Raw genomic sequence first — 106,223 nt, forward strand, 5'->3', positions numbered from 1 at the left:
TCCACGTTTGTTTACTGAGTTCAGCCAACAGTCTTTGAAACTTCAGTTGGATGGTCCTCAGATAAAACCCTTGGACATTCAAACACGCATTGACAAAATTAACCTGGCCAGGTGGGAGCCCGGGAGGCGTTGAGGCCCAGCTCTAGAGATAAACAGCAAGGGCCAGCATGGCAAGGCCTCTGCCTGAGGCAGCAGCCGGGCCGCGAGTGCAGCAGGGGACACGGACAAGGCCCCCACCTGAGAAGGAAGGGAGACGTCAAGTAAAACGCAGGAAGTAGGAAGTGTGAATCCATCACTCGTCCTCTATAACAGTTTAAGGCTGAGATGTGGGCTCTAAGAAAAGGCACTGGGAAGTCATGCTTCAGAAGCACAGAGCGCTGATTAAAAAGTCATCCCAAAGGCCCCACCCAGAACCCGTGGGCCTGAGTGAAGTCCACATCCACGTGGGCCCACCATGCACCCATGGCCCACCCTCCACCACTCCTGAAGCTTTCCCATCACCATGCCTTTGCCTGGGCTGTGCCCTCTGCTCAAAATACCCTTCCCATACGTCATCTCCTAAAGAAATGCATTGTCACCTCTCCCACGATGCCTACCCCCTCACCCAGGCAGCTAGTCTCCCTCCCTGTCCCACGAGCACCTCAGCCACAACCTCCAGAGAGACTGTGGCACCCTCTCCCCTCTGAGGTCCGAAAGGCAGGTTGGGGGTTCTCATCTGTGTCCTCCCAGCTCCCTGTGCAGAGCAGGTGCTCTGCAGTGCCAGCGCCACCTCCCTGCAACTGTAAGGAGGGCTGTATTCCCCAACAAAGCCCCTCAATCAAAGTAGCGTGGCCGAGGCCGCCGCCGTCTCTGCCTACAGTACTGAGACACCAGCCCAGCCACAGCCCTGCTTCTACGCAGCGGGCACAAGGAGAGCCCCTCCCAGTCATCCGCTCAAAGCCACAACACCTCACGGGCATCAGGACTTGCATCTCTGCTTCTCTCTTGCAACTCGTCCAGGGACACAGAGGAAAGGGCACAGCCCAGAGACTACCTCCTCAATCTCTTAGAAAAACAAAATTGGGTTCTCAGCCCCACCAGCCCTTCTTGCAGGATTTCCAGGCAAAACAAACAAACAAAAAATGTCTTCTGACCCTCAAGATGGGTCCTCCTGCAAACAGAACTCAAAACTCAAATACAGAACATGAATGGAAGCTTTAACTCATCATTTTATGTTCAGAATTATTTTTCTTCCAGAAAACTAGTCCAAGTGCCCATGAATTTCCCTTGATCTTAAAGTCACCCTTGGAGGATTTCTCTGCTTGCCTTCGCCTCCCGGCCCATAAAATGTGGGACAGCGCCACCTGCTGGCCAGCACATGCAGGACATCAGGCGTCCAGCTCAGAAGTGTCCAGTGAGCTGGCCATCCTTGTGATCTCCAGAGCACTTCAGCCTCTTCAGTCCCAGTCAGGAGAGGAAATAAACATGGGCACGAGGTGTGGGGAAAAGGCTGGATCGACCTCCATGTGCTCGCTTATCTGCTGCAGGAGCTGCAGTAACAGGAGCTTCCAGGGCTGCCCAGCAACATACTGCAAAGGTCAGGTAACAAACAGGCATGTGAGCCAGAGGGCACAGGGCTTCCTGGGGCCGGGAGAGTAGCCCAAGGCAAGCTTTAGGGGTAGGCCACTGGGTCGGCTGAGGGAACCCTGATCATGAGGCAGGTTGTGGGCCCCAGAGAAGAAATCAAGGGCAGGAAAGCAGGTGCTTAGTGTCCAGTACAGGACCTGGAATGGGGGTAACCCTAGTAAATACGTCAAGAAGCAAAACATGCTGAGTCAATCGTCAAGCAGCAAGCAGGCCTGGCTTCCCTGAGGTACAGCTGTGGGCATGCTGAGGGTACAACCCGAACAAGGCAGACAGGGTCCCTGCCAGCTCAGCACACACACGGAGGAAACACACAACTAAATACATAGACAACAGTTCCACGTGGTTTGTTACAGAAATTAAGGTCTCCAGGTAAGGCCCTCCATATTGCTCCCAATAAACACTGTTACATGAGGAAGTGGGGTCTCCATGAGATAGTGGCCACTTGAAACTTCGGTTCATTCCTTCATTCAGTAAGTGGGGTCTGAGTGTCCACACGATGCCAGGGACTACAATAAGCACTTTGGTCCATTAGCTCTTCATCACAAGCCCTAGGAGGTAGGGGCAGAATTTGTATTTCATAGATTCAGAAACTGGGTTCCAGCAAAGTTAATTAACTTATCCAAGATCACACAGCTTCTCAGTAGCAGAATCAGGATCTGAGCTGAGGTTCAAGCCCAACACCTATGTATGAAATGTGCTAAGCCCCATGATGGTCCTCCACTCAGGAGATATTTATTGAGTTTCTGTCCCAGGCAGGCATTGAGCTGGTTCCTTGGGATACATCAGTGAGCAGAACAGGACAAGGGCCCTGCCCTCAAGGAGCTGAGGCTGGGAAGACAGATGATTAACAAGTGAACAAGAAAATGAGACGCAGGGATGGAGGCAAACTGCTCAAGAGCAGAGCTGGACAGACACGTTTCCAAATTCAGTTCTGCTTTCCTCTTTCTGAACCTCACTTTCCTCATCTGTAAAATGGAAATAACAGTAGGGCCCATGTGAAGATTGAAGGATACCTGGCAGCCAGGACACCCAAGAGGAGTGGCTGTTGGTATGAGCAGCTCAGAATGAAAGGCTGTGTGAGGTCCACAGGCAGGGCACCATGGTGGACAAAATGCCTGGTGCTGTTCAATATTGCTCTGATGGCCATCCTGGGAACACCAGGGTGGCCAACTAGCCCATCAAACACCCTATCAGTGACAGTGCAGAGGTTCCTGGGTATGTCGTGTTTTTTTAAGGGGGAAGATTCCCTTTTTTTCCAAACACTTTTTATTCGTATAATTTCAGACTTGCAAAAAAAGTTCAGTTCAGTTCAGTTCAGTTCAGTCCTCAGTCATGTCCGACTCTTTGCGACCCCATGGACTACAGCACGCCAGGCTTCCCTGTCCATCACCAACTCCCAGAGCTTGCTCCAACTCAAGTCCATCGAGTCAGTGATGCCATCCAACCATCTCATCCTCTGTCATCCCCTTCTCCTCCTGTCTTCAATTTTTCCCAGCATCAAGGTCTTTTCCAATGAGTCAGTTCTTCACATCAGGTGGCTAAAGTTTTGGAGCTTCAGCTTCAACATCAATCCTTCCAATGAATATTCAGGACTGATTTCCTTTAGGATGGACTGGTTGGATCTCCTTGCAGTCCAAGAGACTCTCAAGAGTCTTCTCCAGCACCACAGTTCAAAAGCATCAATTCTTTGATGCTCAGCTTTCTTTATGGTCTAACTCTCACATCTATACATGACTACTGGAAAAACCATAGCTATAGCTTTGACTATACAGACTTTTGTCAGCAAAGTAATGTCTCTACTTTTTAACATGCTATCTAGGTTGGTCATAGCTTTTCTTCCTAAGAGCAAGCGTGTTTTTTCTTTTTTTTAATTTCATGGGTGCAGTGATTTTGGAGCCCAAGAAAATAAAGTCTGTCAGTGTTTGCACTGTTTCCCCATCTATTTGTCATGAAGTGATGGGACCAGATGCCATGATCTTAGTTTTTTGAATGTTGTATTTTAAGCCAACTTTTTCACTCTCCTCTTTCACTTTCATCAGACTCTTTAGTTCCTCTTCACTTTCTGCCATAAGGGTGGTGTCATCTCCATATCTGAGGTTATTGATATTTCTACTAGCAATCTTGATTCCAACTTGTGCTTCATCCAGTCTAGCATTTCCCATGATGTACTCTGCATATAAGCTAAATAAGCAGGGTGGCAAAAAAGTTCAGAAGAGTATTAAAAAAAATTCCCCTGTACTCTTAAGCTGGACACATCCAGGTGGCAATGTCTTCCCACATCTGCCTTCTCATTTCCTTTTGCACATTTGTTCTCAGGGCCATGCAGGGTAAGCTGTCATGCAGACATGATCACATTCAGTCCCTATGCACTTCATGTGCTTCCTTAAACAGAGAAATTGCCTTCTCAACTACAGTACCTGGTGCAGCACCTCAAAATTGGGAAATTCGCTCTGATTGATGTCACCAATCTACAGACCTTACTTGCACTATACTCACTATGCTGAGAAGGTCCTTTACACCAAGGAAAAGTCCCAGACCACCCACTGTGTTCCACTGTTCCATCTCTTTAGTCTCCTCTCACCTGGAACATTCCTCAGTCTTTCTGGTCTTTCTGGAGCCAATCATTGAGTAGAATGTCCTTCAAATTAAGTTTGTCTGGTATTTGGTCATGATCAGGGTCAGGGTGCGCTTTCTGGGCAGGGAACCCAGAAAGTGATGCTGTGTCCTTCTCAGGGCACTGTATCAGGAAGCCCACGAATTCTGTTTGTACGTGATGCTATCACTATTGATTAAGGCAGCGCCTGTCAGGCTTCTTCACTGTGGAGTTTGTTCTTTACCCTTTGTAACAAGCTTCTCATGGGGAGATTCTTTGAGACCACATACTCTGTTCCTCAAGAAACTTTCATGCTAGCATCCAGCAATGATTCTTGCCTGAATCAATTATGGCTATGATGGCTGTCCAGCAATGGGTTTCTAACTATTTCCTCTAACTTTATTAGTCTCAGAGACAGATTACCATGGAACAGTAGGAAATTGGTCCCCCTGCTTCCTTCTTGCCCCGGCTATTCTCCACACAATAGTTAGAGAGATCCTTTGAATAAGGAAATCAAAGCCTGTTTACCTGCAAAAGAATGAAGCTGGACCCCTACCTCACACCCTATACAATAAGCAACTCAAATGGATCAAGAAGCTCAATGTAAGAGCTAAACTTTAAACTGTTAACCATAAGACTAAATCTTCATGACACTGGAACTTCCGATGGGTTCTTAGATGTGACACCAAAAGCACAAGCAATAAAAGAAAAATGGATAAACTGGACTTGATCAAAATTTTAAAGCTTCAAAATACACTAGCCAAAAGTGAAGTGACAACCCTACACCCACGGGAGCAATAGGAGGCAGCCTCTTCCGGATGGAAGCCCCATTGGTCATGGAGCCATCCTCAGTTCAAGCCACCTCTCCACAGAGCCCCCTGAAACTTGTCCTTGCCATCTGCCAGCTCCATCGTCTGCACCAAATGCTGCTGACTGCACACACCTGACACTTCTGCCACCCCGACTTTTCCTCACTGACTGAGGAGACAGTGCCTCTCACACTTTGATGTGCATATGAATTGCCTGGGTCTGTCAAGCTGCAGATTCTGGTTCACTGGGTCCTGGGTGAGGTTGTTTCTGTGTTGCTAAGAAGCACCAGGGACGCCTCTGCTCTGGTCCATGGACCACGCTTTAAGTCACAAAGTGACAAAAGACCTACTCACTGTATCAAGTAATGGGAAAGAAACCCTCCTTTCCTGTGCCACTCCCTTCCCCACAAAGCCCAGGGCCTTAGGAAGGGTTGCCTCCCTCTGAAGGCAGTGCCAGGCAGATGGGACTTGTCCACTTAATGCAAATTAGACTTTTAGAACTTGGGGAAGAGGAGGGGCCTAGGGACCACTAGCAGAGTCACTTCCCCAGAGCTTGTTTCTAAAGAGAGACTGTCATCTGGAGAGGCAAAAGTTTGCAATTCTTCTGATTCCAAAGCTGATATTCTACTGTTTTCAGGATCCAGGGCAAACAGGGGAACCGACTTTAAGGTTTAGCTAGGTATGAAGGAGGAGACCGAAAGCAACATCTAGTGCCAAATGAGAGAGAAAGCAATGGCAACCCACTCCAGTGTTCTTGCCTAGAGAATCCCAGGGACAGGGGAGCCTGATGGGCTGCTGTCTATGGGGTCGCACAGAGTCGGACATGACTGAAGTGACTTGGCAGCAGCAGCAGCAGCAGTGCCAAATAAGAAGCAGAAGAGTCCTCCACATCCCTACCTGTCCTCACTGTGTACCCTTTAAGGTTGGCTGGAGCCCCTGCCTACATCTAGTGGAGTCACAGGAGGGAGAGGTGATGAGGGAGTAAAAGGTGAGAGAGAAAACGGAGGATACTTAGTATCTGAGGCCAATTCTATGGTTCTCACACTTATCTTTGGTCACTTATTCTCTTTTACAGATAAGGAAACTGAGGCTCAGAAAAGGTTAAAGGCTTTGTCCAAAGTCACATGGCAACCAAGCTGGCAAGAAATGTTTGTGTTCCTGACTCCTGAATCAGGCTCCTTTCTAACAGATCTCCTAAATTGAATGTTTATATTAAGAAAAAAAGCAAAGTACAGATGGCATTTTGTGGGGTGGTAACCACATAAATTAATGTATTCCAATTAATTTGGAAAATCTCATTAGAGAAAGCAAACATTGTATTGAACAAGGGGAGACAGTAAAATTGGTGGTCAGGGCAAAAATCATTTTCCATATATAGGATCTTAAAGAATGGAATGATTGGTTGGGGACTATTTATTTATTTATTTTAATGAGCCAGTAGAACTCTTGAAAGCACTCATTCATTCAAAAGCATTTAATAAGCATCTACTGTGTACCAGGCCTTGTGGTAAAGCGGACAGAGGGGGGCAGTCACTGCACTTAGTCCTTAGTACCCCATCTGTTATTCCTCTTTATACATGAGTTAAACCAGGGCTCAGAGAGGCTAAGGAATCTGGCCAAGAGAGATGTGAAGCCAGGTGTGTTTGAACCCAAAGTCTGTAGTCAGGGCACTACCCACATATCACTCCCTAGAGATGAGGATATCAACTGCTCAGTGCATCAAGTCCTCATCTCTGTGATTCCATGGACACAGACTATAATTGTTCTCAATGTTGACCTAGATTTAGAAAAATCACACTCTACCTGCTAATCCAAGTAAGAAACTAGCAACATGCTGTCTGCAAGAAATAAGCTTGAAATATAAAGACATGGACATATTTGAAGTAAAAGGATGGCTCTGGCAATGATAATAAGCACTAGATTTATCCTCCCATTTTATATACAAAAAAGAAGAAATATGTGAGCAAGCTCAGCTCAAGAGAGTCGTGCCTAAGAGAGTGGAAACAGAGGGGAGTCTCATGAGGGCATATATGGTAACAGAGATGGAGAATGCCCTAACTGAGACCACCAGTAGACACAATATGGTTGAGGAAAGCATCCATGAAGCTCGGTCAATAGAAATCACCCAAACTGTAAAACACAGAGGAAGGAGAAAGAGGAGCCAGAAGAGATGAGGGAGAAAGAGAAAGAGGAGGAGAGTGAGGACAATGAGGGGCTTTAAATACACTTGGGACAAGGCAAATAATCTAGTACACATGTAACTGAAATCTCAGAGGGAAAAAGAAAGACTTGATGGTGTAGAAGACATATCTAAAGTAATGGCTGATAATTTTACTAAAGTAATAAAATATGTCATCACAAATCAAAAAAAGATCACAGAATCCCAAAGCAGGATTATTAAAAATAAATAAAAATAGACATATCGTATTCAAAATACTGAAAGACAAAGAGAAAATCTTAAAGGCAAGTCAGATGAATTAAGGAAGTATAAGAATGACAACAAACTTCTCATCCGATACTATGCAACACAAGAGGCATCATGAAAGTACCAGACAGACAGTGACTGTCAACACAGACTTCTACCTCCAGAAAAAGTACCTTTCATAAATGAGAGCAAAATTTAAATTTTTTTCAGAAAAATAAAACCTGAGAGAATGAATTACCAGTTGACTGGTGCTACAAGATATTAAAGTTCAGCTCCTCAGGTGAAAGGAATATGAAACAAGACAGAAACACAGATCTGCAGAGAGAATTGAAGAACTCTGGGAACTGTATAAATGAAAGGAAATATAAAAGATCGTCTAAGTAACTTTTTAAGGCTGAGTGTTTAAAGCAAAAATAGAAGTAAAAGATTATGGAACTATAGCCTATGTAAAAGTAATACATGATAAGAATAGCACAAAAGATGGGAGAAATCGGAAGTAGACTATTACAAAGTGTTTATGCTATTCATGAAGTGATACATTATTTGAGGGCAAACTGAAAAATTAAAGATGTATATTCTAAACCCTAGGAAGGCAATTAAATATCATTAACTGTTTAATGATATAATAATAATGTATTGTGGAGTTCATAACATCTATAGAAGTAAAAAAATATGAAAAAAATAGCACAAAGGTTGAGGTTGGAGGGAATTTTTACTGACATCTTTTTGATCAAACCAACCACATCTGTAAAATGAGGACACTACCCACCTCAGAGGCTTATGAAGAGAACTAAATGAGATCACATGTGTGTAGTATGGACCCCAGCCCTGCCTGACACACAGTAAGTGCTTGGGAAATGTTTGATGAATCAATGAGTGTTCAGTAGCATGCATCCCATTCATTCTATGACAGAGTTAGGATTTCTTCCAGAGCAGAGATCCCCCAAAAGCTGAAAGTAGACTTCCTATTTGAGGATCACAGGGAAGTGGGTTAACTGCCAACCAGCTCTGTTTCTTCAAATCCTGGTCTTTAATATAATCTATAATCAATTCCACCTCCCAGGAGCTTTCAAGTGAGGCAGACAGAGTTTAGTCAGTAATGGCAGTCAGGAAAAATAAACTTACCTAGAGAAAGGAACAGAGAGAACCACAAAAAGCTTATGTTGAGAAAAGGAACTTTGTAATCCCCCCAACATCTGTAATGCGCGTTTATCTTGTGATGGGCATTGGCACTTCTGTGTCTGACCTTGGGAAGACCCTAAGAAGTCTGGCTGGTTTGAAGATGAATGTGTAAACCACACACAAACTCTACAGCAAATGAGCCAAAATATTCTCCAACCTGCCCTTGACATGTAAATGTTACTATGAACACAATACATCTAATATTAGATAATATTGCTATGAACCTAATAAATCCCTAATGACATAACAATTTCCATTAGGCTCTGTGCCCAAATCCTAGGCTAAGAGCAGCAAATACAGCCTATAGGAAGATCTTTAAATGGGATGCTGGTAAAACAAATTACCTATTTTCCATTTTGCATGGCAGAAACGTGACAACTTAGGAGGAGGAACTGCTTGAGGAAAGGAGGTGAAGGAAAGCCCAGGGCATGTCTGGGAGGCACCAGCGTGTCTTTGAGGCTGGCATGCTGGCTGTTTCATGCCTTGTGTGCTATTCTCTCAGCCCATCATTTTGCTCCCGCAATTTCTACAGCAGACCATTGTGCACAGATGCAGTCTGTGCACAGTAGCATGCCTCCCTGCACTCTGCATGCCTTGCTTTCTGCCCAGCTTCTCTGCCTACAACCTCCAGAAGCTCATTCTGTCATGGAAGAGCCAGACATGCCACCTGTGGGACTTCCCTCCACCTATAGGAGATCAGAGCCAGTGGGTTAACACTCGCCCCTTGGGCCTCGGGAAGCAATTTCTAGTCTCATTCTACATACTTCATCAAAATTCCCGACAGAACCAAGCCCAACTGCCCACTGCATGGGCTAGCACCAGCCCTGACAGGGCCCAGATGGCTTCACATCTCTTCCCCCAAAGAATCGGTTTGCTCAATGACCAACTTAACTTTCGAAATTTACCAAATTTAACAATTTACAAAAATTCTATTTATGTTATTTCTTTATAACATTTATAGTCATTTATATTATATAATATTTATATTTATATTAAGTGATGAACTATGGATGGAGGTTTGTGACATTGTATAGGAGACAGGGAGCAAGACCATTCCCAAGAAAAAGAAATGCAAAAAAGCAAACTGGCTGTCTGAGGAGGCCTTACAAATAGCTGTGAAAAGAAGAGAAGTGAAAAGCAAAGGAGAAAAGGAAAGATATAAGCATCTGAATGCAGAGTTCCAAAGAATAGCAAGGAGAGACAAGAAAGCCTTCCTCAGCGATCAATGCAAAGAAATAGAGGAAAACAATAAAATGGGAAAGACTAGAGATCCCTTCAAGAAAATTAGAGATACCAAAGGAACATTTCATGCAAAGATGGGCTCAATAAAGGACAGAAATGATATGGACCTAACAGAAGCAGAAGATATTAAGAAGAGGTGGCAAGAATACACAGAAGAACGGTACAAAAAAAGATCTTCACGACCAAGATAATCATGAAGGTGTGATCATTCCCACTCATCTAGAGCCGGACATCCTGGAATATGAAGTCAGGTGGGCCTTAGGAAGCATCACTATGAACAAAGCTAGTGGAGGTGATGGAATTCCAGTTGAGCTATTTCAAATTCTAAAAGATGATGCTGTGAAAGTGCTGCACTCAATATGCCAGCAAATTTGGAAAACTCAGCAGTGGCCACAGGACTGGAAAAGGTCAGTTTTCATTCCAATCTCAAAGAAAAGTAATGCCAAAGAATGCTCAAACTACCATACAATTGCACTCATCTCACCCGCTAGTAAAGTAATGCTCAAAATTCTCCAAGCCAGGCTTCAGCAGTACGTGAACCGTGAACTTCCTGATGCTCAAGCTGGTTTTAGAAAAGGCAGAGGAACCAGAGATCAAATTGCCAACATCTGCTGGATCATGGAAAAAGCAAGCGAGTTCCAGAAAAACATCTATTTCTGCTTTATTGACTATGCCAAAGCCTTTGACTGTGTGGATCACAATCAACTGTGGAAAATTCTGAAAGAGATGGGAACACCAGACCACCTGATCTGCCTCTTGAGAAACCTGTATACAGGTCAGGAAGCAACAGTTAGAACTGGATATGGAACAACAGACTGGTTCCAAATAGGAAAAGGAGTACATCAGGCTGTATATTGTCACCCTGCTTATTCAATTTATATGCAGAGTACATCATGAGAAATGCTGGGCTGTAAGAAGCACAAGCTGGAATCAAGATTGCCAGGAGAAATATTAATAACCTCAGATATGCAGATGACACCACCCTTATGACAGAAAGTGAAGAAGAATTAAAGAGCCTCTTGATGAAAGTGAAAGAGGAGAGTGAAAAAGTTGGCTTAAAGCTCAACATTCAGAAAATGAAGATCATGGCATCTGGTCCCATCACTTCATGGGAAATAGATGAGGAAACAGTGGAAACAGCCCACTGTTTCGTCATCTTTATTTTTCTGGGCTCCAGCTTTCTGTTTCCCCAACTTTATTTTTATTTATTTCTGTTTCCCCAACTTTATTTTTCTGGGCTCCAAAATCACTGCAGACGGTGATTGCAGCCATGAAATTAAAAGAGGCTTGCTCCTTTGAAGGAAAGTTATGAGCAACCTAGACAGCATATTAAAAAGCAGAGACATTACTTTGCCAACAAAGGTCTGTCTAGTCAAGGCTATGGTTTTTCCAGTTGTCATGTATGGATGTGAGAGTTGGATTATAAAGAAAGCTGAGGGCAGAAGAATTGATGCTTTTGAACTGTGGTATTGGAGAAGACTCTTGAGAGTCCCTTGGACTGCAAGGAGATCCAACTAGTCCATCCTAAAGGAGATCAGTCCTGGGTGTTCATTGGAGGGACTTATGTTGAAGCTGAAACTCCAGCACTTTGGCCACCTGATGCGAAGAGTTGACTCATTTGAAAAGACCCTGATGCTGGAAAAGATTGAGGGCAGGAGAAGAAGGGGACAACAGCTGATGGGATGGTTGGATGGCTTCACCAACTCAATGGACATGGGTTTGGGTGGACTCTAGGAGTTGGTGATGGACAGGGAGACCTGGCATGGTGCGGTTCATGGGGTCGCAAAGAGTCGGACACAACTGAGCGACTGAACTGAACTGATATTAAGTGAAACAGTTTTAATACATTTTGAAGATTCTGCAAAGCTTTAGGTAACTACTTTTTATATTTTGTCTTTATAATTACATTTTAAGGAACATGCGGCTACAACTCCCCAGCAAGAGGGGAGAAGGATTTGGGAGACGATACACAGAGCGGCCTGGGCTTCTGATCACGGGTGGGCAGTGGCAGACACCGTGAGGTGGTGGGGAGGAAGTTGCCCCAAACCCTGCATCCTGGCCCCACCATCTTCCTCAACTCTAATGATCCTTCTGGGTTGGGAGCCTGCACTCTGGGCAGCTGCTGGGTTCAAGGATCAGCAAGAATTCCTGACAGCTGTGGGTCCCTGGCCAAGTAACTTTAGTCTCCATAACCTCCTTGATAAAAGGGGGAAAACCACCTGCCCAGAGGACTTCAGTGAGAGTGAGATAAGAGGACACGTGTTCAGCGCACAGTGCAGTAAGAGTGTGACAAAAGTAGGATACTTTAATCTTTGCTCTGGCCACAGATATTCCTGTCTAAGGAGCTCCTGCAGTTCTGAAGATGTAGCTGAAAGAAGCTTCCTCTTGGCTACACATGTGCTCACTTTTTAAGAGACACTGATCGGCGTATGAAACTTCCTGAATCACTTCATCCCCAAGCCCTGGGCCAAGCACTGAGAACATCACATACAACACTGCCTTTCAGAGGCTTCCAGCCAGGACACAGCAGGGAGACAGGCCTGGGGAAAAGAAGCCATCCACAAGAAAGGGACTCTGAAAGGGAAAAGAGTAGGGAGGGAGGGTGCTCTCAGCAGAGAGAGTGAGCAAAGGAAAGGAGGCTGGAAATAAAAACTGGGGTAACAGTCAGGCTAAGGTGTGGGGCCAGGAGAGCCCTGAGGCAGATGGGGTTTCACAACCTTGTAAGGGCTCCGATTACTGGGAACTTTACCTACCAAAAGAAAAAAAAAACCTGTTTTTTCCTGCAATCAATGAAGAACTTCCTTTAGGGGGACGGCAATTTTTCCTTTAAAACTCCAGATTTTAATCTGCATCCCTGGCACAGATATACATTACCCATTTAAGGAAATCATTTCTCAACTCCTGAACCCTGCAGACATTCTCTTGGGCATACAGTTCTTGGCCCTCCCTATTTGTCGCCTCTGTGAAATTGCACTCAGTCCTGCTCTTGCCCCAAATGCCTCTGAATAAATCCCACAGAATGCTGCAGTCGCCAAAGCCCAAAACAGTTTACTTGGTCAGGTGATGAACAGCACCTAAGGAGGAGGGTGTGATGTGCGGCCTGAGACACAGAAGCTCTGAATGGACAGCACTTGGCGACCCTTGCCTCGCTGGAGAACAATGATTCCTCTAAAAGGAAACTTAGAGCTGCAGGAGTTGGAAAAAATTCCTTACCTATGTCCTAATTTTGTCATTTATAAAGTGGGAATGACAATCGTGCCCTACCTCACAGGGCTGTTCTAAGGAATAAGCACAATATCTGTGTGGCACACTTAATGCAGTGCCGGAGATTTATGAAGCACTCAATAAATGGTACCCAGCCATGTTTACATCATCATCACCACCACCACAACCACTACCCTCGTCTAAGTGTGCCTGGGATGGTAGAGATACCTCATTCCATAATCCTGCACTCAAATAGGACTTCCCCTCCTAGACATGGGAACAGAATGCTGGAACGTGAAACATCCTGAGGCTGAAGGCATACACTCAGCACACATCACCCCTCTCGACTCCCATGACTGGAAGACTGTGCTAGTTGATCATGGTATTCAGATGCGGTCTCCTCACTCCTGAGACACTACGCAGACCCACCAACAGATTACAACTGGCCCGGGAGATGAAATATATCTACCCACTGCGACCACCATGCCCCTGGAGGAAATGGGCTTAAAGCACAAAAAGTTACCAGGCTGCTATCCCTTAAAGGTACAGCTGAACAGATTCCTGATTAGCTAGTAGGACTTCAGCTCAGGGTCCAAGGTTTTGAGAGCAAATTCAAGTTCACTCAAAAGGTGTAAGAAATACAGTAAAGTATCCTGAATTGAGCCCCAGGACATTAATGGAAAAACTGGCATAATCTGAATACCATCTACAGTTTACTTAAGAGTGATGTTCCTTGGTTTTGACAAATCTGAAGTTATCAAAAAATTAAAATTTTACTTAAAAATTAGTCTGATTGACCCAGGAATAGCCAGGACCTGAAACCCAGCCAGCTGCTTCACCAGGAGGATGAAGTGACCAAAGCTTCAATCCTCAGAGCTAACCTGGAATAATCAGATCATGTAACCATGATGACCAAAAGTGCCCCATTTTCCAGGGTCTTCCCAATTTCCAACATTCTGATAATATATGGACTAACACTGATAGGTAAAAACCTGTCTGCATAATTTTGTTTCCTCTTCATGTAACTTTCTTCTTTTCAAAACAAGCCATTTATTTGACTGTTTTTTTAAGATTCTTTTTCTTATAAATTCATACACTTGAGAAAAAAATACTTTTTCAGCCAGTATGTCTCAATTTTTCTTTTCTTGGTAACATCATCACCGTCTATACAGCCTCAGTGCCTTCAAGCTCTGATGTGCTGTCCCTTCCACATCTGTTCCATTCACTATTCACCCCTTTGCACGGAGACATCACTGGGCTGAACCCACACTCACACACTGCCTGGCTGTGTGACCTTGGGCAAATCACTATACCTCTCTGGGCCTCCATTACCTCACCTGTTAAAGGAAGGATGAATTAATACCATGCATGTAAAAAGAATGTGAAGCAGGTAGAGGTGGGAAACAGTGAAGAGTAGGTATCATTACTGTTGACACTTTAAAAACATCAGTTCACTTCCCTTCCCCTTTCCCATCACAGAACAGCAAAACATTGATGTAACACTTAGTAACTGCCACAAAGAAGGCTCTCTAGCTCATTTACTAGAAGCATCTTCTCACATTCCTACATTCCTGAGTTTATTCGTGATCAGCTGTCCACTCGATAGGTGGGTAAATGAGTAAATGTCTCCAGCTCTTACTAGACCCAAGATACTTTCCTGCAGGAAGAGTCAACCGTGCAGATGGCACGGTGCAGTCAGGAAGGCTCCGCACAAGCAGGAGGACCTGCAGCCACGCTCACTCAAGTGACTAAGGCTGAGGTTCCTTGGCATGCGGCCTCTCCACAGGGCTCCTCAGGACATGGTCTCTGGCTTCCACAAAGAAAAGGATTCAAGAGAGAAGTGGGAAGAGTGGGGAGAGAGTCAGAGAGACAGACAGAAAGACAGAGAGACAGAGGGTTGGAGGAGGAAGAGCAGAGGGCGTTGGAGAGCGAGAGGCAGAGGCACGAAGATGGAAGGCGCAGCACTGTTCCGGATCCAACCTTAAAAGTGACAGCATCACTTCTGCAGAGTCTACTGGCCACACAGACCAACCGTGGCACAGTGAGTGGGGCAGGGGTTCACAAGGATGTGAATTCCAGGAGGGGGAACCCCTGGGCATCGTGGAAGCTGGCTGCCACCAGCTGTCTAGGTCTGTCCCCAAGGACACCGTCCGGAAGCACAGGTGGGAGGCACCTACGTCATCCTCTGGACCAGAGTCAAGTGGCTGCCATCAACTGGGATCGACAGCAAGCCTGGAAAAGATGGTAAGGCTGTGACTTGACAGTAAGTGGGAGAGGCTGACACTGCTTCTCACTAGCTGCAAGACAACTGGCAAGCGAATACCTCAGGCATTAACACCTCCCTGGAGCTGAGGGTAATTATTTCAGCGCATTAGCAGGCTCAGCTTCATATGCCTTTCAGAAACTCAACCAAGAATCAAAGCTGAGAGGTCACCCCTGCAGCTCGTTTTCAGATGGTCTTAAATTTTACTTAAGAAGGAAGAATTTGGGATTGCACAAACAGGGGTTGCTTGTGCCCACCTGGGTCGTAATCAGCTTCTCACTCACCTGGGAGGACAGAAACAAGGAAGAAGCTTGAAAACCCCAAGCGAACTTTGTTTGGAATGATTGGAGGAGAATAGGAAGGAAGGTAGCTATTTAAATAGGAAAAGAAATGAAATGATAATCTTTCTGTTTCTAATCTTTTCACTGTGTCCAGAGGTAGGAAATTACAACTTCTGGCCTCCTCTCAGGCAGGCCCTTGGATCCCAGGCTCTTGGGGGTACCCAGGGATCGAGAAGTCACAGCCATTCAAGCAGCAAGGAGCAGCTCCAAGGGTCCACCCTGGCCAGACTCCTGCACATTTCACACCTGTACTCTAAGAGGAAACAGAACCAGAGGGCTCTACCTCAGTTTCATATGTAACATGGGGTGAAAACAGTGCCTATCTCAGAATATATTACGATTATTATTGGTCATGGCTACAACTTGACTACATGCATTGAAGGCTTGCTTGCTCTAGGCCAGGCTTTGGGCTAGTCACCAAGCCTGTCACCAACAAAGCCTCGCTTGGCAAGTCTCAGAAAGATGAAATCACTGGCCTCATCCAGCTGGCTGCACACACACACTGACCCCAGAACTGGTGGAACAGAGCAGGCCTCAGCCTGTGACAGGTGAGTAGACGGGGAGATGGGTGGATGGGATGCGACAAGTCCAACTCCTTCCTTTAGAAGTATTGGAAATTTCCATGTTTCCTTTCTGCAGTCTTTGACAAATGTTCCACAGGAGAACAAGGTTTGGCTGTGAAATACCTCATCTTTTCCCAAAGAAAAACAGCACCTCTTTTTTCTTTCTTGTAAGTGATGCAAAACATTTCACATGGCCCCAAACAGATCTAGCACCTTAAGGGTCGGGAGCTGGGGACTTCACCAAACACATACATCATTAAAGTTCCCCCTGAAGTTAATGTTACCACTGTTTTGTGCCCATGAATAAAGCATTAAACAAATATTGAACCTGAGACACCTCATTACCCAAGGTCGTTAAGCGGCTCAGAACACCGCAGCTACATTCGAAGCCAATTAAGAGGCCTCACACTGGGTGCTGGAACCACATGAGTGGCTGGCACGACCCCTAGCACATAGTAGGCACCTCGTAAAACATGCAGAGCAATTCAACAGGATCCCCCTGCCCTGGAGATTACCTGACTCCACCAACATGCTCTTAGCTCCCAGCCCTCAGGTCCCCTAGGCTGCACGAGACACAGACTACAACACTCAGAGTTGAAAACAGCTGTAAGCACAACAAGCAAATGATCGACACCAATGGTAAATACCAATGATTTCAGTTTTGTTTCCATTTAATTTTTTATTATGGTAAAATGCACAAACAAAATTGACCACCTTTACCATTAAGTGTGTAGCTCAGTCGTGTTCAACTCTTTGCAACCCCATGGACTGACTATAGCCCGCCAGGCACCACTGTCCATGGCAACCCCTCGGTGGTGGTAATGGAGGGGAGGGGGTTCTCCACAGTTCTGCACCAGGAGGACACAGACTGTGAGATCCTGAAGCTGGCCCTCCTAGGCTGTAGAGAGCCTCTTGTACATGATCACTAATGGCAAAAAGATTACCCAGAAATAAGACTGGGAGGAGTGGGAGGAGAAAAAAATGGGTAAAAGGGGGAGAGAAGGAGGCAGAGGAAATGGGAGAGGAGGAGGGGGAGGAAGCTAGGGAGAGGGGAGGGGTAACGACATCAGATCCCATTTTTATTGCTATGCAACATGTCAATCACAACCAATCCATTCTGAAGGAGATCAGCCCTGGGATTTCTTTGGAAGGAATGATGCTAAAGCTGAAACTCCAGTACTTTGGCCACCTCATGAGAAGAGTTGACTCACTGGAAAAGACTCTGATGCTGGGAGGGACTCGGGGCAGGAGGAGAAGGGGACGACCGAGGATGAGATGGCTGGATGGCATCACTGACTCGATGGACGTGAGTCTGAGTGAACTCCGGGAGGTGATGATGGACAGGGAGGCCTGGCGTGCTGCGATTCATGGGGTCGCAGAGTCGGACACAACTGAGTGACAGAATTGAACTCAACAGTATCATTTTAGTGACCAGATGACAGTCTTTCAGCCTGGCATGTAGTCTCAACTCTGCCATCCAGAAATCCCAGTGGTAGAGAAGGTGTGTCTGCTGGTGCCCTGGATGACCCGGAGCAGGCAGGTGGCAGGACCCACAGGAGCTGGCCCCCCTTTTGCCGCACTCTCCATCCTCCCCACCCACATCAACTCCCAGGTGACTGCATCCAGCCCCAGGGCTCCCAAACAAGCCAGATGGTGACTCAAACTTACCCCTCCAGCCACAGCTCCCCCTTCCATGCAGACGCAGTTCTGACAGCGATGTCAGCAACCTCTACGTGGCTCCTCCACAGTGCCCACCACACCCACTCCTTCCGCTGCTGCTCTCCCACCCCAGCCAATCTACCAGCAAATCCTGTTGTCTCCATGCTCAGTACACACTAGGAGCTCAGGCTCATTCCCACCCTCCCAGGTAGCGAAACTGCCCCTCCTCAGTCAGTCCTCAGCATGGCCACCAGAGGGAGCAGGTTAGAAGCCAGCCTGGGGCCACAGTCCAGGCACTTCCGAAGGGCTTCTCCAAGTCAGAATAAACCCTGAGACCCTCAAATGATGCCAAGACCTCAGGACCAGGCCTGAGCTAACCTCCAGACCGCCATCCCTGACCACAGTCCACTTCACTCTCTGCTGTAGTCACATTGGGCTTCTAAGCTTCCTCATACTCCACGCATATCCATCCTCAGGGCCTTTGCACCTGTCGCCCCACAGTCTGGGGCTCTGTCCCCACTGTCACCCCACTCAATCCTCCGCCCAGCGTCTCCTATTCAGAGAGGGGCCCCACCCAATCACCACCCATCTTTTTTCTGCTTTGCCTTTCTTCCTAGCACAGTCACCACTTGACCAGCTCTTTGCTTTCAGTTTCTGTAGAGTCAGACCTCCTGAGGAAGAAAGCTATGTCTATGAAACAGCATGTCTCACGTCCCAATTGTGTCAACTGATGACAATTGGAGGCCCATGAGGGTTCGTACTTTGCCATCCCAGCTCATAATCTTTAGTGACTCAGGGACCCACACACATTAGCCTGTGCTTTGCTTTATGCCTGGCTGACTTTCCATGCTTCACACACACCTTTGACCATGACCTCAGCCCCCAGGACTGCACTCTGAAGTCCAAGGACATTCCAGTTAAAGATGCCTCGCTCTTCTGTCTTGCTTTAAGTACAGTAACTGGCATCATCAGCTGTCCTCAGCTGGAACCACATGAGATGGCAGAAGGGATGGCGAAGGCTGTGGACAGACCACTTGCAGCAGAGGCAGCACGAACGCTGGCAAACATATGAGGAGCTGCTCACACCTCAGTTAAGCAATGCCAGTTAAAAGGCCACAGTAACAGCACGCTTTACCTCTCACATTGGCAGAGATTCAGGGGAGGAGGCATGCCCGGTGCAGGTGTGGGCAAGGGAGGCCCTGTCACTGCTGCATGGTGGGGTCGCATCACAGAAGCACTCAGAAACATCACTACACCTGTGTCTGCAGAGCGGGTCCCACACTGACCTGAGCAGAAACCACAGGCAAGAGTCACCCCACAACTAGCACTCATGGCAACACCCTGAGTACACGTGTCTCTTCAGACACAGAGAAATCAGAGAGCTCACACACTGATGGTGGGAATATGAGATGGAAAATGGTGCACAGGGACCTCCCTGCCTGCCAGTGCAGGGGACATGGGTTCAACCCCTGGTCCAGGAAGATTCTACATGCTGCAGAGCAACTAAGCTTGTGATCCTCAACTACTGAAACCCGCAGGCTCTGGGGCCTGAGAGCCACAATTAGTGAGCCTGTGTGCCTTACTGAAGCCCGCGCGCTCTAGAGCCTGTGTTCCATGACAAGAGAAGCCACTGCAATGAGAAGTCTGCACACTGCACTGAAGAATAACCCCCGCTCACCAGAACTAGAGAAAAGCCCACACACAGCACTGAAGACTCAGAGCAACCAAAATAAGTTCTTTTTTTAACTTTGCTATAAAAAATAATCATAATAAATAAACTTAAATTTAAAAAAATAATAATAAATAAACTTAAATTTAAAAAAATAATAATAATAAATAAACAAATAAAATGAGGCAGTGTTTTCCACCATGGAAACTTGAAGCAGCTCCTCAAAACATTAAGGAGAGTTACCATATGATGCAGCACTCCCAGGTACATACCCAAGAGACATGAAACATGCTGACACCAAAAGTCATAAATAAATGTTCACAGCAGCATTATTAATAATACCCCAAAAGTATCAGTAACCCAATGTCTACCAACTGATGAACAGGTAAACAGATGTGGTCTGTCCTTGCAATGCTTATTATCCAGCCATAAAAAAAGGAATGAAGCTACAGTGTGAGTGAACCTTGAAAAAATTATGCCAAATGAAAACAAGCCAGATACAAAGGATACATACTCCATCTATATAAAATCAGAAAAGTGAGAAAGTAGGTTAGTGGTTTCCAGGAGTGAGGAGAGAAGGGAACAAGGAGTAAGTGCTTAATAGGTATAGAGTTTCTTTTAGGGGTGAAAATGTCTGGAATTAGGTAGCAGTGGCAATTGTACAACCTTGTAAATATAGCAAAAAAAAAAAAAAAACTAAATCACTCCAAAAAGGGTAAATTTTATGGTATGTGAACAATATCTCAGTTTTTAAAAATACAAACTGCATACAATTTTATGTTACTTAAAGTGAAACCCACATGAAACAGATGCTAAAGCCGTTTCAGGATCCACATCCAGAGGATCTCCTGTCCTTGCAAAGGGAAGAGAAGTTCAGAGATGGCTCCCCACCCACAGGGACACAGAGGTGGAGAACGAGTCCAACCCTCACAAAGGAAAATCGGAGGAAATCATTTTTTAAAAAGTGATCACTTTAAGAATTTCACAAATAACATTTATTGATCATATTCATAATGGAATCTCACCCACATTCACAGCAACTCCACTACAACTAAAAATCACCTGATGATAAATAACTTGCATTGACTGAGAGAACAGCGACTATCACAGACTCTCCCTGATTTGATGGCTTTTGTTAAAGACCTTGAGGAGGATGGACATTTTTGTTGATGTTCTTGACAGTAGCCGTTGATTCCAACTTCATACCCAAAAAAGCTGGCTAGAAAGCAAAGAGAAAAGCAATTACTAGGAACTGACCCCCAAAATGAAACCACACTGGCCTTGTAGGGCCCGTGTGATGAATCTCCCTGCGGTGGAGGGTGGAGGAAGCCCCGCAGCACAGCAGGATGCACACTCGGCCACTAAGGAGCCTGCGCAGGAGACAGGGAGCCCCCCTGACTGGCTCACTGTCCAGGCTGCAACCTGAGGTGAGGCACTCAGCCCCCTCAGCCCCCTCTCCCCTTCTGGGCTCCAAGAAGAACACCAGCTCTGCAGAACTGTAGAAGGAACTGAATAAAACGAAGGCACAGCAAGTCCAGACCAGAAGGCAAGGGTTGACTCATCACTACTCCTCTGGGCTCCCTGTTGGGCAGGGTCGGAGCTCATCCATTCTCCTATGGCCTCTGAGTTCTAGCAAGCCTCTGCCAGGCCAGCAGATGGGCCAGCAGCTTCTCCTGAGATAAACTGGGTGTGTGCTTTGCGGGATCTCACAGGGCACCCAACATACACCCCAGGCAGGTAAGGAATTTCTCCTAACAGCTGGTTAGTGCCTGACCTCTGCCCCAAGATCCTGGCTCAGAAGCAAACACCTCCCATAAAAGAATTAGCAATTTTCCTTTGGCCCACCTGGACCACCTATTAATACTTCATATGGATCATCTATAGACAAGTTTCTATCTTTGCTCTTCCCAGAGTGGGAACCAGGGAGTCCAACTAAATCTGACATCAAGTTGGCAAACACAAAAACAAAGATGAAACTTAAAGAAAAACAAAGAAGGAAGTCTCACAGTGCTGATCCATTCAGATCATGCAAAGCTGACAGAACCCTGGCCAGCTCTTTCCTCGGGGCACTCGCCCTGGAGAAGCTGCAACCCAGGTCCACTATACACACCTGTATGCAAATGTGATCATGGTGTCATATGTGACCACAGGGAGCGCCCAATACTAGGAGAGGGCCAGGAAGGATGCAGGGAGAGGAATTTCCACTTCCAGACAAGATGGAGTGACAATGACAGAGCTGGTTTCTTATTTGAACAACTGAAAAACTGGGCAAAAGACATCTGAAACTGTATTCAGATACTGGACATTTTCTAGAACATTCCTCTTACAACTGGGTGGAGGAGACAGACAAAAAGTAAATAAGTCGATATATGTAAATTCTAATTGTGCACATTTGCATATTGATATGTATTTGCATGCCTTCTATTTACATATTGGTGTGTGTTTGTATATATTTATATATAGGTGTGATAAAAGAAACAGGAAGAAGAAGATGGATGGGGTAATGGTTGGGGACATGGGTAAACTGGGGTGTTAAGAGGAGGAGAAGGAGGAGGAGAGCTGTTACTGAGGGGACTAAAGCAAGTAAGCAGGTAAGGAGAGGCCCTGCAGTGAACCTGAGGTTGCCCTGGAGGCTTCCTGGGTAGTGGCAGAGGCAGAGTGGGGCCCCAGGTGAGAAATGCAGGCCTGGGCAAGGCCAGGTGTGTTCAAGGCTGGAGAAAGAGCTTTTCAATATGGAGCCTTGATAGTCGGGGCTGGGCTATGTGAGAGGCAGCAAGTTTCCCAAGGCTGTAGTATGCTTAAACTCCAGAGGGATGGCTGGTCAGGCTGGCATAAAATCCACTTCCCACTCCAACACAACAGAAGTTTGCAGAAACTGAAACCAGTGGTCTTTTGGGGACAGGGGAATTTAGAAACTTGAGAACAGGGAAGAGGTGAGGAAATAAAGGTGGGTAGATGTTCCACCACCCTACCACTGGCCCTAACCTTGATGCATCTGGTTTGTTCTTCCCTTGCATTTTCTGGAAGAAGATGTGTGTGTCAGGTACGAGCAACTGATGGTAACAACATAACAGTAATCAGAGCGGTGCCCACCTCTCACCCTCTGCTGTGCGACAACCAAGTTCTCCCACACCCTCAACTCAACTAAACCCCAGGATGTAAGATAAGCCCAAGGCCACCACTACCCCACCCACACCTGCTCACCGGATGGCCTCCATGACCCTCAGCAGGGCATGGAGGAGTGTCAGGAGGCTGAGGTTGAGGGGCAGGAGGGAGGCTGGGGGGCTTTCTGGCTGCCCTGAGGCCACCGGCCCAGCCTGGTGAAGCGCCTGGAGCTGCTGCCACTTGAGGAGATGGCGCCCTTCACCACAGATCCGCCAGCAGTTGTACCCGGAGCGCACATCCAGAGGGGCTTCTAGGCAGAGAAAGTGAGTCAGGCCCCAAGGGGTGTGGGGACAGGGTACTCTCGAGTCTGCACCCATGAGAGAGCCCTCGGGAAAAGGAACCAGGTGTCACAGCAAGGCAGGTCGCAGCCCTGGGGTGTGGGCACTCACGCAGCGCCTATGCAGATGAAGACAGCACAGCTATGTGTTTGTTTCTAGGGCAACTGTGGGTCTTTGTGGCTCTGTTTTCTGAGTCTTTATCTTTTAGAGCTGCCTACTGAAATATTTATGAATGAAAGGATATGGTAGTTAGTGGTGATCTGCTCCACAGTAATCTTTTTCTTTTTCCCTTTTTTTTTTTTTTTTTTGGGAGGGGGTATAGAGTGGGTGAAGCACAGAAGAAAACAAATCATCCAGGACTTGATCAGCTGATCGTGGCTGTAGCCGAGGGAAGGGAACATGGGCTTTTGCAGAGTATCTGAAACTTCCTATAACAAGCAGTAAACAACCACCACAAACACAAATGGAATTCAAACATCTCTATCTCCTCAACGCTCTTTAGCTTTTTCAAGACCTGCTTTGGTCACATGTGACCCTCTTGATGTTATATCTCTTATTTATTTTTACTATGCTATTAATATGCTACTACTAAAAATGTAGTACCCCGACTCTAATCATACTAATATAAAATACATTCTTAACAAATAGAAACTATATTTTCTTTATAAAAAACTCTATCACAAGAGCGTAAAGAAGAAAAGCACATGAGCCCTCTATTTAAAAGATCAGAAACACAGATTTTTCTAAAATGGAAATCAGCTGGATTTGAGGCCAACAAACCATCTCTTATTTTTAGGTCACTCTGTATGAAGCTCCGGAGAAGGCAATAGCAACCCACTCCGGTACTCTTGCCTGGAAAATCCCATGGACGGAGGAGCCTGGTAGGCTGCAGTCCATGGGGTCGCTAGGAGTCGGACACGACTGAGCGACTTCATTTTCACTTTTCACTTTCATGCACTGGAGAAGGAAATGGCAACCCACTCCAGTGTTCTTGCCTGGAGAATCCCAGGGACAGGGGAGCCTGGTGGGCTGCCGTCTATGGGGTCACACAGAGTTGGACACGACTGAAGCGACTTAGCAGCAGCAGCAGTAGCAGTATGAAGCTCAGAGAAGAGAAGGCTCCCTAACCTCCTAGTGGCAGTGAGACTGGCACTCACTCCCGTCCTGTGAATACATTCTCATTCCTGTCCTTGAATGGGTTTGAGGCTTGAAATATTATTAACATAAATCACCTGAACTATAAAACCATGGCTGGAGTAAAAATTAATACTGATCTTTAACAGTGTTATCAATGGATGCATGATTCACTAATAAAACGACTAAGCTTTTACACTTTCTTAAAGATGCAGAGTAGTCAAAGCCAAAACAACCAATAAAAATAAACCACTAAATTGGTGACTATAGGGACTTCCCTAGCGGTCCAGTGGTTAAGGCTCTGAGCTTTCACTGCCAAGGGCAAGGGTTCAATCCCTGGTTGGGGAACTAAGATCCCACATTCAGCATGGCCAAAAATAAAATAAAATAATAATAAAGGAAACAAACCCCCCCCAAAAAAAATTGGTGACTATACAGTGAGAAGAGCAGTTTCTCAGGTGGTTCTCATTCTACAGCCACTTTTTTTAATAAAGTGATTTCTGGCTCTTCCACCTAAAACTTGAGGCAACGTGTTGCTATCTGTTTTGTTCATCATGCACACACACACCCCCCAAAAGCCTCTCTTTGCTGGGCTGACCTGCCCCTTTCCCACCCACAGGGATTACCTGTGACTGTCAGCTCAGACACACAAAACCAAACTTCACCTACACATAAACAGAGCTTTCATTTTTAAATTGACACTGCTGCTGCTAAGTCGTATCAGTCGTGTCCGACTCTGTGCGACCCCGGAGACAGCAGCCCAATAGGCTCCTCTGTCCCTGGGATTCTCCAGGCAAGAATACTGGAAGGGGTTGCCATTTCCTTCTCCAATGCATGAAAGTGAAAAGTGAAAGTGAAGTCGCTCAGTCATGTCCAACTCTTAGCGACCCCATGGACTATAGCCCACCAGGCTCCTCCATCCATGGGATTCTCCAGGCAAGAGTATTGGAGTGGGGTGTCACTGCCTTCTCTGAAATTGACACTAGTGGAGTCCTATTGCCTGGGCTACACTGACATGTTATGCTACATTGCAATGTGTTGGGAGGTCCATTTCATCATCCCTAACAGCTGTGGACTCTAGGTAGCCGGTGCCACAAATGCACCTCTATTTATGTCCATCCTCCCACCAAGAGACTTAAGTTGCTTCCAATTTTTCACCAAAGAAATCACTGCTATAGACAAGCATGCGTGGAGTGCCCACAGATATTACCCAGACATGGGCTTGTTGGATTAAAGATTTTTCACATTATAAAATTTGATTGATACCTCCAAACCTCCTGCCAAAGGCTGTGACAATTGATGCTCCTCCTAACTGTGCTTTTAAAATCAGGAAAAAGTTAAGTACCTTCTACATGAAGAGGTGAGCATGAGAGGTAGTGGCCACTCATTTCCCAACCACTCTATCCCAACCTGCGCACACCCAGGCTCTGGGTAGGCCGCTCAGATCACCTGCGCATCACAAGAACCCCTTGCCAGACACCCAGCTTCTCAGCTCTCTCCAGTTCCTCCTCCACAGAGTCCATCAAGGGCACTCAAAAAGGGGAGGGTGTGATCTGACTGCACAAAACATGTCCACTCCCTTGCTCACATGCCATGCAGAGAAAGCAGCCATGTCAACCATCTGTGAGGAACAGCACCTCTGCTCGTTTCAGAGATGGAGAAAGTAAAGGTGCAAGTACAGACACCATCTCCTGGCGCACCGAGACTGAGCGTGTGAGGACACACGCACATCAGGCCACATATAAGGATACGTGAACACACTTTGTCATGATTATGAACTGCTGTGAACATGTGAGTATATGCTATGCCTGTCACGAACATATGAATATATGTATACACTGTATGATGAATATATGCATAAGTGTGGTGTCATGAACATACAATGTGTCATGAATACATGAATATAGAAATATGTCAACATACAAGCCTATACATTGTCATAAATACATATTTATATACAACACATACATACACAAGTCATATCATGAATTATAGAAGATTAGAGCTTAAAATACACTTCTGCTACCACCTAACCCCAGGTTGCAAATTGGTTTCATCCTGAGAGTCAATATTGACAACTGGTAGAGTCTGAGGCTTCTCTGGGTTCACTGGGAAAAGATGAGGGGTGATTAGTGTTGCCTGGTAAGGGTAGGTGTCAGAGAAGTGGTGTGTGTGCCAGACTGTGGCCTTCTCTGTGTTATATCCATCATGACAGAAGTCTACCCCACTCCCATCATGATGTTCATGAGAACCCCATCTTCCTTGGGGAGGGGAGCGATGAGACACGTGTGCACTGAGTTACCTGGGACGCCTTTAAAATTCTGCTGCCTTTTCACCACCTAGGATAAAAGATAAGAACGTGGGCAATTGCATCAGCCCAGTGACCCACCAAGAGGGGGGCCCAGTGACTTAGCCTGGAGACCCCCAGAAAGGGGTCCAAGACCAGCTCAGAATGCAAGTTATGTTCTCTTTTAAAAGGCCTCTAGGTTTTAATTCTGGTGACAGTTTGCTACTTGGTGACAGAAAACCAGTAGATAGAATGTGGGTGAAGGCAGAAGAAGCCTCTAATTCCAGGACACTCAGAAAGCAAGGGAGGGGAGTGGCCCTGGAACTGAGCGGGGCTGGGCCTGGCCAACCATACCCCACCACAAACACTGACCTGGAACCCAGAGCTGTGGAGGCAGCCAGACAGAGCCGAAGAGTGAGCACACACTCTTGAGCTACAGCGCCTCCCCAGAACCCTCGCTCCATGCCTGCCAGGCTAGGGCTACAAGTGCAGGGTGCTCAGACAGGCCGAGGGAAGTGAGGGAGAGGGGAGGCAAGGAGCAGCAGGGTGGGGTGGGAAGAAAGAGGGAGGGAGGTGAGCAAGTTGGAGGAGAAAAGGGAAGAGAAAGGAGGAGCGGGGGAGGAGGAGGGGCAGAAGACTCGATGGGAAAGGTGGCAGCAGACCCTCCCCAGGGTGCGGTGTATCCCACCCTTCCCAACACCACCAGCACACCTGACCTGGGCCTGCCCTGAGTACCACTGGTCTCCTGTTCTCTGCTGCCCTAGGCCACAGCTTGGAGGAGACCCCCATACACCAATGGAGGCCACTGTGGGGAAGGAACCCGGCACCCTTCCCCTTATCTCTGGGTCCCCCTTGGCCCACCCCTCACTTTCAGGCCTTGCTGCCATATGAGCCTCCCTCTTACCTTCTTGTGAGACCTCAGGACCTGGGGCACCCAGTAGGGCATCACGGCCTGATCCCTAGGCATCGGGAGGTGGCCCCCAAAGCGGTGGCATGGGCAGGGGCATGCCTTGGCGGTTTTGGGAATATAAGACTGGACCATCTTTTGGATCTAACAGAGGAAGGGAAGAGAAGGTCCAAAGAGGGGTGGAGCCACACCCTAGAAAACCTCAGCCTCAGGGACAGGGCCCTGGAGAGTGCCTCTCCTACACCCCTCCCACAGGACACCCCGACTGCCCGGCTGAGGGAGCAGGTCCCCCCATCATGATATTCCCAGGGGCGGCCAGCACCCTCATTACCCACCACCTGCACATCTGCAGGGCGTGGTGCTGTGGTGAGACACATGGGGGAAGTCAGGAGACCTGGCTCCGTCCTGAAACTGCTGGCCTCCAGGAGCACCTTGGTACCACATTTAGCCCCTCTGAGCCTCAGCGATCTCAGCGAGAGAGAGGACTCTGCCAGCACCTTGACCACACTGGTCAGAGTCTAACATGGGTAGTCTTTGGCCCAGCAGTTGCACTTCTGGGACTGCATCCAGCAAAGACACGTGTGCATTTTGCTCAAGAACACTCAGTGCAGCACTGACTGTAGCGACCAAACAGCCAGAATCTGGTAATAAGGGACAATAAGTAATGGACACAGGGACAAAGGGAATGGATGGCCTTGGAAAGAATGATGCAGATCTGTCTGTCCTGACATACAATGAGCACAGAGATGCAATATTAAGTGAGAAATGCAGACTGTGAATAGAGCACACTACCATTTACATCAAAAATGGTAAGAAAAAATAAAAAAGAATCTGTGTGCAGTGTTGCTTGTATATGAGTTGCAGTGGGTCAGACCCTTACCCCAATGCCTTATCACCACCCCTAGCCTCACCCTTTGCCCTGCAATTCTGCAGTTCCTTCCAGAAGAGTAGACTCTGCCCCTTGACTCTGGTCAGATCATGTACTGGACTGGCCAACAGAATAAGTAGGAAGTGACAGTAGCCAGATCTGTCAGGCTGAAGACTTCATAGGTGTCCAGCTGCCCTCACATCTCTGCCATGGCCACAAGACAGTGCCTGGGACAGCCCACTGACCCCAAGATCAGGATACCTGAGGCCAAGCTGCCAGCAGAGTGTCCCTCAGCCACATGAGCTATCACAGTGACTGCTGTATCAAGTAAGGTCTTAGGGTGACTTGTACATTGCTAGCCAAGCAACACAAGCATGGAAAACCTCCAGAAGGCCAAATGAGGACACCTCTGGAAGAGGTGTAGGACAGAGAGTTCTGTGTACCACACCCCCGCTGCACTGCGGGAATTTCCAACCATGTGCTCAAAGCTCACATTATAAAACATAATCAAAACTACTTTGAGTAACCCTTGCAACCTCCTGAGGCCACGGGAGGACTACACTGGAGCCTGGGTGTAAGGTGTGCTGCCAAGCACAGGCAAAGCCGTAGGAAGGAGGAAGGGAGTCCTGGACCTCCTCCAAAGGAGACAAGACAAGGCCTGGAGACCCGGGCACCTCCCTGCACCCTGGCTCCTTGTCACCATGGCACAAGACCCCTCTCAAATAGGACCCTTTTGCCCGCCAGGATAAGGATACTCTGGCCACTTCTACTCAATCCACCCATGCCTGCTAAGCCCATTCTCCATGGCAGGTGCTGCACCAGAAGCAACAAGACCCCACACTGCCCACAGCAGCTTCCTGCACAGCACCGTCCACTGGGAAAGAAGAAACACTGGGACTCAGGGAGCAGAGCTGGGAGAACGTTCAGGCCAGAGGGACAGCTAGGTGGAGAATCAAGAGAGCAACCATGCCTGCTGAGAGTCCCAAAGACATGACAAGAGAACTACCAGGGCACCCACACAGCAATCATTCCTCCTCCTGTGAAAAGAAACCAACTTTGTTTACGATGCAAAGCGGCCAGGTCAGGGATCAGCCAGCCCCACTTGCCAACAAAGGGTCTGGGGGGAAAGGGGACAAAAAAGCTTGGGCTTCTGGGAATGTTTTATCCCTGAAAAGGAGGAGAAGGTAGGAGGTAAGCTTTTGGAAGACTCTGAAAGACTCACTTTATGCCATGTGCATTGTCATATAAGACAGAGACCCAAGGCCAACATCTAAAACCACTAGAAATGAAAAATAACACCAACTCTACACAAAGTCTTCCTGAAAATGGAAAAGATTCATTTCTGATAAAAGCTCTCAACCAACTAGAAATAGAAGTGAAATCTTCAGCCTGATAAAAGGCAACCATGATCCACCACTGTGCTGGGGACAGGCATGCCTAAGCAAGATCCAGAAAAGACTAAATTATTAAATTGATAATTGGACTTCATCAAAATTTAAAACTTCTGCTCTCTGAAAGACAGTGATAAGAGAATTAAAAGACAAGTCAAAAACGTGGAGAACTTGCAAACCAAATATCTAATAAAGAACTTGTATCCAGATATATAAAGAACTCTCAATACTCAGTAATTAAAAAAAAAAAAGCAACTCAACTTTTTTAATGGGCAAAATACTTGAACAGACAGAAATTAAGTTAGATATTCATATGGTAAAAATATACGAAGATATGCTCAACATCATTAGTAACTGTGGAAATAAACAAGTTAAAGCCTCAATGAGAGGGAATTCTCTAGTGGTCCAGGGGTTGGGACTCTGCACTTTCACTGCCTGGAGTGCAGGTTCAGTCCCTTTTCAGGGAACTGAGATCCCACAATCTTTGAAACCAAAATTTTAAAAATGTTTTAATTTAAAAAATATACAATGAGATAAACACCTATTAAGATGGCCATAAATTAAAACACTCACCAAGCCAAGCATTCACGAAGACATGAAGGAACTGGAACTTTATACATTGTTGGGAAGAATATAAAATAGAACAACCATCTTTGCAAAACAGTTGGCAGTTTCTTAGAAAGTTAAACATACACCTCCCATACAATGTAGCAATGCCTTTCCTAGGTGCTTGCCCAAGAAAAATGAAGGCTGCTGCTGCTGCTGCTAAGTCGCTTCAGTCCTGTCCGACTCTATGCGACCCCATAGACGGCAGCTCACCAGGCTCCCCCGTCCCTGGGATTCTCCAGACAAGAACACTGGAGTGGGTTGCCATTTCCTTCTCCAATGCGTGAAAGTGAAAAGTGAAAGTGAAGTCGCTCAGTTGTGTCTGACTCTTAGCGACCCCATGGACTGCCGCCCACCAGGTTTCTCCGTCCGTGGGATTCTCCAGGCAAGAGTACTGGAGTGGGGTGCCACTGCCTTGTCCAAAAATGAAGGCATGTTCACACAAAGACTTATACACAAATGTTCACAGCAGCTTTATTTGTTGGACAAAACAGAAAAAAACTGGAAATGATCCACACGTCTTTCACTGGATGAATGGTCTATCCATATAACAACACACTACTCAGCAGTAAAAAGGAATGAACTATCAATGAACACAACCATACAGATGAATCTCAAAAATAGTCACACTGAGCAAAAGAAGCCCCTGGAGAAGGAGATGGCAACTCACTCCAGCATTCTTGCCTGGGAAATCCCATGGACAGAGGAGCCTGGTGGGCTATATATAGTCCATGGAGCCGCAAAGAGGCAGACACAACTCAGCGACTAAACCACCACCACCACAAAAGAAACCAGACCAAAAAAAAAGCACATACTATACGATTCCATTTATATAAAATTCAAGGAAATGCAAATGAATCTATAGTGACAGAAACAGACCCATGGTTGCCTGGGGACTGTGGGGAGAGAGGGTTGAGTGGAATTACAAAAGGGAACAAGGAGGACTTCTCTAGTGGTTCAGTAGTTAAGAATCCGCCTGCCAATGCATGGTTCATGGGTTCAATCCCTGGTTCAGGAAGATTCTACAAGACCACAACCACCGAGCCCACACGCCAGAGGCCACAAGCTGCATCTACTGAGCCTTTGTGCTGCAACTACTGGAGTCCATACTCCACAACAAGAGAAGCCACCGCAGAGAGAAGTCCGTGCACTGCAACTAGAGAGTAGCCCCCACTCACCCCAACTAGGGAAAAGCCTGAGCACACCAATGAAGACCCAGCACAGCAAAACATAAATAAATAAATACAATTTTGAAAAGGGTACTTGGAAACCTTTCAGGGTTGTGTACATGTACTGCACTATACCATTTTATACAAGGGTCTTGAGCACCCTGGATTTTCATATCTACATGCATCCTGGAACCAATCCCCTGTGAATATCTAGGGATGACTGTACATTATCACAATTATGGTGGTGGTTTCATGGGAGTGTGCATATGTCAAGATTTATCAAACAGGACATTTCATATGTGTGCCATTTTATCACATGTCAATCATATCTCCATAAATCTGAACCCCTGATTCAAGTCACCTACCTGATTTTGGGGTCTCAAGGAGAGAGGGACCCAGTAAGGTAGTGCTGCCTTAGCCCTGGGCACTGGCAGGTAGCCCCCAAATTTGGCCTGGCACTCACAGCAGATGGGCTCCCGATGAACAGGGCTGGGGACAGGACACATCTGAGCAAGAGGCAGACAAAACTGAATTTAATGTGGTGCTGCATTAGTGATGCAAGCCAAGGCACTCTCTGAATGGTAAATCCACACTCAGAGGGTGACATGGCATCCAGGGCAAGTGCAGGGACAGGGGCCGCGGCTGCTGCAGACTGTCCTGAGACCCTCCACAGTCACTTGGAGGGGGCCACAGGGCCTGCAGACCCAGTGTGCTGGGATGCGCAGTCACTTACAGTCGCATTACTATGAGCAAGTCTTGGATCTCTCTTTCTAAAAATGGAGAAATACAACCAACTCTAGGATGGATGACTGCTCTTTCTGCGGTTGTCCACATCAGTCTGCATATAGAACTTTGTTTGTAAAACCTTCCACATCCATCCCATATGATCCCACCATACCCACAGGCTGGGGGAGAGGGAAAGTCATCCTCCCCAGGAGCAGATAGAGCTGCCCAGAACAGATACATTAAGGGGCAGCATTGGTTCTCCCATGCCTCCTAAACCCCTGTCTCAAGGTAGCATGAGGCACTGAGGGGCAGGGAATGCAGTGGGTGACCCTATATAGAGATTTGGGGGCTTGCATGGCCCCTTAAACCATGGACCCCACTGGCTGACACACCCTCTCACGAGATGCTGCTTCTGGACCCACATTTTCTGCTCTACTTCCCACCAAAGGGCATGTCAGGGTTGGGGCAAAGTACTTGAGGTTTGCTTTCCTTACTGAATGATCGATGAGACACACTTCTTTCCCAAAAGCTGGAAATGGCTTCTTTTCCTAGAAAAGAAGAAGGCTTAGAAACTTCTGGACTTTGTGTACATTGGAGGCACAGATGCTAGTATGAGAGCCTGAGCCAGCCTGGCTCATATCATTAAACCCCAAGAGTGGAACATGAAAGTCAAAGTTTAGTCGCTCAGTCGTGTCTCTTTGCGACCCCATTGACTGTAGCCTACCAGGCCCCTCCGTCCATGGGATTTTCCAGGCAAGAGTACTGGAGTGGGTTGCCGTTCCCTCCTCCAGAGGATCTTCCCAACCCAGGGATCGAACTCAGGTCTCCCACATTGTAGGCAGACGCTTTACTGTCTGAGCCACCAGGGAAATCCTAGTCAACTGCCCCCCAAGAGTGGAAACAGTCATCATTCTGAGCCTAAGAGGGGGCAGAGGGTGACAACAGAAGCAGGTAGATACACACTCACATGCTAAGGTCTAGGGGTTCCCATATGTCGAGCTATTGTGGAATCCTGCATCCACAAAGGGCTTAGCTGGAATCATCCTGGTTTGGGAAGATCCCCTGGAGAAGGAAATAGCAACCCACTCCAGTATTCTTGCCTGGAGAATCCCATGGACAGAGGAGCCCAGTAGGCTATAGTCCATGGGCTAGCAAGAGTCGGATATGACTTAGCAACTAAACCACCACCACCAGGCACACTCCAGCTAAACCTATGCTAGGACCTTTGGGAAAGAGAGGAACATTCCAACCTGGTGAGAACTTTCCAAGATGTGTAGCTGCCAACCACAATACATGCTTTATCATACACCCTGAGCTTACTTAGAATTCTGAAGGAAAATACTGTCAAAACCGTACATCTAATGAAATTCTTTGCAGTAAAAAAAAACTGGATGCTTTGTCTCTTTGCCGACACAGCTTTTGGAGCTACACAGATTCTATTACTCTTCCCCATTCTCCCCACAACAAATTGCTAGTATGTTGGCCACCATACGGAGAGTGTCCAGTGAGAATAAAACCAAAACAAAGCAAAACTTCCAGCTTTCCTAATAGCATATTTAACATGGCAATGGTAAGAGTGATATCATCATAATAATCACTATTTTGCTATCTATTTACAGTAATAGCTTCAGATCACAGAACTCAACTCCCACACCTGATCCTTGACAACACAGAATATGGGATGTTGCCCTGCACAGTACCCAAGCCCCCTAACAGTCATAAGAGCATTGTTATTTCCTTTGTGGAGGCCAAACCTCCAGCCCAGAAGGTGAAGCCAGTTAGTCCCAGAGACTGGCTCAGAATGTCATAGTCATAACCCAAGTCAACCCAATGAAACTCATTCTCATTGTTGTTATTCAGTTGTGTCTGATTCTGCAACCCCATGGTGCAGTATGTCAGGCTTCCCTCATTCTGGTACTTTGTGTTAAAATTACTAGGAAAGGAAATCTCCTTTTCTGTTGAAGTTGCAAGATCTTTTCCAGAGGTCTTGGTGGTCATTTTGCCCCCAGAGGGGAAGAAAACAAAGCTGAAAGATGGAGACAACAGTCCCTGACCACAGTCCTTAAGCATCTGTATACGTCAGTTCCTGACGACATACATGACAGCCTCAGTTAGTCAGTGAATTGCCTTTCCTGCTTATATGATGTAGTGTGGTGTCTTCCCTGCCTACCTTTTACAAGCTACTATGGGACGGGGTCGGAGAAGGCAATGACAACCCACTCCAGTACTCTTGCCTGGAAAATCCCATGGATGGAAGAGCCTGATAGGCTGTAGTCCATGGGGTCGCTGGAGAGTCGGACACAACTGAGCGACTTCACTTTCACTTTTCACTTTCATGCATTGGGGAAGGAAATGGCAAGCTACTCCAGTATTCTTGCCTGGAGAATCCCAGGGACAGGGGAGCCTGGTGGGCTGCCGTCTATGGGGTCGCACAGAGTCAGACACGACTGAAGCGACTTAGCAGCAGCAGCAGCATGGGACAGGGTGACCTGAGGCTACTGGGGCTCCCCAGATGACTCAGGGTCCAGGTTCCCTCAGATGACTCTCAGTCCAGAGCCCCCCTAAGTGACTCAGGGTCTGGGGCCACCCCAGTAGAATTGGGGTCTGTGGCCTCCCAGTGGACTCGAGGTCCAGATCGCCTCAGGTGACTCGGGGTCTGGGGTGCCCCAGCTGGCTCAGGGTCGGTGTCCCCAGGTGACACAGATCCTGGGGCCCCCTCAGGTGACTCAGGGTCTGCGTTCCCCTCAGGTGACTCGGGGTCTGGGGCCCCCTCAGGTGACTTGGGGTGTGGGGCGCCCCCAGGTGACGCGGGGTCCGGGGCCCCCTCAGGTAACTCGGGTGCCGGACCCCTTGTGTGGCGCGGCGGCTCAGCATGCAGGACTGAGGGAGGCACCTGCCTGTCATGACGCGCTCGGGGTGAGTGTGCGCTGACAGACCGAACGGACACCCAAGAACTCCTAGAAATGCCCGCCACGATTCTGCTAAGTTATGGTGAGGGCGGTGACGAAGCTCAAGATGACAGCCACGACGAAAGTCGGAGCTGGCTCACGCGTGTCACTCCTCCTTCGGGCCCGCCCCTCACACAGGCCCTCACACCGCCCCGTCAGTCCCCGGGACCGCCCTCGACCTCGAAAGCCCCACCTCTTCCGCCCTCCCGCTCCTCTGAGGCCAGGCTCTTCCGGCGACAGCACTCTATTAGCTGTCGATTGGCTCCCTATTAGCCAATCAGATGCTGCATTCTATACATGTTTACTTACCTGGCATCTGATTGGGCTCTGAAGGCACAGGGCTCGCGATCGGCGGAGCGGGCGGGGCCGGGGGCGGGCCGCTTCGGGGGCGGGCCGCTTCGGGGGCGGGGCGGGCCGGGGGCGGGGCGGGCCGGGGGCGGGGCGGGCCGGGGGCGGGGCGGGGGCGGGCCGCTTCGGGGGCGGGCCGCTTCGGGGGCGGGGCGGGCCGGGGGCGGGGCGGGCCGGGGGCGGGCCGGGGGCGGGCCGGGGGCGGGCCGGGGGCGGGCCGGGGGCGGGCCGGGGGCGGGCCGGGGGCGGGCCGGGGGCGGGCCGGGGGCGGGCCGGGGGCGGGCCGGGGGCCGAGGTCGGGCTAGGCGCACGTGAAGACTTCTCGGTCGTGGTCTGGACCTTGCCTAGGTGGGCGTCGGCCTCGGAAGACACACCTTTCCCCGCCCGATCCCGGGAAAGCCCACTCACTGTTTCCTGCAGACGGGCCTGCGGGGCTGCAGGGCACAGTAAACGCGGTTATCTGTCCCCTGGAGGGAGAGAAAGAGGTGCGCGACGCGGGCCCAGGGCTCATTCGAGAACCGCGGAGCATCTCGGTAGGAGTGTGTCCCACGCAGGACCTGGGACGTATTTGTATTTGAAGTCTTTCCTTGTTTTTCTGACGCTGAGATTTAACTGGGCGCCTGGCCCGTCACTGGCTGATCGGACTCAAATTGTGACTTCTGAGGATGTGTGTTTCTGAAGCAACCGAGGGTTCGAAGGCCGTGGAATTAAGAACAACTGATTGTAGTATCTCTTGAAAACAAACTTTTCAGTGTTTGCTAACTTTTCTTTCTTTTTGGCCACACTTCAGCTTGTGAGATTTCAGTTCCCTGACCAGGGACTGGATCCCAGCCCCAGCAGTGAAAGCCCGGAATCCTAACCTCTAGATCACTAAGGAACTCCCTTTTTTTGCTGACTTTAATATTCTCAACTAATACTAATATTTGATCAAACCATCATAAGCAACGGTAGCCCTGGTGGGCCACATTTCCATGTGCTGCCATCTAGCCATGGACAAACAGGATTTCCCAGGCACTACTTGGGTTTCATGGCTCTTTCATTAAACTGGTAAGTTTATGACCTATGAACAGGGCTGAGCTTCCAGCCAGTTCCCACCCTGCAGGCTCTCCTGGCTAGCACCCATGCTGATTGGGCAGCACCCCTGCTATATTAGTTGCTAATTATTTATTTTATACTATCTTTTAGCTGCTAATTATTTTGGACACCACCCCCTGCCTGTGTATCTGTATAAACAATGTCAGCACTGGTCTCTTAATAGCTAATGACAAAATTTGTCGAGGAATCTCACCATTAGCCTAGTATTTTACTTATGGCTGTCTCGTCTCTGCCAATCTTGGAGGGCCCTTGGGATTCCTTGTCATCTCTATTCTCCTGAGCCCACTGGAATATCGTGGTAACACAGAAGACAGGTTTATGCCCCCCTAGCCCCGCAGAAGCCCTGGCCCTCACCACACTTGACACTGTCATGCCATTTCACATCAAGTGCAACTCATCACCATTTCCACCAAAAATGGCTAAAATTAAAAGGACTGACAGTACCAAGTTTGTAGAGGGTGTGGCAGCTGGAACCCTCACACCTTACACACCAGATAAAACCATATAGGCAAACTGGCAGTATTTACAATGTCTAAACGTGTGAATATCCTGTGACTAAGCAATTCCCCACCCAAGGTAATCACCCAAGATAATAGAGCGTATGTCCACCAGAAGACATCAACAAAAACACACACAGTGCCAGCCCAGCCAGCAGCTGGAGGACAGCCACTTCTCACTCCTTCACACGTATCCATGTGAAAACAGATATCTGTATCTTTGAGAACATTCCTAAAAAAGCATGTATTGCTGGTAACCCAGAAAAGAACCAAAAAGTTGTGGTTTGGTTTTGAGTTTGGCTTGTTATTTCAAGATCATCTTGCCTAAATGATCTGTGACAGTTTTCACAAACCTAAATCCTGTAGGTTAAGTGAAATCATGATTTTCAAATAGTCTAAGCAAGAACTGTAATTTTTAAGTTCTCATGTCCCATGACTTTGGGGTCTTTCTGAGGTTGAACCCAAGCTACACAGTGGTTCAGGTCAAGGTTACACCAGGCGCCACCACCGTCACAGCCCTGAATACAGGACTCACTTTTTCACCTAGATGGGGGCCCTGCATGATGTGACAGGTTCCCACTGGTGACCAGCCTGCTGTCAACTCTGCTGCCCCCAACCTTACCCTTTTCCTGTGGGCCCACAGGCTTCACCTCACTAACCGTGACAGCTAGACTTCTCTCTTCGGCGGCTGTGACAGCAGCGTCTTGGCCTCCTCCCTCCTTCACTGTGAGCTCCTGCAGTCTGCTGGGGGGACACAGGACCACTGTCATCCTTCTCTCACTGTCATCGGGGCACTATGAAATGGCACGGCCAGGCCAGGCCGCCAGGCCAGGAGAGTCTTCTCATTTCCAACTGCCTGTGTCACTGTCTCACCCCCACCCCCAAGGTGCCAGGGACCCCATTCTAGCACTCGCCCTGAGATCACCGAAGCATCCTCTAGGAGAGGCCTCAGCACTGTTTCCCCCACACCCATGGCAGCCTGTGGGAGCTTGCCTTCCAATAGAACTGTGTGGAACTCTGTGAACAGGAGAGACATTCCATGGTGATGCGGCCATCTGCCCGGGCTCCCATACCCACACAGACCCACACCAGTGCTCTGTTGTTGTTCAGTCACTGTCGCGTCTGACTCTGAGACCCCACAAACTGCAGCACACCAGGCTTCCCTGTCCTTCACTATCTCCCAGAGTTTGCTCAAACTCATGTCCATTGAGTCGGTGATGCCATCCAACCATCTCATCCTCTGCCGCCCCCTTCTTCTCCTGTCCCCAATCTTTCCCAGCATCAGGATCTTTTCCAATGAGTTGGCTCTTCTCATCAGGTGGCCAAAGTATTGGAGCTTCAGCTTCAGCTCAGTCCTTTCAATGAATATTCAGAGTTGATTTCCTTTAGGATTGACTGGTTTGATATTCTTGCTGTCCAAGGGATTCGCAAGAGTCTTCTCCAGCACCACAGTTGGAAAGCACAAATGCGTTATCATACGTATAAACTATGTCTGTGGCATTAAAACTTCATGAGGGGGTATTAGGGGGAAAATGTCTACAACGGCTCTTTGGAAGGAGATGATAATGAATGAAAGAAGCCAGGTTAAAAGAGCTACATGCTAAGTAATTCCATTTACTGGACATTCTAGGTAAGGCCAAACGATGGAGATGGAGGGATGGAGGGCCATCTGTTTGGATGGAGGCCAAACGATAGGGATGGAGGACAGAGGAGTGGTTTAAGAAGGGGCAGCACCAGGGATTTTGAGGAGGATGGAACATTCTATATCCTGACCATGGTGCCTGTTCACAGCTCTGTGTGTTGGTAAACTTAAACACATGTACTTACACTAAAAATTTACATAAAGTACATCTCAAAGAACCTAGCCAAGAAATAAAAAAGGACAGCTCAACCATTCCCACAATAGTGCCAAGCTACCAGCCCTCCTTCCCCCAAGTTTCCTCTGCTGGGAAGGAGCCTGAGAGGCAGCCTTCCATCACTTACAGATTTTCAAGTCAAAGTGGGGGAAAGTTCTGAAAACTTTACCCTAGAGGCATAGGGTTGGTTTCACCTTGCTGGCTGGGGTCACGCAGCATGCAGTGACCCAAAGGGCCCACTAGAGGGTGGGCTATAAAGGGACCTGGTCACAGGGAGCAAAAGCCCCCAGGCCTGCCAAAGCAGCCCCCTGCAGTGGGGAAGGGCGAGCACGGTGCCTTCGGGGATGGGAAATGAAGTGACACCCCAGATGGAGGGCAGAACTCAGCCCCAACCCTTCTCAGGAATCCAGGCCCAGCTGGATGGGAATGTGATGTAGTTTTACTTTCTACACTATTTGAATTTTTCACAAGAATATTACTCTTGTAAACAGGTGAAAATAATACATAAATGAGCTCCGCAGCTGTCTATTCAGCCACTGAGCACATCCCTGCCCTTATCTATCCCACTCTTCGGTTCTCAGAAATGGCAACTTAGACTTCAAACCAAGAGAACCCACTGCAGCCCTGCCCCTGGGGAGAGGGTACAGGTCCCAGACCAAACGGAGGGATCCAGGGGCCTACCATTGTCTGGGTTCCCAAGGGTCACTCACCACTCTGTTCCATAACTGGGAAAATCACAACTATCCAGACCGGGTGTAAGAAGCACAGGCCCCTCAGGGAGGCCCCACCCCCACACTGGTGACCCAGTCCCCTCTGTCAACCAACAACCACTCTCCTGTGATTGGCCCTTGCCCACATCCAGAGCCCATGTCACTTAGGGCTCCAGGCTCCATCTGAATCATAACCCAAAAGAAACAAACTACAAAGCACACAAGATTTCGAAAGCTGCTTTATGGAGAAACAGCATCCCAAGGTTGTCGAGTCCAGGTCACAAGTCAAACCTTCCTGGGGTCCTGACCCTGCCCCACCCGGCAAGCCAGAGCAGATGCCTGAGAGTGATCACAGCCTCCATCTCAACTGCTGTCTTCATCACTTGGGGGGTGGGGTTTCAAGATCAAACAGGATGCATGTTTTTCTTCTCCAAGCGGGCTTCATGATCTCAAACCACAACCAAAATTAGAATTAGGCTAAAAAAAAAAAAAAAGCAAAGGGTTCTTATCCCTTCACATGTTCTGGCAGGTCTCCCTGCAAGCACAGAAAGGACCCAGAAGAAGGCTACTTTTCTGCTGGAGCCTCAGGTGTCACTGCTGGTGACCCTGGGCCCCGGAAGGCTGGCCTGCCGGCTGCTGAGCTATAAATAACACAGCACTCCATGTGGTTCCCATTCACAGTATCAGGCAAACTGACGGCATATGGCTTTCTTCTCTGTCTAAATAGTTCTGAGAACACACAAAGTACACTGCAGATCTTCTCCCAAAAGTGAAGACAGAGAACGTATCCTATGTTAACACTGGGATGGACTCCGTGAATTGAGGCATCTTACCCTCAAGGCAGGTGAGGGCTACATGAGAACACTCACAGAAGGATTCTTAAAGGTTAAAACATGAAAGTATCCAGGAGAACACAGCTATCGAGTCACAGTCAGGTGCTCCCAGTCCACACTTGAGATACCACAGTCACAAGGAACTCAGGGAATTCCCCAAATGACAAGGGGCTGAGCAGCTTTCTGACCTGCTCCAGCTCAGCTCACAAGCACTAAAAAGACCTTTCAGCGGCAGTGGGAGAAAGCCCAGGCAACCTGAAAAGTGAAGGCAGTCCTGAAGTGTCAAACAAGAGGGCGGCTGGCTGAGGGAGGGGTCTGGCCATCTGGGAAAGACTCCAAGTTGTCAGTGAGAAAGGCAGGACAGCTTCACCCCTGGGCTTGTTCTGCAGGCAGTGGGAATGTAGCTAGTTAGACAGCTGTGTGCTTTCCCACCCTCCTCATCAGCCAGGGACACAGGTACCCTGCACAGAGCGGGGACACCAGGCCTGGTGTCAGGGCCGGAGGGGACAAGGGGAGGAGCCGGGCAGCAGTGGCCTGGAGCACAGCCACAGTGAGCTGGACTGTCCCAGAGGAGGGGCCAGGGCAAGGCTAGGAAGGGAGGTTCCAGTCTGAACCGACAGAGGAAGGAGATTGAAACCCTCCCACCACAATGCCCCTAAACCTGTTCTCACCCACCATTAGATGCTGGAGCTCTGAGCCCCGGGAAGCATGGGGGGAGGGCGAGGAACAGATCCGGGTATAGTGCCAGGCCTACATCATGAAGCCAAAAAATAAGGTCATTTGACACAGCCTCACACCGAACACCTCCAGCCCCAACATGAAGAATCCCCGTGACCCATGTCTGAAATCTCCAATCACGTTTCTAATCGACTCCCAGAGCGTGGAGCCCTCCAGGTATGCAGAGAGGTATCCCTCCACCCCATACCCAACCTCACGGCAGCAAAAGTGGCAGTTAAGGTGATGCCCACCATGGGGAACATTCAAAGACCACCCGAGGTCCACCTGCCACCCCCAGATCAAGCCCCACGGGAGCATGGCCAGGCCCCAACCTAGGTCATTAGAGATCCCCACTGGAACCGGCTTTATCAAAAGCCTCAGGCAACACCCTCTGCCTTTTTGAATCCTTGCCTACAGTGAGTTAACTGGTTGGAAGTTCCCCTCCTGGGCCGGCTGACCATCCACCATGATGGGGAGTGGCCGGTACTGGGTCTGTGCACAGAACTGCCAGTCTGCACACCTCACCTACTGAACTGTAAACTAAGTACAGCTGGGCGACAAGGAGACCTCTGGGCAGATGACAAGCCCACACCCTTCACTCCTACTGCCCTGCCCGGTGACACCCAGGCTGCTGCCACCCACAGGCCCCACCTGACACCCGAGACGGAGGCCAACGTGAATGCGGCCAGCAGCCCAAGGTTATTTTAGTCACTGTTAGTGGCAACCATGCATAGGCCAGACACTAGAGGCAGGATAGCATTTAGTTTAGGATTGGTTTTTAATCAGAAGTGCTCATCTTTACAATGCTGGGGGCCTCAGACAGAGACAGTCCCTTAGCTCTGGGTAAAACACGCATTTTCTTGATTTTATTTAAACAATGGTGAAACCTAGAGAGGAACAGCCTAGCGCCCAGCTGTCCTCCGTTTTCACTGTCCTCAAGGCTTTGTGGCTGCACCATCGGAGACAGCCACGCTTGGCACAAGAGAAGAACAGCCGCGCTATGAGAGGGGGGAGGGCAACAGGCTTTGAGGCTCAGTCCTGCGAGAGATACAGAAACTGGGACCACGTCCCCACCCGACCGCGGGTCCTGCTGGAAGGACCTGGGAGGTGTGCGGTGGTGTCTCTGATGAGACTCGGCTGATGGTGCCTGGCAATGGCCCAGGGCGGCCCCCACAGAGTCCTGGTCCTGGGAGGGTTAGTTTCCATTTCAGGGCCATGCCCAGAGCTTGTTGCTTCTGAGCAAAGGAAGGCAGGCCCAAGTAGCCAAATGGACTGAAGCAGGGACTGAAGTTATTTGAGAAAAGGGCCAGTCAGGAAGAATTCTACCAGGAAACACAGGACACAGTTCATGGGGCACCTCAGGTTGGGCTCTACGTGAAAGCACCACAGAGCTGCCCCCTCCCTGGGGCGCCCAGAGTGAGGGCTCAGCGCAGTCCACCCATTGAGGACAAGAAGCTCGGACGCAACAGAGTCCGTCTACCCTGGGGAGCCACCGGCCCTGGCAGGCAGGTGTGGTGATGCTCTGTGGGCTGGAGGGAGGGCTGAGCAGAACTCCGGCAGGTCTGTGCCGGGGCACATGGGGCTCCATTCTTCAGGGGATGGCAAGATCAGGCCTTGCCGGGGTTCCCAAATGCAGGGTCAACACGACAACGGGGACAGCGCCAGCGGAAGAGTCAGTGGCCGGCGTCTCCACGCTGGAGGGGCCTGGTCCCCTGACACTTCCAGAAAGCTGCCCTCTCCCGCAGAGGGGTGTCAAACACCCAGCACGACCCCTCCCGATGTTCCGCCCCTTTCAAGAGTGGCATCTCGCAAACCACGCAGGGGAGCAGACGTGGGTCATCTCCGAGGGGCCCTGTCCCTGTTCTGAGACTGGCGGCTGCAACTCAGTCTCACACCAGTGAGTGTGGGGTGGGGGAGCAGGGAGGGCGCGCAGTGACTGCCTGTCGTAACAGCTGCAGCGCAGGTCTCGGCTAAACCTGAGAGAGGCATGGCAGGCACCCTGTGCTGCGGGGAGCAGGGCCAGGTGGCGCTGGACCAGGGCCACCGAGCTGCCGGACGGCCTGCAGTGGGCATCTCCTCGTGACCTGTATCACCAGCCCCATTCACTGATCTTGGAAACTGAGATCGGAGTTATGTGCATTTGTCTAAAATCCAAGTGAGTAGGTGGAGAAGTGGGTCTCGAGCCCCACCCCATCTCCCTGGAGCTCCTATTCTGCACACAGCGCCCCCACCCGCCCAGGCTGCATGGAAGCCAGCGTGGCCCTCTGGCTTGCTCCCCGCAGAGGGGATGGTGGAGCCAGCATGCCTCCCCCAGGACTCCTTCCACGAGCTGGAGGCAGCAGACCCCACGCATGCCTGTGCTCTCCCTAGAAAACAGCCAGTCTCTCCAGTTCAGTCCCTACACGCCCCATGGCCCATCCTCCAGGTCAGCTTGTTCTGGTTCTGTTGCTTTTTTCAAGACATGCTCAGCCCTCCTGTTGCTACTGGCGGATATGCAGGTGTGCGGTGCGCTCTGTGGAAAGCGTCTGGGCGGCAGCGCCGAGGCTCCTGCGAGCAGGGGGGTGTCAGGTGTTGGCCAAGTCCCCCCGAGCGCATGCTGCTGCCCTCCCAGCCCTGAGCCACCCGCCGAGGGGAGGCGGACCGTCAGGAGGTGAAGGACTGGATGTTCTTGAGCATCTCCTCAAAGGCCTGTGGGGACGGGGCGTCTGCGTTCCGGAAGGCGGCCTGGACCCTGCTGTACAGGCTGAAGGACTTCAGCTCCAGCCAGATGAACCCGAAGCGGTCCTCGTCAAATAGGACGAAGACCCCAGGGGTGCGCTCAGGGCTGGTGAAGCCGTGGCCGGCGATGAGGCCGGTGCCGTAGAAACTGAACAAAAATAAGAGAGTGTGGGGAGAGAGGGTGAGTGGGGCCCTTGAAGGCATGTGGTGGCCCAGGCCTAACACCTTGTGGTCCAGGACATTCTGGAACACCCCCACCCCCCGCCAGACATCCAACGTGGGCTACGTCCACCATCCTCCAGCAGTGGGCAATCCACGGAGTCTGGCTGGTGGGTTCCGCACCTTCCAGGAGGCTGGTGTTCACTTAGAGGGCATGAGCAGGCCTGCTGCTTCGCCCCGGATGGCTGGGCTCACCCTGCTGACTGCAGCTTTCTACCAACTCACCCAACGAAAGGATGAGGGTCTCAGGCAGCTCCCCCCGGTACTGCTGCCCCAAAGTGTACATCTTCATGGCACAGACCCAGGCAACAGAAACCTCAGTTCCTGGGATAGTCATGTACACATGTGAACAACTCAAATGTAGTCAATGACTTATCTGCATGTAAAAGCAAAACTTGCAAATACCCGTTACAACCACGTTTGGAGACTCAGGCCCTAATGCGTTTATGTCTTTCTTACAAAGAACTCAGTGTTTCTGACAGATGACGAGGAGTTGGGACTGGCCTGACCCTCCTAGTGTGTGGAATAATGCCCAGGACCCCACCTCTGCCTACCACACTGAGGCTCTGCTGGGCAGGAGGGGACTGCAGCCCTGCACCTGAGGGCCTGCAGCTCAGATGGCTCCTGGGCACCAAACTTGGACACACAGAAACATGTGCTGCAGAGGCTCTGCAGCTGGGCCAGGGAACACACGCACCCCTCCCAGACGAGCCCCTGACATCCAGCTTGGGGTGGAGACCCTCTGGTGACATAGCGGGGGCTGGACCAGAGCTTCCAGGCCGGCTCTGCCCAAAGGCTCTGAGCTGGCCTTGAGATGCTGAAAGTTGTCAAGTTTCCCAGGGATGAGAGATCTGTCTCCTTTATGACTTTCAAAAATTCACAGCAGGTGAAGTTACACTGGAACACTATTGTGTACACCTCCCTCTGGAAAACCCATATTCAGCCTCTTTGATCACAACGGTATTAACAGGAAGAGGATGTAATAGATTTTGTCTGTCAAGTCCACACCAACGCCTAAATCCCTTTCGGGGAGCTCGGCGTGGGGCCCAGGGAGTAGCATTGGCCACCCGGGACCTGGAACACGTGGGCAGAGCTTCCCATGGTGCAATGCCGGGGTCAGCCCCACCCCAAGCTGCCTCTGTGCTGGTCTGGCAGGGGACCCCGGGAGCCCACGCCCCGATCCTTACCACATCCTGCAGGTCCGGGGATAGTCCTCATTCCTCGAGCTCACGCCCACTGGCAGCACAAACGGCTGCCCCTGCCCCGACTGGGCAGGTGGCTCAGCTGCGGCCGCAGCCCCTCCATCCGCAGGTGCCTGGGCCGGCTCGGTGGGTGGCTCCTCACAGGGCTGGGGGCTCTGCCGGCCGAGGCCCTCGGCGTCCTCGGGCCCGCCTTCCTGCTCCTTCTCCTGCTCCTGGCGCACCTGCTCGCGTACCTCCAGGACAACGCGGGAGAGTTCATTGAAGTCGTGCAGGCTCTCAGCATCAGGCAGCTGGATGCGGTGCCTGAGGTCAATCTCCACCGTCTGCTGCCCAGCAGGGATGTTGGGGTCACCCTGTGGAGCCAGTGTGCAGCCGTCAGCAGGCTCAGAGACCGCGCTGAGCTTCCAGCCCCAGTCCTGCCTCCAGCCGAGGGCGCTTGCTGAGCCTTTCCACTGGTTTGGCAGTGACCCCTTACCAGTCAGAATATCTGATATGTCCTTAAAAAAAACAGTGCCCAGAGCAGGCAGCCTCCTGTGAAAGGCCTTTGAGGACAGGGAATGACAGTACCCACGGGTGACCCTGGGAGGGCCCATAGGCACCCCTACACCGAAGACCTTGGGTGGGAGCCACCCTATGTTGACAGCTGAAGCAACAGAGCCTCGAGAGGTCTGTGAACCCTCCCCGGTCAGGCAGGGCCGGCCGGAAATGCCAGCCCAGACTGTGTGCCTGGAGCAGGAGACAAGGGGCCCTTCGTCCAGGGCCCCCACTCAGCTCAGCAGTCCTCCCGGCATGTTCCTGAGCTGCTAAGGCCCAGACAGGCTGTGGGGTCCCAAGTGCTAAAGCAGAGGATCACCCAGGGAGCTCCTGGAGCCCCGCACCCAGCCTCCCCCCATTAAGTCAGAGCCTCTGTGGTGGGGCCAGCATCAGGGTCTTCTCTGCCTCCTCAGGGATCCTGGGGTGTGACCAGAGCTGAGGGCTATGCAGGGAAGGCTGCCTTGGAAATGTTCAGAATCCCCAGGGGATCATGTGAAAGGTGGGCCCTGAATGAGGTCTGGGTGGGGCCCAAGATGCCAAGTTCCCAGCAAGCCCCCTGGGGAAGTCTAGGGCCTGCTCTGAGTAGCTGGGGGGCAGCCCGAGCCACCCTTTGCCAGGATTATGTGATCACGTCCACGTGCTGCTGGGCCCAGCAGGGTGGCCCCCGGGACCCACCGTGATCTTCGTGCCCCTGGCATGCTTCCCGTGGAAGCTGAGCATGACGATCTCCAGGCCGTGGCTGCCGTAGGTGCCCTTGAAGAGGCCCGGCCTGATGAGGTCATCCGGGCGGCTGGGCGGGAGGTAGATGCGGCGGTAGGTCAGGCAGTTGCTGTTGGGGGTGCGGGGAGGGGAGCGTAGTGTGAGAGCATGACTGGCACAGCCCACAGGAGTGGGGGTAGAACATGGGGCTCATGCCCACTGGCTATGCTGCACAGGGTGGGCCACGTTAGGCTCCCCCCAAAGGCCAGTGGGAACAGGGGTACCCCCTCCTTCCTGAACTCCGCTCACCCCAATGCATGGGTGCCTACACACCTCACACATTCTCCAGCACCCTGGGGTGGGGACTCCTGAGGCTGTCAAGGGGCCAAACAGAGGGAGCAGGAGACAGTCAGAGGGCAGAGAGCATGAGAGCGAAGGGGGGCTAAGAGGCTGCCCAGGTGGGCATGGGAAAGGGAACATGAGGCTCTAACATACAGGCCAGGCCTGTGAGAAAACAGCTGGTGGATTACGGTGGTCAGACAGGGAAAAAACAGACACCAAGGTGGGTCAGGAGATAGGGCCTCTGGCCATAGTACCCAGAGAGAGCAGGACTGTGCTCAAAGTACCCATAGGGACCATGTTCACAGTACCCAGAAGAGGGGGACTGTGTTCACAGCACCCAGAAGAGAGGGACTGTGAACACAGCACCAGGGAGGGAAAGACTGCCCGCCCCAGCCAGGGGCTGCACTCACTCGTACTGACTGGTGTAGATGAACTTCATCAGGATGAGCTCCTGCATGTGCTCGTGGAAAATGTCCTCCAGCGTCCGGCCCCACTCCTCCCTCAGCCATGTGCGGAATTCCTTCCAAGAGAACACAGGTCACAAAACCACCCCGACACAAGGGCGCGGAGAGGCTGCCTGCTGTGATGGTGTGTGGACAGCATGAAGACGGAAGCCGGGCAGGAGGGACGGGAGTGCGTGCTTTCATTCTCCCAGCTCCCAGCCTCCCTTCCTGTTGCGCCCGGGGCTCTGGTCCCCGCTTTCCCAACTGCAACGGGAAGGATACGTAGGGACCATGGGCGTCCTTCGTGGAGGCTGGGGCCACAGCATATGTCAAGAGCGCCTGGGAGGCAGCTGTGTGAGCCTCGCTTCCGCGCCAGAAGGCGCCGTCTATGCTGAGCCTGGTTGTCAGGCTTCTGGGGGAGCGGGCACATCAGACCCCTGTGCTGGCCACGTCTGCTTTCTGCAGCCCCCAGTGAGTACAGGACAGGGATGGGCAGGGTGGAGGGTGTGGGCAGACTTTCCTTTTTAAAACCTGTCTTTCTAGTTATGTTCAGTAAGTATATTTGCAAAAGGAAAGCTTCTTAAACAGAGCATCCATGAAGCCCCATAATGCATTGTGGCATCAAGCTATGCGAAGGACATTTAGCGCCTCACTGTTTCATCTGTACATTCAACACAGCTAATCCGCACCCATGTGTTCCTAACTCAGCACAGTGTTTCCAGTGACTATCTAGAATTAGCTCTACAAACAGAAGCAAAAACAATTTACTAAAAAAAAAAAAAACTACTATCTGCAAACTGCTTTAACATGTTACTGCCCAAACCCTGGCAAAGAATAGAAATTACTAGTGACTGAAATAAACAACTGTTAGACCTACAAGGTCAATAAACAATAATTAACTGAATTTTTTATATACTAACGCAACAAAATTGGAAAATGAAAGCTTTAAAATCCTATTTACAACAGCCTCAAAAAACACACCAGAGAAGGCAATGGCAACCCACTCCAGTACTCTTGCCTGGAAAATCCCATGGACAGAGGAGCCTGGTAGGCTGCAGTCCATGGGGTCGCTAAGAGTCGGACACGACTGAGTGACTTTACTTTCACTTTTTACTTTCATGCATTGGAGAGGGAAATGGCAACCCACTCCAGTATTCTTGCCTGGAGAATCCCAGGGACAGAGGAGCCTAGAGGGCTGCCGTCTATGGGGTCACACAGAGTCAGACACGCCTGAAGCGACTTAGCAGCAGCAGCAGCAAAAAACACACAGACTTAGGAATAAATACACAAAGCATGGGTGATACTTCTACTCTGAAAAACCCAAGATGCTGCTGAAAGGGGGTAAAGAGGCCCACAGGTCAGAGACACCTGTGGACCGAAAGACTCAGTATTAGGTCAGCAACTGTCTCAACACCAGGCCAGCCGTAATCCCATCAGATTCTCTGGAGAAACTGCTGAGCTGATTCTGAAATCCCTTTGGAACATACAAAGAAACCTTGCAAGAGAACAAGGCTAGAGGATGCACGCTAATGTGACTGACCCACTACAAAGTGACAGTAACCAAGACGGCGGCTGAGCGGGAGGTCAGATCTAAGGAGAGACCTGGCTGCAGTTCGCTGTGGCCTCATGGTTAGGACTCTGGGTTTTCACTGCCATGGACCAGGCTCATTCTCTGGTCAGGGAACTGAGACACCGCAAGACATGCGGTGTTGCCGAAAAAAAAAAAGAGACTAGAAACACCCACATGTGTCTCAGGAATGGCCTTTCAACCACAGCATCCAAGCCACCCAACAGGGAAAAAGTCTTTCTTTTCCACAAAAGGGGCACAAACCGGACAACCACAGGGAACAAAGAAGCGATCCCCACCAATACAGTAACCATTCATGACAGGTCACAGACCGAAACGTATCGTGAAGCTACCAAACTCCTAAAAACAATCACAGACAGAAACACACTCTCTTTGCAGTCTGGGGCTAAAACAATAACCACAAAAGAAAAAATCTCACAGGTTAGACTTCATCAAAATCAAAACCTCCCACTTATGTGGCTGAACTCATGGAGGAAAGGCCCTTAAAAAAAAAAAATCAAATAGAGAAATAACAGATGAAGATGGAGGTGAGGGAATGCAGCGAGCAAGGATTTCAGCGCTGTCATCACATAATCAGACTGGAGCTGAGAGCCAAGAAACTGGCTTGTGAACTGTCATAATCTTATTTCCTTCGCATGAGGTCAGTCATTAGGAATACCAACGAGGCCCAATTACTCAGAACAGACACACTCACTATGAAATTATCTCATCAGATATGTATCCACAAGGAGAAACACGGGGGCAGAAAATATGTCAGACAAGAAGTCCATTACAGATGCAGGGCTGGCTCCCCATGGCCAACACCCCACCGCCATCGCCTCGTTCTGCACAGCGGCCTAGGAGCTGGGTGCTAACACCTTCCCTGGTCTACAGAACTTTCCAGAGCCACACAGCTAGCAGGTGACAGAATTAAAGCTAATAACCCAAGGCCACATGCTCACCGGTCTCATCTCTGCCACAGCCAATCAGGGCTGGCAGGAGTGCAGCAGGGCAGAGGGCCCCACGTGCCATGGTGGGCTGGTAAACAGGAACCAGCAAATTAACAACGTGGGAAAACGGTCTGAGGTGCAATCTGGAGTACCGTCAGGGCCTTTTATACAATCCCACTTTTGCAGAGTCCAGGCAGCAGTCACGAAAATAATCCCCAGCGTCTCTCCTGGGCGGCTCCAACCAGGCCTGCCTCTAAGCCATTGACCACTCAATGCTCCAAATCACCCATGACCACAGGCAATCTCAGGGCCCCGTTTTACAGACAAGGGCTGAGGCTCCTGGAGGGCAGGTCCCTCGAGCATGTGGTCAAAGGATGACAGGGGAACAGCTGAGCACAAACCCCACGTCCGACTGCAGGACAGTCACACACCTATGGTTGTTACACCAAAGCAAGATGATGGATGGAATGCTGCATAAACTAAAGTCTGCAGAGACATCCCGGGCTGTCCGGTGGTTAAGACTCTGTGCTTCCAAAGCAAGGGGCATGGGTTCAATCCCTGGTCAGGGAACTAAGATCCTGCATGTCACACAGCACAGCCAAAAAAAAAAAAAAAAAACAGTTTGTAAAGAATATTAATGAGACTGGGAAATGTTTCTGGAATACCAGTTAAGCTAAAAAACAAAAAAGAAAAAACAGAAAAACTATCTAAATTAGATAGACCACAGTGACATCACAAAGGCCGAGGGAAATAAGGGATGATGGAGAATGGACTTGCGGAGGCCACCCTGGTGGAGGCCATGTCAGCACTCTTCTCCCTCTGGATTCTGACCATTCTGCATCTGATGGTGACAGTTCAGGAAGTATCATTTTGGGAAGGCGGTGAGAAAGTATGTAAGACAAAGGAAAGCAAAATAAAAGCAACTGTGTGCAACGGAGGGCATCCAGCGCCACAAGCTTTATGCATGGCCAAGCACGCCGCGGGTGGGACCCGCCACCTTCTCCTCCCTTTCCCACCCTGCTCCTCCTCACAGCTCCCCCAACCTCCGATTTCCAGAAGCCTCAGGCCACGGGGTCTAGACAGATAGGGGTGGGTATGATGGCTCAGCCTTGCCATCCCATCCACGAAGAAAGCAGGCACCATCTGCAGCGGGAGTTAGACAACAGGTGCACAGCTGGGGTCAGGGCAGACAAGGCCCTGAACTACCCTTGGGGGCCCCAGAGATGAGGCTGCAGCTTCAGGCGGGGCAGGTAAAGAGCAAGCGCAACACCCCAGTCCCAAGAGGGCCAAGACAGTCTGGACGTGGCCTCGGAAGGTGCACAAAGCTGGTAGGTAACCCAGAGCATGGGGAGGTGGAGGTGGGGGCGGGGTGTTGGCAAGCCTCAGGAGACAGTTTATGCAGAGCAGGCTTTGGGCGTTGATAAGGGCAGAGAAGGGCTGGGGTGGGGCTTCCTCCCTGAGCAGAGGGAGGGGTGAGAGCCAGCAGGGCCTGTAGGGGCCAGGGCTCAGAGCCAAGGACAGGTCTCCGCCTGGAGACAGTGATAAGCACAGTGATAAGTTTACCCTCCTGCCCTCTGAGGCCACCAGGAGTCCTCGACTCCCTTGGGAAGCACCACTGTGGCCCAGAATTTTACGTGATTATCAACCATCAGAGCACTGGGTGGCTCAGGCTTTCACCTTATCTTCAGAGCCATCAGGATTCCTCTCCCCCTGGAGCCTGAAGCCACTCTTTAGGTCGGCAAGACTCAGCTAAGAGTGGGGATGTCTCAGCTGACAAGTGAAGCCACAGAAGAACCCCATCCTCTAACTCCCCACTTGGAGGGAGAGACAAAGAGAGGTGGAGAGATGGAGCACAAGGAGCCAGCAGAGAGATGCCAGCAGAGAGATGCCAGGCAGCTGAGACGGGCAGAGTGACCGTGGGCCAGATGGCGAGCTCCCCACCCTGGGACTCTGGGGCGGACCCCCCAGCACCTCAGGCAGCCCAGCCTCTGGCTGTAAGGGGATTGCCCTGATAAAGCCTCTGGTCTCCCCACAACTCACACCTGCAATGAGACCCCACAGCCCTCAGGCCTCTTGTCAAGGGGCAATGGAGAAGCAGTCAGAGAACCACTTCTACTCAGCGTGTTTATCCTCAGCCTGGCACACACATCCACACCATGAGGATGAGGCCGGGACGCGGCCTCCCTTCACACGTCCACCCTCACGTCACTCCCCGGGACAGCAGGGTCGGCCTCACCTCCTGCCGCCCGCCAGACATCCTGTGGTGGTCCGTCTGGTTGCACTTGGTGGAGAACTCGTCCTTCTTCACGATCTTGAGTGTCCGTAAGACAGAGAGAGGGTCACCAGAGAGCCCTGGTAGCCCCATCAGAGCAGGGGTGCACCAGCCCCTCCCACTCCCATGCCCCCCATTATCCGGGGGCCCCAGAGGCCACCAGATCGCAGGCGGTCCTAGAAGGGTACTCGGGATCCCCTGAGCACAGGCTTCCTTCCCAGGGGAGGCATCACTGCTCCCAGGGGGCATCCCAGAGCCGCACTCTCCTCCTGAGGCAGCGAGGATGCGGGCTCGCTTACTCACTCGCCGGTGGCTATCTGCCAGGCCCATACCCAAGAGTAAAACGTCTTATTCCAAGCAGACAGCCTTGCAAAGGAGGAGAAAAGAACCTCGCTTGGAAGGACAAATGGTTCTAAGTGGAGAAAGAACCTCGCTTGGAAGGACAAATGGTTCTAAGTGGAGGCAGAAGCAGGGATGGCTCCAGCTAGTGAACCTCTGAGGCAGGGCAGCAGCATCAACAGCACCCAGAAGGCCTGGGCCAAGCCTGAACCCCCGCTCCTGCTGACTGGCCCGGGCTGGGGGTGCTGCTGGGAAGGCCCTGGCAGGCAGCTGGCACTGGGCCCCGGGAGCAGCGAGGAGCCCTGGCCTCACCTGGACGTGGCCGTTGTGGGGCCCTCTGTGGCCGTACATGCACTCCACCGTGGCCGACTTCCTCTCCATCAGATGGATTCGGAACAGGGGCTTGAACCGCATTGGGTCGTCCACGTGAGGGTCGTGGGGAGGCAGGTACATCCAGCCAATGATGAACAAGCCATCCACCTGTGTGCAGGTCCACACGAGGGTGAGGGTGGGGTGGGTGACGCACAGTATCCCCACCCTAATCCCCCTTATGATTATACAGTGGAAGTGAGAAATAGATTTAAGGGAATAGATCTGATAGAGTGCCTGATGAACTATGGACAGAAGTTCGTGACATTGTACAGGAGACAGCGATCAAGACCATCCCCATGGAAAAGAAATGCAAAAAAGCAAAATGGCTGCCTGGGGAGGCCTTATAAATAGCTGTGAAAAGAAGAGAAGCGAAAACAAACGAGAAAAGGAAAGATATATGCATGTGAATGCAGAGTTCCAAAGAATAGCAAGGAGCGATAAGAAAGTCTTCCTCAGTGATCAATGCAAAGAAACAGAGGAAAACAACAGAATGGGAAAGACTAGAGATCTCGTCAAGAAAATTAGAGATACCAAGGGAACATTTCATGCAAAGATGGGCTCGATAAAGGACAGAAATGGTATGGACCTAACAGAAGCAGAAGATATTAAGAAGAGGTGGGCAAGAATACACAGAAGAACTGTACAAAAAAGATCTTCATGACCCAGATAATCACGATGGTGTGATCACTCATCTAGAGCCAGACATCCTGAAATGTGAGGTCAAGTTGGCCTTAGAAAGCATCACTACGAACAAAGCTTGTGGAGTGATGGAATTCCAGTTGAGCTCATTCAAATCCTGAAAGATGATGCTGTGAAAGTGCTGCACTCAATATGCCAGCAAATTTGTAAAACTCAGCAGTGGCCACAGGACGGGAAAAGGTCAGTTTTCATTCCAATCCCAAAGAAAGGCAATGCCAAAGAATGCTCAAACTACCGCAAAACTGCACTCATCTCACACGCTAGTAAAGTAATGCTCAAAATTCTCCAAGCCAGGCTTCAGCAATACGTGAACTGTGAATTTCCAGATGTTCAAGCTGGTTTTAGAAAAGGCAGAGGAACCAGAGATCAAATTGCCAAGATCTGGTGGATCATCGAAAAAGCAAGAGAGTTCCAGAAAAAACAACTATTTCTGCTTTATTGACTATGCCAAAGCCTTTGACTATGTGGATCACAATAAACTGTGGAAAATTCTGAAAGAGATGGGCATACCAGACCACCTGACCTGCCTCTTGAGAAACCTATATGCAGGTCAGGAAGTAACAGTTAGAACTGGACATGGAACAACGGACTGGTTCCAAATAGGACAAGGAGTACGTCAAGGCTGTATATTGTCACCCTGCTTATTTAACTTCTATGCAGAGTACATCATGAGAAACGCTGAGCTGAAAGAAGCACAAGCTGGAATCAAGATTGCCGGGAGAAATATCAATAACCTCAGATATGCAGATGACACCACCCTTATGGCAGAAAGGGAAGAGGAACTCAAAAGCCTCTTGATGAAAGTGAAAGAGGAGAGTGAAAAAGTTGGCTTAAAGCTCAACATTCAGAAAACGAAGATCATGGCATCCGGTCCCATCACTTCATGGGAAATAGATGGGGAAACGGTTGAAACAGAGTCAGACTTTATTTTTTTGGGCTCCAAAATCACTGCAGATGGTGACTGCAGCCATGAAATTAAAAGACGCTTACTCCATGGAAGGAAAGCAATGACCAACCTAGACAGCATATTGAAAAGCAGAGACATTACTTTGCCAACAAAGGTCTGTCTAGTCAAGGCTATGGTTTTTCCACTGGTCATGTATGGATGTGAGAGTTGGACTGTGAAGAAGGCTGAGCGCCGAAGAATTGATGCTTTTGAACTGTGGTGTTGGAGAAGACTCTTAAGAGTCCCTTGGACTGCAAGGAGATCCAACCAATCCATTCTAAAGGAGATCAGCCCTGGGATATCTTTGGAAGGAATGATGCTGAAGCTGAAACTCCAGTACTTTGGCCACCTCATGCGAAGAGTTGACTCATTGGAAAAGACTCTGATGCTGGGAGGGATTGGGGGCAGGAGGAGAAGGGGACAACAGAGGATGAGATGGCTGGATGGCATCACTGACTCAATGGATGTGAGTGTAAGTGAACTCCGGGAGATGGTGATGGACAGGGAGGCCTGGCGTGCTGCGATTCATGGGGTCGCAAAGAATCGGACACAACTGAGCGACTGAACTGAACTGAACTGAACCCCCCCACCCCACAGTGAGGACCAGCCACATCCACATCCCAGTCCTGCGGGGACCCAGAGCGGCAGGACAAGCACAGTGTCCCCCGCCATTGCTGCTGCTGCTGCTAAGTCGCTTCAGTTGTGTCCGACTCTGTGCGACCCCAGAGATGGCAGCCCACCAGGCTCCCCTGTCCCTGGGATTCTCCAGGCAAGAACACTGGAGTGGGTTGCCATTGCCTTCTCCAATGCAGGAAGTGAAAAGTGAAAGGGAAGTCGCTCAGTCGTGTCCAACTCTTTGCAACCCCATGGACTGCAGCCTACCAGGCTCCTCCATCCATGGGATTCTCCAGCAAGAGTACTGGAGTGGGTTGCCATTGCCTTCTCCCACCATTAATTAATTATTAATTAAATAACTAATTTAAGTAGTTTATCCAACATGAAACGTGGTAGCTAAAGCTGGTAACACTGCTACATCATTGAAATATGCTGAGAAACAGAAATCACAGTTCTCCCCACCCCTCGCAAAGGGATCAAACTGTGAGGTAATGGGTACCTTGACTAACTAGAAGGGGGACTCCTTCCACGATGTTACTTGTGCCTCAAATCGCCACAAAATACACTTTACAGACCTCACAGTTTTGGTGACTATACTAAGCCAAGCTGAAGAAATTAACTGATTTTTCAATAGAAAATACAGCAGTGAGACCTGGATCCAAGCAAGCCTCTGAGAGAGAGTATCCAGCTCTGAAGTGGGCATGGGGGGTGGGGCAAGGGAAGAAGCCCAAAGACACAAGAAAGAAGCCGGAGTGATTCAGAGAGCGACCCCCAACAGGGCAGCCGAACCCGAGAAGAAATGGGGCGCTGCTCGTGCCAGGGGAGACACAGGAGCCAAAACCAACGAGCGGCAGGAGGGCCTGGCTTAGATCCTGAGGCGGATGAGCCAGCAGCTGAGGGTGGTTCTGAGACGGGCGGGGAGCCTGAGCGTGGACGGAGCCTCAGGTGACCCGGGGACCAGTGGCGCTGCAGTGAGCTGCGGCAGAACCTCACGTGTGTGGGTGCCGCAGTTAGAGACCCGCACTGAAGTACAAACACGGACTGAAAGGGGCCTGGGGTTTGCATTAAAATACTGAAAAGAAAAGGCAAAGGGGCCGTGAATTTGGCACCAGGCAGCTGCCAGGAGGCGGGCATCTGGGCGTCACCCTGCCGCCCTGTGTGTGTCTAGAGTGCCACAAGATGAAAGCGGCGACAGGGACAGAGGGGACAGTCCCGGCACCACACTCAGCAAGCGCACGTTCTCGTGGAGGGCGGGCGCCTCTGCCGCCCCCACGGTGCCCCCCAGCCAGTCCTGCCTCCTCGGGGGCGTTGAGTCCCCAGCCTCTGGTTCCAGCGACAGAGGACGGAACTCAGCCACTAGCCGTCTGAGAGGAGGGCTAGTTGGCGGTGTTCTGTCATGGGCCCCACTTTCCCCTAATTATCCCCTGCTTTCAGAAGCCCTATTACTCAGTAAGAAGAACAATGACCCCCTCCCGCACTGAAACTAAGGAGAGGACGTGCCCACGCTGGGAGCTGTCTGGCTTGTCCCTGGGAGAACATTCTAACAGCAAGGCTTCCCTGGCGGTATTAATATTGAACAAATGTGAAGTGAGTTTCTCAACAGATGTTTCCACTACATTATAAGGAATATGAAGCAATATTTATCCCTAACCAAACCCCACCTGGTGAGCAAAACCCAGAGTCACCAGAGTCACCTGGCGGTCCACGCGAACCTGGCTCCCGGGACCCTGAGAGCCGCAGCAAGGCAGACCCGCCAGCCGTCACCCTGGACTCAGGCTTCTGGCCCGCCGGGTGTATGTGCAGGAAGACGGAAGCAGAGGTGGACCCCAGGCTGCCGGAAGGACCCCGGCTTGGTTTTCCCTGCACTGCTAGCCACAGTGACACTACGGCCTGGGCGCCCGCCTGGAGCTCGGTGAGTACAAGGCCCCGCCTGGCTTCTGTCCCAGAGGCTGTAGTCCTGTCAGCAAGAACACCAGCAAGGGCCGTATCCTCCTTGATGCCAACTCCAGTTAAAGCCAAGGAAAGTCAGGTCTGAATTTTTTAAAATGGACCCAAAAATTGATCAGCTAGTTTTTTACATAAAATAGGCAAGCATATAAAGATTAAAACCAAAAGACTTTTCTCCTGGCTACCATCAAGGAGCTTATATCAAACAGCCGCTCCTGCTGGGACCAGCCATAAAGGCTGAATAAAGGGAAGTTAAAATGCTGCTTGAGGAGGCAGAGGGCAGGCTTACAGAGGAGGGACAGGTGCCTGCCACGACCCCACGCAGGGGACACACAGACCCTGGAGCAGAGCCAGCAAGGGCCTTCCATCCAGGGCCAGCCTCTGAGGGCCCCACACTGCCTCCCGTCCTTTCAGACCCTGATTTAGGGCAAAGGGCCTGTGCACGACCCAAGACGGGAGCGTCCGGGGCCTGGACAATCAATGGCCCTTGGTGTCCAAGAGGCAGGGACCCGGTAAAGCATTTTTAATCACAAAGTCCCTGCATGTGGTGGGGGCCAAGAACTACTTAGAACGAATCTTGGCTCATTTAGAAAATAACACCTGGCCCGTTGAGTCTTTGTCAGGCGGGAACCGCTCTGGCCTGCCCCTCGGGCAGGTGGACAAAGTCCCATGCACGAGAATCCAGGCCTGAGGCTCTTCAGACTTACCACCACGTTCAGCAGTCCTCCGTACGGCCCGATATCTGGCTGCCACAAGCCCAGGATGTGTCTGTATCGGTGAAGCACTACAGGGAGAGAGAGAAGACAGGGCTTCGCTGTAGAGTCAGCTGCCCTCCATGCAGAGTCAGTAATCGGAGGGAAGGGCGTTGGCGGGGGGTGGGGCTTGTGCAGAGGTCACTCATGAAGGCTCACAAGAGAGCCATGCCAACAAACGGGGCTTCAAGTAAACCTTACAAGTTCCTAAATCATTCTAAGAGTAAAAATGTCTTTAGAAAGCATGATAACGGGGTCATTTCGAGACCCGGCCTCTGCGTATCAGCTCCAGTGACGAGGAACTGCTGCCTCAAAAGACATGCAGTGGGCACCCTGGTAGGTGATGAGCCTCCTATCAGTTTCCACAATGGAGTAAGCATGGGACTCTTTACCAGGGGCGGAGTCCAAAATGTCACGGGGCTGTAGAGTAAGATTTAAATCGGGTCATCCTTCTTTAAAAACAAAACACATTCCTGCCTATTTCGAAAGCAATGCATGTATATTTACCGGGGGCAATGAGAGAAAAGGGCACTTGAGGCCGACCTGAGATCCCACTGCGTGGCCACGGCCAGTGCAGCAGATGTCCTGGGAAAAGTCTCTCACTTCCGCTTCCTTTGCACGGGTATTTGTGGAGTGAATAGCGAAAAGTGAGAATGTGAAAAGAGGACCAAACAGCACAAAGAAGTGAACCAGCTCATGCGGGGCCCTGCCTGCCAGCTGCAGGGCCTGGGGGTCTCACCACAGCCAGTGTGTGGTGCTAGAATGCATCTGTCAATTGGATTTGCCCATGGGGGCCAGGGGTGGGCAGACATTCTTGGTCAAACATTATTCTGGTGTGTGTGTGTGTTCCTAGATGAGGCTGACATTTCAATCTGCCATCTGACAGAGAAAGCAGATGGCCCTCCCTCATGTGCTAGGCCGTGTCCAATCAGTTGAAGGACTGAGCAGAAGACGGCTGGTGCTCCAGTGAGTAAGACGGCTGGTGCTCCAGTGAGTATGACGGAGCTCCTCCTGCCTGGCTGAAAGCTGGGAGATCAGTCTTTTCTAACTTCAAACTCTAATCACGGGCTCTTCCTGAAGTGGACAAAAAGCCTAACCCTCCCACAAACAGGGGAGTTTTCTCTTGGCTGACTGTGTTGAGCTGGGACATTGGTCTTTTCCAGCCTTCGGATTTGAACTGAAACATGGGATCTTCCTGGGTCTGGAGCCTGCCAGACTTCGAACTGGAGCTACATCATTGGCTCCTCTGGGTCTCCAGGCTGCTGACTGGAGCCTATGGTCAGGGTCTCCATAGTTGTGCAACCCAACTTCTTATACTGCTCTCTTTCTATATGAAGGAACTGGTTCTGTGTCTGAAAACCTTGGCTAACACCCAGTGGGAGCTGTGGATGGTCTCATAGTGCAGGAGCTGCAGCATCACTACTTCAGGGAGGAAGGCCAGGCAGCAGGGTCCAGAGGGACCTGAGCACAGACCGCAGCTCTGCGGCCACCACTTAGTCAGGCGTACAGGGACGGGGAAAGCGGGTCCAGCACCATCCCAAGCCCACAGGGCGTGCAGAAGACTGGTGGGAATGTTCTACCAGCCTCCCTAAGCTTGCAGCCTCAGGACATGCGTCTTCTGAGTCGGCTTACAAGACACACGTTAAAGTCAGTGGTTGTCTCATGGCCGTGCCCTGACAGGTTTTGTGTTTGTTAAGCAGGCAATAATAAGCGGGGTCAGAGTCACAAGCAAATACTGAGCTCCAGACGGTGCAGCACACCCGCACGTGTTTAGGGGTAAAACAGACTACTGTCTGCCACTTACCTAGAAACACAGCACATTATACGATGGATGGATGGACAGGTGTGTGGGGGTGAGGTGGGGCAGAGAGCTACGCAGTCAGGTACGTGGGTGCTCACAGCACAGTTCTCTCTACTTTTCTGTTATGTTTTTAAAATGCTGCCATAGAACTGTGGAGAAAAAATCAAATGGGCCCATACAGCATGGTCTCCGGTCTCCCATCTTTCCAAGATCAATCAATCTGATCCCGAAGCCCTGGAAAGTCTGTTCAAAGAATCTGCCACCAACTTGGCAATTTCCAAAGGGGAGTTCCTTCTTCTGCTTTAAAAGCAGCATCTCTCTGAAAAAAGAGTCCAGTCTCCCGTGTGTGTCAAGAGCACCAGCTGCCTCTGGATTGCACGCTCTACACAGGTGAGCACACACGGGTGTGCCCCTGGCTCCTGCCAATACGAGGCTGGCCCACCCAGCCTGGGCCCCCGGGACAGTTGGAGGGAAAGTCAGAGACCACCGGCGTCAGGTGGGCTGGGAGTGTACTGGCCCAGAGGCACTCGATTCCCTAAGATAACATGATGCCTGTGCTTTACAACGTATTCTTCAGAAAGTCTCAGGGTTAGTCCAGGAGAAGCGACCTGACAAGCCCCAGCGACCCTCGGGCTGAAGCGTCCACTTGAGTTACATAAAATTTCAGAGTGAGAATGGGGAGGGGCAGCCCCGTGTGCATGGTGGTCGCCTGTGCCTGGGCCTGTTGGGAGGCCGGCTCTAAAGCACCACGGCCACAGGATGGAACAAGCACGGACAAGCTCAAGAACCTGCCCTCAGGCTCGCCTCTGACCCGCGCCCGCACCCTGCCTCAGGCAGAGGAGGGGCCCTCGGGTTTAGGACAGAGTCCCCAGCAACCTCTTGGCCTAGGTGCTCAACACACCCCAGGGCTCCCCACCTGGAGGAGGATCCCCAGCTCAACAAGCCCTCCTTCCACTGTCTCCAAACATGCATTGACCACTCAAGTCAGGTGAGTGAAGTGGGATTCAGTCCCACATACTGAATGGGGCTGGAGAAGGGAATGGCAACCCACCCCAGTATTCTTCCCTGGAGAATTCCGTGGACAGGGGAACCTGGAGAGCTACAGTCCATGGGGCCGCAAAGAGTCGGACATGACTGAGCGCCTGACACACACACACACTGAATGGGGCACACCTAACACCAGCCCACGTGCAGACAGCAGGCTTGGGACCTGAGCCAGCCAGTGGACGGGGTCAGACCCTTCAGGGGCTGTTCCACCAGAAGCAGGCGTGCTCAAAGGGCCCAACTCCTAGGAATCCAGGGAAGACGGACATTCCAGTTCACAGGCGAAGGAACCAGAAACCAGAGAACCACACTTTAACTCAGTGAGAACAATGAAAATGCTCCTGCTCTCAGCCTGATGAAGCAGGACTTGGGCCTTCCAGAAGGAGCACCAGCTCAGAGACCCTGCCGACCACTGATCCCCAAGGTCAGTGTGGTTCTGTTCAAAAAACCAGCCTAGGTTCTCAGGTCACCCCACCACCACCACCAAAACAGGAACAATGGTCCAAGATGACTAAGGAACCTCTCAGCCCAGGAGCTAACAGAAAAACACTCTGTCCTAGTCAGGGCCAGCCGATCCTCATCTGCCAACGGGTCACTTACTAAGCCAAGTGGGAAACTCCGACACACTCGACAACACCCAGCCTAAAAGACCCAGCTCTCCTCAGCATGAGCTGAGACTGAGCAGTCTCTTCCCTGCTGTCCTGCCAGCAGCTGTCATGGCCCACCACACTCGGGGTGGCCGGCCCACCACCCACAAGCCCGTAACATCATTCTTGAATCACTACATCTGTCGTCCAGAACTGAGGTTTCGGGCTCAAAGGAAAACCCTACATGCAACTGATGGTATCTCCTGCCACCGACTAGAAACTTTTGGTAGCTGGAATAAAATCAGAGGAGAAAACACTTCCAAACCCACTCTGTGAGGCCAGCATGACCCTGATTCTAAAACCAGACAAGAACAACATGAGAAAAAAAAAATTAAAGGCCAATATTCCTGCTGAACACAGATGCAAATATCCTCAACAAAGTATCAGCAAACCAAAAAGGACCACACACCACGATGAAGGGAGTTTTATCCAGGGAGGCAAGGATGACATAAAAGCCGCAAATCAATCAATGCGACACACCACATTCACAAAATGAAGGCTAACAACCACAGGAGCCTCTCCATACACGCAGAAAAGGTCTTTGACAAAATGCAACATCCATTTATGAGAAAAGGATATGGAGGGAATGTACCTCAACACAACAGAGGCCATGTGTGACAAACCAGCAGCCAGCAGCACGTCAAACGTGAAGAGCAAAAAGCTTCTGAAAAACAAGGATCCCCACTCTCCCCATTTTCACTCAGTGTAGGATTGGAAGTCCAAGCCAGAGCAATCAGACAAGAAAAAGAAATAGAAGGTATTCACGTTGAAAAGGAAGAAATAAAGCTGTCACCATTTTGCAGATGACATGTTACCATACCCGAAAGACACCATCAAAAACTTAGACTGAATAAATGAATTACATAATGTGGCAGGATACAAAATCGATACACAGAACAAAGTCAGGAGAAACGTCCCACAGACACACACTCTCCTCTCTCAGACACACATCCCACTGGTGCCCACAGCCCTTTCCAGGAGCACCCTTCTGCTTTATTCTTTCCGATGGTCTCCTGCCTTTCTCCGCAGCCACCCTGCAATGTGCTCTCTGCTCCGCTTGGCACACTGGGCTTTGGAGAGGACTTCCCCTCCAACGACTCCACCCTGTGTCATCTATACCTGAGGATTAAAAATGGCCTGGCCGTCTCCTCACCCATGGGGGAGATGTTCCACTAAACACCTCATGTCTACTTGAGCAACCTGGAGCACTGCCAGAATGCTGGGTCTGAGCCTCAAAGCCCAGAGCCCTACAGGTACACGAGGTTATTTTTAAGTTCAAAGTGCACCATCAATTCACACACACACACATGTGCTAGATCCATCATAAAGGTGACACGCACACCCCCGGTACAATCCCAACATCTTACAGACACGGATTGTCAAGACTGTCAGTTAGCTACACACACACCCCAGGAGCAGCTGATCTGGGCCACAAGGCTGCAAAGAGACTGTGTCTCTCAGGTCCGAGAGAATGAGGGCCAGAAGACTTCAGGGGACCTGGGGACCTGAGGTCCCATGGCTCCACGCAGAGTACAAGCGGACAAGGAAGAGCCCAGGGCCTCGCTCCTCACAAGCCAGTCGTCACAACAGACGTGTCTGGAGCTCGGGAGAGCATCAGAGCATGAATATCAAGGAGCCCTCAGTTAGGACACCTTAGGACACTGGAACCTGGAACAACACCTGGGCGTACAGAAGCTCAAGTTCAGTTGAAATTGATTTTTCTTTTTTTCACGCATGCTAATTTTCCCCTGATATTCTAGTGGGCCATCTAAAATAACAGACCAGTTCTCAGAGAAAGGCAACCAAGGCTGACAACTGGTTATTGTCACTGTGTTCTAGATCTTCCAGGCGTTCCACTGTGCTTTTATAACTGCACTCACAGCTCGAGGCGCCAGCATTCCCCCACTAAACCGGGTCCTAAAGGCAGCGTCAGCTACAAGCAATGGGGACAGTGTGCACGCAGCTCTGGTCCAGACGCTCGAGATGTGGCCTCCCAGAAGCGTGGTGAACCATCGGGACTCAGAACTCATCCTCATCACTGCAGGAAGCTTCTCTCCACCCTCTGGGCACAGAAAAGGACACCTTTCAAAACAACTTGAGGCACTTCCTGGTCCCGGTCACCCCCAGAGGCGTGTCAGAATTCCACATCAGCCTGACAGTGTAAGTCCTGGAAGAAGCCTGTGACAGCCCTGTGACATGATAACCTCTAAGTGCTTGTCTGTTTGTGTCTAAAAGCCCGCAACACCTGGTTCCCCTCAGCACAGCCAGCGCCATCGATCCGCTGTTCTCATCGATACCCGAAAAGTCACCATCTGTCCCATGGGGCTGGAGATGGCGCCTGGCTCACTGACTGCTGGGCGCGGGCGGGACAGCACAGCCCAGGACAGAGTGTTCCAGAGAGCCCACTCCCAAGAGGGCCAGAAAAGGAACAGGACTCACGTCTTCAGCCAGCCAGCCCAGCCCGGGCATGTGGTGACCGCTCCCACACCAGTCCCCTGGGCCTGGGTGACACACGAGGCGGCTTTATAAGTGCACAGTGCCCAGACAGCGCCCCAGAGCACACTGCCCACACCTGGGCAGCCCTGCCCAGACTTCGGGATGACCCCTGAGTAAAACAGGACTGGCCAGCACACGGCAGCTACATGGAGTCTGGTGAGGGTTAGGAAAAATTCCACCAATGACTCTATTCTCTCTGTTCTAACCTGCTTTTGTTGAAAACTATGCTCTTTGGACTTCCTTAGTGGCTCAGATGGTAAAGCATCTGTCTACAATGCAGGAGACCCGGGTTCGATCCCTGGATTGGGAAGATCCCCTGGAGAAGGAAATGGCAATCCATTCCAGTACTATTGACTGGAAAATCCCATGGACAGAGGGGCCTGGTAGGCTACAGTCCATGGGGTCGCAAAGAGTCGGACACGACCGAGCGACTTCACTTTCATGCTCTTCTAAGACTCAGGAGCGGGTCTGCTCAACGCAGACGACGCTGGCCCCTGGATGCCCAGACGGGTGGGGAAAAGAGCAGGAGAGGGCTCCCTGTGCTTCTCAAAAATGTGAAAACAGCTTCCAGTGCATCCTGGCTCAACCCAATACAAACAGAGACAGCATTCGTCCCCTGTGGAACACGGCTTAGGAAGATGTCTGGAGCTCAAGTGATGCCCATCAAAGGAGGAAATACCCACTATTTCTACGTACTTTTGTTGTGTGTGTATATGTGTGTGTAAACTTTTTACGTTGACATCTACTGTTAACACGTGATGACTACAAAGCCTGGATGGGAACACTCACATTTCATCTCGGAAGAGGTAGGTTTTAAGGCTCCTACTGTCTCAAGAAGTGATAAATGTTAAGATGCACAGCAACACACGCTCGTGCTTGCTACAACCCCAAACCCAAAGCAGCTGCGGAAACCCAGCCCATTTGTATAACTGCCCCGGGGCCGCCACTCAGGAGGTGAAAATCAGCAAAAGCCAAGGAGGCCAGCCCGCTGCCGGGACCAGAGCCTGGGTGACAGGCCCTGCCAGCAGCATCTCGGCGGTGCTCGCCACAGAAGCGGAAGCCAGGGTGGGGTTGAGGGTGGGGGTACGTACGGCAAGTGTACACGTCTCTGTACTCCATGTGCTCGTAATCGGGCAGAATTCTCATGAAACGTCCCGACTTCACGCGTGGGTTTATACCTGAACAGACACAGCAGGCAAGGGGCTGAGGGGGCTTCCACCTTCTCGACAGGACTCGCCACTCGCTCACCCATGTCACACGCTTCCCTCACGTCCTCGACCCCTGGAACCTGCAGGGGCACTCGCCATGGTAGCAGGCCCAGCCAGAAGGAATCGTAGTGACAGGCGTTGCTGCCAGTCAGCGATCCATGCTGAGAACTCCCCACAGCAGGCCCACTCGGGACTCCCCCGACCCGAGGCTCTCTCTCCATCACCTACCACGATCACCAGGCTCGCTGAGCAAGGAGGGCAGAGGTCACACTCACAGATCTTGGGTGTGGGGAGCCCTGTACCCCAGCTAGGATCCCCGGCTTGCCTGGTGCATACCTGGCATGTCCTTCATCTGCTGCGTTTGAGCATGCTGTTTGTGCTGAAGGATGGTACTTGCCAGCCCCTGAACTCAGTCAGACCCCTCACTCCTGAATCAAGGTAGCTGGGCCCACTATCTAAGGAGGAGAGGGGTGACTTTCTTACACCACCTCTTCCGGAAGCTAAGGACGAGGTCCTCAGAGCAAACTCAGAGAAACATGGTTCCGGGGCTGTGAGGATAGAAGCTGAAGCTCACGCTGGCCGGGGGAGATCAGACACTCTGGGATGCTGGTTAACAGAATGCAAATCGTCCTCTGCACTTGGCAACCACTTTTGAGGGGTTGAGAGCCAGCATTATGACCTCTGCAGATGTCCCGCTTTGCCTGTGACCTCGCTGTGGCCCTGTCCCCTCTTGCTAGACTGCCCCTCTCTCCTGCTCACCCGTCCACTCACTGTGCCCAGATAGCCCCTCCACAGGACAGCTGCCCCGAGCCCCTTTGCCCACAGCTGAGATGAGCTCCATGGGGGCCTTAATTTCTCACGCGTGCTCTCCCCCAGGCACTTCAGCCCCACCACCAGGCAGGTGTGAGCCTCCCTCTAGGACTATTTCAGGACTTACAGCTCTTACAGGGAACTCAAGTCACTTTGACATGATATCATCAAATGGCCTAACAAACTCAAGCGGCCCAATGATAAGAACTTGTCGTATTAGACCCTCAAGGAAACAGCTGACCATTCCCCAAAGCCAGGAAGCCTCTCGTTTCTGTGCTCACAGAGCCTACTGCGGCCAGTGTGGTTCAGACAGATACCGATGCCCACAGCGAGGGTGGCCTCCTGGGCTCCCCGGACTTAAGACTCCAACTCTGGGGGAGCAATGCTGGAGCCGAGGGTGGAGTGGGGCCCCGGAGACACCCTCAGGACAGAGGGCAGGAGGAGAGGGTACACAACCAGCTCTCCACCCCTGGAACTCTGGGCTTTGCAGGATTCAAAGGAGCATTGTTCTTGCCCCTGAGACCAAAGAACCAGAAGGAACTACACTTTCCCAGGAGTGACCACTAGGGTCCCTAGATCCACTTCCCCTGGAGACACGTCTTCTTGGGGAGTGGGACATGGAGCAGAGATCAGAGAGAAAACCAAAGTGTGAACATGCACAGGGAAGGAAGAGCAGGAAAACCTGTGCAGACCAGCACTGGGTCCAGGACCAAGGACAAGGACAAGGTGCAGGGAGGGGTGGGGACCAAGACCAAGGACAGGGGTGGGGACCAGGACCAAAGACAGGGAGAGGGTGCAGGGAGTGGTGGGAGCCAAGACCAAGGACAGGGGTGGGGGTGGGGGAAGGGGTGGGGTGGGGGTGGGGGGAGGGGTGGGGTGGGGGGAGGGGTGGGGACCAAGGCCAAGGACAGGGGTGGGGACCAGGACCAAGGACAGGGAGAGAGTGCAGGGAGTGGTGGGGGCCAAGAGCAAGGACAGGGGTGGGGGTGGGGGGAGGGGTGGGGACCAGGACCAAGGACAGGGACAAGGTGCAGGGAGGGGTGGGGACCAAGACCAAGGACAGGTGTGGGGACCAGGACCAAGGACAGGGACAGGGTGCAGGGAGGGGTGGGGACCAAGACCAAGCACAGGGGTGGGGTGGGGGGAGGGGTGGGGACCAAGACCAAGGACAGGGGTGGGGACCAGGACCAAGGACAGGGACAGGGGGCAGGGAGGGGTGGGGACCAGGACCAAGGACAGCGGTGGGGGGGAAGGTGGAAGTACAGGACCAAGGATAGGTGCGGGGGTGGGGAGGGCAAGGATGGTGGCTATGGTGGGCAAGGATGCAGCCCAGGCCTCTAGCAAGTGGGGAACTGGGATGCTGGGAGGTAGCAGAAGTAGGGTCGGGACATGCAGGGCTCTGGTGGGAGCAGGGATGTAGGGGGAATGTGGCCGCCTTGAAGGTACAGTCGAGCACCAACACCAAGAACTGCCCGTGTCCTGGGCGGCTGGGCTCCTCAGAGGAAGACCCATGAAAACCTAGAGACTCTGACAGGAGATTTCCCAACTCGTGAGCAAAATAACCCAGGAACACTTGCCAATCTAATACCCACTAAGTGGCCACAGGATCGACATGGAGAGAAGTCTGAAGGGATGAGGAATTCAGCCTGGATGCAGGGGCCAACTGTGGCCCATGGCCTGCCTCCCCGCACTCTGCTTGTGCAGGGGGTGTGGGCCACATGAGGAGGGGCTGGCCCCCCGGGAAGCCCCCCATTCTGAATCACAGGTGTTCCCACAGGGGACCCCAGCCCTGGCTTCCTAGGGAAGCTGCTCAGGGAAAAGCACCACCTGGTCTGAGTGTTCTCTGCAGAACTGGTACAAAGTGCAAAACACAGGGAAAACCAAAATCTACCAAGATGCTTTTAAGATGAACAATTAAGGTCTTTTCCAGAGAACTCAGCAGGTCTCCCTTAGGCCAAAGGTCTTTCTTATACCGTCCTTTACAACCCAGCCCCGAGGGTTAACAGCACATCACACCCCAGCCCGGGTGGGGAGAGGCAGGATGCCCTCTGCGGGACCCTGGGTAGCATCAGTGCCAACAGCCTCACCCTTGAGGGAGGGCCAGAGGAGAGATGCTTGGGGCAGGGGCTCTGGGCATCAGGGAGCATTGCTGGTGACTCTGGAAGGCAAAGGGGTGGGGACAAGAAATGGGGGGAGGGGCGGGGACTGGGGGCTCACCACTCCTGCAGAAAAGCGAGCCAAGGAAGGACAGGGCTGGGGTGGGGAGGAGGGGCCCGGCTGCTGTCACACATCACGGTCACCCCTGCTGCCACATCCCCAACCAGGCTGCAGGCCAGGGCCCAGAGAGGGGCACCTCTGAGCCCCCCCAGAGCTGTGTTCAGGGCAGCCACGTCTCCCAGATAAGTGACACCTGATGCACTTGTGCTGCAAAGTCAGGGTCATGCTTTGGCCAGAAACGGGGAGAAGAGAGCCCCCTGCCTGCTCAGTGCTGTCATGCCTGTGCTGGCTCCACAGTGTCACCTCTGACTTTAAGGGGGCATCTGAGAACTGGCCCGTGGGCTGAGGGCCAGGGACTTTTACTTTACGTGGCTGCTGCTAAGTGAGGGTCCACCTCTGGAACCAGTCAGCGGAGCATGACAACAGAGTAACTTACGCTTGGCATAGACATCTCGACAAGACACGCCCGTGATCTCCAGCTTCCGCAAGTTCTCACAAACGCCGTACTCTGTAACAAGAAACAGTTGCTGGGAATTACAGTCAAGAAATCAGAAAGCAGCAGCAATAGCAAGACTAGGGGAGGGGGCGGGGTGGACACGCCTCAGCCTTGGCCGTGTTCTCTGAGCCTGACCCTTGTCCCACTGCAGAGGTTTTACGGGCCTTCTCCACACTCAGTCAACACCTCACTTACCGGTGAAGCCACTGTTCTATTTTTAGATGACACCACTCTGAATGAAACAGCAATCTGCATTGTCTATTCTGATAAGCTCTGGAAACCTAATCGCTCAAACCCACAACCAGACAACCAGCTCATGAACACAGTGAATGCTGTGCGTTCCCATAGAAATAAGACCATCACTGGTGTCAGGGTTCCACAAAGGCCCCAGACCCCGGTGTGGCTACTGACTCTGAAGTGAAGACACAGCTGGGGCTGCCCAGGGTAGCCTTGAAGCAAAACCCTATACCACCTCCATGACAGCACTCTCCCCCACCTCAGGCAGGGGCCCCCAGCTCAGAGAGGTTGGTGACTCAGCAGTCCTTCCAGAAGGCCAGCAAAGGGCTGTCCACCTCGTCACACCATGGCCCCTCCCCCTGCCAAGGTCTGGTCTTTCCAGTGGAACGTCTGACATCAACCCAATGCTTCTATGGCTGCGGGGATTTTGACAATGTCCAAGCCAAGCTCAAGATGCAGACAGTGAAGCATCCACTTGGGGCAAGGCAGTCACCACCTGGCAACCTCCCTGAGACTGGGCCTGTCTCCCTGCCTCCCCTGCTGACCAACAGCCCGTGGCCTGCCTCGTGATCACACAAAAGCACACATGCTACCCTCCTGCCAAGAAGAATGTGGACTCCACTCCAGAGAGTCATGCAAGTCACAAGAACTTGTAAGGAACTCGATAGTAAAACATGCTGTATGTGACCTGGGGCAGGGGTGACACTTGCATGTCACATGAGCCACCAGCAACCAAGAGGCCCCAAACCCTCTCAGACCATGTGGGAGACCAGCTGGAAGGGCCACTTCCACCCTGGCCGGTGGTCGAGCTGGAGTGGGTCTGCCCACACTCTTGAGAAGAGCTCGGCCCCACACCAGACAGCCTTCATGAGTTCCCACCACGGCCAGGCAGCCGCCTGACAACCACGGGGCTGTCACCACCTTGGATGATCCCCATAAACAGTGCCCTTCCCTTGCATCAATGTCAGTGCACTCAAACACTGTCACCACACGAGACCGGAGCCTGGGTCTGTTTGCTGTGTGGTTCTGAAAGGACAGCTCCTCCCCCTCGGTTCCAGCAGCAACCAGTGCACGTGGTCAACAAGACCTGCCTCTTAATGCCTCGCAGACACGATGGACATGATGGTTTGGGAGCCAATTAGGGGGCAGGGGGTGGGAATCCTTCTCCTCTGAACTGTGCACTTTTTAAAAATAATTTATTCTCTCATTTATTCTTTTATTTTTTTATTGAAGGATAATTGCTTTACAGAATTTTGTTGTTTCTGTCAAACCCCAACCTGAATCAGTCACAGGTATACATATACCCCCTCCCTTTTGAACTTCCCTCCCATCTCCCTCCCGATCTCACTCCTCTAGGTTGACACAGAGCCCCTGTTTGAGTTTCTTAGCCATACAGCAAATTCCCGTTGCACTTTTGTGATACATGCGGACACTGCCGGTCAGATGCAGGGCACAGACCAGAGACGTGCCCGCACGTGCTCTGGAAGCCTGTATCTCGCAGAGGCATCGGTGCCACCCCACATGCACCTCCTGGGGCCGAGTTGCTAAAGGCGGGCAACCTGATCTGTGGTTTTCCTGTCTGAGTCCAGCAATCGTCCAACCTGAGAGAAACAATGCACTGCCTCCCAGCGACGGCTCGAACTTTGGATGACTGAAACACTGAATCTCTCTGCACAATGTGTCAAGAAAAGGCACTGTTAATATCACCCAGGAGATGAACCTGCATGAGCAGACAAACCAACCACAGAAAAGGCCACCGACAATCGGAAGGAAAGCAAAGGTATGACACAGTGCTAATAAATATGGCAATGCTCAGTGTGTTTTCCTCAACGTTCCCCAAAGATAATATATTCACCAAAGCAGAACAATGTCACTGTGACCTAAATGTTCCTGCAAGAAATGTTTGGTATTTTCCACATGATGGGAAAGGCTTTTTTTTTTTTAAGTAGTGGCTAGGAATGATTCTACCTCCTCTGATTGTTCTGTAAACCTTTCCATAAGTCACTGGGGAAATGCCATAAAGTAGCATTAAGGCCAGTGTACCTACACCACCACCGAGCCTCCCTCTCAGAAAAACTCATCCTCCTGCCCAAGATGGTTACAGTTAGCACACCAAACCATGCTGCCCACAGCTGCTTTCTAATTCCCAGCAATTCAAAAAGTTTCCTTGCTAAACTAGTACATCAGGCAGCTTGTGAAAGTCTTTTTTGAAAGTGTCTACTCTAAAACCAGCAACACAGTCTAAAAAAATAAAAAAAAAAAAAAACAAAAAAAGGTTGGGAAGGGGGAGAAAAATGGCTGGCTGAGCTAGACTTGAGGAAATTTAAATTAAACATAGAATCCAGCTGTTACCCTATTTCTAGTACATTCTCAAAAGAGATGAAAGTAGACACAGAGATGTGTATTCACCCTTGCTCACAGCAGCACTGTTCACAATAGCCAAGAAGTGGGGCCAACCCCAGTGTCCACTGACAGATGACGGAGAAGCAAAACAGGTCCATCCTCACAGCGGGATATTCAGTTCAGTTCAGTTCAGTTCAGTCGCTCAGTCATGTCCGACACTTTGTGACCCCATGAATCACAGCACGCCAGGCCTCCCTGTCCATCACCATCTCCCGGAGTTCACTCAGACTCACGTCCATCGAGTCAGTGATGCCATCCAGCCATCTCATCCTCTGTCGTCCCCTTCTCCTCCTGCCCTCAACCCCTCCCAGCATCAGGGTCTTTTCCAATGTGTCAACTCTTCGCATGAGGTGGCAAAGTACTGGAGTTTCAGCTTCAGCATCATTCCTTCCAAAGAAATCCCAGGGCTGATCTCCTTTAGAATGGACTGGTTGGATCTCCTTGCAGTCCAAGGGACTCTCAAGAGTCTTCTCCAACACCACAGTTCAAAAGCATCAATTCTTCGGCGCTCAGCTTTCTTCACAGTCCAACTCTCACATCCATACATGACCAGTGGAAAAACCATAGCCTTGACTAGACAGACCTTTGTTGGCAAAGTAATGTCTCTGCTTTTGAATATGCTATCTAGGTTGGTCATGGCTTTCCTTCCAAGGAGTAAGCGTCTTTTAATTTCATGGCTGCAGTCACCATCTGCAGTGATTTTGGAGCCCAAAAAAATAAAGTCTGACTCTGTTTCGACTGTTTCCCCATCTATTTCCCATGAAGTGATGGAACCAGATGCCATGATCTTCGTTTTCTGAATGTTGAGCTTTAAGCCAACTTTTTCACTCTCCTCTTTCACTTTCATCAAGAGGCTTTTGAGTTCCTCTTCCCTTTCTGCCATAAGGGTGGTGTCATCTGCATATCTGAGGTTATTGATATTTCTCCCGGCAATCTTGATTCCAGCTTGTGCTTCTTCCAGCCCAGCATTTCTCATGATGTACTCTGCATAGAAGTTAAATAAGCAGGGTGACAATATACAGCCTTGACGTACTCCTTGTCCTATTTGGAACCAGTCTGTTGTTCCATATCCAGTTCTAACTGTTGCTTCCTGACCTGGATATAGCTTTCTCAGGAGGCAGGTCAGGTGGTCTGGTATTCCCATCTCTCTCAGGATTTTCCACAGTTTATTGTGATCCACATAGTCAAAGGCTTTGGCATAGTCAATAAAGCAGAAATAGATGTTTTTCTGGAACTCGCTTGCTTTTTCCACGATCCAACGGATGTTGGCAATTTGCTCTCTGGTTCCTCTGCCTTTTCTAAAACCAGCTTGAACATCTGGAAGTTCACGGTTCACATATTACTGAAGCCTGGCTTGGCGAATTTTGAGCATTACTTTACTAGCATGTGAGATAAGTACAACTGTACGGTAGTTGCCTTTCTTTGGGATTGGAATGAAAACTGACCTTTTCCAGTCCTGTGGCCACTGCTGAGTTTTACAAATTTGCTGGCATATTGAGTGCAGCACTTTCACAGCATCATCTTTCAGGATTTGAACGAGCTCAACTGGAATTCCATCACCTCCACTAGCTTTGTTCATAGTGATGCTTTCTAAGGCCCACTTGACTTCACATTCCAGGATGTCTGGCTCTAGGTGAGTAATCACACCACTGTGGTTATCCGGGTCGTGAAGATCTTTTTTATACAGTTCTTCTGTGTATTCTTGCCACCTCTTCTTAATATCTTCTGCTTCTGTTTGGTCCAGACCATTGCTGTCCTTTATTGAGCCCATCTTTGCATGAAATGTTCCCTTGATATCTCTTATTTTCTTGACGAGATCTCTAGTCTTTCCCATTCTGTTGTTTTCCTCTGTTTCTTTACATTGATCACTGAGGAAGGCTTTCTTACCTATTACTCAGCCTTAAAAAGGAAGAGAGGCAGACACTCGACACAGCCTGGCTGAACCTTGAGGACGCTGTGCTGAGTGAGATGAGCCCATAGCAAAAGGGCAGCATTGTATGGTACCACTGATACGAAGTCCCCAGAGCGGCCCGATTCATAGAAACAGAAGGTAGAAATGGAGGGTGCCAGGCGCTGGGGGAGGGGAAACGGGGTGTTACTGTGTCACGGGGACTGAGCATCCGCTGGGCAAGATGGAAAAGTTCTGGCCATGGTGGTGATAGCTGCACAGCCACATGAATGCATGTAATGCCGCTGAACTACCCACTTCAAAAAGGTCAAAGTGGTACGTTTCACTTTGTGTATATGTTACCACAATTACGAAAAGAATTGCCACTTCCAAATATTCCAACCAGGAAATTTCCAAAAATCTGTTTAACGCATGTTTCGCCAAGAGGGAAAAACAGGCCCGGAATCTGGGCTGAGTTAACACTGAAGCTGCATCCTCCTGTGACCCGACCACCAGGGGCTCTCGGCCCTCCGCACTCCTTCCCATCCAGTGAGGTGCCTCCCTGTCTGGGTTTTACCCAAGCCCCCCACCACAGATGTGTTTCTTAATGTGCAGGAGGTCTTTTCTGTCTCCACGGGTGGTGACGGATGATAGTTTCCTCCTTCTCTGTTTTCCACTCTCTCACCTCTACAGGAGAACCCGAGGGTCACATGCTACTTCCCAAGACCCTGGAAGAAAAGACAGAGGTGAACAGAGCTGGCACCTGTGCCTGCCATGGCTAGGACGTGCAGGCACTCTGTGTCAGAATCACAAAGTGACAAAGTTACCGACATCCTTCTACGGGGTGCACCAGTCCTGGAGTCCGCAGTTACAGGACTCAGCCCATGCTCCAATAAAGGCCACTCAGGAGGGCTCTGCCACGCTGGATGGCCACAGAGCCAGGACCAACTCTGACGCAAGCGAGGGGCACATGGGATGAGAGTGGGAACAGGGGGGCATCCTGCTGCTCCAGAGACGGGGGTGGGGGTCCAGGGCAACGCAGGAGCACTGCACAGGCAGCAAAGCGCCCAGATGGGGCGACCTGTGGGTAGAGCCGGCAGAGGCACACCTGGAGGCACAGGTGGGGCTCCAGTGCGGAGGCCACTGCACTGCCAGGCAAGGCAAAGGCAGAAGAAAGGCTAGGGGGGCCCAGCCGTGGCCCCCAGAAAGCAGCAGTGGGAGGAAGGGGGCTGGGGGAATGCGGCTGGGTTGTCTCTCACCTGCTGTAAACTTAGTTCCCCAAATAAAACCAAAAGGTAATATTGATGGAAATGTAGTTCATTTTTCTTTGCACTAGATTAGGGGATAATTATAACCCTTAATAAAGTATGGTTGGAATTTCTGAGGCTGAAAAAGGAGGCAAAGGCAGAGATGGGAGCTGGTAGAGCAGAGGGGGTCCATCAGGCTTGGGGTGGGGGGTTTCAGGCAACTGGCTTTCAGGCCTCCTGCTCTGAGGACACCCCTCCAACAGCAGAACACGGGTTCCAAACTCCTGTGTGTCCCCCAGCTTGCTGCTTTTCTTAGCTGTTACTGTAACTGCATGAAATGCCTTTTTTTAAAAAAAATAATAATAATGTAGCAGATCTGGAAAAGCACTTTGCAGCCAGCTCATCTCAGGATCGGAGGAGGCAATGGCACCCCACTCCAGTCCTCTTGCCTGGAAAATCCCATGGACAGAGGAGCCTGGTGGGCTGCAGTCCATGGGGTCGCTGAGGGTTGGACAGGACTGAGCGACTTCACTTTCACTTTTCACTTTCATGCACTGGAGAAGGAAATGACAACCCACTCCAGTATTCTTGCCTGGAGAATCCCAGGGACGGGGGAGCCTGGTGGGCTGCCGTCTATGGGGTCACACGGAGTCGGACACGACTGAAGGGACTTAGCAGCAGCAGCAGCATCTCAGGATGGACAAATGTAAAAACCAAACCTAGATGCAGCCCATGGGCATTTCCTATTAAACACTTAGAATATTCGGGCTGCTAAGCAAACAGTTCCCCAGGACAGCTGATACCACCTACACAGTCAATGAGACTTCTTCCCAACCAGCTCCACCTCTGCAAAGATGAACAGCCTCAGTGCCAACAGAAGCCTCACCCTTCCAGCCAGAAGATGCTGACCCTGATCAGCTCCGTGACGGGCATCCACTGGCCAAGGGAGCCCCACTCCCACTGAGGCCCATTTGTCATTCTTAGACACTTCTTCCTGCTACACGCACCCCTGCTGGGTCTCACCACCCATTCCTGAGACCGGGGGTAAGCAGGAGTCTGACTCTGCCATCACGTCTCCCCAGACCTCCTCTCAGATTTCAGATACTCCTCGACACCCCATTAATATTTAGCAAGCAGGCCTGCTGGCTACTCCGGGTTCCTCCCCTGCCCATCACCATGGGGCAAACAGTGAGGGCATCACTGGCAAAGGATGCGGACTCATGAGTGAGAACCCAGGCCACCTCCTGGACCAGTCCTGGGCTTCTCAGAGGACAGTGGTTCCTCCAAAGTCCCAAAGACACACTCCTTCCAGCCAGAAAGACAAACCAAGATCCTCAACTGCATTACGTAACCACTTTGTAAACACAGCGAAACAGTGAATACAGCCCAGCAGTTCTTCCTGGCAAGGCACCCATGTTTGTCCAGTTAAACATGGCCAAGGGGGAATCTTGGCTTAGCACTTCCTGGGGGCCAGACACGCTTCCTATCTTGCTGCTCTGAGGCTAGCGATGTCCGCTAAGAGGAAGCGTCTCCTGTACCCCTCCTACTCTGCTAACTGGAAGGATTAGGTTTCTCTGTGGAGCAGCATACGTGATGCAGCTCCCAAAAATAAAGAGCCTGTAGTCCTGTCACTGAGCAAAGCAGGACAGGATAAGAGCTTCCCTCCAGTTCTGGGACCCTGCTGTGTGTCCAGGAGGCGACCTGGCTTCCTCTTCTCCTGGTTGGGACAGGGATGCTCCTACTACCTGGACAGTCTGTTTATATACCACCACCCACCCCATAGCCCCCAAACAACCAGGCTGAACAGGGATTGCTTAACGAGAACCATAAAATATTCCCAAAGCCAACAACCTGCCCACTTCACCTCCTCTCTGGATGATCCTTCCAAGCTCAGCCATGTTTATCAAAAGCCACAGTATTCACATTTCATGTCAGCATACCAAACAGAACAGAAATAGTGTTTTCTTCTGTATGCAAATACAAAATTGAATACTACTTTTGATTTTCCCATTTCTGTCATACAGCTCAAACATTATGGGAAAAGGATATTTCTAATTATGATGGAATTTCAGCCCACCTTAGACTTACAACTGATCCAAATATTATACAAATATTATTCCAGGGGTCACTGAGGCACTTACCATCAAGAAAAGAAATGGGCAAACTATATACTATAAAGTTGAAACCTGACTTTATGTCTCTTGTGTCTTTACGTGTGAGCATTTCCTTTGTTTCTAAATATATCTTTTGCTATTATTTGAATGTTCTGAGTTGGAATCACAGTCTGAATTTTCTAGACGCATTAGCCTCAGGTAGACCTCACAAAGTGCTGCAGAGATGAACCGTGTTAAAAATGGCCAGCGTTTCAAAATTCACCAACTAAACAGTGAAGTATTAACCAAGAAAAGCCTCGTCAGGGTCAAAGGCAAAGAATGGACTTGGCTTCTGCCCTATGCTCTGAGAAATGACGGCTTATTTATAGCCCCACAAGCAAGTAACTGCAGGAGGCCTGGAGCCAAAGGGGTGATGCATCAAAACACGGCTGGGGGTGGGGATGGGGGTGCAGGGGTTGGAAACGGGGAGAGGCGGGACCCAGCTCACAGCCAACCCCGCGCCGCCCTGCAGGCCAGAGCGGCTCTACTTTCCCAGAAGAGGGGAAATATCACTTATTTGGTGTACTTGCCCCAAAAACAGAAGCACCTATTTGGCTTCTGAGTAGCAACTTTCTTTCGCCTGCCCAAAGAAACTATGTAATCCAACAGCTCCATTAGGCAGGGGGCTCAGAAAACCAAATTCTATAAAAACTACTGATTTATTATTGCTGATTTACTATTGCTAGGACACTGAAAAACTGAGACTCGCACCAGCAGTGTAAACAGCCACCTCCCTCTAAGTTCCTAGGGTCCCTCCCCCACCACCCTCCACCTGCCCCCAAGTCATCCTCTCATTTTAAAAAGAGCCCGTGTTTCGCATGTCTTGCCCACAGCCCAAAACTCTTAGAAGCAATAAAACACAGGGGTAAGAAAAAAAATTTTTTTAAACAAAACACAGGTGTGCAGCACCCTCTTCCCCAGATTGCTTGTCTTCTCCTCTGGGAAAACTGATTAGTAAAACACAGAAAGCAGAGGTACAAACACTGAGCGGCAAACATGCACACTAATGCCTCACTCGTCCTCCCAGGACACTAACAAGTGTCAGGGTTGGACCCGGGGCTTCAGAGCCAGGAACTCCGGTAGGCTGCGACTACCCACCTCCTGCTCACCAAGGCTGGGATCGCTTTGGTTTTTGCCTCTGTGCGCACAACTTTGACCCTATCTCCCACCACAACCAAATGTCTAGTTCAGGATGGAAGATGTTTAGGGGCTCAGAGAAATGAGACTTGTCTCACACACCACTATTCTTATACATATTCCAGTCGTAATTAGACTAACCCTATGAGATGCCTATTAATGCTACATGGGACTGCCAACCATCCAATGTTGGACCCAGATGAACTGGAAGTTAAAGTTACCAGAACAAACAAGTGAAACTGAAGACCTGACTGTTGACAACCTTCATAACCTCGGGATGACAATCATTATTTAAACCGAAAGCTACCAGTACATAACTTTGATTAACGCTGTAACTTTTGCAAAAGCGACTATAAGTGAAGTTTGAAAGTAAAGGACTATTGACTATAAGAAAATATTTTGCATATTATTAAACAGAAATCGATCCAGATTAAATAAAACCTGCAAATCAATAATAAAAAGAATAACAGTGGGGGAAAGGGGCAAAGATTAAGGATACACGAATAAGAGAAAACGAAGAGTGCCAATAATTCTGTTTTTTTTAATGCGCACCTTCATGAGTTATCAGCCATCTGCAAATTAAATGAGATGCTGTTTCTCACCCAGATTGGCACAGATTTTTAGAAACAAATGGTTCAAACCAGAAAAAATTTAGGGGATGCTGGATTAAACGACATAACGAACCCAGACCACAAAGGCAGCTCTGTGAGGAGCACAGAGCACTCCTGTTACCTTCAGTGTCTTGCCTGTGCATGCCTCATGACAGGTGTGCAAAGAGGAAAACACACCTGTTAATATCTGGAGTGAAAAATCACCGCCCCCCCAACCCTCCCCACCCCGCCAAGATAACTGGCCAGTTTCCAGCAAAACTATGAAACTCATAGCCCACTACTCCAGCAATACCAGTTCTGGATATATTCCTCAGAGAAATTATCAAATTTAACTGCATCCAAGGAAACATATGAGCTCGTTCACTATCACACTGTATGCAGTGAGAAAAATAAAAATGAGCAAAGGACCACACACGGCCTCTCCAAATTATGAACCGCCACACAGTGCTCAAGAAGCCAGAACCAGATTGAAATGTATTAACATGGACAGAATTTAAAAACACAAGTTGACAGATGCATAATACTCACGGATGATATATTTCTGAACTAAAGCACCATAATACAATGTTGGGGATGTCACAGATGTATGTATATACAAGTAAACTCGACCCACAAGTGTGGCTGCTTCTTGAGGGTGGGAAAGACAAGGCTGATCTGGAGGGATCTGAGAGCTGGCTAGAAGGCTTTCTTTTTTTTTAAAAAAAAAAAAAGGAGAAAAATCAAAGGCAAATATGATAGAAGACTTAACTGTTATTTACTGGGGATGACTAAGAAGGCGTCTGCTTTACCATGTTTGTCTTTCATTTTTTTAATTTCTCAGAGTGAAAATTCTCCCAGCTGCCAGGCCACCTTGGTGAAGAGGAGGCCTTGACCCAGCTGTCAACGGTGTCTGCTGTCCCCAGAGAGCTGCACTGAGAGGCACAAAAGCAGGCAAGGAAAGGCTAGTCATCCTCCATCTGCCCTCACACCTTTCTACATCTTCAGGAGGACTTTTCATATTTCCACTAGAAGTTGTAAGAACCTGTCCTGAGCTGTACGTCTGGTAAATTTTACCCTGTGGCACACCTCTGAGCTTTCTGATCACACCCAAGTCTTGTTAGCCTCTGTTCCTACATATCTTACAGTTTCCCCAGAGACAACCCCCTGGAGACCACCACACAGGTTTGGCTGACTGATGGAGAAACTCACAACGCTCAAAGCAACATCTGTGACAAATCTGGGATTCACAAGGGTACAAAATGCAAAACAAACCAAACGAAAAGGTGGAATTCTCTTTGCCTCTGAAAGAGGTGAAATTAAAATGGCCGTGAAGCATCATCACCAGTTAGGGTGTGAGGGCTTCATCTGTATCATCTCATTTTACCCTCAAAGTCACCCTATGGGGGCAGCACTTCCCAGTAACAGTTGGGCCAGGGAAGCAGCGTGTCCAGGATCTCAGCAGATAAACAGAGTCTAGTCACCGACGACCAATCCTGAGGGCTGACCACTGAGCTTTATGGTAGAAAGATGATGAACTGACTGACCTCCCTCTGGAGAGGATTCGGGGAAAGAGGCCATCTCATGAGGTCTTCCTGGGGGTGTAAATACCAACAGCTGGGCAATGAGTATGTAAGGTGTTATCAAGATGCACAGCCTCCCTGCTGCCCACAACCCCACTTTGGAAAGTTACACCCCAAGAAGATAGTCTCAGAAGTTCTAAAAGGTACATGTAAGTCCCATCAATTCCTATAAAATGCACAAGGCAGTCTCGATGGCACAAGGAAAAACTGCAAGCTTAAAAGTCTAACAGTAAAGGACTAGCCTGTGGCATACACAGGCAGTGGAACACTATGAAGTTTTTTATACTGAATCTTCTATGAGATCATAAATGATACGGTCCCATTTATGGAAAAATGTGTACATGACTCCACATGTGCATAGGGTGAGATGTTTTCCAAAATTTTAAGAGTGGCTCATCTTTGATAGCAAAGACCTCTTATGATTTTTTACTTTTTTCCCTTTTTGTCCTTCATTGTTTGGTTTTTCTTCTTACCTATCCTTTTTACCGAAACTCTAGAGCTTAGTGAATAGCAGAGATCTGTCAACGTTTAAATGAATACAGAGCCCTGAACTCTGGGTTAAGTAAAGCTGTTTTCAGGGGATTTGTTACAAAACTATTCACCACCCTCACTTCGGACATCAGCATCCCTTGAGCGGGGCATAAGCGCCCTCCAGCAATGCCTGCCTCACAACCCACCGCTTCACAGACCAGGTCCTTGCCCTCGAGACCGTCCAAACCCTCGGGCTCCCCTAACTATTCAAGTTCACCCTCATCGATCTCGTCAGCTCCGCCCCCAGGGGCTGGGAACCGAGAAGGGTGTCACAGACGTCAGCTAGTTCCCCGGCCTAAACCCAGCCCCAGCTCGCGTCGCTGCCCTCGGCGTCCTGGCCCCCGTAGCTGGGGGACCCCCTCACCCCTCTCTGAGCACCCCATTAACTCCGCCGCGCCCGGAACCCGCGCCCGCATCTGTGGCAGCGGCCCCCGGGGTCACAGCAGCACCCGGTGGCTGGGACCTTCCGCCCGGGATCCTTGTTCGATGGCAGCTGCCCTTCCAGAGCCCGTGGGGACCCCACCCCAGCCCCTCCCAGTCAAGCCCCCTGGGGCCCAGGCCCCGCCCCGGCGCACTCACCCTCCCGGCAGCGCCGCCTCCAGATGGTGTCAGTGTGCAGAATGCGTCGGAACTTGGTGCAGACCTGGGCCAGGCTGGGCAGGTCGGTGCCGGGCAGCGACGCGAAGATCTCCACCAGCAGCTCGGGCGGCAGCTCCAGCAGCGAGCATCGCGGGGGCGACGAGGGGCCCGCGCTCCTGTCGTCCCCCGCCCCGGACAGCGCCGCCGAGCCCGCCTCGATGAGCTCCTCTTCGGGGTCCGTGTCCGGTTCGCTGTCGGCCGCTGCGGTCTCGGCCGGGCCCCGGCGCTGCTGGCGGCGCCGGCATCCCCGCGACGGGCCCACGCCGCAGAGGCGAGCGCACACCGCCATGCCGGCGACTTACGGCCGCCGCGCCGCCGCCGCCAGTGCGCACGCGCCGCCCGAGAGCCGAGCCCCGCCCGCCCGGCCGGAGAGCCCGGCCCCGCCACGCCGCGCCACGCCCCTCCAGGGAGCCTTATTCCCGCCCCTCCAAGGAGCTTTATCCCCGCCCCCAGAAACGCGGAGTCCCGCCCCCCGGGGGAGCCGAGCACCACCCCTGGGAGAGCCCTGCCTCGCCACGCCCCGTCAGAGAGCCAAGCCCCGCCCCAGGGGACCAAGGCACGCCCCTGGGGTTCGAGGCCCCGCCCCGCCTGACAGCTAAGCCACGCCTCTAGTACATTGCCGACGTCCTTGTCTGGGGCTTGGCCACGCCCACTAGGGGGGACCCGAGAAGTCTTGGGCTCTCGTGGCCGGAAAGCCCCCCGCCTTGACCGCCCTTCAGGGTTCATTAGGTCCCTCTTCTCGCATCCCCACCCGTCCCAGGCGGCCCCGGCCTCCGCTCACCTGAGGACTGCGGGCCTCCCGTCGCGAGCGCGGACAGAGCACTGGAAAGGAATGTCACCGACAAACGCATGACGGCCGCCCCCTCCCGACTGAGCGCACACGACGGGGTAGACAGTAGATGGCGTGCTGCCGGTCGTGAGGGCGGAACTCACCACCTCCTGAGTATGGGACTGGAGCTCTCCCAGAGGTCACTCTGAAGACCCTACGAGGGACACCCCCCGCGCCCTCGGAGAATGCCTCGGGAAGGCCCGAAGGCCCCTTCCAGAGCTCCCCCCAAGGATCCCCAAAGAACCCCCTGGGAAGACCCAGAGGACCCCCAGGGAAACCGGAGGACCCCCTCTCTCGAGGACCCTCTGGGAAGGCCTCAAGGAGCCCCCAAGAATCCCCCTGAGGATCCCCAAAGAACCATCCAGGGAAGCCCCGAGGACACCCCCACAGGATCGTCCCAGGAGGGCCCCTAAAAAGACCCCTGGGAATTCCAAGAACTCTCCAGAAAGGCTCTGAGGACCCTCTGGAGAATCCTCCAAAAAGGCCTGGAAGAGAGTCCTCCTACAACCCCCCCCACGAAGGCTCAGAGGATACCAGCCCCGGACCCTTCAGGAGGAGCCCTGTTAAAACCCTCAGGACCTCTAAAACCCCCCTGAGCACCCTTCCATGAAGAACCTCCCAGGGTAGCCCAGAGAACACTCTTCTGAGGACCTCCCGGGCAGGCCTGGAAGAACTCCCCGCAGGATCCCAAGAACCCCACCAAAAGTTTCAAAGGACCCCAGTGTACACCTCAAGGATCCCCCCTGAGAGAACAATTCAGGATGCACACAAGGATACCCACGCCACATCGCCCCATGACCCAGAAGGGTCATATAAGGTGTGATTAGGGGAACAACACAAACTTATAGCACCTGGAACTAGTTAAGCCAAGTCGGACCCTAAATTATGCCTTTCTTTTATTTAAAAACTGACATTCACTTATTTCTACCCTGATTGCAATGAAAAGGGGAAATCACACTAGGTGAGTAGTCTATATGACCTTCAGTTCAGTTCAGTTCATTTCAGTCACTCAGTCGTGTCTGACTCTGCTACCCCATGGACTGCAGCACACCAGGCCTCCTTGTCCATCACCAACTCCTGGAGTTTACTCAAATTCATATCCATCCAGTCAGTGACACCATCCAACCATCTCATCCTGTTGCCCCCTTCTCCCACCTTCGATCTTTCCCAGCATCAGGGTCTTTTCAAATGAAATGGGTGTATCTTTCCTTTTCTCCTTTGCTTTTCACTTATCTTCTTTTCACAGCTATTTGTAAGGCCTCCTCAGACAACCATTTTGCCTTTTTGCATTTCTTTTTCTTGATCCCTGCCTCCTGTACAGTGTCATGAACCTCTGTCCATAGTTCTTCAGGCACTCTATCAGGTCTATATGATCCTGCTGTGCCCTAATTACCTTGTTTACTGTGCTCTAGGGTACTGTGGGTTCTAAAGGGGAAGCCAGCTGGTGCCTGGGGCAGGGGTGAAAGACACAAAGCCTTCCTGTGACCGTGGCTTCCCCTTAAGCCGCACTAATAATAAGAAACTGTCATTTCCAGAGAGAAGGATGCGATTACGAGAGGAAGCAGACCTCTGCCTGGCTGGGCCCAACTCCTTTCTGGTCCAGACTGACGTCAATACCCTGAAGTGCTGGAGCAACTGCCCAGAGCCCATATGGAAGCTAAGAATCCACAGACCACCCCAGTGTTTCTGGTCAGCGCTGCTCTTTCTTCTCAGATTGAAAAATAACGACTCTACCAGTTCCCTGGGCCCAGCCTCCACAAGGTCCTGGCTCTTCACTACTTCCCTAAGGAGGTCTCCAAGCGGAAGAGACAGCTGCCTACCCCAGTCCACAGAATCCCATAAACAGGGAAGTGCATCTTTTCACAGAAGTAACAATGCTGGACTTCAAACCTTGACTATCTCAGCTCAGGGCAACTGAAAAACAACTTGTGACTGCCTTCCCTGTATCTGGGTGTTTTTTCGAACTGTCCTCCAGCCTGTTATCAGAACTCACTTCCTGCAAATGGTAACACAGAAACAAAACAAGAGTCATGCTTCACTCACCTATTTAATATTAGTATTTAATGGCCCCATTGACTACATATCACATCACACAGAGTGCTTCACAATCCAGGCCTAACCACCAGGTCTGGCAGCATCTCCTGTCTCCAAACATCTCTCAATGGGAGCCACCCAGTTCCTTAGTGGGAACGCACCATGCCTTGTCACATCCCTGCCCCTTATTCAAGCTGTCTCCTCTGCCAGGAAAACCTTCTTCCCAGTCTGTGCCAGTGAACAGTCACCCCTTCCACCTTGTCCTCAAATGGTACCCCTTCCAGGGATGTCCCTTTATTACTGCACCATCGTTTATTACAAACACTTGCTTCCCTTTGGTAGCAGCCTCACTAGCTGTATCCTCTGTTACGTGACGGACATGCTAGCATGCATCATGTAATAGGCAAATGTGTACTGACTAAATGTTGGTTGAGTGAAGAAGAACAAACTGCCTAGACGGCTACAAAGGGAGGAATGTAAACCAAACATTTAAAGAAGCCCTGTGGATCATCACCATCCCTATCCAAGCTAGGAAGTCTCTCAGCAAACAGAAATGCGTCAACTCATGTGATAAGTATTTACAGAATGCCTGACTAACCTACATGCTATGTTCTGCGTGGATCCATAGATTATAAAGCATGCACTTTGCTGCTGTATATTTCAATCTGTTTTTTTTTTTAATCTATCTACTCACTACTAGGTCCTATTAATAAAATATTCTTCAAGAAAAGTTTTAGGGTCTATTAAAATATACAAAATAATTTGGTCAAATTTCCATCTTTTGAAGAATGGTTAAACTATGTTCATAATTTGATTTATGTATAATTCAGTTAAAGTGAAAGTGAAGTCGCTCAGTCGTGTCCGACTCTTTGCGACCCCATGGACTGTAGCCTACCAGGCTCCTCCCTCCATGGGATTCTCCAGGCAAGAGTACTGGAGTGGGTTGCCATTTCCTTCTCCAGGGGATCTTCCCGACTCAGGGATACGAACCCAGGTCTCCCTCATTCCAGGCAGACGCTTTAACCTCTGAGCCACCACATTTTTGACAGCAGGAACAATAAAAGACTGAACCCACAAAGATGTTAAAGGTTTGAATTTGTGCTGACCATTAGAACAGAAAGAAATGGATGACCATGAGGACTGTGGTACTCCATAATGGAGGAGAAGAACCAGAGGGGAAGGCTTAGGCTATTGCAGAAAACAATTACACATTGAACCCTGAAAGCTTTGTGTCCTTGAAGCTTTTACAGCCGGTTATGTAGAACTGGATCATTTACAAAAAACGCCAAAGAGGATACATTCATGCTGAAAAGAAGGAAGATTAGATAGAAAAGATCTTTTATAATGGAATTTTTAAAAATTGTATACAATTTTAAAGGTTACTTTTCCTTGCAGTTATTACAAAATATTGGCTATATTCTCTGTGTTATACAGTACACCTTTGAGCCTATCTCACACCCAGAAGTTTGTGCCTCTGTCTCCCACTCCTGTGTTGCCACCTCCCATGGCAACCACTAGTCCTCTGTATCTGTGAGTCTTCTTTGTGTTATATTCACTAGTTTGTTATAGTTTTATTTTTTTCCAAGAAAGCAAAGTGAGGATTTATTAAGTGAAAGTATGCTCACAGTGGGAGCGCAGGCAGACTCAGGTGAGTAGCTGCCTCACGTTGTATTTTTTAGATTCCACATATAAGTTTGTGCCTCCCACTCCCCACCTCTCTTGTGCCCCTCCCTCACTTTCTCCACTGGTAACCACTAGTGTTTGTTCTCCGTGTTTGTAAAGTCTGCTTCTTTTTTGTTATATTCACTAGAGTTTGTGGTATTTTTTTGGATTCTACATATTAGTGATATCATACAGTATTTGTCTTTCTCTCTCTGGCTTATTTCACTAAGCATAATGTCCTCCCAGTCCATCCATGTTGCTGCAAATGGCAAAAATTTTGTTCATTTTTATGGCTGATTGTATGTGCATATGTACATCAGATTTTTACCCATTCATCTGTTGATGAATGTTGTTGACACTTAAGTTGCTTTTATATCTCAGCAATGGTAAATAATGCTGATATGAGCATTGGGGTATATGTATTGATATCTTTTTTAATTAGTGGGGGTTTTTTCAGATATATATACATGAGTGGAATTTCTGGGTCATATGGTAGTTCTGAATATCCATTGGAAGGACTGATGCTGAAGCTGGAGTTCCAATACTTTGGCCACCTGATGTGAAGAACTGACTCACTGGAAAAGACCCTGATGCTGAGAAAGATTTAAGACAGGAAGAGAAGGGGATGACAGAGGATGAGATGGTTGGATGGCATTACCAACTTGATGGATACGAGTTTGAGCAGGCTCTAGGAATTGGTGATGAGCAGGGAAGCCTGGCATGCTGCAGTCCGTGGAGTGACAAAGAGTCAGACACGACTAAGCAACTGAACTGATGGCAGTTCTGTTTTTAATCTTTTGAGAAACTTCCATACCATTTTCCACAGCAGTTGTACCAACAGATGATTTGTTTTACCAAATGACTACATGCTCCCAATACATTCCCTCTTGGGATTACAAGAGGGAACTCTTTGTTAGTGAAAACTGTTATCTAAGGAAATTAGTTTGAGCATTCTCTGGCACTGCCTTTCTTTGGGATTGGAATGAAAACTGACCTTTTCCCGTCCTGTGGCCACTGCTGAGTTTTACAAATTTGCTGGCATATTGAGTGCAGCACTTTCACAGCATCATCTTTCAGGATTTGAAAGAGCTCCACTGGAATTCCATCACCTCCACAAGCTTTGTTCGTAGTGATGCTTTCTAAGGCCCACTTGACCTCACATTCCAGGATGTCTGGCTCTAGATGAGTGATCACACCATCGTGATTATCCGGGTCGTGAAGATCTTTTTTGTACAGTTCTTCTGTGTATTCTTGCCACCTCTTCTTAATATCTTCTGCTTCTGTTAGGTCCATACCATTTCTGTCCTTTATCGAGCCCATCTTTGCATGAAATGTTCCCTTGGTATCTCTAATTTTCTTGACGAGATCTCTAGTCTTTCCCATTCTGTTGTTTTCCTCTGTTTCTTTGCATTGATTGCTGAAGAAGGCTTTCTTATCTCCTCTTGCTATTCTTTGGAATTCTGCATTCAGATGCTTATATCTTTCCTTTTCTCCTTTGCTTTTCGCTTCCCTTCTTTTCACAGCTATTTGTAAGGCCTCCCCAGACAGCCATTTTGCCTTTTTGCATTTCTTTTCCATGGTTTTAGAAAAGGCAGAGGAACCAGAGATCAAATTGCCAACATCCACTGGATCATGGAAAAAGCAAGAGAGTTCCAGAAAAACATCTATTTCTGCTTTATTGACTATGCCAAAGCTTTTGACTGTGTGGATCACAATAAACTGTGGAAAATTCTGAGAGAGATGGGAATACCAGACCACCTGACCTGCCTCTTGAGAAATCTGTATGCAGGTCAGGAAGCAAGTTAGAACTGGATATGGAACAACAGACTGGTTCCAAATAGGAAAAGGAGTACGTCAAGGCTGTATATTGTCACCCTGCTTATATGCAGAGTACATCATGAGAAACGCTGGACTGGAGGAAACACAAGCTGGAATCAAGATTGCCGGGAGAAATATCAATAATCTCAGATATGCAGATGACACCACCCTTATGGCAGAAAGTGAAGAGGAACTAAAAAGCCTCTTGATGAAAGTGAAAGAGGAGAGTGAAAAACCTGGCCTAAAGCTCAACATTCAGAAAACGAAGATCATGGCATCTGGTCCCATCACTTCATGGGAAATAGATGGGGAAACAGTCGAAACAGAGTCAGACTTTATTTTTGGGGGGCTCCAAAATCACTACAGATGGTGACTGCAGCCATGAAATTAAAAGACGCTTATTCCTTGGAAGAAAAGTTATGACCAACCTAGATAGCATATTCAAAAGCAGAGACATTACTTTGCCAACTAAGGTCTGTCTAGTCAAGGCTATGGTCATGTATGGATGTGAGAGTTGGACTGTGAAGAAAGCTGAGCACCGAAGAATTGATGCTTTTGAACTGTGGTGTTGGAGAAGACTCTTGAGAGTCCCTTGGACTGCAAGGAGATCCAACCAGTCCATTCTGAAGGAGATCAGCCCTGGGATTTCTTTGGAAGGAATGATGCTAAAGCTGAAACTCCAGTACTTTAGCCACCTCATGCGAAGAGTTGACTCATTGGAAAAGACTGTGATGCTGGGAGGGATTGGGGGCAGGAGGAGAATGGGATGACAGAGGATGAGATGGCTGGATGGCATCACTGACTCGATGGACATGAGTCTGAGTGAACTCCGGGTGTTGGTGATGGACAGGGAGGCCTGGTGTGCTGCAATTCATGGGGTCGCAAAGAGTCAGACACGACTGAGCGACTGAACCGAACTGAACTGAAGGAAATTAGTAGTGTACAGGGCAAGGCATTTTTCAGTTGATTGCCTCAAAAGTCAGGGAAAATAGTAGTTGTTGGACTTAAGAAAGCCTTGTTAACTTCCCCATGCTGGTTCTCAGAATCCAGATTTGAAAATGGCATCTGCTCAGAAGAAATAATCAAGGTGAATGGAGAGAAGAGAAATTATTCAAAGGCTAAACAAGAGATTTGGTGTGTAAAATAAGAGTCTCAACAGCAGCATTTATGGGCAAAAGCTGGAAAAAGAGCAGTCCTTCAGAATTTGTTTAACAATTAAAGGAATAAACGACTATAACAAAAAAAAAGGGCCTGTGAAAGGCCAGCCGGTTCCATGAACTGTTACACGCTCACTTAAAGAGATAGTATTAGGTTGTAGGAGTGATTTGAGATCGCTTTCCTGCAGTCACCGGGGTGCTGATTTCTGAAGTTGTATAGGAGAGCCAGGGCGTCATGGGAGAGGAAGTTCTCCTGCGCCATGCCTCTTTCGCTCTGAACAATCTCCCCTGGACCCGGTGAAGACGTTCCGAAAGACTGCAAGCTATGGAGCGTCATTTGCAAAACCCTCCTGGCTGAATCCTTTCTGAGAATAGCCAGGACACTGCTCTTGAGCAATACTTGTTTGTTTACTTGTGCTAAAGAGCAGGGATGACACAACACTGATTGGACCAACAGCCAATAGTAGTCCGGACAACAAGGAGGGTTGGATATTTCTCCCAATCAGAAAGAGAAGAGGCGGGACAGGCCGGGCAGGCCTGAAGAGCTAACTTAAAGCTCAGTGTGACTTGCCCTCCATACTGAGTGTGGCAAAATAACCCTAACGTGTTCTGTACTGCAGGTTAACGTTTCATGCCTTATTTACAGATTTGCAGAAATAGCGTGGTAGCATGATTTACAGCATTACTTCACTAATGCTGGGACATCATATTCTAGCAGTTACCTTATATCCCCCACGATTGTGGTCATTTCATGTTAGGAAAAAGGAGTAGGGTGAGAGTTATTTAAAATTGACCCTGCTTGGCTTTCTAGAATGATTATGTGATAGTTTAAAAAGTACCATGAGGTTTCTGGAGAAAGCATTGAATAAATTCACATGACAGATTTGTTCTTCTGTACATTATGTAGATTATTTAAAAGATGAGTCATATTTGCTATTTGTTTAAAAATAAATCTTGCTATGCTTATATTAACTAGCTTAAAATAATTCATGAGTGATATTAACTGACTGATATTCAGAATATCATTTACTACACTGAATGTCTATTGAACTGCAATCTGAGGGCACATGAAATTTTTCACATTCAAGTACATTTGTTTTCAAAAATTTACATGAAGTTACAGTACCTCTTAGATGATATTTGTTTGCATATAACAAATTAGTCAACTTTAAATATAATTATTTCAATATGCTTTTCTTTCAGGCTCATGAGATAACTACACACCAACTGCTTTAAATGATTTTCTGAGATACCTATGGGGTTGTGTGGTTTTAAATTCAAGTAGGAATTTTAAATAAGACCATAGCAATCACTGTTAATATGGACTTCAACACTTGAAAAATCATAGAGTAATCCTGTCCCATCACTGTAATAGCCCTTGTGGTAATCCCTGGGGCAGTGAACCCAAGGCTTGGGGTAATTTGGTAAAGCTTTATGGATGCCTAAGGGACTAGAAAATATGAAACCCTTCTTACCCTCCCCCCAGTTCCATATGCCTGATATCGATTTTTTTTTTTTTCACTCTTCTTGCATTGGGAGCAGTTGTCCAGCAAGGGAACAAAAAGTCCATTTCTTACAAGGTAGCAATTAAGCCAAAAAAGCACTCACCAGTCAATACTCAATATCATAAAAACCCAGAAAAGAAAGCAATACACTGTCCACACTCTCATGGAGACTTTGAAACTGATCATTTTGTGTTTGGCAGAAGGTAGGTACTCTTACAGGATTCCCCCCATCCCAATCTTTGCAGAATAAATACAAAAATACTAAGAATGTCCATGGAGCTTAAAACCTTCCTTTGGAAACCAGATAGAATGTTTAAGTCCTCTTTATTTTTTAATTGGCTTCTATATAGTCTTGTTGTTTAAAATTTTATTTGCTAATTTTATTTGACCATGCCGGGTCTTAGCTGTAGCGGGCAGGATCTTTGAGTTATGATCTTGCAGCATTATGAACCCTTAGTTGCGCCATGTGAGATCTTGTTCCTCAGCCGGAAATAGAACCCAGGCCTCCAGTACTGGGAGCATGGAGTCTTAGGCACTGGACCACCAAGAAAATCCCTAAGTCCTCTTTATTAACTGTACCTTATCAGAGATTTTTCAAGGTAAAGAACTGTGACAGAAGGGGGGTGGGGAACCTGGGAAAGTGACATACGCACAATACAGTGTTCTTTTGTGAACAGTGACACAGTAGAGAGCCACAGCTAACATCACTGTTCTGGCGGTGGGGGGTAATTATACAGCAGACTTGGCTTCTCTGCAAAGGAAGAAATTCCAGCTGCACTGGAACCCTTTTGAGAGCTATGTTTTCGTAGGTTCTGTATGTTTGTATAATAAATGTTCATTAGCACAATCCAAAGACTTTATTAAACAGATATTATAAGAAAGGCTTTTTTCAAACTCAGAAAAGGGGAGAACACTTTCAAAGTCCAAGATATTAAAAAGCAAAACCAATCAAAGAATCAAGTGCTGTTTATTCACGTACCTGTTTATTAGATGTTTGAACTAGGCAATAACTGACTTGCTCACTAAATGCTTCATAGAGATCTATATTCTACCAGGTCACTTCCATCTGCTCCTCGGAAAACACCTGGAGTTCTCAAATATAGTACAAATGAGTCTGAGACTGAGAAAAACGGTTAGGTATTCAAGGTAGTTCCGCTAGTTAGTCACCGAAAGCCTGTGAGGACTGAATATGGGTAAGGCTCCCTATTTAAGAGAAGAGCCGAGAACAGTGAAAGGTAGTGAACTCTGCCAAGTGCGGAGAGGCAGGCGCCCTGCCATTGCAGGTGATGCCCGGGGGCCCCTCCACCCCAGAAGTCACCTAAGGCCGAATGTCAAGCCCAGGGCACCGACTTTCTCCAAAGCCAGACTCGACTGACCATAACCTGAAACAACGCAGTTTTGGCTCTTTTCCCAGTTGGGACAATGTGTGATGGAAGTTATCAGTCGACAGTTTCCTTAGAAAAGAAAACTGAGATGTCCTTGACGTGGAAAGCCAACAAAGACACAAAAAGCCGCCGACGGAAAAGAACCAGCAGCTTCCAGCTGTGAGCTCTCAGAAGGCAAGGGCACAACAGGCCTTTATTTTCCTGTGGAAACATCGCTGGCCACCGTAACCGGCACGGGGAACAGGAGCGAGGCCGCGCCCCTGCAGCTCTGCCAGGGAAGCAGCACCGCGCGTCCGCCGGGCACGTGCCCGCGGAGACGGCCAGGTTCCCGGCTCGCGCTCCCCGGGCCCGTCGCCGGTCGCCGCGCGCCCACTCGCTCCCGCGAGCCCTGGCCTGGCCCGTTGCGCATGCGCGCGGCTCGCTCCTCGCCACTCACGCGCTTCGACCCCGCCCCGGCCGCTGCGCGCGGCCCGCTTCCGCCACGCCCGCCATGGCGGCCGCCGCGGCCCGCCCCTGGCCCCGCCTCCCGGGACGCCGCGCAGGTCACCTGACGCGGCTGCGGGCTAAGGAGACACAAGAGAAGTCGCTGTCGCCACCGTCGGAGCTGTCGCCGCCTCCGCCGCCGCCTGGACCCTCCAACTCGCCGCCCCCACCCAGCGTGCAGCGCCATGCCGTCCGAGAAAACCTTCAAACAGCGCCGAACCTTCGGTGGGTGCCGCGGGCCGGACGCTGTCTGAGGGCCGGCGGGGGCTTCGGGGCCGAGGCAGCGGGGCCCGGCCGAGCTGAGGGGCTCCGGAGAGGGCGGACGGGCGGAGGGCTACGGGGCCGAGGGGCCGAGGCGAGCTGAGGCGGGGGCTGCGGGAAGGCCGGGCCCGGGCGGCCGAGGGAGTCGAGGCAGGGAGCCTGACGGGCCGAGGGCCGCCGGGCCTGGGGGTCTGAGGGGCCGAGGGCGCGCTGGCTGGGAGCTGCTGAATCACCTTTCGGCCCGGGCGGCCGGCGGGCTGTGAGCTCGGGGCCGTCAGCGCTCCAGCCGCGGGGTGTTCGGGCCCTCCGACAAGACGAGCGCTAGTGGCGCGGGGGTGCAGTCCTTGTGGGGGAGTCTGGCCGGGCGCCGGGCCGGATTCTCAGAGGTGGTGGCACCGCGGGTGCACGTCTAGGTCACACATGGTCCCTTCAGACGTAAGTACCTCCACGGAGAGGGGTCCTCATGCCCGCCCCTTCCCCTGCAGCCCGCGTGGCTGCTACGTCTTGGTCCTATTTGTGGCACAAGCGCGAGGGTGGGTGGCTGTTCTTCTCACTGGCTAGCGACAGCATTCTTTGACCCCAGCAGCAAATCCGTTCTCTCCCAGTTCGGGCTGGACTCCCTACTTAGCATGCTGGTGTTTGGTGGAAACCGAAAGTAACACCATCACAGTACTTAGTCCTGCACAAAACCGATGGGGAGGAAGTGATCGGTGCTCCTTTTAAAGCAAGACAGTGCTGCAGTAACAGCGTGGCCTCCGTGTATATCCCCTGTGTAGGGCTTGTTTGTTTATCTCAGGCCAGGTGGAGTAGGGCGGGACCAGCGTTCCTTCCGGTCTTAATCTTCTTTAGGATCTTGAGCAATAACTCTGCTGTCTACTTTGGTCTAGTTTCCTGGAGTCTGGAAAAGAGACAAGCGTTCATTTGAACCTGGATATGGTTTTGTAGATCTCATTATCGATAATTATTTCCCGTGCCTGAGAAACTCCAAAAAATGAAATTCATGTTGATCTGAAGAGCATATCCTTTCAGCCTGTTGAAGCAGTTGGCTGGTTAGCAAGATTTAGAGGTGTCTTTTTTTAAAATAAATTTTGTCTATAGTGACCTTTGTGAACTAAAATATTCGTGAATATTAGTTTTTGTGCATCCCTGGGAGCAGATTTGGAGCGGATTTGCCGTTGTACCTGGCTTCTGTCCTTACTGACTGGCATTAAAAGTTAACTGGGGGCGTTTGTATGGGAAAGATGCCCGTTTTCTCATGACCCCGATACTATAGTTAACTTTCTTTTTGCTTAGAGTACTTTTAGGTTATCTAGAAAAATCCACGAAGAAGAGTAGGTAGTAAGAGTAGGAAAAGTGAGGAATAATGAGAATAAAAGTGGAAATAAATGACAATAAAATAATGAATTAGAAGGAATTCACCTGGTGCCTGTGGCCCTGAGGATAAGCCAGCAGGAATGCCTTAGTTTTTCTCCATTTGTGTATGTTGCATATACTGTATCTGTGGGCTTTCCGCTTTGTTCACCTTTATTTACTATCAGTCCTTTTTTTTTCTCCCTTATCTCCTGACTCTTGATTCGTTTTGGGGTTTTTTTGGTACTCTTATTGAGAAATGACATTCATTACTGTGTAAATTTAAGGTATTCAGCATGATGACTTGGTTTACGTATCTTATGCAATGACGACTACAGTAGGTTCAACTAACATCAATAAAAAAGGTATATTTTCTCCTTGTTATAAAAACTAGTATTACCCTCTCTTTTTTTTTTAAAGGGCTTAAAAGTCATTTTGCAGAAGAATATATCATTTAATGGCTATTGCCTTTCCTTGCTATTGATCATGATAATCAGCACTGATAATTTTTTTGTAGCACAGTAAATGAGTCAAATCAGTTCTTTGGAGATACCTTTTTGTAGAACCTAAGACCAGCCCCAGTTAGCTTGAGCAATAAGTACTCTTCCCAAGTGAGTGAGTTGGGTTAATTAAAAATTGAGTATAGCTCTGATAGGAAATATTCTACCAGGGTTGAATCTTAGAGCTCACCCAAAACAACTACTTCCTTTTGTAGCCAAGGAAACTGGGTGGGGCCCTGAGAGGTGGAGATCATGGTCCGCCTAGTGGCAAAGTCTAGACTTGCCCTTCAGCCCTTCGGGGAAGAGTTCTTCCCATCCTCCAGGAGGCAGCCAGTACGTGAAGTGGGCTAGCACTGAGTCAAGAGGCAGTGGTGTGCCCTGACAAATATTTTGAATAATTTTGTGAACTTTAAAGTTACACTTGAGCAAATATTTTTGGATTCCGTTTTCTCAAATGTCATAATTTCACTCTATTTTCTTTTGGGTTGCCCTAGTTTAATAACAGGTCTGTTCTCCTAGACATAATCTGCTGAGATTCAATGTTAAATCTAGATCTTAAACTTCACCATCAATAACAAAATGGGTCTGCGTTGTCTCAGAAGTTGATGTGGTAGTCTAGAATAAATAACCCCAATTCCTCTTAACAGGTAGACTGAAGAGTGAGGTTTATGCCAACACCTAGATAACACTCCCTGAGCTTAAGCTATGTCACTCCTGGATGGGTGGGATTTTACATTGTTTATTTCTAGGCATATTGGGGGAAATATTTATTATGCTTCCATTTCACCTTTGTACAAGCCTGAGACCTGGGGGAATACAGAAGTGACTGAAGCCAGGGGCAGTCTGTTGAGAAAGGCAAATGATAAACAGATCATAACAGCGCTAAGAAAGTAACTGAGTGAAAGAAGTGTTCTTTTATGCCGTTGATCAGTGGTGTTGATAATGCTTTTGTTAAATATACTGCTGGCCTCTGAAAACAGCCTTCTACTCAAAGAGGCTTGAGCATATACCATATTTATATTTAATTACTCCAGGCTTACCACTGGATTTTCATTGCAGCTGGCCAGGACGCTAATGATATTCCTCTAGAATTTTGGTACTATTCTTGTCATCTTAAGGAAGTCACTTGTCTTCCTCAGTTGTCCCACCTTTAATGAAAATGATCATTTTTGCCTTCCTTTTTGGACCATATTTTGGGGATGAATCAAGATAAAGCTTTGACACTATAGTTTGAAGCCCCACATTTAGAGCCCTTTTGCTTTTCCCTTCTCCACTTAACCATAATAAACCTGTTCTCCTTATATAAAAAATCTTTCATCCTTAAGCCTGAGTGATTCCTTTTTAGTTCAGTCCACTTGTGTCCGACTCTTTGCAAACCCATGAACTGCAGGACACCAGGCTTCCCTGTCCATCACCAACTCTTAAAGCTTGTTCAAACTCATGTCCATCTAGTTGGTGATGCCATGTGATTCCTTTTACCTTCAGTTTATTTGGGTAAACTTTTAAATGTGAAACATCTCAGGGTATGTGAAACTTATTATTTATTGGCTGCAGTGATGTAAATAAACTATGATTTCCCTTTGCTTGTGAAATCTACTCTGACAAGGTAAAGATTTAAGAGGGCTGGTAGTGGAGTATAGGTGGTTCAGCATCTTTTCTGGGATAAAACATAAGGACAGCTGAGAGAAGTGATGCAATACCAGCGACACCCCAGAAACAGAGAGGAGCTCAAAGGATGATGTAAAGAAAAACTCCACCTTTATGTCTCTTCTGCTTGACAGTACTGTCCTGAACACTGTGGCTCACTTTGTGTGTGTATAACTCACTTCTGACACCAGACATAAGTATTTTTCCAAACATCAAGCAATTCAGCTCATTGTCCTGTTTAACTCAGTTGTGACACTACCTGGTGAAAGCCTCAGATCCAACAGGTTAAGGGTTCTATCCTGCCTGACCCCTCCCCCCATCAAAGGCTAATTGCAAGTGCTCTAATTAGTTATAAATCAGTTTTCCAAGACCACTTTGTGTTTGACTAAATTGCTAGAGTGGCTCACAGTATTTTAATTACTAGATTATCAGATTATCATTAGGTTTATACAAAAGTAATTGCAGGTTTGGACCCTGAATTTTAAATCTTTATAGCTTAACACATCCTTATGACATAAACACATCCTTATTAATCAAAATAGAAAGCATTACAATCAATACATTTTTGCCAACGAGAAATAAGTTTATTCCTGTAGTATAAAAATCCGTCCTTCAGGATTCAGGGAACTCTTGGAAAGCATTTTCTGCCTCCTGCTGGTTGTGGAAATGTTTTCCCTCCAAAAAGTTGTCAAGATGCTTGAAGAAGTGGTAGTTGGTTGGCGAGAGGTCAGGTGAATATGGCGGATGAGGCAAAACTTTGTAGCCCAATTCATTCAACTTCTGAAGCATGGATTGTGCAACTTGCAGTTGGGTGTTGTCATAGAGAATTGGCCCCATTCTGTTGATCAATACCTGCAGCAGTCGTTGCAGTTTCCAGTGCATTTCATCAATTTGCTGAGCATAGTTTTCAGATGTAATGATTTCACTGGGATTCAGAACAGCAATGGATCAGATGGGCAGCAGGCCATCAAAGTGACTGACCTTCCCAAAGTTTGACTGTGGGGAGTGCTTTGGAGCTTCTTCCTCCTCGAGAAGGAAATGGCAACCCAGTCTAGTACTCTTGCCTGGAAAATCTCATGGATAGAGGAGCCTGGTGGGCTGCAGTCCATGGGGTCGCAAAGAGTTGGGCACAACTGAGCGACTAACACACCTGGAGCTTCTTCTTGGTCCAGCCACTGAGCTGGTAGTCAGTCACTGGTTGTCATATAAAATCCACTTTTTGTCACTCGTCACAATGCAGTCAAGAAATGCTTCTTTGTTTTTGCATAGAATAAGAGAAGACAATACTTTAGAATGATGATTTTTTTTATTTTCAGTCTGCTAACTCAACATTCAAAAAACTAAGCTCATAGCATCCACTTCTGTCACTTCATGGCAGATAGATGGGGAAAAAGTGGAAACAGTGACTGACAGATTTTATTTTCCTGGGCTCCAAAATCACTGCGGATGCCCACTGCAGCCATGAAATTAAAAGACACTTGCTCCTTAGAAGAAAAAGCTGTGATCAACCTAGACAGCATATTAAAAGGCAGATATCACTTTGCCGGCAAAGGTCCATATAGTCAAAGCTGTGGTTTTCCAGTGGTCATGTGTGGATGTGAGAGTTGGACCATAAAAAAGGCTGAGCATGGAAGGATTGATGCTTTTGAACTGTGGTGCCAGAGAAGACTCTTGAGAGTGCCTTAGACAGCAAGGCGATCAAACCAGTCAATCCTAAAGGAAATCAACCCTGAATATATTCACTGGAAGGACTGATGCTGAAGCTTTAATACTTTGTCCATGATGCGAAGAGCTGACGCATTGGAAAAGACCCTGATGCTGGGAGCGATTGACGGCAGCAGGAGAAGGGGATGACAGGATGAGATGGTTGGATGGCATCACCGGCTCAACGGACATGAATTTGAGCAAACTCCCGCAGAAGGGAAGGACAGGAAAGCCTGGTGTGCTAAAGTCCATGGGGTCAGAAAGAGTCAGACACGACTTAGCAACTAAACAACGTGAGGCACCCACTTACTGAGCTTTTCACCTTTACAGTTTGCTTCAAATGCTGAAGGACCATAGAATGGTTGACGTTGAGTTCTTTGGCAATTTCTCTTGCAACTTCAGTGATCCTTCAATTGGTCATTGTCAACCTCTGATGCCTGGCCACTACAATCTTCATCTTCAAGGCTTTCATCTCCTTGGCAAAACTTCTTTGAACCACCAAAGCACTGTACATTTGTTAGCAGTTGGGCCAAATGTGTTGTTGATGCTGCAAGTTGTCTCTGATGTTTTATGACCCATTTTGAACTCATTAAAAAATTGCTCAGATTTGCTTTTTGTACATCATTTCTATAGTCTGAAATAGATATAAAATAATGGCAACCCACTCCAGCGTTCTTGCCTGGAAAATCCCAGGGACGGGAGAACCTGGTTGGCTGCTGCCTATGGGGTCGCACAGAGTCGGACATGACTGAAGCAACTTAGCAGCAGCAGTAGCAATGCTATTAGCAAAAAAACAAAGTGAGAAATGCACATTAAAATGATATATAGCATAACCACATTTATTTCAGAATGTATTCCAGTATCAAATGGTGAAGTTCAACAGTGCAAAACAGCAATTACTTTTGCACCAACCTAATATGAAGGCTATGAAAGCCTGCCAGGGAACAGCTGAAGGAAGAGATGCATGGGTAAGGAAGAGTGCTGAACACAGGAGTTTCTGTCTCCTTGGAGTTTGGTAATTGCACTCTCCTGCCACCCAGAAGCTCTCCAAACCATTTGTATTAATAAATAAATTTGATCACTTTTTAGATTCTACATGTAAGTGATATCATATGATACTTGTTTTTCCTCTGACTTACTCAATATGATAATCTCTAGATCCATCCATGTTGTTGCAAGTGACATTATTTCATTTGAATAGCAGAGCATTTATTAACCATTTACTATGTGCAGATATTTGCAAGGGGTGTACCAGTGATCTCATCGAATCTTTAATTTTTCATTATGATTTATTATAGGATATTAAATGTAGTTCCCTAACTATAAAATAGGACCTTGTTTATGCATTCTTTATGTAGTAGTTTGCATCTGCTGACACCAAACTCCCAATCTAACACTCCCCCTCCTCCCTGCCGTTTGGCAAGCACAAGTCCATTCTGTATGTGTTTCAACCTATTTCTATTTCATAGATAAGTTCATTTGTGTCATATTTTAGGTTTCACATATTAGTGATATCATATGTTTGTCTTTTCTCTTTGTGTAGTATGATAATCTCTCGGTCTATCTATGTGGCTGTAGATGGCATTATTTCATACTTCCTTTTGGCTGAATAATACTCCGTTGTATGTATGTACCACATCTTTATCCATTCCTCTGGTGATAGACATTTAGGTTGCTTTTCTGTCTGGTCTGTCATGAATAGTGCTGCTGTGAACATTGGGGTGCATGTATCTTTTCAAATTAGTTTTCTTTAGATATATATACGCTCAGGAGTGGGATTGCAGGGTCATATGGTAGTTCTGATGCCGGGAGCCAGCGTGAGGAATTCCACCCGTGACAAGGTCATGCGGCAGAGCTCTGATGGCAAGGCTAATCAGACCTCAGATTTTCCCCCTGGAATTTCCTGAGCATCCACCCCCCCCAAAATAAGAATCTGCCTGCTTTTCCACTCTTCTGATATTCTCTGGAAAAAGTCAATTCAGGGCTTTAGTCTTCTGCATTTGAAAGTGTTTCAATCCGAAAACCCCTCTGATGGCTTTCTAGCAGGGCTCGTACAGCTGCGCATGTGATTGTTTGAGGCCTGACCACAGGAGGCACAGGAAGCTTAAAACATCCTAGGAATGTAGGGGCTTCCGAGGAGTCAAAGTCACTAGAATAGGACTGATTAAAGGTTTCATTTGTTGAGCCAATACTTGCTGCCAGATTTTCATATCCTTTATTTTTAGATATAGTTGGTATATAGAAAAACAAGTAGACCTGGTATTAGCAACATTAGATCTTTGAGTTAAGCACCTTCTTTGTTACAACCCACTGCGCCTTTGTTCTATAGAGATGTAACTTTAGTGCTTTAAGGAGATGCAGATTAAAGAAAAACACTTAGGGGAAACGAAATTAACATTCATTAAGGAAGAGAGCCAAAAAGTGTTAACAAGCCTCTTGGCCAGAAGATAATGTAAATCACCTGAGACCTTTTGTATACAAAAAGATATACAGAAAGAGTCTGGGCTGCTAACGCTACATAATTTTGTATTACCCATTGATCTCTATGTATAATCAAAAGTATAAAAGGCCTTGAAGGACAATAGAAGGGGAGCCAGTCACTGGACTGGTTTCCCCCATGTCTCCTGTTTAATTTCAGGCTGAATTCCCATCTGGGGCGTCGAGGCTCACTGTGTCTACTTACTTGTCCTGGCTTTTAAGATTCCTAAGAGAGAGGGCCCAAGGCGGGGCGCTCTCCGATATTCAAACGGGCGCTGGCGGCCTAACGTAGATGGTGCAAGCTCCTTGTCTGGAACTTTATTGGTTTTCCACGTAACCCAAGTTAATCAGCCTCTTCTCTCCACTTAATCTTCCTACTACACTATTTCTTCCTAATCTAATCTTATATTAATAAAAAAAAATAAGTTTTCCTCACCGACGCTGTCCACCCTTCGAATTCCCTGGATCCACCGGGACTGGACCCCGGCATTCTGCTTTTTGTTTTTTTGAGGCACTCCTTACTGTTTTCCATTGTGGCTGCACCAGCTTACATTCCCTCCAACAGTAGTGGGGTTCCCTTTTCTCCACACCCTCTCCAGCATTCATTTGTAGGCTTTTTAATGATGGCCATTCTGATCGGTGTAGATGATAAATCATTGTAGTTTTGATATATGATAATTATTAGTTATGTTGAGCATCTTTTTGTGTGCCTGTTGGATGTCTGTGTAGAAATGTCTGTGTAGGTCTTCTGCTTGTTTTTTAATTGGATTGTTTGTTTTGTTGTTGAGTTGTATGAACTGTTTGTATATTTTGGAAATTAAGCCCTTGTCAGCTGCATCATTTGCAGATATTTTTCTCCCCCTCTGTAGGTTATCTTTTTGTTACTTTAAATGTTTCCTTTGCTGTGCAAACGCTTGTAAGTTTGATTAGGTCCTGTTTGTTTAGTTTTGCTTTTACTTTTATTGCCTTGGGAGACTAAGAAAACACTGTGAAGATTTATGTCAGGGAATGTTTTACCTATATTGTCTTCTAGGAGTTTTATGGGGTCCTCTCTTACATTTAGGTCTTTAAACCATTTTGAGTTTATTTTTGTGAATAGTAAGAGTGTGTTCTAACTTCACTGATTTACATATAGCTGTCCAGATTTTCCAGTACCACTTGCTGAAGAGACATTTTTCCATTGTATGTTCTTGCCTTCTTTGTCAAAGATTAATTGACTGTAGCTGTGTGGATTTATTTCTGGGTGCTCTGTTCTGTTCCACTCATCCATATGTCTGTTTTTGTTCGACTAACACAGTTTTGATTACCATAGCTTTGTAGAATTGTCTGAAGTGTGGAAGGTTATTCCTCTTGCTTTGTTCTTTTTCTTAAGGATTGCTTTGGCAATTCTGGGTCTTCTATGGTTCTATATAGATTTTAGGATTATTTGGTCTAGTTCTGTGCAAGGGTAACTTGATAGGGATTACATTAAATCTGTAGATTGTGTAGTGTGGCTCCTTTAACAATATTCTTCCATTGCAAGAGCATGGGATGTATTTCCATTTCTTTGAATCAACATTAATTTTATTAATGTTTTATAGCTCTCAGTGTATAAGTGATTAACCTCTTCGGTCAGGTTTATTCCGAAGTTTCATTTTGTTTTTGATGCAGCTTTAAAAGATGAACATATATATATATATATATATATATATATATATATTTTACATTACCTTACTGATAGTTCATTGTTAATGTAGAGAAATGCAACCAATCTCTGTATGTTAATCTTGCATACTAACCTTTGCGAGATATGAGGTGTTCGTGTTTGGTTTCTCTCAGTTCTAGGGAGGATGTTTTTACTGCTTTGCTCTGCCACAGCTAAGGATAGGTGGGTTCAGATATGGAAGTCTACCAGTGCCGAAAATAAGTTGGATTTTTGGCCCTTAATAATGCTGGTGTTTCTTCTTTTCTTTGCAGAACAAAGAGTAGAAGATGTCCGACTTATCCGAGAGCAGCATCCTACCAAAATCCCGGTAGGCCATTTCTGTTGCAGTTATTGTTAATGTACACACAGAAGGGAGCACTGCTTCAGTAGTCTTCTCCATGTGACTGCCTGATGGGCTTCTGCAGGAATCTACACCCATGCGACCAGTGTGTTCGTTTAGTGACCTGGAATGGAGGCATCCTCATCTGCAGTGTAATCGGATCACTGTTTGCTCCCAAGTCTGAGTCTGCTGCCTTAATGTTACACACTTCACAAGCCACGTAAATTTTACTTGGTAGAGAAGGGATAAGGGGGCTAGATCTGTTGATACTTCATCAAAGAAGGGTGGTGTCCACCCTCTTCTGAAGGAAGCAGAGACTACAACTGTGGGAGAATCAGTATCTCTCAAGACTTAACTGTGACTGTACAGTCCAGGCTGCCCGACTTGGCCCCAGAGAAAGAAGACTTCTTATGTTCGGTTTCTTTGCAGGAGATGGGGGAAAAGATGCTGCTCCTGTAGTGTCAGGGCCTACATGTGCTGTGCCCTGGGTCCTTTGGTGGTGGACCTTAAATAGGTTTCTGTTGTGACACTAGGTCTAGAGAGAAATGGTCAAGGAGCTTTTGGCTTCAGACAGAGGATGAATTGTGGCCCTAGGTTCAGGGTTACTAAGTGATCTTGGGCTAATTACTAAAATTCTGAGAGCAGCTGCTGTATCTTCATCTGTAAAATGGGAAGAGAATCCCATCCCACGTGGCTGGGAAGATGTGCATAATTCTGGGGACATGACTGTCACCTCTTACAGACTGCATCCACTGCTGACTTCTGCAGAAGCTTCCATAGTTGGCTTTCTGATTGATCATTTCATACCAAAGTGAGGGAAGAGAAGATGGGAAGATCTGGGATTAGGGTTGTGAAGTAGACAGAGGAGACAACAGGAAGGGTCTGCTCAGCAGGGCAGGAATGTAGGATTCTGTACTTAAACGTATGTTTGCTATGTTTCTTAGACTGGTTGGAAATTTCAGTCTGTCTTCACGCTTAGGCCTACATATGACCTGGGCATGAGGTTTCTGGGTAATTTCCCTAATTTTAAGGTTTTTCTTCACTTTTGAGTACCTGTTGTGTCTGTTTGCTAGCAGGTACTTGTCAGTCATTGGAATCAAAATAACCAGCCCAACAGTCCACCAGTATTGTTCCATAACCTTCTTTTGAAATATGAATGTTTACATACATTTTCAGTCATCTTTTTGCTAGTACTTTCAGGTTTCTTGCAGAAGTCATATTCATACTTGCAGATACCATGTTTTAAACATACTTCATAGATCAAGAAACCCACTCCAGTGTTCTTGCCTGGAGACTCACAGGGACAAGGGAGCCTGGTGGGCTTTCTGTGGGGTCACACAGAGTTGGACACGACTGAAGTGACTTAGCAGCAGCAGCAGCAACATAGATAAAGAAAGCTATTGATCTTGCCAGGGAAGGTGACGACATCTTGGCTTGCCTTACAGAACCTCATCTCATGTAAGCCCCATACAGTGGAACAGCATATACATGAGCATTTAAACTCTCCTAAAGATTTCCCATTCCTGCCTTAACAACTTCTCCTTGTTATAACAGCAGGCTAAAGAATTGCTCTACATGGGGAAGGCTATCCATGGTACTCAGTAAATAGGTAATACTAAGGCTCATGGGCAGTCACTGGTCTGCAGTCATAGCTTATATAATGTGGCTTACCACTAAAAAATTCTTTTCCTTTATAGGAAGGAAGTATGGCAAGAAGCTAGTGGATTTAAGTTGTAATGTGGAACTATTTTGGATCACTGCATAGTTCAAGATTCTTTTAAAACTCATTTTTTAAAAAAGCAAAGATATCTTATCAAAATGACAATCTCTGAGAAGGCTGCAAAAAAAATTGTCTCAGCTAATCGTGGTCTCTAGTTGTCAGATATTTACTTAGCATTTGAGTCTATTACCATAGTTAAGATCTTAAAGTTTTGTTAAAACTCTCGTCATGTCTGGAATTGGTGTAGACAGAGATCATTAAAGCTGGTACCCAGCATCTCTGTTCTTTTAAGGCTTGGGGTCTTTTTCTGACTAGGTAGTGTATTTTCATAGTTCCAAATAACAGAAGGCACAGCAAGCTTTCCCCTGGTGGCTGCCCTGCCCCGTATTCCATAAGGAACAAGTGTGCTTTTGTAAACCCTGTTTTGGCATGTGCCAGTTACAACAAAGGAAGTATTTTAACTACTTTTCATTATTAATGGCTATTTTAAAAACCACTTTTGTGGCTTCCTTTCTAGGTAATAATAGAACGATACAAAGGTGAGAAACAGCTTCCTGTCCTGGATAAAACAAAGTTCCTGGTGCCTGATCATGTCAACATGAGTGAGCTCATCAAGATAATAAGGTATTTAATAATCTTTTAAACATTTCTTTGGGTAACTTCTCATTCTTTAACAGGCTTACAGATAAATCTGCCATCTAGTTCTGATAAAAATATATGCAACTAAATAAAACTATAAGGTGTTTCATTTCTGAGTCTTTAGATTTCTTACCTGCTGAATCTCAAGTCCCTTCTGATTGTTTCATCCTGACTTCCATGTAGATACTACGTGGGCTCAGTAGTTTGGTGCATGGGCTTAATTAGTTGCTACCACAAAGCATGTGGAATCTTCCCAGACCAGGGATTCAACCTTTTTCCCCTGCATTAACAGATTCTTATCCATTGCACCACCAGGCAAGTCCAGCATACTAGTTTACAACTGGCTTAAGTAATGTAGTAAGAATCATCTATCAAGGATACGTTAATACGTATCATGCATATAGTCATAGAAAACATTTTGTGCTTTGTGAGAAGAAATTCACATCATCAGTTAAGTCATATTGCATTTTGCCAGGAGCAACATTAGCAAAATCTTTATACTTTTATGGGATTCCCTGGTGGCTCAGACAGTAAAGCGTCTGCCCACAATGTGGGAGACCCGGGTTCGATCCCTAGGTTGGGAAGATCCCCTGGAGAAGGAAATGGCAACCCACTCCAGTACTCTTGCCTAGAAAATTCCATGGATAGAGGAGCCTGGTGGGCTAGTCCATGGTGTCGCAAAGGTCAGACACAACTGAGTGACTTCGCTTTCACTTAACTTTATACTTTTATACTAATCCAATGTGGGTGATATTTTGTACATTCTCCCTGTGTACTGATGTATCAATATTTCTTCACATTTTCTTTCAACAGAAGGCGCTTACAGCTCAATGCTAATCAAGCCTTCTTCCTGTTAGTGAATGGACATAGCATGGTGAGTGTGTCCACTCCGATTTGTGAAGTGTATGAAAGCGAGAAGGATGAAGATGGATTCCTGTATATGGTATACGCCTCTCAGGAGACTTTTGGAATCAAATTATCTGTGTAAGACTAAAAGAAAAATGCGTCTGTTACAGAATTTTTTAAACCCTTACCAAGGAATAAAAAAGGGATGTTACCAACTGAGGTTGATCAGTTCATCTAATCACCGATCATCAAAACAGTAGTTTCCTGCCTAGGAGATTTAGGAAGTTGTTTTTTTTGTACTTCAAGCAGAAAAACTGAGCTCCAAGTGAGCACATTCAGCTTTGGGAAACTTTATTATTTAACCTAGGCTATCTTGTTTTTTAAATTTAATGTTTAAAAATAAAATACTTTGCATTATAAGTTGCCACTAAAATAGACCTTCAAGTTAATGTTTTTTTTTTCCCCAAAAGAAACTTGCAGTTTTGAGCATTCAGCGAGACATTGTCTTCTCTAGGTTCATAGAAGCTGCCAACTTCTATGGAAGGGTTTGCAGTCAACTGGAGGACGCTCCTTTAGAGGATCTTAAGTATATGTTGTCAGGTGTAGCCACCCACCCCCAGTGCATTTGCCATAATAGTTGGCAAAAAGCAGGGTGAATGGGAGTGTACAGGAAATAAGGAAACCATGCTGCTGTCCAGGGTCCCCACTTGCTAGGAAGTGTGTTTCAAGTTAGCACTCTCGTTCCAGAGTTCTCATTTGGTTTGTTCTCTAGAAAGTAACACAGAAGAACACCACTGCTCAATAGGAACCTTGAATAATTTATAATTTTGGTCAAGTTTCTCAGAAGGCCTAGAGAAAGACATTTTTTGTTTTGAATATTCTCTTAAGAGCTCAGAATGGTGCCTGCTTTGATAAACAAGCAGTTACATGGGCTTCATTCTTTGGGACAAAGGTAGGAAACTGCAGGATACTGAAACTAAAAGCATTGAAATTCAGATGCGTGTCTTCTGCCTTTTGGCTTGTAGCTGTAGATGATCCATGTTTTATGTTGTGTGTGACTAAAATCTGTTATTAAAACATTTTTAAGAGTATTTCAGTTGTGACTGTTAGGTCAGGCAGTCATCAGAGCACTCCCACTCCATGTGCATGTCACTTTTGAAAATAGCAAAAGGAAACATTCTTCACAGATATTAATGTCAAACGTTAAACATTTTTGAAGTCCAGCTAGAGTAAATAACGAGTGCTTCCTACCTGCATGGGGTTCACTATGTACCATTTTTTGTGAGAGCTGCCACAGAGGATCACAGACCCACTTGAGACTGTACACGCA

At 48.9% G+C, this 106,223-nt stretch overlaps 3 protein-coding genes across 7 annotated transcripts; 1 reads left to right on the top strand and 2 right to left on the bottom strand.

Moving 5' to 3' along the window:
• Window positions 1-20,606: 20,606 nt before the first annotated feature.
• C18H16orf95 (chromosome 18 C16orf95 homolog) lies at window positions 20,607-35,169 on the bottom strand. The gene is made up of 7 exons (XM_052656521.1): window positions 35,005-35,169; window positions 32,602-32,655; window positions 31,747-31,887; window positions 27,345-27,491; window positions 26,456-26,492; window positions 22,781-22,988; window positions 20,607-20,795 (listed from the first exon to the last, which is right to left on the bottom strand). The coding sequence occupies exons 3-7, from the start codon at window positions 31,885-31,887 to the stop codon at window positions 20,777-20,779; spliced, it is 552 nt and encodes a 183-aa protein (XP_052512481.1). The 5' UTR covers window positions 32,602-32,655; window positions 35,005-35,169; the 3' UTR covers window positions 20,607-20,776.
• Window positions 35,170-39,787: 4,618 nt separating this feature from the next.
• FBXO31 (F-box protein 31) lies at window positions 39,788-81,148 on the bottom strand. 5 transcript variants are annotated; one of them, XM_052656325.1, is made up of 12 exons: window positions 80,792-81,148; window positions 68,387-68,458; window positions 64,807-64,893; window positions 58,271-58,339; window positions 57,683-57,759; window positions 52,709-52,876; window positions 52,022-52,096; window positions 47,236-47,345; window positions 46,460-46,613; window positions 45,236-45,603; window positions 43,753-43,977; window positions 39,788-40,038 (listed from the first exon to the last, which is right to left on the bottom strand). In XM_052656325.1, exons 1-11 carry the CDS (start codon window positions 81,138-81,140, stop codon window positions 43,755-43,757), a joined length of 1,752 nt encoding a protein of 583 aa, XP_052512285.1. In that variant the 5' UTR covers window positions 81,141-81,148; the 3' UTR covers window positions 39,788-40,038; window positions 43,753-43,754. The 5 variants fall into 5 exon arrangements, with proteins under 5 accessions (XP_052512285.1, XP_052512286.1, XP_052512289.1 ...); XM_052656326.1 differs by having other exon boundaries at window positions 39,788-43,658; XM_052656329.1 differs by lacking the exon at window positions 43,753-43,977.
• A 10,648-nt stretch (window positions 81,149-91,796) lies between these two features.
• Window positions 91,797-105,108, top strand: MAP1LC3B (microtubule associated protein 1 light chain 3 beta). The gene is made up of 4 exons (XM_052655487.1): window positions 91,797-91,949; window positions 101,621-101,676; window positions 103,926-104,032; window positions 104,861-105,108. The coding sequence occupies exons 1-4, from the start codon at window positions 91,910-91,912 to the stop codon at window positions 105,033-105,035; spliced, it is 378 nt and encodes a 125-aa protein (XP_052511447.1). The 5' UTR covers window positions 91,797-91,909; the 3' UTR covers window positions 105,036-105,108.
• The last annotated feature ends 1,115 nt before the right edge of the window (window positions 105,109-106,223 follow it).

Source organism: Budorcas taxicolor, chromosome 18, assembly GCF_023091745.1.
Source record: "Budorcas taxicolor isolate Tak-1 chromosome 18, Takin1.1, whole genome shotgun sequence".
Lineage (NCBI taxonomy): Eukaryota > Metazoa > Chordata > Mammalia > Artiodactyla > Bovidae > Budorcas > Budorcas taxicolor.

Coding starts and splice junctions, on each gene's coding strand:
- C18H16orf95 (XM_052656521.1), bottom strand. CDS start 31,887: ATGTGTCCTGTCCCCAGCCCTGTTCATCGGGAGCCCATCTGCTGTGAG. Junction 26,493..27,344: donor TCCTGAGGTCTCACAAGAAG/GTAAGAGGGAGG, acceptor CTTTTATCCTAG/GTGGTGAAAAGGCAGCAGAA. Junction 22,989..26,455: donor GAATTTTAAAGGCGTCCCAG/GTAACTCAGTGC, acceptor TCTGCCTAGAAG/CCCCTCTGGATGTGCGCTCC.
- FBXO31 (XM_052656325.1), bottom strand. CDS start 81,140: ATGGCGGTGTGCGCTCGCCTCTGCGGCGTGGGCCCGTCGCGGGGATGC. Junction 64,894..68,386: donor TCGAGATGTCTATGCCAAGC/GTAAGTTACTCT, acceptor GTGTCTGTTCAG/GTATAAACCCACGCGTGAAG. Junction 47,346..52,021: donor TGTCTGGCGGGCGGCAGGAG/GTGAGGCCGACC, acceptor TTCTCTTGGAAG/GAATTCCGCACATGGCTGAG.
- MAP1LC3B (XM_052655487.1), top strand. CDS start 91,910: ATGCCGTCCGAGAAAACCTTCAAACAGCGCCGAACCTTCG. Junction 91,950..101,620: donor CAAACAGCGCCGAACCTTCG/GTGGGTGCCGCG, acceptor TTTTCTTTGCAG/AACAAAGAGTAGAAGATGTC. Junction 101,677..103,925: donor AGCATCCTACCAAAATCCCG/GTAGGCCATTTC, acceptor CTTCCTTTCTAG/GTAATAATAGAACGATACAA.